Below are 144,179 nucleotides of genomic sequence, written 5' to 3' on the forward strand. Positions count from 1 at the left end.
ATGGGGTATAATTCTGTCAGACTTGTGCGGGTGGAGGACTACCGATTACACACCAGCGTTTCTCTGTGGTGCCGCTGTGGCATTCTGTATCAATACACACACACACATACACACGCCAAGGTTATAAAACAAAGAGTTATATGGCCATGAAAAAACATAAACCACCATGGTGCCTGCACCACAGGCAAAAGACGAGGGTGAGGCGCTAATTTGCAAGAGCCAAGGACACAGCAAGGAATTAGAAGCTGCAAGACACGAGAAGAAAATCTATTATGCGCTGCTTCTGTGATAGAAAATTACAACTGGAATCATGAGAGAGACACAGATAATACATAGAGCAGTGGAAGAAGTACTCAGAGCCTTTACAGAAGGCGAAGCAGCAGTGCCACACTAAAAATACTTGAATAAAAAGAATTCACAGTGCACTAAAATGGTCCCTGTCAGTGTTTTATATCTGATGTTTCTGGATGAATATTGCTGCTGCATTAATGTGTATGTCGCATTTTACTGCTGTAGATGTTTAAGGTTGAGTTAATTTTATCGACTGTTTGATCTACAGTCATGCATCACCTTCTAAAAGAGCATCATGTGTTTATAGTGTTTTTGTCCTGACCTTTGTGACGATGCATTTTCCAGCTAATACAAGCTTTTTTTTTTAAGAGTTTGTTTATCTTAAGAAGCTGGAGGATTTCTATAAAAAACAAATAAACATAGTTTTCACTGGACCGGAAGGGTACGAAAGATTGTAATCTGGAGAGCAACCAATAACTAAATGACAAATGAAGTAGAGTAAAAAGTACAAAAGGTGGCTGTAATGTAGTTGACATGAAGTGTAAAGTTGCATGGAATGGGAATACTCGGGTAAAGCACAAGCACCTCAAATCTGTGTTTTTGTTTCAGGCAAAAATCTGCAGCAGCTAATTAGAAAACATCCATTTATTAGCTCTTATTTTAAACTTCTTTACTCATTCGAATGACGTTTTTAATTTTGCTTTTACTATTTATTCTATAATCTATAAAGTATACCACCTTAAATCCATTTGTTTCATATATGTTAAAGGAAAAAGGAAGAAAAGGAAAAATCTGTTTTTTGACAGTTAATTGTGTTTTTGAAGTAAATATATTATAATAGTTGTTGTTTATTTGGGTAATACTTATCAATATTGCAATATCTATTGTTATTTGACCAACTGTTACTATGAAATATTGTCAAAATGTTGACACCATTGTTTAAACAAAGGACATTTATTCCATGTAGTTTTGTAATAAAAGTTGTTTGAAATGTTTCAAAATCATCTGTTTACAAAAAATATTTTTTTTCATGGTTTATGATTAAGTTAGAAAAACATAGCAGTAAACAATATTATCATCAGTATCAATAAATACATTTGGATTCTGAACTATGTCACAGACTGTACACTCCAGCCTACACGCCTCTTTGTGTTCAAATCATTTCCACATGCTGATTTGGATGAACGGCCTTTCGGTGCATCTGCAGCCATTTCAATTGAAATCATGTTGTTCTTCGTCATCAGTACCAGCACCATGTTTCTCTGGTGCTGCTGCCCACACATAAATACACCAGCTGTTCGCCATCAGAGCAGATCTTTCAGTAACAACAGAACGTGCCGCTCCTTAAAACATGCTGCGCCTCCTGAAAATCCTCAGCCTGCTCAGGAATGTAAAGTAGAGAAAAGTCAAGCTCACCAGCACATTTTTCAGCGGGTACAACACAGGAGTTACAAACCCAAACACAACAATCAGAGCGACTCGAATGACAAAGAAAGGAAGATCCTGCAGAGCGAATCCAGCAGAAGACAACAGAGGGCTGTTGGGAGTAATGACCAGGCGGAGGGTCGACATGAAGGCGAGGATGTAGACGGGGAACACCCAGGCGGAGTAGAAGACCGATGGCTCTCCTGCCACTCTCACCATCTCCACGGTGTCCAGCCAGAACATGAAGCTATCCGCAAACACCTCTGCCCTCCCGTCCCTCCTCCACAGGAAGCCCAGGTGACCGGAGTAGGACCAGGGGCGTGAGGATGAGGAGTACAGGTAGGCAGTGCTGGATGATCGTGAGCTGAGCGCTGAGGGGTCAGGTGAGCCAGAGAGGTCCCGCCATCTGCCTGAGCTGCTGCCATTCCTGGCCTCCGGGTGGCCCGGGGTCAAACCGTTCTGACCTTCATCAGTGTGCAGCTGGCCGGTTACCGTGGTCACACGTTCCAGGTGGGTGAGGACGGGGCCCGACATGTCAAGGTCAGGATCCAGACTGTCTGCTGCAAAAGACACGAGTGCACACAACATCAGCTGTTCTAGCACGTACTGCATGACGTGAAAGGGCTGAAGTCCGGCCAATGGTGAGATCTTTGCTCATCTTCTCCTTCATATCATCAAATTACGCAGAGACATTATTTAGTCTTCCCTCCTTGATATAAATGGGGTGGACAAAAGAATAGGAACACCTGTATGAGACAATTCAACAACAGTAGAGTTGCAATGATTCATTGATTAATCGATTAGTTGTCAACTACTAAATTAACCGCCAGCTTCTTAAATGCACCACAAACGAGCTGAATCAGTCTCTTAAACAGTTTCAACAAAACCTGACCTTTATGAGCTTAATGAAGGGGGGATTTATTGCAGGACTGTTGTATCAGACTGCAATAGTTCTGGCTTGGTGTACTGGCAACACCGGGTCTAGCTGTGCACCATCAGCCATCAGCAGCTGGAGTTTCTTTCTTTAACTACTGCAGTCTTGACCTTCATCATATAGAGCCAAAGAACAGCCAAACAATCAACGTCTCCTCTCTGGAGGCGGGTGAGGTTCAGGAGGTAGAGTGAGTCGGCTGCTGATCACAGGGTCGGCGGTTTGATCCCCAGCTCCTCTTGTTCTAAAAGTGTCCTTGAGCAAGACACTGAACGCTGAATAAGGCACTTTGAATAAAAGTGCCTTATAAATGCAGCCATCTATGTTAAGCATGTGTTTTTCAGCAGATTTACAGCTCTTATCTTCATTTGGCACTTTTTAACTGTTTGCTGGCTCACTGTGGTCCCTGGACAAATATGCATGAAACAGTAAAAGTTGCAAGTGGAGGATAAACTGAAAATCAATAGATGTCTCATTAAAGAGGCGTCAGTGCGTGAAAACTATGTGCTTTAGAGGCTTTTGGGGGTTTGTTTTCAAAGTGCTTGGTCTGGAATGGTTCTGTAGGATTGCACAGGAGAGGCACATTATGTGTAAATGTTGGCTGTTGGGACCAGATTAGGAAAGAGTGAGCTGTGAGACCCCCCCAAGACAAACATTCCCCAAACTCCCAGAAACAACCGCTGAGTCTACACCGGAAAAGCACCATGCTCCAGGTTTGCTGTGCGTTAATGAACTTGCAGCAATCTGACTGAACACAAATTTGTCTTAAGGATAATTATGCACCATGTAACAATAATAAAGTAATGCTAAAAGTATTAAGACTAGATTCAGTAACACTTTATATTACAGTACACATAGTCACAATTAGCTAGTTGCTTATTAGCATGCACATTAGTAGCATTTTGGCTCTTTATTAGTCATCATGAAGCCTTTTTTAATGCGTTACTCTGGTAGTTCAGGTTAAAGGTCACAGCAAACATTCTGACTTGTAGTAGTAGGACAAGCACAGGTGTTACAAACAGCATTAACAGCTGCTATTGGAATAAATGGCTCTGTGCTATAAGACAGAGCGACAGTGAGCCAGCATGTATAATACCAGGACCCTGAAGCTGAGGCAGCTAAATGGAATTCAGCCATAATTAATTTATTATCTACATCCGTGTTTTTCTGTGACCTGCCAGAACATCTGCACTTAAACTGCAGAATAATATTCAAAAATGGCAGCAACTTCAAAGACTTACATTTCCCGAGGAGCCTGCAGGGGCGAATCCTCTCTGTGATATCCACACAGATGAGGCAGACAAGCACCAAGGAGACGGGCAGCTCAGCGAAATGGTCGAGCCTGTGTCCGCTGTCCACCTGCACCTGCAGTGCAACCCATGACATTAAAAATAAATGTGAATTCAATAGCAGAAAGAGCTGATCTGCCACTGAATAATCATGACGGATGAGTCAGGAAGAAACGAAACTCTTCATTATGGCATTTGGCTGCATTGAGACAGAGGAGCTCCTGGATTCTAAGTTTTATGAAGCCATCCGATTTTATTACCCTACCTTTATAGACACTAAGATGCTCCTTAATGTCCTTAAGATAAGATTAAGAAATATTAAATGTATGAATGCGTCTGACAAGTCTTTGTGGCCACATTGTCTTATTTATGTCCTTGATTGTATAAAAATAAAATAGTTGAAGAGGGTATCACATGGGAAAATTCCAGTCTTTCTTCGAGTGGTGGGCGGCATTAAAGTTTGCGTTAATGGCCAACCTGTTATGCTCACTGTGAGTTACTGAATACCCCAGATGGAGAGTTCAGTCTTGTGACGGTGGACACATTTCCTCCGCCTTTTCAAAGTCCTCCTCACCACACGGTGAGAAAACATTTGGACGCAGCTTCAGAAATCTCAAGAGACTGTGCAGAACTGCTGACAGGGAATCTTTTTCTTTCTCTGTGGCGCAATGTGCCGTGTCAACCATCACTCAGTGAATAATCATCGTGCTCTAACACATTCTCTCACACAAGGGGGTCATAAAACTAGTTTGTGCCACAAATGGACTGTTTACAACAACAGAAAAAAGGCCTCTTCAAGGACCCTGGCGGAGCATGACGAGACAAAACATCAACAGGTGCTTCCAGGTGACAAGAGCGATCAGTCTCGATGACATTACCTTGGAGCTGGCTATTAAAATAGCAAAGCATGGTAATGTACACAGGATGGTGTACGCCAGCGCTGTTGGTCTCCTGAAAAACAAAACAGGTTGATTGAGTAAACATTTGAAAAACGCCCATCCCAGTGTGATGATGTGCTGATCCTGATTTCAATGTAAATACTGCTCTTCATCATAACAGTGTCAGACTCACATTGTTCCACTGCAAGATAAATACTGCACTTTATACAGATAATATTCATCTGCCATTCACAAGTAACTTTGTACATAAAACTGAGACGTTGTAACTGGCTGAAAAAAGGCTGCTGCAGCCACAGGTTACAATGATGGGGTCATGAAAAATGTCGGTGCAACAGTACATAAAGCAGAAAAGAGTCAGAAAACAAGCAACTGAACTCAGTGATGTCTGATTTAAAATGAAATCTAGCTAAACTTTGCTAGCGTTGGCTAACATTAGCCATAATAAGTGTACTGAACTGAGCAATGCTGCATTTTATGGGTTCTTAACTAAACATTTCATTTGACTGAACATATGAAATATGATGCTTTGTTAGAGATTAAATAGGAAAACAATATAAAGCTGGTAAAATTCGCTGCACATCAACCAGGTACCATCTTAACTCCAGGGGTCATTTTGCATTATGGCCATTTTTACTTCAGTATACATGCAGGATGTATTCGTAACACAGTATTTGTATTTTCTATTCATGTTGCCCAAAATCCCAAATTTGCCTCAAAGACTTTGCGTTCTGGTCATCTGTTGTCTTGTCCGTGCCATCTCTCATTGGTTTTAGGTGAGGTGCTTTATCTGGTAAATAGATGCATTGACTGAGCTACTTCCCAACAGCTGTACTCACCACCGTGTGAACTTTGAGGTGGACCTCCGCCGCTTCAGGATCAGATATTTCAGAGGAACCCACACCAGCAGCGTCGCAGAGGTCACGTAGGCGATAGAGGCTGCGACCACAAGCCAGTAGGCTGTTAGATCCTGTCCTTTCACATCTTGTATGAGGCTGGCAAACCGCTGCATAACCACAAAGATTGGCACGCTGAGGGCGGCAAACTGCAGCACCTCATACAGGATGAACTTGACCGTCTTCCCTGAGGGCATGGTCTCTGAACACCGGTTGCTGATCAGAAGTTGGAGGGGAAAACGATCCAGTCGAGCCGGTGGACTCTGCACACTGACATTGCTTACACTGCACTGGTGGCTGTATTCTTTTATTGCTGAGGTAATGAGGTGGTCATGCTCGCATTTTTATGGGCTCACAAAGAGGAGCACTCCTATCCCATAATTTCAAGGAGAAAATTACATCGAACCTACTGCTGAAGTGTGCACAAGTTCTGGAAAAAGGTTTAACAGATGAACAATAGATTAAAATATATAATACACAATATTGAAAAATGCAAACTTTTTGTGGAATTGCACCAAAATCAAAAATGCAGAGTGAAATGAAACAATTGTTAATAATTCAACATGCAGGTCCCTGCTAACACAGTGACATGCTCCATGGTCACTGAGGAAAAGGGTCCGGCCCTCTTCTGTTGGGCACTTATCAGAGCTCTTCCATGGAGCCGTCAGGTCTCATATTCACTGGTCTCCATCTAGTGGCAGCGGACAGGACAATGTTTTAAAGCTCCTGTTGTTAAACACTCATTCGACAGTTTATGAGGAACACCTTCTGAAAACAGATGCAGGCTATTACAACAGTCCTTCCTTCATGAAGGTTATAAGAATCAGGTTTTGTTGAATCTGTTCTGGAGACTTGTTGACCTAACTGTATCATCATTATTTTAGTTTTGCTTTAGCTCTTAACCAGCTATGACTGTCCTGATAAAGACCTGAAACTCCACTTATTCTCCATCTTATTTTACTTTGATTTTCTATCCCTGTTTCTATGTTCCATCTGTCTTTTGGTGCATGTGATTTCTTCATTGTAAAGCACTTGAGAGGTGCTATATCAATAAAGTTAATTATCATCATCATCATCATCATCATTTTGGAGCTAGCTGAACCTAATAAACTGGAAACTGAGAAGATATTAAGACTTAAATGCTCAAAATGCTCAGTCTGCTCCACCAGCACTGTGTGGGTGTGGTTTGGTCAGATGGCAACGCAAGCAAACGACACAACTACCACAACAGGGTGCTCATTTCAGACCCTGTCACCCACTGTGAAAACTGAGTGTGAAAAAAGGTTTTCTGCTGAAAACGCCTCACCAGTGACAGTATTCACGAAATAAAACACACAACGTGCTCTAACAACAAGGAGAAAAACAAGAAAACAAGGACATTCATGTTATTCTGTACATTTGGCCTGGTTTTATTGTGAATATCAATTAATAAGTATGGTTAAAAGAATACATACAAACAGCAGGGTACAAGTTTAGACAGAAATTTTACAATAAAGATGTCTTTAAAACTTAAAAACAGGCAGCATCTCAATCCTGTTCGATGAAGTTACATCGGGGCTGCAGTCCAACACAGTGGTGCAACAAGATGTCACACTTGGATGATGCATGATGATTAACTGGCTCCTGGTCCCGTGGTCCCAGAATAGCTGCTACTTTTTCTATTTGACATTTTCAGCCCTCTTTGATCCAACAGATTAACACTACTTCACTCTTGCATTTAGAAAGAACGAGATTTCTTGTCTCTGAATCGACTTCATTAACGCTAAAATCAAAATGACCTCATGTTTGCAAAGTCCCAGGTACTGAGCTTAAAGTTGTGGCTTGTTCTATTGTTGTTTTCTCAAGGCGGCACAGGGATGACGAGGAGGAGCACATTTGAAACGCAGCGTCTCAAGAGAGGTTGTCGCAAATTTACAGATCAGCTCAACGCACCAATTTGCCCTGAAATTGGAAAATCTGGTTCAGCATATTTAAAACAGCTTTCCTTCATGTAGCATCAGTCCTTATTATACAGATAAATAATTTTGCAATTTCATCAGCTTTTTGCAATTCAATCAGGGTTCGTAAACATCAGCTCTTTCCCTTCACGTGTATGGAAAGTACGGCATGAGGAGTACACTTTGTACAATATTCGATCTTGTCGCTGTACCCGAAAGCTCGAAAGAGGTGTTTACAAATCCTGACTGCACCTTCCAGAGTCACAGGAAGCTCATTTCAGCTCAGCTTCAGGTAGAACTTGTTTTAGTGTTAGACAGCTCTGAGAAAGGACAGGCGTGAAATGCAAGGGGAGGTCTGATCAGTTTTTCACATTACCGTTTGACCCTACAGTACAATAAGCATGTATCAAACACAGAGAGAAACGTCCATGTTCTCGTGTGAGCCATTTAAATATACAACTAAGTCAGGCAGAATATCACATACTCCGCTTTTCTCTGAATACATACATCCTGCACTGCTTCTCCATTTAAAATAGCATAACAATAATCAAAACATAAATTAAAATGCACTACAAAAAACATAGTCTTCATTTTTTTTAACACTGACTAAAGAGATGCTTTAAAGACGATGGGGGCCGTTCAGAGTCCGGCCCTAAGTAGCCAAGTCTGTGGTACCAGTCTGTTAGTACAGCCCCTGAATGCAGGCTGAGCAGACCCTACATCCACCGACGCGGATCTAGAGCTGCTCATTGTGAAAAGGAAAACTCTGCAGTGGGAAGTGAGGAGTCAATTGTGCTAAGAAAAAAGAAAAAGATCTCGTTTTCTGGCGTGTGAGCGTCGTTTCGCTTTGTTCTCTTTGGCTTTTACACCTTGAATTCAGCAGGGACATCATGGCTGCAGAGTTCACCTTTAAGGCTGAGGGAAACACCCGGAGCTGTGCTAACATACAGCCCACCCATGAGGTCATCATGTGGCTTCACTACTAGTTCAGTACAGTATATACAAGAGTCATGTGCATGCTTAAATTCCTCTGGTTTCTTTTCCCTCCAAAAAAAACAAAGTGGCTTCAGTTTTCAGTACTTCTAAAAGTCGACGACACATACAGGATGTAGCCTAACGGTTTCAGCATCGCTAATAGTCCTTTTTCTGATTTAAAAAAAAGTGAAGAAAAGCTAAATTTAAGTCGACTGCCGCCCTTTTTTGTGAAATGATTAGCCGTTGCTGTAAGTGCGTGAGAAGGCTGTGTGTTTCTCTCCAGGTTAGTGTGTGAGTGAAGGTAAATCATCACATACCGCTGAGGGTGTGTGAACCAACTGGTGCACCTGCTTGTAGTGTGTTTATCACGTGTGTGTGTGTGTGTGTGTGTGTGTGTGTGTGTGTGTGTGTGTGTGTGTGTGTGTGTGTGTAGCTCCAGTGTGCATGTTGAGGGGTGGTGTGAAGGAATGCCTGTGCACGTTACACACTTGATCAAATAGTAATTGCATATATTTTTTGTGGTTAGATCCAGAGGCCAGTTTGGGAATACTTTATGTAACGGGTCCGTAATTTCCTCATAATTTCTCAGAAAATTTCCAGGGAAAAAATATGGAATTTAATACTAATTATAAAAGCACTGTAGATATACAATTTACTTCCAATTAAGTCATCCAAATCAATTCTTTGTATGCGCAAAAATAAAGTGATACATGTAGTGCAAAGTAAGTTTCCACTACTACTAAATTACTAATTTATAAATATTTATTTTACTCTATTTTCCTCTGAAATCAACAACTGCTTCTATATTCAAAGCCCAACTAAAAAACTTTCCCTCTCATTTCCCCTATAATAACATTTGCTACCAAATTATGGGATTCTATCCAGGAAGCTTTCTAGGAAATGATTTGAAAATTACAGACCCGTAAAATAACGCATTACCACAGCTTTTCAATAGTCCTATCATAAAAAGGAAGCCATAAATGTCCGGTCTCATACATAAAAAGGACGATGTGTGTATTGCTTTCAGATCTAGATTCGGAAATGATCAGCCGTTAATGATGACCAGCACTTAAACAAGTGCAACTGGAGATCAAAGTGCAACTGAAAGCTCCTCCATGTCTTCACATCTGCATCGTGTAAAGACATGAAGAGGAAGAGTGTAAATGCAGAATAATAAATTAAATGCAGTCCTAAAATGACACAGAATGTCCATTTTCAGATGACTTAGTGCAAGCTCTTCAAATCAAACCCTTGTGATCACTTCTGAACCTGGAGTGAAAAGTGTGACTGTATTTATATTTAAGAGTGTCAAATGTCGAGGTTAGTCTACTCTACTCAGATTTTTTCATCCATCTGGTGCTCCATGATTAAACTAATTATAAAACATAATAAAAGAAATGATCTACGACCACTATTTGATCAGGTCTGGTGTGTGTGTATGCGTGAGGATTACAGTGAGCTCAGGGGGCCCTATAGCAAGGCTTTCTCCGAGTAGGGGGCCTGTGAGACGTCTGAGGAAGGTGCTATGCTCGAGCCAGGGGGGGTGCTGTAGTTTGGAGTCTGCGTCATGCCTGCGGGGGTCGTGCCTGGCGCGGGGCCAGAGACGGTGGCTGGGTTCTGGTAGGACTGAACGTCTGCTGGGGCCATGCTGCCTGGAGCTGCGGTGTAGACTGGCGGCTGGCCCATGTACATATGAACGTCACTGAGGAGAAGGATGAAGCAACGTTCATTACAACAGTGCAGCAAAGTGGAAGCATTCAATACAAGGTGGAAGGTTGAATTCATAGCACAGTAAACTCTCTAATAAAAGCCAGTATGCAAACATTGGCTCAAATCATGCTGTACTCACCAATGTGCCGCTACGAACGTCTCTTTTTAACACAAATGATGTTTATATTTGCAAAGTCACAAAACACCACTGTGCTGAGTTAATTTACTGCAGATAAAACTCTGTCACTGATGGCACCTGATAGTTGCTGTTTTAAAATGGAAGGACTTTGCTTTCTTCCTTATGACATACAACATAAATCAGGGCGATGCGTAGCAAAGTTTGATAATGTCACCAACTTGTAACGTACCAGAATATCAACCCACTGGGGTGCTGAAACTCACCTGGGAGCTGGCTGACCAGGTATGGGGGTTCCAGCTGGAAGCTGTTCCATGGGAACAGTGTAACCCTGCACCGCAGTGCCGCTCATGGCATATGAACCGGATGCAGGCTGACCAGGGTAGACCTGTGGTCACAGAGCACATCCTTGGAATGATTTATGAGGCTGTGACTGTGGCTCAATCTAATACAGTGGTAAACGGTGGCATTCTTGGTCCCGATCAAAACCATCGGTCCTTTGGTTGTCCCTTTAGTGTGATAGAAAGCTTTGACTTTTATGCCTGTAAAAATTTTTGGTGGCTGAGATGCCTGGTTCACATCTGCTGACTGTACCTGTTGTGCTGCGCTGGCAGGCTGCTGCATGTAGTACTGTTGGCTCTGCAGCTTGGCGTACATGGCGTAAACTGGATCTTCATTCATTAGCTTGGCATACAATGACAGCGCCTCCATCACCTTCACGTTCAGCTCTGACAGCTCCGAGTGCTTCCTGATGACACGAGCCCACGCACACAAAGATCGTTAGATTTGCTTGACTTTTTATGGTGTGTTGAATTAGTCAGTCGTGCTTTACATCTACCATCTGTAGTTTCTGTGTGTACCTGTCTATATCCTCCAACTTCTGGTCAATGAGTGGGCCCATTTGATTACAGGCACCTGATGAAAAACACAAAAAATAGTAAAGTTTTTAATCTGTCATCAACAACGATCCACCTTTGCATAAACAAATACCAGATTACTTTCTGCATACTGACATTGACTTTTGCCTCATTAACATTCATTTACCGAAATCCAGTTTACCTTCCAGCTGTAGTAGCTCTACGCTGTCTGACTGGTTGTCTGTGGGATCTGCACTCTGGATCATCTGCAGGAGCTGGTCCATTTTGTCCTGAAAGATTGCAAAAGTTTTTGTTGTGACACCATCCAGGTACGTCTCATGATTTCAACCCAGTTTGGAAAGAAAAGTCTAACATTTTTTAACTCTGTTGTGTCATTTTGTCAGCAGGTAAACAAATCCTATAAACTCTTAGTTTATAGATGTAAAAGTGAGATCTCAATGAGGCTCAAGTGTTGACACAAGGGAACTCACCTCATCTATATATACAGGCTCTTGTTCTGGTTCGATGGTCTCCACCTGGATCTCCTCACTGAACTGTACTGTCTTCTTCTCCGTCTTCACTGCAGATTTCCAAGTAAGTGCGGATGTGGCAGCAGCAAGATAATACACGGCAGCAATCAGTTACACATATGTAAATAAGAGGTCACGGTGACTTGACATGCAGTAACGGTCCGATTGGAGGACAAAAGATCAGTCAGGATATTCAAAGTAAGTTACGATCTGAAGCAAGCGATTGCCAAATCATCTTGAAATGTCACGTCCATATTGAGTTACGTTTTGTGCAACCTGTTGTAACAAGTCATAAGCTGTCATCATGTTGAGCGGAGGTGTTTTACGCAACCAAAGAAAAATGCAGAAGCAGACTGCATGTGAGCAGCATGAGTGTTGTGAGGGACGACACACTTGCAGAACAAAGATTTGGATGTGACTAAGCAGCGCGGCAAACTGCTGTAAACTGAAAATGTTGTAAAAAGCTCTTTCTAATAACAAGAAATCTGTCCAAAATGCCATCAAAGCAAATTCTCATATGGATTCCCAGAGTGAAGGACAGGCGGTGTTACTTTTACTGCATGCGATAACCCATTTGATAATTTTCAGTCTAAGCAACCAATGTCCTGTTGGTACTGTGTTCTTTGTATTCTTTCACCAGCCGTGTTCCAGAGGTAAAGTGTTTCCCACTCTGGGATCAATAAAGCAATATTGCTAATGGACTAAGTGGGCTGTCAAAGGACTACAGATGACATAAGTGGATAAAGGGTGTGTTCTGTGTGTGTGTGTGTGTGTGTGTGTGTGTGTGTACTCACTCATCTCAGGCTCTGCAGTGAGGTCAGCTGTGACAAAGTTAGAGGGGAACAACCCCACTCCCTGGTATGTTTCCCCTTTCCACCAGTTGGGGTCACTGAAAAAAAGAAAAAGGAAAGCCTCAGAAACAGATGTTAACCGCTGTCTCTTCAGTGCTGCATTAAGATGTTCAAGATTCACAGAAAAGATACATGAGCAGATTATTTTAATGCTTCATTTGCAAACGTTCAAACTTCTTTAAAACATCAGGATAAATATTCCTTTATTAATTTCCGAAAAGTCACTTCAGAGTTTTGACAAATCCACGTGTGCTGCTTTTAGTCACATTTTACCAACGTGCGTCAAAATTCACCTGTCGTCCAGGATGGTGATGATTTCTCCTGACTTGAAGGTGAGCTCATTGTCCTCAGCGGCCTCAAAGTCGTAGATGGCGCGGACTTTCCTGCCGTCGGACTTGTGTGAGGAGAGCAGGCCGGAGGTGCTTGGGTAAAGGCTCGACAGGGTGGTCTGCGGCTGCTGACGTTGCTCCTTCAGCGACAGCTCAATAGCTGCACACAAAAGAGGCAGATATGTGAAATTATGTGTTTGGCCTTGAAAGTCCTTAAATACTGCTGAGCATCTGCAACGCATTAATCCAGCTATAAGTGAATTATGCATACCCTGTCCAAATATATTTCTCCACTGACACCTGAGGAATGTAAAAGCCTCCTCACCTTTGGCCAAGTCTTCTTCTTCTTTTTTGTTTGTTGAGGTGGAGGGATCCTTTGCCACCAAAGCAGGGCTTGCTTTCGCTTGCTCAGCAGCCTGTGAAAAAAATGAGAACCGCATGCTTGGGTGAATCAACAACTAGGAGAATAAAAGTACAAATCTGGGTCTTGATGTTTCAGCAAAACAACCTCAAATTCACCAACTGAATTAAACATTTTTTGTTAGGTACTTTTTTGGCATTTTGCATTCATTAGATAGTAACAAGGTAGATACGATATGCAACAGAGGGCCTCTGCTGGAATGGAATGGAGATGCTGCAGGTCTTGACCAGTAGTCCACACCTAAATACTGCAATTTAAGACTTCACCCTTTACTTCAAGTATGCTAAACCTTAAAAAGAAAACAAAAACAGATAAAAACACCGGTCTATCCAAACCTAAACACCTACCTGGGACCCTACAGCGGGGAAAGTGACACCCTGCTCGCGTAGATTCTTGATCATAGCTGAGATCAGACTGAGTTGGGGATCGTTGCGGAAGTCCTCCGCCCACTCCACCATCAGGGCTTTGAGCTTCTCACACACTTTAGGGTGGCCCTGGGGGACATCATTAAAAAGTCACATTGTTTGAATGAGTGAGTGGATGTAGCGTAACTTCATTTCAGATTGCGGACTACTGGGTCTGTAAAATAAAGATAGCATCACATACCTTGTTCAAGACGTTGCTGACTTCACTGGCAAACTCTCTGGAGCACACCTCCAAGTGAAATATCTTCCCACAGTTTGAGACACAAGCACCAAGGAGCTGTGAGAACAAAGGGACAAACAGTTCATCAGACTCACAATTTAATGCAGAGCAACATGTCGAAGAATTAAGTTGGAAACCACCTGCTCACGTCAGTGAAATGTTAATTAAGGGTAACTGACAAAAAGACTACATGATAAACAATAACACTTATACCAAACATGGCTGCTTGTTGACACTTTGCTTACAGTCAGTGCCTGCATGGCCACATGGGGATCCTTGTGGTTCACTCTTCTCATTATAGAGCGGAGACATTCTTTAGGCCTGCAGCAGAATGGTAGAAATAAAAGTTTGAGGAGATAAGCTGTTTGGCAAGGACCAAAGAACAATCCAGCTATGTCAAGTCAAACATGTCACTGTAGAGGTCTTTCTAAACATTAAGGTATCAGTATCTATCTTAAATGTCTCCTTGTACACTTGGTGTCCTTGGTTTCTATCTCTAACCCTTGGATACGTGTGTTTTACAGCTTTGTGCAATGCCTGATAAATGTGTTTGTGTGTCAGGTTTAGTGTGAAGACAGTTGACTAACCCAGTGCGTGACTGCCCTATCTTATCACATATGTCCAGAATGAGGCCCCAGTCCTCAGCTGTGTTCATCTCACTGGTTGCTTTCTCTGCAGGAAAGAAGCACGAAGAGGAAGAAGAAAGGTTAAAGATTGCAAAAGCACTTCTTTCATGACGTGTTATTGATTTGATATTGGTAAGCGTTTCTCTCATGCCTGGATCAGAAGACATGAATCTAGCCTGATTTTGAGGCTGTTTGTCGAGGCCGACAAATTACCAGCGTCATGGCTGATTGAGAATGACAATCAGGCGTCTGTACTCATGTAGTGTGACATGTTAAACGATCTGATGAAAAGACGAGCGTATCAGAATTTTTTTGTCTTGACACGCCTCATGTCACATCTCCCACCACATGTTTCTGAGCACTGACCAATCAGGTAACAATGGCAAGGAGGAGGAGGGATGCTGAGGTTGCTGCTGTCAGGTGGGACAGTGAAAGAGGGGAAAAGTTTTTTGAGCTCTGGCAACAGTACTCTGCCTATTTGACATTTCCTCGAGGGAGTACCATGACTGAGTCATAAAAGACAAATGCTGGGAAAAAGCAGAAGCGCTTCATCAGTCAGGCGAGGAACTGCTGTGCGGTCATAACTGCTTATCATCTCTAATTCCAGATCAAACATTAGAGTAGCCTGATTGATGTGGCCAACACAGCTAAGCCTGGTCCTTGTAGACTTAATATCTATGGAAATGAAATTCCTGTATGTGAAACTCGTTGTACCAGTCGTAATTGTTATGCGGATGCTACCCAGTATAAATAATGACCGAATGGGCTGAGGTTTACACCGCTTCTCGCATTTGCTTTTAATGTTAAAGCACATCCACAACCGTTGTTTGTTTCTTTTCTTTTTTGTTTTGTTTTGGTACACAAGACCGTCAGCATCACACACAATGCTTCTGTCAGTTTGATTGACAGTTGCTTCACCCGCCTCCCCGATGACATCTGATGTCGTGCATGATCGTGAGATAAGACATGCCATGATCGGTTGGGATCATATGCGTACGCTTTGCCATTCCCTTCACCATGACACGGCAAGAGTTTAGGGCGCTGTGATCATTAGATCTGACACGGCGACCATTGTGAAAGACGAAAAAATCGTGGAGTCTGATCCCATTGCAGTTTCCCTGTCCTCGGCATATGTCACCATGATTTTTTGCAACTTCTCTTCTTGCCACACTGCAGAATGTTAACAATGTTCAATGGACCAGCAGTTTACGCTGTAGGTATACAACCCTCATATATAAATATCTGCTTATTCTGAATTTGACAAGAGCAACATGTTTCAAACACGTTGGGACAGGAGCAACTAAAGACTGGGAAAGATGTGGAATGCTCCAAAAACACCTGTTTGGATCATTCCACAGGTAAACAGGTTCATTAGTAACAGGTGATAGTATCATGATTGGGTATGAAAGGGGCATCCTGGAAAAGCTCAGTCGTTCACAAGCAAGGATGGAGCGAGGTTCACCACTTTGTGAACACATGATTGGATAAAGGATATTACTACGTGGGCTTAGGAACGCTTCATAAAACTGTCGGTACACACCGTTTGTTTGCACATGATTTAATTCTGTTTTTATTTACATTTTCCACAGCATCCCAGCTTTGCTGGAGTTGGGGCTGTAGTATCTATCTATCTCTGAACACTGAAAACCTGCACTGGCAAAAAGACAATGTAGTCACAAGTAGCAGTGGATGATGTGATGATGATGATGTACTATGTGAAGGTATAAATATACTGGTGCAGCTACTCGTTCAATTTAACTTTAGCATCTGACAGCACTTTAAAATATATTTTACATCAATGTGATAAAATAAGTTGATTTTTAAGGTCATTAACTTGCTGATTATGCCAATAATAGGTAATTTATCCACTGACAGGTTCTCAATTGTTTTACAGAAATTTATCTATGTCAAGACTCATACAGACATTACAATATCAGATCCCCAATCCCTACAAGTAGTAGGGGAGACCGAGGGGAGTGCCGAGGAGACACCTACCAGCATATTTATACAAAAACAGAACAAACAGCCTGAAAATGACCACTTAAGATGACATAGCACCTGCCAACCTAGACATACACATCATCATAAGCTTTAGCAAACTAGCAATTACTGCTGGTTTTGAGCACTACAGTTTTACGTGGTACTGTGAAATGAGGTGTTCGTGTACTTTGGCCACCTCCTGCACACTGTACATGCTAATGAAGTGGTTAACCACTCGGCACGGAACAAAGAGAGAGAAGGAAACACAGAATGACTAAATGGTTTCATACACCACCGCATCCTCTTTCATTTGCAGTAACTTAGCCGTGAGATGCCAGAATCATCATATTGGTTAGCCAACACCCGATGTGATACAGCAAAGCAGTGAGGAGGCAGATGGCTTGCTAGCTGCTTCAATTATTTGATGACAACTGTGTCCCACGTCTGTTAGCAGTTCATCAACCCTACATGTAATATTACTTTGAAAATGAATACAACATGCAGCGTTAACTCTTCAGATGGCGAACTCTGACCGCTTACTGTTGCTATCATTAAAATGTTAGTTGCTGCTAGCTAAATCTCCACATAAGATAAGGTTGCAAGCTAGTTAGCCAACTGTGCTCTGTGGCTAACTGAGCGAATCACAACAAACAGGCAAACGAGACATTGTAATAAAATAACATGGACTACAGCTTGTCAGTTTGTATAGTCTGTAATATATACAGCAAGACAGTCACGTAGCACAATCAATATAGCTCTAGAGGGTAACATTAAAGCTGAAGACAGCTGAAGAACACAAACAAAGCTGACTGGTCAAAGCTACTTTAGCTAGCCTGCTAGAAATAGCCTCCAGTCCTGATTACTCACCAACATCTTGGTCAAATGGGTTTGTCGTGAAGAGAGGCATTGCTGGCGTTTTGGCAACAACAGATTTCGCCTTCCCCTGTTATTTTCTTTCCCTCTTCGTCTTATTTCATACAATGAAAATGCATAGTAACGGCAACTTCATGAATGTCAAATGTAGCTGGCTGACTCTGTTCTACACAGTCACTCCTTCGCCAGACGGCAACAAGCGAAGCATTCTGGGTAAGTGAAGCGGACAGCGGCGTGTTGAATAAACTGCTGTGATCAAATATAACGAAACACTCAGCCACACAGCTGTAAATGCGACCGTGTGGACCGTACACTAGAGAAAATGAACCATAAGCGACAAATTGCCGTAAAAAAATTACATGTCATCGTCAGGTGATGGTGGTCATGTGACGTTACCTCATCGCGTTGACCACAGAACAGTTAACTGCTGCAGCTGAAACACATGGAAAGTTTCATCTTTTCTTTTGCAGCTCCAATGAATTTCCCTCTGGCCTGATGTAGATAATTAAAAATTATCACTGGTGGAAGAAGTAAGAGATGTTTTACTTAAATAAAAGTACGACAAAGTAAAAAATACTTGCATTAAAAATCTGAAGTAAAAATATTAGAATCAAAATATACTTAAAATACCAAACGTAAAAGTACTTTACTACAGTAAAGTAGCAGAAGTAAAAATATTCATGCAAAATATACTTCAAGCACAGAAAGGGTACAAAGTGTAAAAAGTACAATGTTGGCTTCCAAAATGGAAAGGAATATCAAATCTAAAATCAATCACATCTAAACAATGTTACCTTTTTAATTTGATTATATCAGCATTTACATAGATGCCTATTTTTGCATCTTAACCTCTGTTATTAAATGAGTTTGGGAGATTTGCAGACATAATCATGTGATTTAGGTCACAGCACACAGTCAAAGGCAGTGTTGACAAAATGCATTTTAACACTCCAAAAGATTTTAATCCAGAAGATTTTAAATTGTTTGTCCAGTCACACACACAAACCTGAGAATTTAAAATCTTCATTATCTCATTTCAGGCACTGACAATTTATATGGCTTTTTAAATGGTCTTTCATGCCCTATCATCTGAATGCATTTATCACAATATTTCATAATACAAAAAGCATTGACTCCACACACAGTTTATTTCCCATTTTATTGTGATCCATTGGAACTCTGTAATTTCATTAAGACTTAATGAGCCTTGAGCCAGATTACAAAATGCTACTCAGTCCTCAAGCATTATATGAATTGGAAAAGGTCAATCATACAACAATAACAACTGATTATGCAAATTATAAACATGTAACATATTTCACATATTGTATTTGGCATATTGAATAAATCGTTGTATGCTGGCTACATTACAAAAAAATGTACATATTGTTAATGTGAGCCTCATACTGTATAAAATTCATAATGGCAGTCTAAAATCTAAGAAATACTGTCCTTCATAAAACAGCAGCACCGCTCACACTGAGCATCTGTTCTCAAAAACAAAATTTAAAAAATGAAACTGATATCTCAGTTTGGAGAGAGGTGAAATTCACACCAGTTTACTTCTATCTATTGTCTCAGTCTGCAGTCATTTGCTGATGGTGAGTGGGTGCTCATCATTTTTCCTGGACCTTATTTCTAATCACATCTCTGAATCTGTGAAGTTCTCTGCAGTATAAAAATAATTCCACTCTATTAACAACATAATCTGCTGATATAGATTTTTTCAAAGTCTAGCGATTGAGAAGGCAGCCAAGAAATAAAACAATATGAAATTCAATCCAACCAACAATGTATCTTTTGTGAATATTTACAGATACACCTGTACACCAGTGACGGCACCAAATAATGACTTAGTAGAGCCCAAATAAATGCCTACATTCTCATGTTTCTTCAGTAAAAATACTAAATCGATACAATAGTGGGCTGGGTCTGTGCATGCTCTCTTTTTTGGCACCATACTGTGTTGTAAAGTGCCTTTAAGGCAAAGATCAGTCCGTGTCTCAGTGATGCTTGACTGAGCTGGCTTTCTCAGAGTCCTCTAGACATCTAGAGCTCCTCCTCTTGTCCTTCATTATCCTCGCATCTTCAGCCTCAACCTCTTCACCGCTCTCCCAGAGGCAGCTCACAATGTCTTCTATGGATGCTATAAAACTGGAACTTTCACTGTGAATAGAACAACAACAATAAAAGACATAGTTACATTTTAACACCTTTATGATGTGCTTACAGGCTGATATAACAGTTATAGTAAAACATAAGTAAATACTGTCATGTGCAACCTCATTATAATGATGAAGAAACTACACACAGTTAAAAATGCTTTTAAAAACTTTTCAAATGTAGGTTTATTTTGATTCAATCCCATTTACACCATCCTGGTGTTGCAAATACCAAAACTCCCTAAAGTATCGAAAGTGTTAATCTGCAGCAGAAAAGAGTCCTCAACACAGTTTAGTCCTGATTTAGTAACATTTGTTAAAAACTTAAGCACCCAGGTGGTTCCAGGATATCTGCTACTCGTTTTTGAAGATCTACATCATAAGTAGGAATGAATGGACTTAGGCCTGAATACCACACATATTTGGTTTTGGTTTTCAATGACAAAAATATAGAATAACACCAGCCGTATCCTTTAAAACACACACATCAAATGTACAAATGCTCCAGTAAGATTTCAAAATTCAGAGAGGTCTGATATATAGAAGGTACTGACAATCAGAGACACGTTCACAGATGAAACCGATACGGTCAGTGCAGTAGAAATCATTCCAGTTGGCATTATGAATAAGACCAGCGCAGTCCTCGCCCTCTTCGTGGCCATGGGTCCAGTTATCAGGCTGGCCAGGCTTCCACCTCCTGATAGCAACAAGAACAATACACCAAAGTTCAAGCATCATACAAGGTGTTTGTTGGTTACATTCATTGTAGCTTGTAATATTTATAATAACAGATGCATATGTTTATTGCCGATTGACTCACTTAAAAGCAGGTAAAGTTCCATCCACCCATTTCCAGACATTCTCCTCCTCCCTGTCGGTAAGGCCCAGCCAGAAATAGCCTTTTCCTGCAATTGCATTTCTTACGAATTGCTATGGATAGAAGAGCAAAAGATATTTTACAGGATAGTTAGTTTTGTAAAAATAAAATTTGATTTAAAGTTACTTGTGAATGCATCACAGTAACTATCACGGTCTAATTTAATTTACCTGTTCCTCAATGTCGTTAATAATGAGCATATGAGATGACATGTTAGAACAAAAGAGGGTGGATTCGTCAAAGTTGAGCCTCTGAGAACCGGAGGAGAAGTAATAGCAGCTGTCTCCAAACCTTCTGAACTGAGGTGGGCAACCTGGAATTAATCATATACTGAATATTATAACGAATACACGTAAATTCACGTCATATGTTGTATCAGAATCTATTTCTGCCCTTATGTAATCATTTAAATCACCAGGTGCTGGAGTGGTGGCCACAGGGGGCTGGACCTGCCGGGACACAGAGCTTTGTTGTTCCTCTACTGGTTTTTGAGGTTGAGGTGGTTTTTGAGGTTGAGGTGGTTTGGGAGGTTGAGGTGGTTTGGGAGGTTCAGGGACCTCTGTTGACGTAGGAGGTTTTGACAGCGGTGGAGGTACAGGCGCAGGTATTCCTGGTAGTCCCGGAGGCCCAGGAGGGCCAATGGGTCCAACAGGGCCACGAGGTCCCTCCAACCCTGCAGGTCCTGCTGCTCCTCTGGGACCCTGTGGCCCTTGGGGTCCTGGCATCCCTGGCTGTCCATCCCGACCAGGCAGCCCCGAAGTCCCAGGGTCACCTTTTTCACCAGGGATTCCAGGTCGACCTCCAGATCCTCTCGACCCTTTAGCCCCTGGAAAACCTCGAGCCCCACTTGCACCCTTTGGCCCGGTCACACCTGGAGGTCCAGCAGCACCCTTCTCTCCTTTAGGTCCCACCAAGCCTGGCATCCCTTTATCTCCTTTATCACCCTTTTGTCCTGACTGGCCAACTGGTCCCTGGGGACCCTTGTCACCCTTGGGGCCTCTTGGACCTGGTGGACCTGAAACATAATAAAAGCATATGTAAGTACAGTTACTGTTGAGGTCTTAACATGTTTCACAAGGAACGGAGCATTCATTTGTTGTACTTTTAGTTAAATATGATTTTGCTGATAAAATATTTCACTAGAAACCAACAGGCGTATAATTCAGCCAAAAGTCATCGTTCTTTTGCATTAAAATCCTTTCACTGTGTGGGGTTACAGTTTGTAGCTGTTTACCAGATGATGTGACTCCTGAGGATATTACAGTTTTTGCAGTACTCAAATCTGCATGTCACATATATTTGGATGAGTGCTATGTGCAGATTTATGAGAAACATTTTTGAACATTTCCAGGATCTACACCGAGGACGTCTTCTGTTCTTACCCTGCAGGATGGTGAAGTTGGTGATGAGCTGTGAGTGCTTGCTATCCACCAGCTTCATCTCCTCCATCACCATAGAGAGGCTGCTGACCTCTTTGTCTAACCTGGCGGTCAGCTCATCTTGCTGGGTACGCAGGTCTTTGCTATCTGCCTTGGCTTCTGTCACACTGTTGTTCAGGCCAAGTATCAGGTCTGAGTGTCTCATCACTGTCTCAGCACAGGACCTCAGGCCATTCAGGTCTGTGCTGATTGCGCCCAGGAGCTGCGTGGCAAAGCTCACGTTTCCAGTCACACGGTCCATGTCATTCTCATGTCGGTCTAGTCGTGCTTCCATCTCGTCAAACTTAGATGAGGTGGCGTTATCGTGGTCTCTCTGGTGGTCCATCAGCTCATGCAGGCTCTGGTCATGCCCCTCAGTTAGAGTTGAGGCGTTCTGGATCTGGCTAGCTAGTGTGCTGAGCTGAGCCCCCAAGTCATCCAGAGCTTCTCCATTGGACCGGGCCAGGGCTGAGTTGTTGGCTGCCAAAACCTGGAGGTTCTGGACCTTTTCCTTCAGCCAGTCTGTGTCAGATCGTGTCTGCCTGGCCGTCTGCTGCAGACCCTGATAGTCATTCTTCAGTTTCTGTACTGCCTGGCCTGTGTCTTCCACGGTCTTCTGCAGCGTGCTGAGCAGATTACGCTGCTGGGACTGGGTGATATTCAGGGCACTGACACTAACCTGAGTCTGGCTCTGCACTTTGACCTGGCTCTGTATCTCTGTCTGGAGCCGTGCAGTGTCTGTCTGGAGGTTGTCAATCATGCCACTGTAGGAGGCCAGGGTCTGGTTGACCCCACGCAGTGAGGCAGTGTTTCCTTCTAGAAAACTCTGCAGGGAGACGTGGCCGTTTTGCATGTCATCTCCTGTGATCCGCAGATCATCCAGCATGTCTCTGTTTCTGGTTGCCCTGAGGGCAATATCATTCAGTTGGTTCTGTAATGCCTCCAGATCTGACTTGAAAGTCTTGATTTCACTTGTGGCGTTAACAGACTTCTCTCCTGCCTGATAATCTGAAGTAAAAATAAAGAAAGTTTAATAAAAATCTCCTTGAACACAACATTCACAGCTACTGAAGGTAAAAACCATCCAGATTTGATTTGATTTGACCTGATCTGGTGTTCATAAGACTCACCTAGTTTCTTTAAGTCTGTCTCCACAGCATTGATCTTGCCTCCATAATTCTGCATGCCCTCTGTGACATTGTCCATTTTCTGGACCACTGCCAAAAGAGGAAAAAGAAGGTTTTTGACGTAAATAGATGAGTATAGAGCACATACACTTTAAAGGCAATGATTCAGGTTCACTACAGGTGAATAGGGTAAAAACTTTGAACTAATAAATATTACCATGAAACTTGGCCAGTTGAATTAAGACAATTATTTTTTGTATTACAAGTTTTCTGACATTTTGTATTTAAATATGTAAATGCATTATTATTTTACAATTTGGATATTTTTGTATTGCTCCAGGAATCCAAAAATACTGACATAAAAACAGACTACAGCCCCAATAAATAAAAAAATTTCCATGGTTTTAAGAATAAAGTGTAGTATAAATCATCAGGCTTTGAATTCATGATAGCCCACATGAAGAAATCCCTCTGTAACACCCATCAGACTATAGAGTAGAATAAAACTGGAAGGTTTGGTGGATATAAGTCCTCCTAAAGTATAAAGTTTTGCAAGATGTTTATTTGAAAGGGAGAAAATGTACACAGTATTGCTTCTTTTACTTTAGTAAAGAATCTGAATACTTCCTTTGCCACTCATCAATCCTTCACATGTAGCACTGATTCTGAACAGCAGGGGGTGCTGCTGTACTCTCTCGTCTCCAGTGAAGAACTGGAAACTCACACAGCAATATTGAACACAAGATGTTGAACAGGGTGAAGAGTTTCCTACAGTTTTTTTTGTAACCGAGCAACTGTGTATCTACGGATCAATACAAATCTCAGTCTTCAGAGTACATTCATAAATTCCATTTCGTGAGCGTAAACAATATCATTCACATAACGAATACCACGCTGCGCACCATAACCCTGCTTCTCTCTCCTCCTCACATCTGCAGCAAGAGTCCATCTCCTCTCCTCCAAGGTTTGTTTTTCTGACAGTATGTGGGCGTCTAAAACTGCCCTGGAAAACATCCTAAATGTTCCCTGTTATCATTCCAGAAGTGACAAAAACATGAAACAATAACAGGCACTTGGGACAAACAAAAACACATGGGTTCACTTTCAGAGAGCTGCTGGTCAACCGTCAAAACTGCTTCAGTCATTTTCCATCTAAAATACAACTTTTCTTTATCTTTTGACAGCTGTATGTGCTTTATTTGTTGCCCATAACATTCTGGCTATATTACTATATTGTTACAGTGCTGAGATCTGCCCTTGGTAAAAGAGGCGAAACAGTAATATGAAACAAAAATGCCTGATCTTTCCTCCCTGTTGTCTAACATAACGTCTTATTCCCCTCTGTTAATCTTTCCACCCGCCCCCCTCCACAGTCCTGTATTGGAAAAGCATTATATGTTACATAAGGCTGCTAATTTGAGTAGGGCTTCTCAGCTGCCTATTGTGACCCATGTTATGAGCCATACTTAAGCAGTTACCCAACATGAGGCCAGCAGATTAATGCCGATCAATGCTACAGAAGCAGCAGGTAACACAAACAACGCTTTTACCTTTTGGCAAAATGCGTGGAAGTTTGTTTAACAGCAGCTCTTTCTGGGGTTTCCTAATATTCACTCAGTTGCAAATGGACTCGCTTATCTTGCTTATCTGACATCCAGTTGATACATTTGTTAGCAAATTAGCAATTTTCTCTGATATTCCCACAATAAGAGCTTTCTAGTGTTTCTTTTTTATTTTATGACGTATTCAAACGTTCCACCTTCCTTTCACGGTCCATGTAGAAAGATAACTGTCATTGTTTTGCATGATCCTTTCTTTGACATTAAAGATGTGCATGACAGGAGAGGTCACATTTATTGACTGTTGAGCACCTTCAAACAAGAAACAAAGGAGTGCTATTTGTTCTCAGATGAAAGACAGACATTGCCCACTTGAGAGACAGTCTCACAATAGTTAGGATTATAAACTTCTATTACAGGTAATTTGAAGGGTTAAGACTAAGATACATCTGGATTGGTGCAGAAACCTGTGTTTACGTTTGCTGATAAACTACATCATGTGCTATGTATTGGGTGCAGAAGAGGAAAACAAAGCACAGAACCCTGCCTACGCCGGTTTCTCGCACGCTCAAACTATTTTGGACACTTGCAGCCATTTGTGAGTCAACCTGTGGTTCATGAGACAACAAATTGCTACCAAGCCATAAAATCTCCTCTGGGCTGTTAAGCCAGGGTATTCGCTGCATGGTCATCTGGTAGACATTAGAGCCAAACCATCAAAATCACATGGGCTCTACACTAACACAGATCCAAAGCTGGAAACCCAAAACAATCCTGACAGCACTTAAAGGCACAATTCAGATTCAGAGCTTAACTTGAGGACCGTGTTTTGAATAAAATCATTCCCCACTGGGCAATTGCAGTTTTTGTTTGTTGGTTGAGGTACATGGCTCACCAGGTTAGGGCATCTGTGGAGCAGGTAGGGCACCCATATTTTGCTTGAGGGTATTTTGACAGGTTTTCTATGATTGATTGGAGCCACAAATGTGCAATGTGTAACTGGACAAAAGTGCATTCCATGTTGATGGCGTCTGCAATAACTGTAATTCCTTTCTGTTTCTGTTTAACATCACTGCCAATGTTCAAACAAGGAGAAACAGCAAAAAATGGGATGCAGTAAAGACAATGTTGCACAACAAATGTGTTTCCAATCTCAAGGCCAATCTCTGAAAGATATGAATTCACTGGAGGGTAAACAATGGATTCTGTCAAGGGAGTCTCTACGAGTGGTAAATCTTAGGCTGATCCTTCTGACTTGGTTGGATATAGTTTTAGATTGTGTTGCCAGTGATATGACCTATTGACTTTCATCACACCTCAGAGAAAAAGAGAAAGAATCAGAAGAAACAAGATAACAGATTGACAGTCTATTGTCATGCTGGCAACCTTGAGGCTGTACTCAGGCAAGTGATGTGTTGAGCTAAATGCTAATGTCAACATGCTAAAGATGCTTACAACGATAACATTAACAGGCAATTCTTACAATGGTCACAGTCATAGTTTAGCATACTAGCATGCTAACATTTTTTACATTCATACACTAAACCTCGTACATCGTACAAATAAAAAATTAAACCTCATTAAGGTGCTGGATGATAAGTCTGACAAGAATTCCCTGAGGACCTTGAATCAGAATTTAATGGAAATCTGTGCAACATTTGTCAAGATTTATCTGGCTTGACCAAAGTGCAGGGCTAACGACCCACATTTCTATCCCCGGAGTTTGACCGCAAGCATTGCTAAAAGAACAGAGGGCGATATAGCTGAGGTGAACTTGTGAAAGTGAATCTCAAGTCTGTGGGTTTTAAACTCATTCTTATTATTGTCTTATTTGATAACTCTGTGTTGAAATACTTGGATTTGCGTAAGGTGACAACAGCTTTAAAATCTGCACTATGAAGGTAAAAGTCTGTAGCAGAAATATGAAAAACTACAGCCTTGTACAAGAAGTAGTTCAGTTTCAACTCACCTTTGTATCCAAGGACAGCCACTGCTATGGTGAGCAGGGCACAGAGCACATAGAGCAGTGCAATGGCCGCCCTCAAGGCCCAGTCATTTTTACACTTGGTGCACTCCGTACCCTCCTGAATTCCTGCAACATACAACAGAGTTTGTGTCACAAGCCAGCGTGCAGTATCCAATGATGACAAGCAGTAGTAACTCAAATATTGTGCAACTGGAGCAAGGAGTTAATAAAAATACACCAAAGGTTTTCATTGAAAAATTAAATCACACGGGATATTTTTTTCATTTCATAACTAAGTTTAGTATTGCGTGTCTGAAGCGGGACACGCTGTGCCTTTCTTCAGCCAAGTATCAATTGAAAACATTTGCCCTCATGAATAGGCAAGAGGACCCACTATGAAACCTTGAAACCGCTGCACATGTGTCAGCCATACGACAGAGAAACCAAAACAAAACAGTATCGTTCCACTTCTGCGCCATTCCTCGCTGCCATCCAACTGAAAACCAGTGTGCAGTGAAATTTTTGGTCATTCATGTCCCAGATGTTCCCTAGTCTAACACTGTATTCTGAAAACCACCAACACCATAGATACAATGCTAAACATTATACTATAGACAGGATGTTTACTTGACTTCATTAGAACTGACCAAGATGCCTCTGGCAAGCAGAGTAAGAGGGCAGCTGGTGTATATTCATTCATGTAACAGGCAATAAAGATCTTTCCGAAGGTGGAACAAACTTTAGTTCAGATTAATGTAAGAAGAGAGAATTTGTGGAAACCTGTGACACTTTATCAGGACACAAAGGTTAGAAAATAAAAAGACAGAGCAAAAACAAAATTGTTTAAAATGTACTTTTATTGTAATCACACCAAAACTGTTTGAGAAACACAAGCAGTCAGATGGTCATACAGGTTGTAAACAAACAAACAAACAAACAAACCGTTTAATTGAAGTAGCTACTACTATTTTATTTGGAGGTAAAACTAAAAGTGAGCTCACCTAAAATCCCTTACTGCACAGAAAAACCTGCCTGATCACCTGACTGCTGGTGTTTCTTTGTCTTTGGCATAGCAACATTACCACATCCCAACATTGTGATCAACATAACCAATGGACAGACCTACGAAAATAAAACATGAATTACAGTAAATGTTTGCGACATGTTAGGCAAAATCTGTACAAAAGTCCTGGTTTTCAGCATGGCCACGTGCAACAAAAATGTGCTGCTTGTCTAAAGTGGCATTAAAGTTGGGCTTCTGAGTTCGACCGTATTCATCATTTTACTGTTTTGCATCTTAACGTTATGTAAAATAAATACATAGTTTCTTGATGTATGCTTTTGATTATGTTATATAAACCCCTGAGCCAAGATTCTCTTTTACTGGACCAGAACAGTGCAGAATGTCTTTGGGTCATGTCATCCTTTAAAGACCGAGGCTCTGGTCAAAACATGCCTCTTGGCATTTTGGTCCGGTCTATTGTTTCCACTGGAGGAAGCTATAAAAATTCCCCAGCTGGACAGACATCTTCATGTGACTTCCTTCCCCTGAGAGTATCAGAGGCCTGGCTCTGTCCCTTTAACTCATGTCACCCCTGATGGGACTGAATGTGGAGCCAAGAGGCTCCAACCATCCCAGTCAGGGGTGGGCCAGGACCACCAGAGGGGTACTGGGGGGTTTGGCCTCTCGGCTTTGGACCCACACATCTGTACAAACATCATGTCTGACCACCTCAAAGGGGTCTGGCCGTGGACCCAGACATGGATATGCAGGCCACTGTTGTCCTAATGTGTGCTGGGAACCTCATGTTGAGAACCAGTGTGGAGAGCTCCATCAGAAACACCCAGCAAACCACATGCTGCTTCAAGGACAACATCACACCATGTAAACAAGCAGCCAACTGTCTGCAGGTTCTGGGTCAAGAGCAAAGCAGGGGTGGTATGTCCGTGTTCGTTAGAGTATGAACTCTACCGTTGTGGCTCCATCATATGTGTGCTCCTCATGCCTGCAAGGTCACTGAATTTCAAACAGTTTCTCACAGTCAAACCCCCTTCAAGATGTTAATTGACTTGTCTACAAATACCCTATTGAGACCCAATCAACAAGTGAACGTGGGTGTCATCATTTCCAAAAGTCTCTGTTTGGGGGTTGTAAAACACTGGAGTAATGTGGACGCTGGACGTGAAGCTAGCAAACATGCATTTTAAAAAGAAAACATATCAGTGTGGATATAACCTGAACCTCTGCCTGCATCTTATCTCTGCTAGTGGCTCCAGGCAATATTAGCCACTAGCATAGCACACCCAAAGTTGCACTGTTCAATACCAAGAGTGCTCTTTAAAGACAGAAATTAAAAGCAGCAATAGTCAAGGATGGCCTGACAAACTATATGAGGGGGCAGCAATGGAAAATGCTCAGTGACCTTTAGATTCTGACGTGGAACATGGATGTTATTTTCTATGTGTCTATGGTGGTAAAATCATAACCAAAGATGAAAGCGTTTCAACTGTCAGGACTTAAATCTAAATGCACAAGTGCTCTCTTCTCAAACTTCTTAGAGGTACCACTGTCACTGCTGTAGAGCCTGGGAGGGACGGGGTACAAAGCCAGACTCATGTCGTCGCAGCAATGATGCTTCTACTGAACCAACATGGAAGAAAATTCAGTCTGGGCAAAGCAGCCACTCGCTCCTTCCAGGGTCGCAACATTTTCCCACCGCTTGTCACTGGAGTGTTTTCTGTTCCCTTCTCAGGGATTCTGCTTAAACTACTATTCTGTCAGTGATGTGGCACACGGTAATGATGAAAGGCAAATGCTTCCAAGGTAGCCGCTATATTCAGTTACATAGAATCCAGAAAGAAAATAAAACTACACTCGATGCAGGTCAAGCAGTTCTTGAATCGCTTGTTTTGTCATAACAACGTCCTCAGTGGATGTTAAGGAATGTCACGGTCATCACAGTAATCATGGTGAAGGACAGTAAACATGTCTGACTGAACTCCTGCTGTCTGTTATCCTGATGATAATCCAAACATGCTACAGAGAAGTTTTGACAACATCACGTTCAATCTTTTCAAATCAAATTCCAACGGTCATAAAAGTTGAATTTGTATAAAAGAAAATCAAATAGACCCTTGAAGTCTAAAAGTCACCATCATTTCTTCTCTGCACATACACATACTGTTACTGCCTCTCACAGTGTACCTCATTAGCCAGTAAGTGTGTCATGTTTCATACCCAAAGAGCCATAGTGACTTCTTGCTGTCGATGCATAAACTATCACAGTGCATAAACGTGCTGACACATGCATGTCATGAGCTGACAGAAAACACATTGCTGAACCAAATGGCCCAGTGCAGAACACGGGAGGACTGAGCCGGAGAGAGTTGAGAAGCTGGACGGCAGCCAGGACATCCCAATCAACAAGCTGGAATCCAGCCAGATTATCCCCAAGAGGTACATAAATGCCAGAAAAGCCTAGAGAGAGCAGAGGTAACATGGAGTACTGTGTGTTACATATCAATGCTGTCAAGTGAGTAGCATGCATCTCTAATTTTGGCCTGTTTTTTGTATTTACATAACAATTCCTGGGCCAAACTCATGGACCAAGACAAAAAAAAATCATTTATCTCAAAACTACTATTTAGTAACAAAAACCTGCAAAATGAATGGCATTCCCATCAGCCCCTGCTGTACTTTGTACTCAGTGCTAGCATGCCAACAGGCTAAACAAAAATAGTGAGAATGGGAAATGTAATACCCAATAAGCATTGGCAGCTAGCATCTTCATTGTGAGCATGTTTGCATGCTAACATTAGCATTTAGCTCCAAGTACTGCTGTGCAAGAGTACAGCCTCACAGAGCTGCTAACATGGCTGCAGATTCTGAGTGGTAAAACCCTTTTTGACAGACACTATTTAAAGAAACATTTGCAAGCGACGGTATGTAACTTGTGCAACTCTCAGCCTGGTTAGATACGTTACAGCAGATGCTCCAGAGTTATTCATGACAGTACAAGTCTGAGTCATTTGTGGCTCAGCTTTAACGTTGTCAATTAGCTCACTGTTGTGAAACTGAATCACAGATGCAGAGAAACAGGGCCAACAAGAGAAGATGCAGAGAGAGAAAGATGGGGGCAGTCCAGTGTGGTGTCTGTAAAACAGCTGTATTTCATTTGGACTCGGAGTCAGTTAAAGAAAAAAAAATCTCAACACTTATTCCCTTATTCCATGTACCTGCCGTGAGACGTGCCTGCATGCCCTGTCTCACTCCTGGCTGGCAGTGGAAACTTCCATGGCAACACAAAGAAAGCCTGTACAGACTAGAGGCTTTTTGTGTGAAGCCTCTTTGTGCAGAGTGTTAATTCTATGTTATATACAGTAACTGGGTGGCGACCACAGGAATCCTTTCACTGCAGCCTTCCATTTTGCGTTATATGAAAGCTGAATATGGTCACAACCCAAAAACAGTAGCCACACAGTCAGGCCGTGCCTCTCGCCTCCACCTGGATGGAGTCTGATGGTCACGACTCTGCCAAACGCTGCATTTTTGTCTTACAACTCTGGAGGGAACACACATGTTTTTCTTTTAAGTGGTTACACTACTGTGTGGTATAATACAAATGTACAAACTGTCAAAACTATAATTACACCTAATTGTGGCTCAAGTTACAGTGTTTAATTTCCGTAATCAGCCTTGTACTTAAACAATTTGGTTTAAAATTTGCTTCACGAAACCAAAACACAGACAAAAATGTATATGAAACAAGGCTGAGGATCAAATACAATTTTCAGAGGCAAAACAGTTCACATAAGAATGTTTTTTTCATTCCTGAGACAAATTAAAGTTAATTTGCCTCGTTATGGCAACCCACTTAAAAGATTTTTTTCAGTAAATGTGTAATTTAGTGTGTGACATGTAATTCTGCTGTCTTGGTTAGACATACGATTTCCAATGGGAAAACACCCCATGATCCACATGTATGATAGTTGAAACCAGTTCATGCACATTTTTCTTCAGAGGAACTCCAGCATCCTCTCGACTGGCAGTTCATTGAGACGAAGACGACGTAATGTCTACTTGCAACCCCTCATCACAGGTTACGGCCTGTGCTCCAAACTCTCAGGCTTACATTATGTGGTGGTTGTTTAGAGGCCAGAAGAGGTGACAGCACCAAGTGTTTCATGTGGAAAACAATTTGGGGAAAGGTAAACAAGACTAAGAGTCTACAGAGTTACCGGCAGCTCTGTCATTTCAGTCATTTCCTGTATCTGTGTCACATGAGTGAACATGAGCACAGGTCATGATCGATTCTTTTGCCTCATAGTCACTGAAGTGAGCATTGGAAACTTTTTTCACAGGCTGCGTATCTTTCAAACATTCAGATGCTAAAATGAAATTTTCCAGAGAGGAAAGAAAGAACAGGAGACAATTAACTTTGTTCGAGACCTGCCTGTGTCTCAGCAACACATTCTGCAGAGATCTGCAGATCTGGAGCTAGCATGTTAAGTTAGCAGATAAAAACAACCAGACAAATCAGCCGCAAACATTAAATTTGAACTGTGTCTAGTGTTGTATTGCTTTGACATGGACGAGCAATAGCCCAACAGTGATGCATTCATGTGCAGCAGGGGGAAGGCGAACGTGCCCACTCAGAAGACAGGAAGTGTACATTGCACAACTTGTAATGGGTGGCCTTGTTGATCAAGAGCATCTTTGAGGCTATTTAGGTACAACAGTGTGAGCTAAATCATTAGCATTCTATATCCTCACTGTTATAATGTTAACATGTTGGTGTTTAGCATGTGTAATGGTTCTTATGTTGCCCATCTTAGTTTAGCATGCCAACATTAGCTAATTAGCACTAAACACAAAGTATAGCTCACGGTGATGCAAACGTCAATGGTAAAATTAGCGAACTGTGCATTGAGCAAACTGAAATCTTGACCTGGTGATGGCATTAGATGAGAAGTCAGGGGGTCATCAAATTCATCCTGAGGGGGGCGTGAAAGTGTGCACCACATTTCATGGCAATACATCCAAAAGTTATCAAGACATTTCTCTCAAAACTACAAATGTCAACCTCATGGTGGGGGTTGATTAAAAGTCACAGGATCACCAAAGTCATTGAGGAACAAACAACCCACATTTCCATCCCTAAAGCCAGGCTGCGAGTGGAGCTAAAAATGAAAAAATAAATAGATTCCTTCTTCCTCCTTTTCTCTTTAATCATCTGCTGACCAGTTGGGAACGTATGGCTCGAGACAAAGCGATCACTTTATCATTGTTTAGCATACAATTTGTATTTCACTCCAGTGTTTGGCCCTGTTGCTTCCTGTAAGCAGATGTGTCCATGTTCTACACTTGAATTTAGGTAAATAAAGTGACTTAAATGATTGATGGTTGTCTCTTTTACAATACTCTGCAGCTCGGACTAGAAGAATGGAGATGTGGTTTTTCTGACTTCATTCTTTAGACATGTTGAACCTTTAACTGAGCTAACAGGGTGCTCTGGGGTCGCGGAGTCCCCTTCTGGCCCTCATGGCTACCCCAGTATTAACAGTCGCCAACTGGAATGTTAACAAGTAAACACTCTCCAACAGGGGAAGTTACCACTGAGACAAATTACTAAGACATTAGGGTCCCTGAATTGCTGAGCTAGCCTCATATGGACCGTGTTTTTTCTTTTCACTCGCTGCTAACAGGTTTATGACACTTTAAATTGGGCCCCTGGTCCTCTCGAACATCTGGACCTTGTTACAGTGGAGCCAAATCAAAGGACGCATGCAAACATTTGATACATCATCCCCTCATGCCAAGCATTGTAAGAATAAGGGGGCTAGGTTTTTAACTTTGCCTTCAGTAGGCTATTTTGGGTGTTTTTATAAGAAACATGCTCAGTGGTGCTCACTTCCTTTTCATGATGAGTAAGGAGATCAGTGGTTTGCAGCCAGAGATCTGTATGTTGGGGTTGTTAAAAGAAAAATAACATATGGAGGGCTGCATGTCTGAACAGGATGAGATGCCTCTGTTACACATACACATGCACACACGCACACACACTGCCTAAAGCTGACAGTGTCCTTTGAAGGCTTTGGCCACAGACCATAACATAAACACCACACTGGGATATGTAGCACACTGTGGACGGGCGTCTTTGGAAAACATCCTCTTCAACACGCTATCATTCCTCAAGTCTTCTAGTATATAAACCTGCAGAAACGGAAAAGGGACCATACTCAAATTATTAAGAGGGGTTCAGACAAGGAGGTGGGTTATGCATTTTTCCTTTTTGCTGAAGGAGCCGACACAGCCGGCTATGCGACTCGGGCGCTCATATACTCTCATACACTACAGGTCATAGCATTATCTGATCTAATTCATATACACAGTATTTTCATTAAGTGAAATGCAATAAATTTTTCTCTTTCTGTGAAAGCCATTTACTTAGCAGCTCCTTATTTAAAAATGAAGTGGCTGAAATATTCAGTTAACAATACATATAATAATACAAAAAATAGATTAAAATTTCTTTCCTCGATTTCAAAAAATCATGCAAAATCTCCTTCACCTGTTTATATAACACTCAAATGTTGCTGCAGTCTTGCCCATCACCACCTGCTCTTTATGCCATCTATGAATTTTCAAAGAAATTTTCTTTCTTTATTTAAATGTAGGTCCCTCAGGTCATCTGGCACGCTTATGAATGCAGGCAACTTCCATGGAAGTTGTGCAACAACAAGAGAGAAACCCTTGGAAATAATGAAGTGTGGTGTGTCCCTTGACAGAACCTTGCAAGAGGAAAAAAAATTATATCCTTCAAAGGACTTGAGGGAAAACTTTATGTTGCATTTCTTGTTAGCTGAGCAGGCTGCTGTTTTTTTTTTTTTTTCCAAAGTGCTAAAAGGCATAAACAGAGCCTAATTGGTAGAGAAAACAGTTAGATAGCCCATTAAAACAGGGATTCTGATCCAATGAAGCAGTGAACATGGAGTTGATTAGATCTGGTTTTGTCATCCCATCTGTGCTTTGTTAGAAAAAGACAGACTATGACAAATGGGTCATATATCGTAATCTCAAGAGACAGACTTTTAAGCACGCAAGTGTGCCTCATAAACAGAGCTGGGCCACTGTATTAGGGACACATTGGCAGGCAGAATTGGATATAAAAAAGTCTTTGTGTTCCAGTCAGCAGTTTCCAGTGAAATCTGAAATCCCTGCGTGTGTCTCCCGGTCTCCCTGTGGATGGTGAGATTTGGAGATAAATAGTTGGAAACATATCTGCAGCCACAAGTTTCAGAAGAAGAAATAGAAATGATGGACCGGCTTATGGAATACAACATGTGATATAGATCCACTGTGAGCTGGCAGTGTTGGCAGGCAGGATTTTTGAACGCAACTAAACATTAATAATCCCATGGAAAGCTGTAAAATGCAACTCAAACAGCACCTGCATCTACACTATTAAAAAGGAATGTTCTTAAAGCAGGAACATGCAAGTATAGTACGTACACTTATGCACACTAATTAACTTTATTAACTTAACGGCACAATCACACTTCTCTCATCACTTGTCACTTCAAATAAAGATTATGCTTCTCTGTGAAGACTGATTGCTTTTTATCAGTCTTGTGCTGAGAAGAGACCACTCAGCATTAATAGGCTTTAGTTCTGATAAACACAGTTCTCAGTTTAGCCTGATAATCCAACTGAGCACAAAAGTCCAACATCAATGTAAAATCATAATTCTCTTTCTCTTGAGGACTGAGAACGGTGAGTCAGGGTTGGAAAAAAGCTGCACATTAAATACCAAGCGGTTCTTACTCTTGTGCACTATTTCTAAATCATAATATGCGCACTCTATGCATTGCATGTGCATCTGGAGCATTGGAGGTCCAACTAAAACGCAGAACATTTACAATAAGAAAGAGCGCTCCTTTAGAGCAAACGTTTCCATTACCATCATTCACATCCATGAGTTTAGAAAAACATGGAAGCCATAAACTAACTTTATTGGGAGAACTCGAGACCCCGGTTCCTCCTGCTCATGTTCTAGTGTTGGCATGTTGGAATTAGGTCATTTCAAGTAAACCAGAACACGTGAACCTCAGGGAGGCCGAGAGGAGGAGTTTGGTCACTGATCCTCACTTTCACCACGTCAGGCACATCATATGAGCAGCTCTTCTCTACTCTTTGACTTATAACTTGTTAGAAAGTGTGATACATGTTCTTCTGCCCTCACCATGCATGTAAGTGCACAGCTATGCAGTGAGCTAAACTCGCTCCCTACAAAGGCTGAAGAGAGCCGCTGGTCTTTGAGGTTTGTTCTGGGAGCACTGGTCAAGCTGTGATAGTGATTACAGATCAAAAGATGATGAGTTAGACCAAATGTATTACTGATGCAAATGCACTACGCAATCAATATCTGCACTATTGTTTAACATACTTTTGTACAAGTCATTGCTGACTTTCATTCAAGTTTCAAATTTTCAAGTTTCATCCATTCATTCACCACAACCTCCTTCAGTCACCTGACTTTCTGGCAGAAAGCCCTGAAGACAAACTTGTCATGAGTGCAATCAAAGACAGATTGGATAAAGATTTTTGGCTCTTACAAACATGACAGGCTTAAAACGATGAGGCAGGAACATCATTTACATGTAGATATACATACATTTCATGAATGTGTTTTTTTATATTTAGAAAATGGATGTTGAGAAAGATGAGTCTTTGTTCGTGAAGTGGATGTCACAGTGTGACGGCAACCATTTCACAACCAAAGACACTGTCAATAAAATGTCATATTAAAAAAAAAAAAAAAAAGGAAAGTGCGTCTGCTTTTTTCACAGTGGTAATATGATCAATATTACCTGGTTTGTAACAAAGAGGGTCTGACCGGATGATTATTGGACGTGGCGTCCAACCAGAACCATTTTTGGCTACGACACGGTGTCACCGGTGTTTTCTGGGTATTACTGTGATCCAAAGGCACAAGTGATAAAGTCTGCCAGCCCATGGTTATTGTAAAAGAGCCCACATGGGACAAGCAGGGGCCACTTCAATGACAAAACCCACATCAGATATAAAACAGTTTCCGTCACTGGTTTATGTCATTCACAGGGTTAGCAAAAGTGCACAAGAGGGTCTTGTAAAGCAAGAACTTATGGGAAGTTATATTTTTGGGCTGGAAACCTCCATGAAGAAATGTCCTCATTATTTGAGGACATTAAGAACCAATTTTTGTCCAAGCAATTATTACTTATTACCAGGAAAAATGTGCCACACTCTGTTGTGAAGTTTGGATTATATAAGTGTGATCAGTATCAAACAAATCTGTAATTGTAACCATGTTAGTGTGGAAAAAGGCTGTTTGATTTATGAAGGCTCCCACAGTGAAGCCTCACAGATCTGTGCCTTGGAAGACATCTAAAAATCAGACGCAGTGAGATCACAACAACTTGAACACAAATAAACTCACACACATTCTGTCATGCGGGTTAAGAATATTTCATTACACACTCGTGTGAGCCCGAAGCCACTGCGAGAATGCCAAGCTGAACACTGGAGTTAACTCCACAGACCATCTGTGCAGTTGGGTTTTTGTGTGGTCACGCCTGCTGGGTGGGCCGTCGTGGAAGTACTTAAGATACTGAATCAGCAACAACCATCACCCCGCCTGATGATCATCAGCCCGAGTCTGTGCTGTACGCCATCCCATCGCTGCACGCCACTTTCAAGCCTCATCGCCCAGTAGAGCCAATAAAACCGCACAGTGTGGACTCAGCCAGCCGTCCAGCCAAGTCTGGCTTAACTTTTGAGAAAGACGCTGACCACAGAGAAGGTGGTATGTGACTGCCAGCTCAGGCCGGTGTAGCTGCACTGCGGCCCGTGTTTACACTAGTTACGTAACATTCAACCCTGTTTCCAGAAAAGTTGGGACGCTGTGTAAATAAAAACAGAATGTAATCATTTGCACACAAACTGTGTTTACTGACAACAAAGTGTTCCTGAGCTCATCTACTAATATCCTTTATACAATCATGTGTTCACAAAGTGGTGAACCTCGCTCCATCCTTGCTTTTGAACGACTGAGCCTTTCCAGGATGCCCCTTTCACATCCAATCATGACACTATCACCTGTTACCATTGAACCTGTTTACCTGTGGAATGATCCAAACAGGTGTTGTTGGAGCGTTCCACATCTTTCCCAGTCTTTAGTTGCTCCTCCCCAACTTGTTTGGAACACGTTGCTGGAATGACGTTTATGAGGTGAAACATTAAATATATTGTCTCTGTGGATCAGCAAATTCTCACATTTGGCTTTATTAATCTTTTACACAGCATCCCAACATTTTTTGAATTGGTGTTGTCGTATTAAATTAACTTTTGATCAATAGATATCATATTCCAGGTTTCCAAAGTACAAAGAAAACACATTGTCTCACTCACTTCTGGTGCTATCTTGTCATGCAGGGAGTTTTTATTGCATCTGCTGAGGTTTTGAGGTGTCACCTCTCTGATTTTTGTTGCTATCCAGTAAAATGACTATAAAACGTGCTCCAAAGCACCGAGTAAACAGTCTTGTTCAACACATTTTTAAACTGCTACTCTTTGATTTTTCAGCAATTCAAATACATCTGTCGTTGTGCTCACTAACAGCTGTTTCCTCCTTTGCAAAAACATCGAGGCGCATCAGAATCTTAAGAATGGGGAAGTCATCTTCCTGAGCCAGAAAATTAACAACATAAAAATACCCACAAAAATGGCGACAAGCTTGAATGTGACTACAGGTTGTTGTGAATCAATACACATATTAATAATAATCTCTTATATCAGCATATCTTGCATGATTTCTATAGAAGATTTTAAAAATATAGAAGATTTTCTGTAGAAAATTTCTCAAAATTTGGCCAAACACCAAAACTACATGACGAGCTGCATCAGAGATGAGAAAATCAGTTTCCGTCTAATGTGAGTGAACTGACACTGTAATACTGTGCTGTAGTTATTCCTGCTAATATAAAAGTTGCTGTAAGTATGTTCAGGCAGGCCGAGCGGTTCTGATATTTTCCTCTGCAGCAGCTGTACAGATGTGAATACACAAACACATGCCTGATGTGAAACGGTCATCTGAAACACTTGAGGGCTGAGTCAATGGAAAAACTCCACATGGCTGGCTTCTTTGCACAACACGCAGACATTTTTCAGTATCTCCAAAAATACAAGTACTAAAGCATAAACAAGAAAAACACTGAGTGGTGCGCTGGTTCGCGGCCAACGTAATCGCAGCCAGAGCAACCGACGCAGCGCAGCCAGGTCTGAGAGTGGGATCGAGAGCAGCACCGTGACTCACAGCACAACAAAGAAAAATACACATTTTTCATTTGACTTTTCTGCTGTTTTTCAAAGAGAGGAAGCAGCGAGGTTGATGTTGGCCGTCTCTGCAGCCAAAAAGACTGAGTGTAACACTGAGCCATATGTAGAACGTCTTCACCCAGCCTGTCTCAGACAGTTGACAGAAAATGGAGTCAGACACTTCAAGTACTTGTGTGTGTTACTCTTGTGATGGAGCCAAAACCTGCTGTGAAAGGAGAGCTTAACAAACATCCATTATGTGAAAGAAGACACCCAATCAGACGATGGTCGGTCGCAGGCGTGTTGTTACCATTGGCCAACGTATCCCTTGGGGACATGTACTGTAGGAGCGGTGTGAAGCAGTTTGACGAGGTGGTTAAGCCTATTCCGGTCAAAGCAAGTATGGCCGTATATATAAAACCACTTAGTGACAGAAACTCCACTGCAGCTCCAGAGCTGTCATGTTTTATGCCTAAAATCTTTTTTCATTGACATGCCGAGTTAATAGGAGCTCCTTCTATAATGTCTGCATAGCAATGTCTGCACTGGATTTGTCTAATAAGTGCCTGTTACAGATGGAAGTCAAGGCAGCTGGAACACATTTTGATGTCCGAGCTTGATAACAAATGGAGCCATGCAGTAGTTCAGGCAGGGACTGAGGGAGTCACATGTTTCATATATCATCCAATCATATATTAAAACTTTCACGTCTGACACCAGGCGGCCCATATTAGCACTCTTTCATATCTGCATACACCAATGCTGAGCACTGGATCCCTGCTGCTTCCCGCACATGTAACCATCCACCTCCCAAACTGCTTCTTGTAGTCAGATTTATGTCAGTGTTTGTGCACGTTAATTCAAATGTTGCTTCAGGCTCTGCCACGGATAAGATATGGTTACAGTGCAGTCAGTGTGGTTGTGGTTAGGTAACTCAATTATGGTTAAAACTGAAAAAAAAAAACCAACAACAATGGTTGGTTAGCAACAGAGCGCTAACTCTACTCTCCTACAGGAAGGTCAGAAGCACCCCCGTTCACACGTATGGACCCAAACACACAATGGGAGTTATTGCGAATTTAGGCAATTTGCTACCTCTACTAAAAGACTCAAAAGCCAAAAAGTCTAAGAAGACTTTATGGACATGTCCTCTGGCCTGTGGGACCAAAGACTTCTACTCCACTCGACCACATAAAAGAACTAAAAACAAAATGTAGGAAAGCTGATTGTTGACATAAACAACATCCAGATTCTCTCTGATATCACTTTATCAACATACAGGGAGGTAAATGAGAAAAACTATGCGTATACTGTAAGCTTATAGAAATAACTGCCCATTCGTAGCTTAGCATGTAAATTATGTAAATGCTCCTGAGAGACGACAGTGTGCGTGAATGCACCGTTGCTGTCCGCCTCGGTACATCAAGGCCTCATTACTCCCTGCTTTGGTGGCTAATGTTGGCAGCAGACATAAATTATGCCTGACAGAACTGTGGAGAGTGAATATAACTCATATAGATACTGGGCTATGGAGACAGTTTGTCTGCTCTTTGATAATGAAGGATGTAAGACTGAAAAACAAAACTTATTTTCAAACTCTTTTATGATCTCATGTTTAGTTGCATGTATTGTTAGATCTCAGTTAAAAACATGCTGATTTGCACTGAGCTTGCACCGTGTGAACACATGCCTGCGCTGACTGGTATGATGTGCTGCAGCAGACTCTGTCTTATCGTTATCACTCTCTGTATTTCAGTCATTATCAGCTGAATCAATGCGAGCGTTAAACAAAGAACTGCTCTTTAGGGTTTGTTCAGCCGACCTGCAGCTGACCTGCGCCCGCTCCCCCCCGCTAACGCTCTCAGCACAAATCCTCATGGCATGCTTTACGCCGGCCCCTGCTGGGACGCAGTGATTTGTGCCGTGTCTGGGAAGCATTCCCGCCTGCCTGTCATTGGCTGATCCTGGATTGACCCACCATCCTTTCGACCAGTTACAGATCTGTCCTGCAGACTTCGCAGGTCTGGGATAAGATCAACAACAAGTCAAACCAGCAGTGCTCTGTGTCGTATTATCTGTCTCTCTCTCTCCTTTTGTTGCCCTGTTGTTAACTTTTTTCTTCTTCTTTGTAAACCTTTAATGTTTTCTCCCTCTCCCCTCCTTTGACTCACTCTTTATTGAAAACATGAGCGCGTAATCTTTCATTAGGACGACATGCATGCATGCATGCCCTGGAGGGGCTTGTAACAGGCAGGCATTCTGAAAACATTCTTTTCTGGTAATAAAGTCCCCGTAAATTAAAACCACTTGCTGTTTTGCTCCCAAAAATAAGTCGGGCGAGGAATGCGACTCCTCAGCTGAAAATAAAACTGTTGACAAATGTTTCCCCTTTGAATCAGAAAAAATAAAGCATATTAATAAAAGCAGAAACAACAACTGAGCAACATGGAGATAAAGAAAGCAGTTTATCTTTGTGAAATCACCTCCACTTGAGGTTGTATTTTCTCTTTTGCTGCCCCCCTCCTCCCCCTCTCTGCTGACACAGCACAGCCCGAGCACGGACCCTGAAGGCCCACAATGCCCACTCCCTCTCCACCTCTCTCTCTCTGAGTATATAGGCCTGCACTGAATAAACTTCCAGTAGGGACACAGGAAGTGGCTCAGCACCTTCTCAGGTTTGGACATACTCCCAGTGGAATAATAGACCTCTTGTGGAAAGCAGATGTCAAAATGAGTCAAGGACCTCATTCCTCTCCGCACATACAGAAACCAGGACAACATATTTCTCTGCCAGGACGCAAGTATGTGTGGAAACTACAGACAGATGACAAATGGAAGGAATAGGTCAACATTTTGGAAAATACTCTATTATTTAAACTATTCAAACTCTCATGACTGTGTGATAGCTGGAGCCGGGGGTGATTTGAACTACACTGATTCTGTTCAAAGCACCGCTAAAGCTCACCACCTGACACCTTTTATCTTGCCTCTTTGTCCTGCACTGAAATATTTACACCTAGCTAGCTGTTTCTATCTGCTTCCAGTCTTTATGCTAAGCTAAGCTAACCACCTCCTGGCTTTAGCTCCCTATTTAACACACAGACATGCGAGTGGTATGAATATTTCTCTTCCAACTCTCACTATGAAAACCAACAAGCATACTTCACAAAATGTTTCTATTCCTTTAAAAGAATGACTAAATTAGCAGACAAAAGACAAATACAGATGAATCCACATCGGCCACAAGGAGTCACTGAATGGTTTGATGGGTATGATCATATGTCATGGCCTTCACAGTTACCAGATCTCAGGCTGCTGTTTTTGTGTAACCCGTCTGTACCGCAGCTCCATTCTGTTCTTGTTGTGTTATATGAGAAGTAACGTGACACTGATATGTTTTGACATGTGTCAAGTCCTCCTTTAAGCCTCGCTTCTGTGCAGCTGCTCAAAAAGTGGTCAAGTAGCCGAGGAAAAAGCACAGATGTTACAAATAAATAACGTGCTCTGTAAATCTTGCCTGAATTGCAAAAATTCTTTAAAAAAAATCTGGTTTGCAACCCAGAAGATTCTCCAAACTCTCCTCCTCTGGTAAAGAAAGTCAAATACAGGCGGCTGTAGGACATGTGTAAATTGACCGTGATGACACACAATGCGGACTCCTACTGCACCCACACTTCCTGACATACGACTGCTGAGTGCCTGGATGACACACATGCTCTGAAACACCTCTTAAACCAGAGGAACCGCTGTGACCGTTTCAACCCAGACTAACTTGATCTCTGCTCTGGGACAGAAGCAGGAGAAAGTTATCAGGAGATGCTAATACATCACACTGAAGTTATGGTTCTTCACAGCTACGCAATCAAAGAAAATACAGAGCTAAAAGAGCACATGATTCGATTTATGAGCACTGAATTCAAGCAAATGGTCAGTACAGATGGTGTGGTGGAAAATATAGAAAGTAAAGAAAAGTTATTTTGATTAACAGAAGAGAGTATCATGACTGGGTATGAAAGGGGCATCCTGGAAAGGCTCAGTCGTTCACAAGCGAGGATGGAGCGAGGTTCACCACTTTGTGAACACATGATTGCATGAAGGATATTACTACATGGGCTCAGAGACACTTTGCTGAGTGGACACAGTGTGTTTGCAGATGATTGCATTCTGTTTTTAATGTTTTACACAACGCCCCGACTTTCTGGGAGTTTGGGTTGCTTGCAGCTTAAAAAAATGCAGTACTTGATTTCTGTTCTCACATTGTCCATGAATGCATTCCACAGAGAGACATGGATTATTTTGTTAAATCACTCTCCACAATAAGCACTCAGATATTTGTGCCAACATCTGAAAACAAAAATTTAAATACTTTATTTATGTGCATTGGACAGAGGCACCTTCAGGCATATCAATCATCCTAAATGGAAAGTTGGCCTCATCTTGATGGACTACTCATGCTGAACGGTCTTTTCAGACCCAGTTTAATATCTCAGAGAAAAGTTTTGGGTTCGTTTTCAAAAGTGGGTTTTGCGTATTTTGCTAAAATCTCTCTTGGAGGAAATGACAGTGTCAGGAGATCCGCTTCAACTCAAGGAATGTGTTAATGTAACATTTCTGAACGTGCTGCTCGCAGCTGGGGAGTGACCAACATCTGGCCAACGTGTATAACTTTTATTGCCTGATGAGTGGGTGAGATTGTGAACCTGTCTGGAACATTTGGATGTGAGAACCACAGACAGTGAAAGAAATCGGCAGACTCATTTCATTTGGTTTTAGACCAAGTTGTTATGTGTGTTTTTGTTCCAAGTGAAACAAAAGTACACTGAGATGCTGATAAGGTTGCAAAGTCAGTGCACTGGCCAGGAACACCCAGGATGCTGCGGTTACCCTTTCCACTGTATCCCACTGCTGTTAGAGCAGAGGAATAAAAATGAAAGCAGCAGCCAAAAATAAGTTAGTTTCTGGGAAACGAGGTGTGGCCTTTAAACCCTGCGGATTATTGTAGGTGGGTTCCAGCCAAGCAAAATATTATATAGCAAGAAAATATTCTTTACGCAATAATGCAGAGAATTAATGTCACTGATGTGTCATGAGGGATATGAACCAGTGGTGGTGCTCTTTTAAGTTCACAGCTGGAAGTCAAGAAGTCACTTACCAAACCTCTTATAGCCAAAGGACTGCACCTCCTCCTCATCAGCAAAGTCGTCTGGAAGGAGACAGAAATAAATTAATTATGAATCAGAGATATGAAAAGCTATGAAAGGTTATAGCATAGTTAATCAGTTTAAACAGAGACAGAGCCACTACATTAAGTTACGTACGTGTTTAACCATCTAAATGATTAAATTCATGCACAAAAAACATTATTTTCCAGAGCTCTCGCAGTCTTCATCAGCAGATGGAGTTTGCCCAGTTTTCTGCAAACTCAGCGAAATGTTTCTGCTGATGAAGACTGTGAAGTGCTATTGAAAGCTCAAGTGAAATGCTGGTAAGAGGAACTTGAGTTATTTTATATCCAACTACTGTTCCCAAGTGAACTTTCACCATCAGTTTCCATCCTGTTCTTCCTCTTCAGATGCTGTATTCTTTTTAAAATATCAAATTTTCAGAGCTTGTACCAAAAAACACAGCCTGCCTCGCTCAGATCAGCTCAGCTCTTTTATATAAACTGGCTTTTTCTTGCACTTGGTGGGATTGGTCCCACCTCCCATGGCCTGACAGGCCCTGAGTGACGTCTCCTCTTGAGCAGCGCTTGTGGGAAAGTACTTTGCCAACATCAAAGCTTTTTTTTCTGTGTCATCATCCATGGCCAGTGAAAATAAAGAAAAACCACATGTCGCAAGGATCTCCAGAAAAAAAAATCTCTTCATCCATAGTGCCAAAAGCGAGGAGGTGTGGCAATATGACAGCAATGGTTGCCCACCAGAGTAGTTTGGCTAATTATCATGAAAACAGGTGAATGAAAGCTAATGCTTCTTTTTTGTGCATGTGTCTGCCTGAATTAAATATGTAGTCTGGAAAAGCTCAGAAATGACTGTTCCTGGGGCTGTAAGGAAGCCCAGTGACAGGAAGCAGAGTGAGTTAAGAGGTGACAAGAACGATCCAAACAAAAAAAAAAATCTGAAAGCACACGTTATGAAAAGAATTTGTCCTTCCCAATACCCCCAATACCCTGTTTCCTGTTTGTGTTTCTAAGCAACATGATGTCCCATTGCAACGGTAATGTAACTGTAAGTATGTCTGGCTTTTCTAGAGTTTCTCCAGGAAACGGAGTCCATCACAGTTTACCCAAAGGGTTGAAAACTGACCGGATTTGAAAACAATATGAAAACAGATGAGTCAGGCCCAGTGTAATTTGTGTAATTTGGATTTTGGGATGAATGTTGCTGTATGGAGCCATGATACTTAAAATGGATTGCTCAACATCGCAGGAAGAGATCCCAGCGAGCACTGATTTGGTGATTGTTCAGGTCATAGGACGTCAAAGCATCTTTGGTAAAACTGGGACAGATTTTGTTGAAAAAACACTTCGTAGACATTAAAATTAACTCTGGGTTAGAAAGCATTTTAATGACTGTATTTCAAGGTACACCTGCTCTACACTGACATGCAGTCATTGAAACGCTCTTGAAACAATTATCATGTCTGGCCATCAGACATCTAAGAGACCAAATTTAGCTCAGCTACACATCTTTTGGCACGCAAATCACTAAATAAGTGCTGGGATTGATGACACACTACGATACGTCGTCATTTTTAGGAAAACGGCCGCTAACTGCACTCTTATAGTGTTTGTCCTTGTAGTGGCCATTTGTCCATAATGAAAAACACGCACATTTGACATCAGAAGGCCACTGATGGACCAGAGGAATGAGCAGCCAAAAGAAGTCCATTGTCTCTGTTGTTACTCTTTTTGGTTTTTCCAGGACTTTCAGCCACATCTCAAGGTTTTCATCATGAACATATTCTATGTACTGCTGAAAGCTCCAGGGTCAATCTATCTGTCGGGGTCAAGTTTTTTGGGCTACTCGCCTTCCTACACTTATATAAGCCTGAGGTGTCTGCAGCGCCACCCAGCTTTTCAAAAACAAAACAAAGCACTAGAAAAAGGAAACACCAGGAATAGAAATAAAGCCATCCCACGACAGTCCCTGAAAAACAATAACATGATGGTGCTCGTGTTAAGCCCCATCGTCCCTCACTGCAATTACAGTAGCAACAGGAAGTGGCCAACATGCCAGTCACATCACAGATTTAGTGTGAGGGCAGAGAGCTGTTTACACTCATGCCCACAATGCGGAGCTTTATGTTCGTGTTCTCAGATGAACCACAAGGTGGCAGGAGTCATGTGGTGTTTACACAGCGTGACAAGAGGCCTGCGTCTTGACCTCACAAGTGCCTTTGGAAGTGGATGAGAAAGCTCACACAAAATTACACAACTGAGGATCACGTCTGAGCAAATTTTGTGTAAAGCTTTATTTAAAATGAGGAGTTGATGCCCACTGATCACCATGACGCACGCACTTTTTGGTTTGTTATTCTGTGTAATTTGTTGAAAGGCAGCGTGTCATTGGCTGAGGAGTCCACCACAAGAAAGCAGTTCATGTACGGGAGTTAAGCCTGACTCAGTATTTCCTTCTGAGCCTCTGAATTCTTTAAGCCAACCCAAACGTTTGATCCATTACGCACCAGCGCAACATAAAACTGGAAAGAAATCCGTTTAAAACCCGCCAAAAATAGCTTTTATGACAAGCACAGACTGGCTGAAGTGGCGCTCTCTTAATCAATCCATAATCATGCGTTTTTGGCTCTGTTGTGAGTCGCTCTGTTAGTGTAGGTTAGTGTTTGATGCGCAGCGGAGACCAGATGCAAAGAAAAAAAAAATCCCAAACAGTCCTTTAATTGAAACCAGATGTCAGACGCGAGTTGTGGCCCACGCATTCCTCGCGTCTCAGACTGAGAGAAAGAGGCAGAAAAGTGACAAAGAAAGTGCGAGAGGAATGTTGTGCGAGCGGAAAGTAGATCAAACGATCATCAGTGCCACTGCGGTGCGCGCCTCACATCATTTCTGGCTAATTTAGGCGCCTGAGCGAGCCTACCTTTCATTGTGGTTTACAGGACTCTACCGTTGTGAAGCTGTTGTTTGAAGTTACATCCACAGCATCGCAGTGGCATTTGCCCAAAAGCTCCCTGTGAGCGCACGGCACCTTGGATGTGCGAGTATCCCAATATCCACTGTCTGTGTTGGAGTAGTAAGAAATATCAAAGCTCCATCCGTGACTCTTTGCTCTGCAGACGATCTCCTACAGCGCAGGTAACTTCAGCGTCACACCTCAGATGCTGCGGCACAAAGAGGGACTGAACTTTGTTGCAAGCGGGGAACGCAAGTGGGAGTTGCAAGAGCCAGAGGAGGAAAAAAAAAACTATCTTGTGATTTATCTGGTAGTTGGGAAAGATGCCGAGGTGAGGGTGTATCCCAGTCCAGCTCAGCACTCCGGTGGTACCCGCAGCGGTGACCGGAGAAACTGGAAAAGTGTGCAGGAGTCCAAACGTGAGAGGAAGTGGTGCGCCCGTAAGGCTGCTTGGAGAAACCACGTGTTCCCACATCTGTGCGCACCGTGTGCACCCCTGGTTGCCCTCTCTCTCTCTCCCTCCCTCTCTCCCTCTCTCTGTTTGTGTGTGTGTTTAACATTGCGCACAGTTATGCCGAATAAGCGCCAGTAACAGTGTCGCTGTGAACTTTTATAGTATGGCACTGCCTGACAAATCAAAGATTATCAGACATAAGTGAGACCAGGTTTCAGCTTTATTATCCGCATGTGGTGCTGCGGTGGGTGTCAAAGCCAAAGCAGCCATGTATTGTGTTGTCTCACATTCACATCACAAATACACACTGGGGCATTTTCTTTAGGTACGATTTTATTAATGGAGGATTAATTGTCATAACTGCAATTCGAATATTGAATAGAGGGACGAGTCGGTCCACAGAGGTGCCTAAACCTGAATTTTATTCCCTCCTTTGTAGATTTAATTTTGATTGGCTGGGTTTGATGGGTTAGAGTCAACTGAGTGTAATTTAATGTGTACTGAAATGTTAGTTTTGGTAAGGATTTCTCACAAAGTGTGGCACTTTTATTTTGAAATTCGGCAAATTTAAGTTTGAATTTCAAATACATGATGATGATTTATACACAAATATGCAATTCCCACTAACAGAGTTTGCATTAGCCTATTTAATCCTAAACGCTCTTGCAGAAGAGGCGTACATTAATATTTTTGTTAAGTCAACATGATGAACACGTTAGCAAGCACTTGCCTGTTTACACATCTGGCAGACAACATTAACGTTAATTTGGAGCCTTGTTTCCGGTGACCTGGTGAATGTAACCCATTATTCACTCTCTTTTAGCTCTATTTTTGGTCTCCACCAACTAGTTAGTGTAAAGCAGGTTTGTAGGGCTTTTTCACTGAAATAAGCTGCCTGCTGTACAGCTGGAAACAACGCTGATAAGAGGAGCAGGAGTGAACCAAAACAGCAAAGTTATGAGCCGTAAAAGCAAAACAATGAGCTGAAAGATGCTGGTTTCCATTTCTTACACACTTGATGCTCATTACTGAGGAAATATCTGCTATACATCCTCTATTGAGCTTTGAGCTGCACTGAGACATAATTTACATCAATCCTGTTCCCTCAAACAAAAGTCTCAGACCTGCTGGTTCCCAGTTCTTAACTGTTTCATCCATTACTTCAGGTCTCTGTAAAGCGGTTTATCCTCAGCACCTGTTTATCTCTTCAGTTCAGGACTCCACGCTTTGATCGGCACCACTCAACTTAACACAAGCCCACATTGTGAGCTGGTTATATGGACCTGCTGCGACACTTTGAAGTTTATAAAACTCTCCAACAACTCAAACATGCTCTCACAGAGATGTTGATCAAACTAACAAGGATCAATTCCTAAAGACCAGCATGTGCAGAATGATGACTGTGATTTGCATTAACTCCTCTGTCAGTGATTGGGTGCTTGTAGCCTCAGACCTTGTCATTGTCAACTGCTTTATGTTTAGGTCAACCATGGGAGAACATGGGATCAGCGTCTCTCCCCGCAGTGTTATGAGAACCAGGTGCTGAAGGTGTCAGAGGGGCTGCAGGCTGAGCTGAGCTGTTTTCCATTATCATCTGGTGAGGACCATATTTTCTGGGTCACAGCATGCAAAGAGGGCACATTTTTTAGGTAGATGGGGCACCAGTGAGGAGATGGGGACAGAGGAACCCTTTCACCCCGAGTCCCTCACGTCCAATCAGGAGTGGAGATGCTAACCTGCTTCCTGCTGAGACGAGTGTTTCCTTTGACCAAAAATATTCTGGATTCACATCTGGATATAGATCCAAGAATGGCTGGTGGTAGTTCACACATAACAGACTGAAGTTACCAAGCACTTCAAAATAAGGGCTTTGTGATCCTGGGTTGGTTGAATATTTACGTGTTAAGGATGCAGCTCTGCAGCAGTTAGCGCTCAGCACATGGCTCCGGTCGAGCAAAACAATCTCCTCTGATCCTGCGATCTGCTCTCTTCTCAAGTACATCATAATAATCCCACTGACAACGTCCCTCACCAATCCAACGGCAGAAACAATATGAAGCACAGCTCACTGTGATGACACCACTATTGTGCATGTTAGGGCTGTGTGTGTGTGTGTGTGTGTGTGTGTGTGTGTGTGTGTGTGTGTGTGTGTGTGTGTGTGTGTATGAATCTTTAATTGAAATATTTTTGGGACAAATAGTACATTTTCGTACAATAAAAATAAAAAACTTCTCTGCACCTCATATGAAAGACGTTACATCACTTCCATTTCACTTCTTTCCCTCCTCTGTCGTCCAGCTTTCTGTATAATAATAATAATATGTCTGATCTTAACTGTGCACTTTGGCCTCTGAACCCGTCTTATGTGACGTGTGCTGGCACCACATATCAAACAAACTCACTTTTCCCACGTGTCTGACATGACTAAGCAAACTCTTATGCAAAACAAGCGTGTTGAATGCTGGATTAACAGGCATCAACATCAAGCAAAGACTGTAATAGGATAAAGCTCGAGTGGAAAGAGCATAAATAGACTTGGCCTGATCAGGATAACTTCACAACTGCTGTCCACACGGAGCATTTTGTTTATTCCTGCAGTGGAGACGCACCGTCACTCATCTACTGGTGAGTTTCTTCGTTGTGACGGTCACTTTGGGTCTTTTTGATTAGGTATAACCTTGAACTTGGTGTTTTACTACCATTGAATGTAACATTTTAATCAATGTCATGATAGGATGTTATCAAAGTGAATATCATATCGATAAATTGATGTTTCTTATCATTTGAACTGCTCATTATGCTTGCTTGCTACTTTTAAGTCATATTTTGGATTAAGACTGAGAGTTTCATCAGTTTGTGCCTCTTTAAATGTATTTATCGTTCATAGTAAAACATTTATGTGTTTATGTAGCTCTTGCGCTCACTTTAGTGCCTCTTAGAAACAATAGATAGATGTGTTGTGGAATAGGATATAACAGAGCTGAGTGTCGCAGCAACTTAAACCCATAATGAAGTAAGTCAAGTGAGTACATCCTCATTTACTGCAAATCCCTGCTCGATGCCAACTTGTGTAAATCCTCTGGGGAAGGGTCTCCTGTTAAGTGAGGCGGGCGGGTTTAGCTCGTCTACGGGTTACCGAATTAACATGTAAACACACACTCTGATATGAGAAACGTCTCGAGGTTTCTTGTAATGTTTTTGGGACTTGGTGGAGTCTGACCTCCTGACACAGCAGATGGTGCAGACACAGCTTGCCAAGTTTTCAAGCTGAGGTGAGCTCTGTGATGTGTCTTATTAGGTGTCTCACCCCCTGCCGCTGACCTCCTAATGGTATCGCTTAAGGTCAGGCTGCTATCAGTCAGTCTGATGAATAACAAATGTCCACAGAGGAGACGAGAGAAATCTTTTACGTTTTAAATCTTTGACTGAAACTTTGTCAGACATGGAAGAAAAAAAAATGCTCCAGCTGTCCAAATATTCACCTCACGCCACAGAAACTGTTTTAAAGTTCACAATATGATATTTAGATTCTACTTATCATGGTATTACTGCACATTAAAGGCTTTACTGAAACACATCTTTGTCGTCAAACTACATGTCCGCGGTCTAGTTATCCTCTGACATATGAAGTATGTGGGACATATGACACTGGGACATGGTTTTCAAGGTCCAGGCAGATGTGTAGCACCACCAAGTGGCAGACCTACATATGGCCATGTGCGGTATTGTTGATGTTTAATCATGCTCAAGTTCAAATCCTATTAGCCTCCTGGGCCAGAGCTGATAGCGCCTGTTGTTTTAGTTTCCCTATTTAAACACATTCTGCGTATGTGTGAACTTGTGTAAGCGGTGAGCTAAATGTGTTCATCCCACAGCGTGCTCGTGGGATTCTGCACCAGTCATAACCGCACTCGTCATGTCTTTTCAGACTGAGGTTTGACGTCCAAGACACAGACAGAGCACAAAAATGAAGCTCCTGCTCGGTGTGGCTGTCCTGGTTGTGACACTGGGGGTCCTTTACTCTGCCCCAGAGGAGCAGCCCTCAGGCCTCTCAGAGGACACCTTAAAAGGTGAGTCAGTCAGTGTCAACACGCAGCTCTTGATTGTTTCATTGAATTATTTTTTGCAGAGTCAGTCACTTTTTCTTGTTTTTGAATGTGAAAAATTTGACAATGTAAGTGTTTATAAAAACCTCTCACCCAGTTTTTTCCCTCCTCCTCCTCTCTCGCAGTGTTGTCGATTAATGGTGAGAAACTTGTGGATGAGGAGGTGAAGAGAGCTCTGTATGGTGTGAAGCAGATGAAGGAGGTGATGTGGAGGAACGAGCAGAAGCACGAACACCTCATGAAGTCCCTCCAACACAGCAGCGAGAAGAAGAAGGTAAGTCCAGCATCAACCTTTCCTCAGAGAACAGAAAGAAAAGCAAGCAAATGAAAACGTTTCCCTTTCTGCCACCAGGGGGCAGCCCAACTGGCTAAGGAGGTGACTGAGAAGCTGGAGGAGGCGGAGGAGCAGTGTAAAGACTCCCTGCAGTCTGAGTGGGAGGAGTGCAGACCCTGTTTGGAGGACGCATGTAAAACCTTCTACACCTCCACCTGCCGCAGGGGATTTGCCACCTTCCATGCCAAAGTATGAAAACTATGATTTTCTTACTCTAACCTCCAAACTCTTGAAGCAGCGTAGCCAAAAATAACAAAACTGTACTCTCGTCAGGTGATACATTTTTTGGAAACAAATCCTTTGCCTTAGTTTGTGCTGTATTCTCCATGTTTACATAGAAGATCACCCGAAATAAACTGCACGAATTTGTGATGAATGACAGTAACACAACTAACAGATGTGACTGAGTGGCAATCAAAGAATCAATAATCGATTGATCATTTTAGCCCTTTTTCATGGAAAAGTGTCAAATATTTGCTGGTTCCACCTTCTGAAATGTGAGGATTTTTCTTCTGCTTTTCTTCATTTTTCACATTTTTGAAAAACATTTTATAGAGTAAAAAAATAATGAAATTGCGGCAAAAATCAGTAGATTAATCAATAATGAAATGAATCGTTAATTGCAGCCCTACTCCAGGCATTCACTCTGTCAACTTCACTGAATGAAGTTTAGTGAATATAACTGCATGTGTGTGGTCTATATGCACTACAGGCTTGCCACCCAACAACTCATGTACCCGACATACATCCCTCACACTCTGAAGACATCTTTAAACAAAAGTCAATAACAATCAATGAAAGGTATCTAGCATTACGAGCTAGCTTAGACTACTGGTAATTCAAAGCACATGCTATCCCCAGAAACTGAAATAATCCTGCAAAGTTGTAAAATCTGAAATGTAATAACTGAAAGGAACTTATATGGCATCGTTAAACACATTTTGAGGAACTCTGCACATCAGAGAGCTCTTTCTGAACAGGCTGACTGACACCCAGCTTGTCTCACACTGCCAGAGCTCTGCGCTGTGTTAACGAGGTGGAGGCTTCAGTCAAGCACCTTCAGGAGTCCTGTCCAATCAGCTGCTGTGAAGCAACGAGCTCACTCCCTGGCTTTCCTTTCTAACAACAATTAATGATAAAATATGGCTGAACTTGCAGGAGTGGATTTTTAAGAAGACAATGGAACTTTTTTGTGGAAAAACCACATCAGTAACACATTATTAGTCAAAGTAGAGTGTTTTAAACGCATTTAAAACATGTCTGGAGGGGATATAAAAAGGTTGACATCATTTTTTGTTGCAGAATTTTCTTTTTTTCTCATTTTGTACCCTGGTAATCCTCTTGACCCTGAGGTTAGTAACCGCAGCCTTAGACAAGCATAAAATAAACTTACCTCCATGCTTTTCATGCTGTAGGTGGAGAACTTATTCCGCAGGGTGTCTCGGCGCTTTGGCCCCCGGGAGCCTGGCATCACTGCAGGGGACATCCTGGTGAATCAGGGCCCTGACAACACCGACACTGAGGTTATCCGCATCGAGGATTCCTTCAACCGCCTGATCAGCAAGGTAGGAACGCTGGTGGACCGCAGCATCGCCCTGGTTTCCAGAATGGGCACCAAGCTCGACAAAGTCCTCCAGAGTGCTTTCCTGAATGACACCGACGCCCTGACGGAGGAAAACCCCACTGATATCTACAACCCCAGCCGGGATTCAGGCTTCCTGCAGGGTGTGGGATTGGAGGAGGTGCTGGACTCCTTCTTCGACTTCGGCAAGAGTGTGGTGGACGAGTTTGGAGCTGTGGTGACCCAGGTGTTTGATGACCTCCATGAGGCCGTGGAGGAAGAGAAGAAGAAAGGTAGGAACAATGCAATAACAATAAGCAACAATACACATCTTAAAGCAACGCCATTCAAAAAACCCCACTAATCTAATTGTTAAATTTTTTTCTCTTTGGTGCAGCGAGGGAAAATTTCCCACGTTTCCTGCAGAACAGGAAGTTGTGCCGAGAACTTCGCAAGCAGACCTCAGAGTGCTGGCGGCTGCAGAACCAGTGTGAGGCCTGCCAGGGAGCCCTGCTCACAGGTGACGCAGCACCACCCTCACAGCTTGTGCTTACTCCACCTTTTCATACAATAGCTCATCTGACCGCTCCTCCTCCCGTCTCCAGAGTGCCCCAGTGTCCGGGAGCTGCATGTGGAGCTGGATGAGGTTTCCCAGCTGCTGGATGTGTCCAAGGAGCAGTATGAAGAGATCTTGTCCATCGTCCAGCGTCACACTGATGAAACAGTCAACTGGCTTAGCAACATGGCGGCGGAGTTGAGCTGGGTGGCTCAGGCTGCGAGCAACAGCAGCACTCCTGACAACATCTTCCGTGTCACCAAGGTGAGAAACGAAGGAATGAACGCAAAGTCTGTGATTTATCTGCAGCAAATGTGAAGCTTCAGCAGTCAGACAAATCAAGTAGGAATCTGCCAACGTTACAGTCTTTTTAATACAAAACTCACTCCAGTAACAAAAAAAAGGACATTTTCTACTAAAAAGACTGGAACTTCAGAAACTACCTGCGTGATTTGGCCAGACTGCTTCAGATAAGTTTAAGAATATATTTTCATCCTCCATCGTTTACAATAGAAAGGACAAAAAAATACTTCTTTCACTCTGCAGGTGGCGCCAAAGAGCCACGATGAACAGAACGTCTCTGTGACTGAGACCAAGGTGGAGGTAAGCATCCTGAACTCCCCCCCACTCATCCTGTCTGTTCCTGGGGAGCTGGAGCTGCAGGATCCAGCCTTCATCCAGTATGTGGCCCAGGAGGCTCTGAACAAGTACAAGGAGATGGTCAGGTGAGAACTGAATGACCTCCACAGTACCGTGAATGACTGGTCCCAGCACAGACTGGTGTCACCCATCAACTCCTTCTAATCTTTCTGTCCATTCACTGTAGTTTTATTTTTAAAATGTTGTCATTAGATACTGAGCTTCTGACAAATCTCACATCAACACATTCTGTTTTTTCAGGTATGAGGACGAGTGAAACTCATTTCTGAACTTCTGCCAGCACTCTCTTTGAGAGCAGAACTAGATTTTGTTCCTGATTTGTAGCGTCATCTTGATGAAATGTAAATACTCTAAAGCTGAACCATGTCAATCACTGCTATTTATTGACTGCAAAAAGAAGAAATTGTACTTTGTATCCATAACTCTGGTGTAAATAAATAAAACAAATAAAATACAAGTAGGAGTGACTTACTTAAAAGTGCCTAAAACGATGAAATGCAGACGCGTTCCACGTGAGGAGTCTTGATGATCAGTAAATGCTTCACCACGCTTCAAAGACGAGAAAGATCAGACTGAATCTGAGCGAGGGTCATTGTCAGAGAATTAAAGGAAAGCTTTGAGTAAAACTTTTATTTTTTCTGTACAAAATCATATTAGTTACCATTCTCATTAATTTCATTATCTTCCCACTAGATGAAGTCCCATCAACAATCATGTTAGGTTCTCGTGAGTGACGCACACAAAGAAACACAAAAAATGTTCACATCTTTGTCCAATCCTGAAGCTTACTGACTGAATGAGAAGATGCCTTTGACATCTTTTCAAATTTCCTATCACGAAGCGTCGGGCAGACAGTGGAAGTACCTCTAAGAACTTATTATTGGACTTTTGGAGTCTCAACACCTATGAAAGCACTAACGTCCTGACCTGACCACAGAGCGTTTGTCCTGTCTGGTTCTCATTACTTCACTCCAGAAGTGATCCGTCATCTCTACAACTGGGAATCCAAATCATAATAAAAAAAACAAAAAAAACATAAGAGGAGCTTGACACAGGCAGAAATCATTTGACACTTTCTCATTTCATAACACATCACGGGTCGACTTTGCATAGTTGCATTTACAAATAAAATTTTTTTTCTTGTTGGCTTTGGATAAACTTTCCCTCCAGCAGACACACAAGTGAAGACATTGAAGGCGCGTTCAGTCACAGGTTGGTGGCATTTTACTGAGGAGAGGAGAAAGAAATGCTACAGCTGCATGGATGATTTACATGATGTGAACTCAACACGCAGATCCTGTGTGGACCATCTACTGTGAGATTACTCATCTACTGCATCTCAGCCTGTGCAGATGTGTGCAATACACAGAGAAATATGTTAGAGTCTTTTACAGCAATGAGAGTTGTGCACCGAACAAAAGACGCTAATTCCCGACAGAAACAAACTCAATCTGACTTAAATTTCACAGCTGAAATGAAATGTCCATTTCGAAACATTTATAAAATGTTAAACAGGAAAAATGTTTTTGCACTTGTATATTATCAAAATACCTCTTTACGATTTCAAGTCCCTGTTTAAATAAAAAAAGTGTAATAAATCAATTTGCCATTCGAGTGACCGTGTTAAAAAGAACCGTGCAAATCACTTCTCATGTCCGCATTCATCCACCTGATCACACCTGCTAAAAATACATCTGTATGCACATGCTGTATGTACACCCGCTCCGACCGCTCAGTACATTCTTGCATCCACAGACTACACCCCTGTCACTTACTCATCTCATCGTTCTCCATCAAAGCTTTACAGTCACAGCACATACTTCAACCACAGTCGTTGGTCACTTATAAAAAAACATACTTACCAACCTACATATTCAAACCAAGCTCATGTACATAAAAGATCTTGACTCCAATATCAAAGAATTGTGATGTGAAATAAAAAAACAATGGGGGGGGGCATTTATCATTTAAAAATGTAAAAAAAAAAAAAAAAAACGCACCTGCAAGTAACCATTAATTTGAAATTAGGAGGAAATCCCTCTCTTTTTGATCACAGTGTTGTGGCCAGTCTGTACGGATTATTCTGATCAGCAGGGTTCCCAGAGCTTAATGTACCAGCACCAATCTGCACAGATGGACACCTCCCCAAACATTTGGTCCCCGGGTGCACAAGGGACAAACCTCTACCTCCCAAAACATTTGCTTCTTGCACTTGCAGATACACCAGTGTGGTTGTGGACTGGTTTGTAGCATTAAAACCTCCTTCTCGGCAGCCTCGTCAAGGCTTTTCTCGTTTGTTGAAGTACTGCTGTCCCAAGCTTTGATTTCCACTGATGTACCTCTGTATGACCCCAGAGTTCACCCACAAACCCCCCAGACTAGAGGTTGTCGCCTGGCTGGTACTGTGGCTCCGTGGCTGTGAAGTAGTCTTCCAAGAAGGACTGGATGTACTCGAAGGTCGGTCTTTCATCTGGCTCCTTCTTCCAGCACTGCCTCATCATCTCATGGAGGGACTCGGGGCACCCCTGGGGGCAGGGCATGCGGTACCCTCGTTCTACCTGCTCAAGTACCTCTCGGTTCACCATACCTACGAGAAACACAAGAAATATGATGTGACCGGACTGCATTGGTACAGCAAATTTAATCAGAAGTACCTTATTTTGAAAGGACTGTAGTCATGCACGCAAAATGGAAATAAATGTTTCGAAGACATGGCGAATTGTCAAGATGGTGTAAAAATGCATTCTGAGACAGATCCATGGGGGGGCGCCACAAACGCGTACCTCAAAATCCAGTGGACAGAATTTCACCCATTTCACGGTGCATGCTATGGGGACAAGTGTTAACCAAAATCTGAAGTGCTGTACTGACTGCACTTCATATTTGCAGACAACTCAAAACGCGTTTGAACAATCCTCATTAAGCTCACTAAAGACATCAGCTGCTATCTCCTGACCATGGACACAGAGTTTCGCTCAAATCTGATGAAGGGGGGACAAAACTTTGAGGACGCAATTACTGAAGGCTCCGTGATGATGAAACAAGTGTGTGCTTGGTCTCACTTCCTGTGTAAACAGAATAAAAATCGCTGAAGGGACTTCTGAAGCCTGAAGCCTGCTGGTTGCGGCTCGTCACGGCTTTATTTGAGGGAACCTTTGGCGAGTTTTCCGGTCAAGAAAAATGGTGCGGTTTTTGATTAGGACACAACCCAATTTGCAGCCTGAAGCCGTAGAAAATGTTGGCACCATGCAGCTGACAGCAGCATGAAAATGCCCACACAAACCACTTGTGGAAAAAAACTCAGCCTCAGGGGAGCAGGGGTTGTTATTTCCTCTAAGAGTCATCACCAAGCTTAAAACAGAGGGCAAAAATACTGTAAATTAAATGTAATTCTACATGTAAGATGTCTCAGCCGTCTCTGGCTCATGTACTAAATGACAGAAATTCCTGTTTAAATCTAATAAAATGTTTATTACTCATCAACTGCAACAATGTCAGAGAAAAACCAAACAGAACTGCTTCATCTTCTGGTCTCTTCCTGCCCTGTCAGAGCACCAGCATCGTGGATTTCTTCCCAGGACAGGAAGACAGTGAGCTGAACCCTGTGACACGGCTCAGAAACGGCCCCATGGGGAGCTCAACTGCAGCTAAAAGAGGTTATGACACAGAGTCAGTGGCACGGTCACAGCCACATCCCCCCTCCCCAGCCTCCATCCCTCGGTGGGAGAGTGGGGATCAGGTTATCTCACACTGGGACAGAGGACAGGCCCAGAGCAACTGCTGAGACCAGGATAGTGGAGTGTCAGATGCTGAGGTGTTAGCGTGATTTATGTCTTGGATCTGAAAACCTGGGCTCTAATAACACGCCTGTCATATATCTGAGTGAGTTTATGTTATCTATATATACACACAGGCTAAAACAGATTAAAGATGATGTGTTTCCATGCAAGATGCTTGGTATGCAGTCTTGGTATACCTGCCTCAAACTGCTGCTACGCTATCAAGCTAGGGAACAGAAATAGAGCTCCACAAAAAGACTGCAGCACAGCAGGACAAGAGCCACAAATGTCTGGTGAGTCATACTACAATTTTGATGAAGGGAAAAAGGGGGGGGGGGGTTCCAGCCCCCAGAATGCACAGCTCTGAGGTGAATTAATTAGACCGAACGGTTTGCACTGAAACCAAGAAAGCCACAGGAGCCAGATGGCCCTCGACAAGAGATGGTGGTTAAGTCTGCCATATGGTACGCTCTGTAATCAGTGCCAGTCCAACAGTGTCAACACCAGACAGGCACTGCAGTGCCGCTCTCAGACAGCAGGGGGCAGAAACGAGCCGACAGGAAGAGCCAGACGTGCATGAGAGAGGCAGGGGTACTTTCCCATGCACTGATAACTCATCAGACATCTGCGCTGACCCACATGAGCAACATGCAGTTCTATTCTGATCCGCATGTGTGAGAAAAAACTAAAAAAAGTCTCAAATGATGAAGAATCAGACCAGCGTGGTGGAATTATCCTGAGGCAAAAATGAATGGACGATTCCCGTTTTCCATGAGGGAAACCTGTGAACACTCCATTCACGGTCTTTGGGAGCAATGTAGTCAAGAGAAGCAGGAAAAGGCTTCCTGTATACAATGAAAGGGAGCGGAGGAAACACGTTACCTGGGTACGGTACTCTGCCCTTGGTCACCAGCTCAGTCAGTAGTATCCCAAACGACCAGACGTCTGATTTGATGGTGAAGCGGCCGTACAGAGCTGCCTCAGGGGCCGTCCACTTGATCGGGAATTTAGCACCTGGAATTAAGAAAATAAAGAGTCAAGCAGGAGGAGTAAGCCTTAAAAAAAGCTGATTATTTCTACTGTTTTTTCATTTTTGGCAGCTTTTTCTGCCCAACCAACAATCCACAGCTCAAAGATGTTCAGTGTAATCTCACATAAGATACAGAAAAACAACAAGTAAGAAGCTGGAACAAAAGAACGTTTGACAGTCCTGCTTTGGACTGAACAATTAACTCACTGTTTGTTTTAAGACCAGTGTTTGTTTGTAGTTATGCCAAGAGATGAAATGAGGGTTCGGCGTTGGCGTTCAGGCCTCAGAATAAATGTGTAACCAATTCAAGTCCTCTGTGTGTGTGTGTGTGTGTGTGTGTGTGTGTGTGTGTGTGTGTGTGTGCGCGCGCGCGCGCATGTGTGCACTCTTCACACACACCTTGTCTGGCGGTGTACTCGTTGTCCTCGATGAGCCGAGCCAGGCCAAAGTCAGCGATCTTGCACACCAGGTTCTCAGCCACCAGGATGTTGGCAGCTCTCAGGTCCCTGTGGATGTAGTTCATCCTCTCAATGAAGGCCATGCCGTCTGCGATCTGGGACAGGATTGGACGGGACAGACAGGACGGGTCAACGAACAGAAAACGGTGTCGGGAACCAAAGCAAATTTCAGAATCTTTTGGAAATATTACTTGTGAATACTACAAATGAAGAGGAGTTGCAGTGAGTTGTCAATCCAGGAAATACACACTTGACTGATCTACCGTTTGACCCAGATTTTATTGCAGGATGAACAATGGCAAAGAAGAAAAGAGATCATGTGCAGCTGCGACAAGTCGGGATAAATCTTTAACACAACTATCCAACATCTCCTCAGTGTGGCTGTCAGCTCCCCCGGGGGAGACTCGAGGTTTCATCCTGCCTGGCTCTCATTCTCAAACACTTTTCCACTCGGCTGAATGAGGAGGAGAAGAGGGGGCCTGGGAGCGTGGAGAGTGGCGAATTAAGAGCAGATCACAGTAGGTGACCAAACCAGCGAGCTCAAGTGGCCTCTGATGAGCAGCGTTTAAGTGCTGCAGGCAGTTAAGTGGAGGAGTGCGAGGGGAGGCACATACAGCGAGGAGGAGGAGACGTCAGGTAGCATTGTTAAATAAATATGACAGCCAGCAGGAGGACAAACTGAAACCCTTACTCACAAGGACTGAATATTTGAGTGACACACTCCTACACACACCCTGCCCACATGCAGCTCTCTTTGTTTTATTGCTGAAGCATGAGGCTCCTTCCTGCACAGAGAGTTCAAACAGCACCTGGGCAGGTGAGGTGAGCTGAGGCGAGTTTCTGTGTTCATGTTCAGACCCTACCTGTGCAGCCATGTCCACCAGCTGGGGCAGCTTCAGGTATTTCCCATCTCCTTCCTTCAGGAAGTCCAGTAAACTACCTGTTGAGAGTGAGGAAGAGCACAGTCAAGCCGAATCAATACGTCTGTCTGGGCAACACCAAAAATAAACGTAGCACCAGTTCAGCATCAGAAAACATTAAAATAACCAAAAGCACTTGAAGGCAACGTGAGAGTGAAGATCATGAGTTCAGTTCCGTTTAACGTCCTTACTTCACCGTCACATAGACTGTTTTATTCTACTTATCATTAGAGCAATTTTCAAAGGCTGCACAACTGCTGATGATAAAGTGCTGTTAGCTAATCCCACTACGCTGAATTGAGGTCTGTTTCTTTAATATGCTTAGAGGGAGAACTAAATAACTAGCATTGATCTATTTATGTACAAAGCACTTCTTGGCAAACTTCCTGGGCGTCTTACATGTATTTTTAACTGTAGACTCACACTGAATCTATAGATACAAAGACATATTCACACCGCTCTAGGTCCCCAGACTATTTGGTCCTTGTGTTAATCCTGAGTCAGGGAAACACACACAAGTGGAACGATCTGCAGAAGCCTGCACAATTAGACGAGCCAATCCCTTTTAATCAATTCAAATCCCTTTAAAGGACACAGAGCAGCATAAATGCATCGTTTTTCTTGATGATGAAGATGATGTCCTGTTTGTTCTAGAATTTGCTGATGTGTACCGTAACGTTCGTGTGCTTTCATTGAACTGTAAACAGGGCGTGCTTGAAAAGAGAGCTGGCCTTCAATGGCCTTTCCTGTTTAAATCAAGGTTATACTGATAACAAATCATTTGCATGTTACCTGATATGGGGCTCCAGGGATTTAAGCTGTGTACTAGTTGGTGACTTTATTTAGCGACAGCCCTGAAGGTGGGTGTTTTGGCAGAATCTGCAAGTGAATTAGCAGAAGCGGGTGCGTCCACCTGTCCTTACCTTTGCCCATAAATTCTGTCACAATGTAAATGGGCTCCTCGGACACCACGGCATAGAGAGGCACCAGTTTGTCGTGTCGGAGTTTCTTCATGATCTGAGCCTCCTGCAGGAAGGCCTCTGGGGACATGGTGCCCGGCTTCAGGGTCTTGATGGCCACCTTAGTGGTGCCATTCCACGTGCCTGCATGAAACAAAACCATCACTCATGTTTGAAATAAACCAGCATTGCTATTTGTGCAGCTTGAAAGGTGTTATTGATTAAATAAATCATCTCAGACATTTCCAATTTATTAAGTGACACATGCTGTAATGCCAAAACATCGAGGTACAGTTAAGACTTTTTGACCCCTTTTAAGTGATTGGAAAAGTCAATCCTAAAATCAACGGCCGTGCCAGTGATCTCTGGCTCTGTTCCCATGTGCAAGAAGCATCTGGGAGACAAAGAACACGACAGCTTAAATAATCAGCCACTTCCTGGTCGAGAGCCACTTACTCACGCCCTGCTTACATACAATGAGCTCGACTGCTTCCGTCATAAGGCTGACCTTCATGAATCATGCTGAACAAACTGCATGCACACACACAAGCTGAAGGATAAAGTAGGGCAATGCTACTATCCAATAATAATCACATGCTGTGGCGAGAAAAAGGGAGAACGACGACGGTCAACCAGTGAAACGCAATGCATTTAAAAAAACGAAATGTCGCCATGGAGGGAGTTTCGGGAGCAGAAAACCATCAGGAACAAGCAGCTGCAGGGAGCGACGGAGAGGATTCCTGGGATTGCACAGCGGAGGCTCGCAGGTCGAGGCTTGCTGCAGGCCAGGCTTAATGAAAGACTGAGTGATGAAAGAAGAGCGTCGTGCTCGCTGAAAGGCCCCCGTCTCACACGCAGGCCCGAGAACTGAAGCGTAGGAGGTGACCTGTGATTACTGAGCTGTGTGTGTGTGCGTGTCAGTGTGCAAACCAACAGCAATCCGTAATCAGCATATGCATCAGTATGTGGGCCAGAGTGGCAGCTCTTTACTGAGATCAGTCCCACTCGATTTCGAGCGAATGTGAATGATTTCTTTAGACTAAACTTTAGGAGCATCTGCTGCTTCGGGTCATTTTACATTAAATTTACATGAGTTGTAAATAATGTAGAGGGGATGTTTTGTTTCTATATGTGAGGCCTAATGGCTGCGTATGTATACGTCCATGCTGTTGTTTATATTCTTTACTAATTCATGATCAGTGTCAGAGTCAAACATTAAGTGTGTTGTTGACAGAGGACTAATCTCAGTGAGTCCTGACAGGACAGATCCTGAATCTACCTTCAGCAGCTGCTAACGGATTCAACCTGCACCCACTTCATGCAGGATTCTTCATGGATTGAATTTGACACCAAAAAGTCTTTTTCATTTTCTGTTTCTGTGGGACAAAACACAGAAACTACTGCAGACTGCAGCGGTTTACCTCCAACGTTACGTATCAGATCAGTGTGCTAGGTACCTCAAAAGAAGGGCAACTACAAAACAGGATGGAAAAATATCTGGTAAAAACTGTTCTAATGTGCAATGAACTGGACTGACCTGGACTGGACTGCTTGGTGAGAAATGTGGCTTAAAAGGATCTACAATAAAGATGCAGCCTGGTTTGCAGTCAGCTGTTAGAGAGCAGTAAATGGTACATATTCTCTGTTTTCCCTTCAGTTAACTGTATTACAGTATTGTCCATTAAGCTACAGACAGCACAAGTGGTCACGATGCCACCGAGCTTCCAGCTATTACTCATTATGGAAGCATTTGTTGGGGGCGGGTTCTGTGGCTCCGAGGCTCATTCATAAACCACTTTACAACACAACACGCACAGCAGATATGCATGCACGTGTGTTTCTGAAACATATAACGTGTGCCCGAGTACAGCAGCAATGGCGTCTCACCCATCCAGACTTCTCCGAAGCAGCCCTGGCCCAGTTTGACCTCCAGGCGGAGGGACTCTCGTGGGATTTCCCAGGCGTCCTTGGCTAGTCCCTGAGTCTGAGGCTTCACGGTGGGGCACACAGTCGTCAGCCTGTAGCACAGACCATCTGCATGCTCTGGACACACAGGAGGAAAACACAGTAGGAGCTTTAATTAAGACACAGTCACTGCGTAGTGTGGAGTAAATACACGATCCAAGCAGTAAGCAGAGCCGCGCCGCAGCAGGTGGACTGCAAACATGTGATGAATAAAATATCACGACATGACAACAGCAGCACAGTACAACCAAACCGCAGCAAAGCAAACACACAGAAGTGTTGACCCATCATTTCCACAGTCATTCCTCACAGAGCAAACATTTATTTTTCCCTTTTAGAAATAATCAAATTTCCTGCTACTTTCACCACAATGACGTGAACCGTGCCGAACTCAATTTCATTTCAATTTCAGCTGCAAAAAGATTCGGGGGCTGTTTTTGGTATCGCAGCCTTTTCAGGCACAACAAGAGCCGACAGCAGCAGCAGCAGCAGCAGCAGCAGCAGCAGCAGCCGTCGTGTGAAACATCCCTTTTGAATCCTGCTCACAGAAGAGGGCAAAGCAGTGAAAACCAGGCTGCTGTATTCAAGCCACTGAACAGGTAAGATGTTACAAACCTTTTCTGCGTGTTTGGGCTTTGAAGGCTACACTTACAGGAGCATAAAGGAGTGCGGAGCTTCGAATTTACCCGTCATCAATTACTAAGAGCGCCGCAGTTAGTGAATTACATGAATTATGTGGAAATAAGCAGGGCAGGGTCAGCAACACAAGACCTAAAATCAAATGTCAAGACTCAAAAAGCATCCTCTTCTTCATGGATTGCTCTGCTTCTGGGAGTCTGACTGCAAAGTTTTTCATAAACAGCTTGTCCTGCGTGTGTTTACATCATCCCCACCCTTTCTTGTGACAGTCCTCTTTGGATTTTAGGAACAGCTGCTTATCGATACCGTGCAGATTACAGCTGGCTTAAGACTCTTTTTTATGGGACATTTTTACATTCACAACTCTTTTTGGCTTAAGTGTAACATGGTTTTGCTTTTTTTGGGACTTTGTCGTGACTACTGATCCACAGCCGTGTCAGTGAAAGCACCGCTTCAGAATCACTGCAGAAAAAAATAAATAAATAAAAGCTCTGTAAAACATATTCAATATATTTCCCAGCTGCAGACCAGCAGCTGAATAATACATTTTCTACTGAATTTTTCAGCTACAATGTCAAATGACACAACAGCAGAGCCCACACGTACTGCAGAAACACTTCAAGAACACAACCATATGCACAAATGACGATAATAAGCATCAGCATGTTTGTCCAGATAACTCAAACTTGCTCCAAGTAAGAGTTGCAGTCGAGCTGTAAACAACAATTTGTCTGCAGGCTGCATACCTGTGTAGTGTTTCACCAGCTTCTGTAGTGTCTCAAACTGGGCCCGCGTGGTGATGTAATAACCGCCGTTGTCCAGCTTACGGATCTTGTAGTGTTTGACGTTGTCTCCCTTCACCTCATCCCAGTCCCGGATAGACAGAGAGTAGGCACCTTTAAAATCCACACAGATGAAGTTAGATCTCTCAAATCTGCCATGCATCTCAGGCTTTCTACACCATGACGGATACTCTGACATGTGACTTTTGTTCTGTATAAATTAACATCTGGTTGCAATAAAACCACAGTTTGCAGCTTGCACATATATGAATAAGGACAAAAATGTATTATCACCAATTCTTGCAATTAAATCTTTTGTACCTTTGGTCGTCTCACTCTCTCGTGCCAAGAAAGTGCCCCGCTGGTTCCCTGGAAGCAATAAGAGACGCTCAGCATCTTTGCGGCCCATTTTACCAAAGTACCATCTGCCAAAGGAGAGAAAGTCAGACAGTCAGATCACAGGAGGAGCCTTCAGTCTGCTATCCTGCACAACAAGTAGCATCTTCTCATCCGTGCAGTAAAAGTATGGCTCTGGTTTTCTATCAATCTTAGAAATCCTGTCTGCAAACACATTGTCTTTGTACTGTTTTCAGTTGAGCATATGTCAAAAAGTTTTCAGGTTGTTTTATTTATTTGTTTTACAAAGCAACTTAACTTTCACGGAATCAGGGTTGTAAAAATATGCTCAGTGTTATTTAACATTAAACATCAGGAAACTACATGTGGCTCATATGTGGTTCCCCTCAAAGACAGACTGACGCAGCTATAGAGCATGAAATCTCATTTTAGTCAAAATAATTCAGGCCATACAGCTATAATTACAGGCTGTTATTAACTTCGCTCCGAGCGATACATCTTTAGCTCGTTACATTGAGGGGTGCTTTGAAAAGGTTCGTTCCTGTTGCTCTGAATAATAAACCATTTCGCTCGCAGCTGTAAACAATCTTAAAACCGAGCTCGTCTTTGTCTTCTTTTAAAGAGCGCACCATCTATTCCGAGGCATCGTTACAAGTTCAGTCATGTTCGATTGTCTCACCTCACAGGCATATTTTTTTTTTCCAGACTGAAAGTGAGAAGAAACCAACACCCCCCCAAAAAAATCCTGTCGATCACTTGCTGTCACTCTTTTAGACTAAAGGCAAAGTTAACTGGCTGCTTCACCCTATTTTTTTTTAATGAGCTGCTTAAACATCGAGTATTAGTAAAATGTCCGTCAGCCAATGAGAAACCAGGTCAAAACTGTCTAAAAACAGCACAGTCCCGCAACGTTTCTGTCACACCGGATGAGCAGCAATGGGAACACCACCGGCTCTCGGCGATCGCACAGGCCTCCATTGTTTCGACTCTGCCATGTTGGTACATGACGGGTTAGTCACAACGTGTGACCGCCCAGCCGCATCATGTCGTCCTAATCAGAGGAGGAGAGCTAACTGAGCAAGGTGAGAAACACGAAAGGAATGAGGAGGAGAAAATAAAAGTTTTAGAAAAAAGAAACGGAGGAGGATGACGGAGATGGCCTCAGACAGAGTTAGAAAAGGTAACGAGCTCTTACTCCTCAGCCTGTATGGAGTCGGCTGGAGCCACGTAGTTACTGGGGATGTAACCTTTCTGTCCGGTGTTGATGGAGCGAGCCTCCCACCAGTCGCCTTCCCTGAAGAGAGAAGTACATTAGAAATCAGAAACACACAATAGAGAATCAAAAGGCACGAAAGGAAAACAGAGCTTGTCTGAAAAGAAGACTAAAGGTGTGAAAGTGGCCGAGGAAAGGAAAGGAACAAGGTCACAGCGTGCGTCATTCAACCACGTCACTCATCCAAGTCATCATATCGGGGGTGCGGTTTATAAGCCGCGTCAAGCAGTGAGCAGCTGCAGCGACATTATACTGGAAAAACACTTTCACAAGAGAAAGTGCTGCATTCAATATCGGACATGAGTAAAAGTATGTAAATATCAACCAAAGTCCTCAAAGTATGAAAAGGAAAATCACTTGATCAACAGCCCTCAACTGACATGCATCAATGTATGAAATGAACGGATCATAACACTGATCAATCAATGCATCTCTGATCTTTCAGAAATATTGGATATTTTCATCTCTTTGGGTGACACGATGGGTGTTTTATCAGCCTAGTGAGCCTGAATCTGAGAGAATCTGGAAAGCTACAGCTGTCAAATAAACGAGGTGAATTAAAAAGTGCGATATTCTCTCAGAAATGGAAATGATGTGCAAGTAGCGGAAAATGGAAACACTCCAGTACTAGGACTTCAAATTTGTACTGAAGTACTGTGCTGGAGTAAAGATACTTAGTTACACAATTGTAAGAAATGTTCCTGAATTACTTGAAAATATGCTCAGAGCTGTGTGACATGAGCTCAGTTTCTGCTGTTTCAACGCTTTCTAGAACTCTGCATTCACAGGAAGCACACATGCAGCCACAGCGTCTGGTAGGCCTGACAGCACATGTGCATGCTGAAATTCAAAGAAGAGGATCTGAGGAGTGGGGAAAATCTGTCTCCTGGCCCTTTTGAAAAACTGAGCAAATCGGTCGTCCTCCCACCTCCTCTCTGAAAGCAGATGGCATTTTCATGACTGCGAACGCAACGCGCTCATGGGCCGCGTCTGAAGACGAGCGAGATGAATCTGTGGAGCTCTTGGAGCTCTGCCTGTTTTCACACCTGTGCACGCCGGGGAAAAAGACAAGGCTGCAGCAGTGGGTGGAGAGGAATGAGTGGAGGAGAATGTCCTCTTTCATCCTCATTTATTGTTATTTGCTTTAGTGTTATGTTGATGAAATGCACCTCTGGATATAAAGGACCTAAGTGGCAAAAAAAGGCAAAATTGAGGGTTTTTTGACCTTCAGGGACATTTTCACTGTGTGAGTCTGAACACAGGATCTGTAAATGTTTTATCATTATTAACATCTATTTTATTGTGTGCATTGCTTGTATTTTACTGAATGAACAAACAGTGGTATGTTTTAAACTGTAACCCAAATGTAATACCTGAAACTAGGGGAATGATCTGAAAAGCGACGGGGACTACACAGATGGCCCATTAGAGGAATCCATTAACCCAGACAGATTTCAGCCTTAATATCAGACCTGAATACAATGAGGGATTAAACACACACACACGCACACACGCAGCAGGAGCCTCTCAGCGTAAAAAGCAAATGCACTCACGTGTTGTTGATAATCTGGAAGCGATCTCCTTTTTTGAATGACAGATCATCTGATGTCCTTGCTTCGTAGTCGTACAGCGCTACGAAAAATGTCACGCCGCCTGAAAGCACGACAAACGGAGCGTTAATGGAGGTTTTTTTAATCTCAAAATGAAAATAAGAACAAGTGAAACCAAATGAAAGCAGAATTATGACAAAAAAAACATTCATTTTGATCTCACCCCAACTATTCTCATACAATTCAAGACTGAACCAGAGAACAAAACGACTTTCTGTTCGAAATATTCCACTTCCTTCCTCAGAGCCTTGGCTGAAAACATAACCAGCTCTCTGAACACTGATTTATTTCAAGGGAAAGACAATATTCCTTTCACGGTTCCCAAACCCTGCGGCATCGCCTCAAGTCAGTCACTCCAAATTGGTGCCACTTAATCTGGTCTACATAATGAGAAGAGTTGATTTGTCCACGGTCTGCGGTGGCAGAGTGCAGCGAGACAACAGCACTCTGATATGTTTATCTGGAGGAGGAAATTGAACGGGCGGGATTAGATCTGCAGCGGCCCCTCAGGCCAGATTATCTCCCTTGAGAGAGCGGGACAGGGGATGTGTGTGTGTGTGTGTGTGTGTGTGTGTGTGTGTGTGTGTGTGTGTTCCAGGAGGAACCATCATTCTTTGCTGTGTGCATTTGCTGCATAATTTACCCATCCAATCTATGATGCTTTAACGACCCGACACTGCATCATTATTTTTCACATTGGTCATTCCACCAGCAAACCCTTAATCAAAAAGTTACTCAGTCAAACTGTTATTGAGTAGAAACTTTTAACGTGCATGGCTAAATCCATTGAGTTCAGTGGATGGAATTGTTTTCTTTGGCTCCGGAGACGCCACGCCTGCTGCACTGCTTACCATATTACAGACCTATTTTGGGTTTCTCTTTGGCCTTGATGTTTCGGCTGACTCATTTCCACAGTCTAATTTGCATAACATCTGCTGCTCATAACGTCCTGTGCATAAAACATGCTCAGCAGGGTTCATTCTAAAGCTGTACACTGATTTGCACTTAATGACAACAGAGTGAAATGTCAGACAACGGAGGGAAATGTTTCAGGAGTGTCGGGTTGTATTTAGTTTTGCTAATTGGTTCATTTATATCCAATCTTTATAAACAGATGAATCAGAATCTGCAGGCAAGGGACAAGATTTGGTATTGGACATCTTCTGCTTGTAGTTCAAGTAGTGTTGACCAATCATGTTCCAGTGGGCTTTGGCTGCATGCAGTTAAACAGTCCATGTGGAGAGCGAAAAAGGCTGATTGCATTGCCTGAAATGTAATCTCGGAACCAATCGGCTATCGTCTGAGGACGATTTACCTTCTTATTGGTCAAAACATTGTTGTCGAGTTTGAAAGTCAAGTTGTTGATCAGACCGTAATCAATGACCTGCACACGGAAGAGGAAGTCTTGGCCCAGATATCAGTCATCTTTATATCCGCTGGCTGCACCACAAGCCCTGAAACACTGGCTGACGGCCCCGGAGGCTAAATCTTTGTGAGACAATAGCCGATGGGATCTGAGATTGATCTATATCCCATTAAAAAGCAGCACAGCTTCTGCATTTCTGTTTGTTCTCTGAAGGGGCTCGAGGACACAAAGTTTTCTGAATTATTTTGAATAATAAAAAACATTTCATTCACGCTGAGAAACTTTCAAAGCCTTGTATTCTCAGATATGCAGATTCCCTCGCTGCAGGTCCCATGTGTCTCCCTGTGAAGCCTTAAATCCTCTCCTCGAACTGACCTGTGATGACGCTGGGGAAGGGACTGCTCACAGCCACTGAGGTGAAGGAGGTGGAGGCCCCGCCAAACGGCGTCATGACTGAAGACGCTCCACCGAAGGGCGTGAGGGCGGCGGCGTGACTGTTGTAGCTGTTGTTGTGTGTCTTCATAGCTGGTGAATGACCCATCAGGGTGGGGTCAGGCCCGTAGTGGCCCAGGTGGGTGTTAACCGGCGTGGCATTCGAGTTATCGGGTCTGTACTTCAGCGCCGGGCCCTTGTCCTCTTTACTCCTGACACATCCCATCGTCGAGCCTGCAGGGGGAGAAGGAAAAGGAAGATTTGATTAACAATGAGTTTTGGCAAATGGACGCATGCAAATCAGGCACTATGATCACAAGTAAGACTGGAAAAATAGTTTCCCATTTTAATACAGGGCGTATGCCAAAGATGCCTGTTGTACAAGTGGTTAAAATCTCTGAACAGAGAATATTGAAAGACGAGGCATCCCACAGATTTCTTAAGTCTTCAACTCACTGAACAACAGGTAGACTATGATTAGAGCTGCGTCACTAGGTAGCTTGCAAAATCCTCTAAGAACACAAATTACATCTTGTTTATATCTTGTTGCGTCGCTGTACCAACACAGACATGGGGAGCCAACACAAAGTCTGCTTTCATTCATGCTGCACGGACAGGGCAAAGAAATGGAGGTAAAATGGTGAGTTCCTTTATGAATAGAGATGCATGTGCCACAAACACCCTCACAGTCTGCACAGAGAGCTGGAGGTGAAGCAACTCCACAGGAGCAACCGAGCTTTTGCACTGTTTGTTCTCGATAATGGTCTGGTTTCGCTTAAATCATTATATTTCCCGCTATGTGATGCTGTCCAACCAGCACCAACTGGTCCAGCCTGGCACAGGCCCAAAAATCCCAATGTGAGTCCCAGCTTTAAAAGGTTGCCAACAACTTTACAATGTGATCTCAACGCTTAAAAATAAATCGGTATCCAAAATTCAAAGTGGTGTTTTGGTGTGTAAATGAACAACAGAACCTGAAAGGCTTGATCTCTTGCTTTGTCGTGAGGCTGAGCTTGTGTCACAAACGGAGAGAAGTAATTATGATACTGTTCATACTAGCCTGGAGCTCTTTGGGGGGTCTTGGCATTACTCTGCCATCCATGAAACAAAGGCTGCAAGCCAACGGATGACCTCATATGACTTTACAAGTCTCAACAAAAGCCTGTCAAGCCAGCCGAGCTCGAAACTAGATCCTATTACAGCCTATGGCCATCTTAACTCTCTGTGATCCCACTATCACTGACACAGATTTGTGAGAGGCAAAAAGCCCGTCAGTGTTAAGAGTCAGTGCTCTCCCCTCCTGAGCTTTCTGATATATGAGTCCCTGTTTGTGTGTGTGTGTGCGTTCGTGCTGTACTTTGAGGACTAAGACCAGATAACTTCACATAAACAGAAAGGTAAAAAAAAATTCTCCTCTGAAGTCATGTTTTGGCTCTAGCACTGTTTGCCTTCAAGCAGGAAAGATGATGTTTAATGTGTTGAGAAGTCGTTCTTGCAAGAAGAGCATCCAGTCACAGATGAATGCGTGTCAGTTTATGAGTGTGTGTGCGTGTGTGTTTTGAGCTGACAGGTCCTGCTCCGTTTGCTCGTTTTTCTGTCACCTTTGGCCTCTTTATCAAGGAGTTCTGTTTGTCTTTCCAGGTGTACACAATAAAACGAGCCGCCCCTGCACGACGGACCTACAGTAAACTCCAAGACTGATCCGCTGTCAGTGACTCACATCCTGGCATTTGTAAAATGTTACAGCATAGTTTCAAATGTCCATCAGCGGCTGGTCACACACTGGTATCTGTCACAGAGGTGTGTGCTGCTGTCATTCATACAGAGGGCAAATAAAGCCAGGACAAAAAAACAAGAGGCAGATACAGGACTCACTTCACAGCCCTGTGGCCCACAGTGGCCACCTGTCACCTATCACCTATCTACTAACGCAGGTAAATGTGTGTTCTATCTGGGATTGGTCTTGCTGTGTCCATATTTCTGTGACGCAGTCACATAAATCTGATGTTCTGGTTATTACCGTTGACAAAGAGGTAGAGTTTTCAGGACAGTTTGGCCTGTTTGTCAGCAGGATTACCGAAAAAGTACTCCTCGTGAAACTTGGTGGAAGGGTGTAGCAAGATCCCATTAGACCCTGGAGCGAATCCAAATCACAGGGTGGATACATGAATTATTGTTCACTTTCATTAACACTGCGAGTTTGGCCTCGGCTGAATAAAATACATCTAAAGAATGTACATCTAAAGAATCTGCATGTTATGTATTTCATTTGCAGCTTGATTTTGGCTCATGGAATAACAGTTTGAGAGCCTCAGGCGACATCATGAGGCAGCATCATTACTTAAGGTTTTAATTTACAAGCAGGTTTATTGTGCCTCAGTAAAAAACACTTTTCAGCTCTCAGTGTTGTATTTTAAGGTCAGTCTGTGCAGTGGACTCTGGTTTGTTTCTGACATTAGCTGCTTGAGCTAACGTTAGCTTCTCAGACTGACGGGACAAATTACTTCACAGCACTGAATCTCAGAGGTGTCAAACTCAAGGTGATGAGCTTAACAACAAGATGATGTGCTTCGCAGTTTGACAGAGATTTCCACACTGCTCGCTGCCCACCAGTCGAGCAGGCTGACAGCTAACTGCTAACTGTGAGAAAATGATGTGAGCCCATGAGCCCCACTCACTCTGCTCTTTTTAACAGCAAAATGACGCATTATTTGCATCTTTCCAGACATCAAAATGATTCAGAGAGGTGTTTTTATTCCATAAAACTATCTTTGGATGAGCATGAATACTGCAGAAACCCAAAAGCAGAAAGCACATTAACCAGACTGCAGCCAGCAGTTCTCATTTTGTAGTTCGGCCAGCTCTCAGTTCTCATTAATTAGCTCTGGCTTACTAAGTTTGCCAGCTTTAATGACAACTGACTGTTTTTATGACCACCAAGTTGATGTTTGACATTTAACTTTTAACAAATGTTGTTCAGCTTGTTAAGACGTGAATGCTTGAAGTTCTAATTAAAACTGCTTGTGATTTGAAAATGACACTCCAATAGCAATTTGATATAAAGGCGATTAACTGTTAAGCCCTTATTAATGACAGCTTCTTTGCCTCCATGGAAACACAATCAACAGTTCCTAAAGGATTCATTAAAAACCCAACACACATCTTCCATTGTTGATGTTTTTATCCATATTTGTTCTCTTTGGGCTTCATTTCTAACATTCTGTGTCATAATCTGAACTTGTCTTCACAGAAAACATTTGATCTGTCACTCATCCACAAGCTGACCGAGGGCCCAAAAATGAAATCTGTGATGATATATTGATTTGGCAGTTCTTTGTTCTGTCAAACTGGATCTAAAACTAAATCCCCTGGTGTAGAAAACAATTTATTTGGCCTCTCCTGAAACGAGGGGCTTTGGTTTGTGAAGGGCAGCGTTACAACTAAACCTAATGACGGTCAACAATCAATCTATGGATGTACTCTTTTTAAAACGGATGGTGTATTGACTTCTTCCCATGAACAAATGGCACTAACTGAAAGCCAACGCTGAGGCAGCGGAAACAGACAGTAGGATGAAAGATGGGGTGAGAAGGCTGGCTGGAGATGAATTATCATAAGGGGAAACGGGGAAATTTAAAGAGCAGGAAGGACAGTTTGAAAGGCAGACTGACGCTGCACCCAACAGCCATCCTTTAAAAAGACAGTGAACAGTCCCCTCAGTTCAACAGCTAAGTAAGACATTCAGTCACTATTAGTATTTTTGCATTTAACTCTGTGTCTACACATCAGATACAAACTGTAAGAGAAGTGAATGAAGGTGAGATTTGAACAAATCAGAGCATTATATTGAAATCGTGCACGCTGGCCAGCTAACTGGTCCACAGATTACAGCCACTCCGGAAACCAGACATCCTCTGCAGGATTGCCACCACACACATGATAACCAATAACAGCTGGTGGCAACAGCATGCGACCTCTGCGAGCACAGCAGCACTCCTGGCCTTTTGTTAAAGCTGGATAATACGCAGCATATCCAGCACGGAACATATCTGTAAGACTGAGAGCTGTGAAGAGAAATGTTGCAGGTGTAAAACTGAATTTGATGATATTTCCCAGTTCTCATCTCAAGAGCGTCATTTTTCATTGGTCTGCTTAAGTATAAGAGATATAATTAAGAGTCAGGAACGTGCAGAGAAGAGTTAAGTGAGCGCTAAAAACAAGTGTCACATACAAAGCTGAATGTAAAGGAAAGAATGAATAAACCTGCAAATCCCAGAAATAAATGCTAGAACTAGAATAACATCAACTAGAAAATAATAAAACGGGCCATCTGGGTGCTTTTTGCCATTTGATTCTTTGTTAATCTGACACCAGCGACAATTAACATCCTTCACAGCTCAAATCAACGCAATCATCACTGCTGCTTGTCTTTGTCTTATGTAATTCTACCAACAATTTCAAGAAGTCACTTATGGGTTGAGGAAGCTGTAAAGGGCAGATTTCATTATTTTTAACATTGTACATTTCACAGACCCCACTGTCTCATAAACAGATAATGAAAACAAGTATTAGCTGCAGCTCAAGTCAAGTGCTTTGAACTTCCTGGTGCTCACTGTATTGTGCAATATCTCAATAAGTAGGCTGAGCTAAACCACAAATATATGTTTTCCGCATCATCGTAGCCTGGAGCCACGGACATCGGAGCAGAAGCCAACACAAACATGAGCTCCACCTTTGACCTCATCCTGTCGACCACATGTCGACCATGACGTGTTTTCAAATGCCACAAACACTTAGTGCCCGACCTTAATGCTAATGCCGCAGCAAACGAATGGTGACCTGAAAGGCAACACGGTGGAAGAGTGTCAGCGGAGTTTAAAGAAGGTATCAATGGTTCAAATCCTCAGCCGTGTCCTGGAATCAAACACTCTAGGCGGGGGCTAATCCTGATGAGAGCAGTCTACTGGTGATCATGATGACTGTAAGTACACAGATTGTGTCCCTCAGCGTTAATACTATGTGGAATACCTGCTTAAAAATTAAGCCAACTATCAGGATCAACAACTAGAGTGAGGATAAAGGCACCGTGACTTGATGTGAATCAGTGTGTGGGCGACTTCAAAACCTGTGTGGACGAGCAGAATCAGTTATCAGCAGTTTCACGTTCTGTTCAGGGTCCCAGATTTCTGTCATGTAACTACAGCCTGGATAACTCCCTTTTCCTTTATGATTGGCCATTATGCAGCCAGAGGATTTTCCCTTAAAAGGTCCATGAGAGATGACATGATCTGACATCTCAATGCCCACAAGTCTCACTTTGGATCCCCTCCCCATCAGCTCAAAATACAAACATGGCCTACAGCCAAACCCAGAATCGATGTAGGGAAATCACTTTAAACATCACTTTAAACTGTGGTTTGTTAATAATTCAAAAAGGATGCCATTAATAAAAAAAATAATAAGAAGGTTTCATTTTTGCGGATAATTCACTTTTCATGCTTCTACAGAGACTAAACAGCTCATTCTTTAAAGGACCAGTGTGAAGCATTTAGGCTGACCTATTGGCAGAATATAATATGCATAAGTAGGTTTACAGTGGTGTATAATCATCTGAAAAAAAGAAGTGTTGCGAATGAGCTCTTTATATCTACAGAGGGAGCAGGTCCTGATCCAGAGTCTGTCATGTTTCTACAGCAGCCCAGAATGGACAAACCAAACACTGGCTCTAAAGAAGGCCTTTTGCTCTTTCATTCACTTGGTTGCAATCTGCAACCTCACCACTAGATGTCCCTAGACACAGTAGACTTTTAAGGACAATTGGGGGTCTTAAAGAAGAAGACTGCTCAGGATTTAGGAACAGTGACTGACATGGTGCTGATGTCCACAACTGATCCTAAAATCAGATCAATACCGGTCTCAAAATCTCCAAAATACCAAACTCACTCTTTCAAACCATCTCAATCCTCGAGGTTCTGGTTACGTTCTGTCAAAAGCAAAAAAGAAATGTTGATGTACAATTTCGATTTAAACAACAAAACATTTCACAGAACAAATCGCTTTGAACCACCAGTGGAGAACTGTGCTCTGAAGAGCAGAAAAGACCACCCCTCCTGTTTAGCACCCAGAGAAAGGCCTTCGATTTATTCTTTTGTCAGTCACATCTACCTTTTGTTATGGAGAGAAGAGAAAGTACCTTGTGGCGCTCCCCCACAGAGCCCAGCACACTCACAATCCCCTGAGCTATACGATCCCATACACATGCATTGAGCAGCACAAATGCTAATCAGGGCACAGACACACTGTCCTTACAGTGGAGCCAAAAAAAAAAAACCAGCAATCAATCAAACCAACAGTTCCAATTAAATATTCAAAACACCCAGATGCCTCAGTAGACAGGGACAGATTTACAACCACAGCTCTTATGAATGGACACTCATTGTTGCAGCAACTAAACACAATCACCGCCGTGTGCAGCATATGGTGTTTTACCGATAACTTCATCCATACACACATTTGTAGCGTTCCTCAGTGAGTACCCACCACCCCCGCCCTGTCTGAAAATTACATGAGTGCCGGAAAGAAAAACCCTCCATGAAAAACATTAGGCTGAGAAAAAAGAGTCTCTGTGGTGAAGAGGATGATCACCGCCAGTGTTTCTTCTGTTATGACAAATTTACCAAAACTAATGACGGCTGAAATCGACTTTACAGCAAATTAAATTACAGGCAGATTACTGCATCCGCTCTCAGATGGTTTCCTAAATGAGGCTGTTAGATAAACAATGAGATTAGTGGGAAGAAATGTGCCATTCTTTTGGTGGCTCCGAGGGAACACTGAATACCACCTCAGGCTCATCAGATGTGGGTCATGGGTCCCACTTTAATGAACAAATGCAAATTGCTAATTAGCGTGTGCTATAACTTTACATGCTTACAAAAACAAACCTGTATTTGAATGCCCTTTGGATGGGTTCAAGTGCTCGAGTTATCTTTAGCACCCAGGAGACAAACTCTATTTGGACACTTTAAACAAGCTGCACTGAATATGACACGAAATGCAAGTAACATCACGCACATGCTCCCCCATGTATCTGTGAATAACTCTCCTCTCGGCATTACTGTATGAGAGCGCACAAAAGGCAGCGGTATGCCTCTAACAAACGCTGGAGCCAGACCAGATCCAAGGACATGTGACATGTGGGGCTGTGTTCCAGACTGCCAGTGATGCCGTGTCAGATTAAGGAGACACAGGCTGCTGCTTCCCACAAGGCTCAATACAACAATGCTGGAGAGCTGCGGGAGGGAAGCTTTTGCTGTAGCTGGCATGCAGACACCATTCAGGAGAAGAAATCCCAGCACGACACGTAACCAGGCCAAACTGTTAACCTTAAGGGGCCAGTATGCTCTGTCAGAACCGCAGGCCCAATGGTTGGATATCTTCGGAAACCGTCTCACGACACACCGTTCAAACATGGGATCTTTCTGAAACTGACGATCCGAAATTAACACTTAAACTGAGGGGCAACCCAGTTATACAGTTCCAGTCTTTACAGACCTGCATCACAAGAAGAATTGACACCCCTCTTAAAAGAAAATGAAAATTTGATTAAAGTCTGGCATTCCAAGAGGAACAATGGGTGCAAAACAAAGTGAAAAGTTTAGGTTTTGTCATAGAAAAGCATGTTAGTAGCAAAGAAAATGTCTAAATGAGAAGAAAACCCTTCACTACACAGTGTCCAACGAGCCGTCTTCATGTCCTCCTTCTATACTTGGCTTATTTTTATCACACAAACTCCAGAGTATCTGCTCCCAACAATGGTTAAGTATAGTTCTGATGGCAACGGTGTGTATAAATTAGATATCTGTGACCACCGTGAAGTCTGAGTAAGGAACAGGATGCAGCTCTTCACTCTTGTCACCGTTCTACCAAATCAGTCAAGCTGCAGCTCTGGAGTCGACTGGGAGAGGCCCTTCGACCTTTGAGCCTTGTGTAACCTCTGCAGTCAAACTGACGCACTCGTCCAGGCTGTATATTCAGTAACTACATTCATGAATCGTGGGGAGTTATTCCTTCGTCCTGTTAGTCTTCAGGGCATCAAGCTGGAAATCAAACTTGAAACAAAAAAACTGAAGTGCACTGAGACGTCATCCAGCAAAGCACCTGACCAATCAAATATGTGAGTGCACCACCTGTTAACAGAGGAATCCCTTTGAGGAATGCTAAAATAAATAGCATTGTGATAAGTTTCCAGAGCTGCAGTCATGTCTCACTGTGCTTTCATTTCTAGTGCATTCATCTGTTACTCCAGCTGGACTTCTCGTATCACCTTCCTCGTGTCATTGCTACCTGAAGCAACACGCCTCTGTCAACCCAGCCCTGTGCACGCTGCGCAACTGGGATATTTCTGATCTGAGGTCTGTTGAACCCAGGGCCACATTCAACATCACAGCTGAGTGTGGTCACATCAGGTCACACCTGACCACATCCAGCTGTGATGTAGATGTAGCCTCGCTACTATACATCACCGGGGGAGGAAACGGCCTGCTGGGCTCACTAATAGAGTATAAAAAGGCACGTTGATATCTCTCAGAGTAAAATAAATAATCAGTATTGAAAGTCAGGTCTCGTATCAGCACTGATATCAAAGCTTTTCTAAGGATACTAAACCCGATTGTGAAGCATGAAAACACTAAAAAGCAGGCCTGAATCTATTTTCATAGAAAACGCTTTATTGATTAATCCTTCAGGCAGTAAAATGTAAGAGAATACTGAAAGATGTCAGCAAGCAGCAGCTTCAAATGTCTTGTTTTGTCTGACAAACAAACCCCAAACACCAAAATCTTCATTTGACACTGATATAAAACAGAGAAAAGAATCACATCCTCACATCTGAGAAGCAGAAAGCAGTGAGTGTTTGGCATTTTCGCTTGACAAATGACTTCAGCGCTTTATCGATCACCACAATGTCGTTGATTTGTTTTCCATCGATCATTTCCGCACTCAGAGAAAGGCCATCGGGTTACTATTGAGCACGTGCATCACAATGTTCAAAGAGGTTTTCTTTATTCTTCTTTTTACATGTCTGAGGCAAACAGCGGCGCTTTATTTCTACAGGCCGAAACGCCTCGTGCTATGAAAGATAAATCAAGCGCAGCAGCCTGAAAGCCAAGTTGGCGGACTTGCTCCGTAAACAGTGGCCGCAATCACAGGGAGACGAGAAGGTACCCGGGGCTGCAAACCATTACTGAAGCGTAACTCAGTAATTTCCCTGGCACACTCTCTGAGGCACAGATCGGTGTTATCTTCGGGGCAGCCTGCCATCTCTGCCAATCACAGCGCGCGGAGGGGGTCGGCGGGGGAGGCCAGAGAGAGGAACTTCCTTCCGAATCCATTCATGCCATGGAGGCCACCTGCTGTGACTGTCAAAGGCTGGAGTGAGGCTGGGACAGAGAACGATGCATCCTCCAGCCATAAAATAGAGGAGCTTGTTCTCCGTGCCCACCCGAAATCTGAGGATTCTCTTTTCGCCTTCAGAAATCCGAACGTTCGTTCAGTCTGCCAACATGAGAGCGTGTCGCGCTGTGACTCTGACCTCACTGCCGAGGCCGAAGAGATCTGGAGCTTCTAATCAGCGAACTGTAATGACAGTGTAGAGGCTGGCTCATGCCGTGAGGACACTCGAGGAGTATGCGAGGATCCTTCTTGTCTCCAGTTAAACTCAAGTCCCTGAACCCCGGCCAACACCACCTGTTGGCGCTCCTCACTCGTCTGCCAACAGCCCTCTCCATTCCAGCTGTGTGTGTGTGTGTGTGTGTGTGTGTGTGTGTGTGTGTGTGTGTGTGTGTGTGTGTGTGAGTGAGAGAGAGAGAGAGACGACTGTCCAGCCAACTGGGTCTGTACTAACAGAGGGATTACCGCGGAAGAGGATTACTGTGGCACCAGAGTATATAAGCACACCAACAGACACATGCACAATCAGGGACAGTGAATATGTGAGCACGAGCACGCACACACACACACACACACACACACACACACACACACACACACACACACCAAACATGACAGTACAACAGCATTCCTGTACTTTAGATCTTATTACACATTCATTTTGTTGAGTGTGCAAATATGAGAAGCACGGTTGCACCAGCACAATAAAAGCAGGTGAGAACATGCTTGGAAATGATGGCAAAAGGCCTAAATTATAGAGCTTTTGTCATCTTGTAAGCTGCTGTAAGACAGTGTGTCTTGCAATAAAGGCCTGTAACAGCTGAGGCCTGCAGCAGCTGATGGTGTGTCTGTAGTGAGAGACAGAGATTGGGTGAGGCAGAGAGAAAGGGGGTAGGTGGTTAACGTTAAACTTGTCTGAAAGGAACCCAAAGGTGAATTTGAAACGAGGCTACACAAGTTAAAGAGGTGATCTGATGTGATTCTGGTGATTTCACGGCAAAAACGGAGAAAATGTAAAAATCTCGCCTTGTTCCAGGACGCTTTGGGAGTCTTTCCTCATTGTTTTCGACTGATACAATCAAACCATCCCAAATCCGCAAGTCCTGGTTCAGGGTTAACAACCAGTCAGAGCTTCATTACAATGTTAACACACCGAGGAAACTCTCCTGATGCATTTCCCAACTTTCTCCAAGTGTCACAGCACCACAAGGCCCCGATCGCTCACTTCCAGGACCAAATGTGACTTTTTTCTGGCGAGCTCTTCTTACCTTAAAAGCGACCTTTGCAGTGTTGTACTTCGGCTACATGCGTGCCTGTGATTTTTTTCTCCCCCACGTTTTTATTTCACGTCGACAATCCAAAGAAGTGGAAACAGCCGACACAAGCAGTCTCTTAACGTGGAATCTCAGTCTTCCGTCTGTCCCATACCGATTAACTACTTCACCGGCCCAAAGTCCTCCGCTGGGATCCTTTATATTCCGTTAAAACGAGGACGCACCGCTGACAAAGAACGCTTAATATGGCGGTTTAAGAGCCGAGCAAAACAGTTAAAATATCCAGAAATCACCGGCCGCTGATAGGTCGGGGTTGCCCTGAAAGACACACAACAATAGCCGGACCAGGACCGAGGAGCCGACGAGGCCAAAGACGGAATGATGCGGCGTTCGGGTACTCAGATTAGACTCGTACATCCGGCTGCTCAGCTTCAATTGATCCAAAAACACAAATTAACACAGTGGCTGCAAACCTTTCTGGCTTTTGACCCCTTAAAACAAAGAAATGTCGTCACCAGTTACATATGTTTACCAGCTGATCTATGCTTATTTTTTTTAACTTCATTACATCTAAAACTAGATACATATAAATCAGTCAAATTCCTTGTATGTGCACACACACCAATAAAGCCCAATCAAGAAAAATTACAAGAAAGTCTGACAAAATTCACGCCATTTTGTGTACCTGAGGGGATTTAACTTTTAACCCAGACCTCAACTTTGGGAGTCACTAAACAACAGCAGGTCTATAAATAATAAACATGTCTTTTGTGGTTGCTGTGGTCCTGTATAAATTAACACCACAGATGATAACTATTGTCATCAATGATGAATGACGTAATGTTTGACATCTTGCTCTAAAAAATATCAAAAGTGTTGCCAAATACTGTTCTGTCAATCAACACATTGATAAATCGACTGAATGTTTCAGCTCTCGTACATAAATTACTTGATACTTTGCAATACAGTGGCATAATCAAGCAAGTGTCGGTCTGCACCCTTTAACTGATGATTTGGAAAACATTATTCAACTAAAATAATTCAATAACACTTCACAAATAACATCTTGAGAGCCTCGGTGTCCACAGAAGTTCGGGTTTCTTTTTTCTTGCTCTTTTGTTTCGTACATGTTGGTTCACGCCGGTATGTGTATCATTTCCTACAACACTTGAACGTTACATCATCTCCCATTGAATGGTTTTCCCTTGTGTCCAATATGGCCGACATCACAGGCTCAGATTGAGAGGAAAACACACCACCTGGCTCAGTACCAGCCAGATAAAGATGCTCCTTTCTATCCTCGTTTGTATCACATCAAATCATGTGAAAAACAAATATCTAACTTGTGTGATTTAGACGTAAATTGCGACGTTGTGTCGTAACGTTTAACCTTTGAACCTTATTCATGAGCAGGCATCTGGCGCCCTCTAGGCTGTATGAAAGGATGAATGGGTTCAACGTTATGTACTCACGCTTCTGTTAACATTAAATATAGGCCTGCAGTTAATGGTGTATAATAGCCTATTTAACTTACTGTGGCATTAGTCCCATAACATTTATAAGGAAAAATAGAGTGGATCTCTCTTTTTGTTATGGACACTTATGATCACAAAAAACTATAAAAACTACTTAAAAAAGGCTGGTTTTCAGGGGTCAGGTTGAAATTGCATCTTAAATCAATTTGTAACAGCTAAAACAATAACGACACTTTGACAACATTGATTGCAAGAAAGTTGGAAAAAGTAAATAAAATCAGAATGCAGCCATTTGTAAATAAACTGTGACAACAGTTTTACTGTTCCTGAGCTCATGCAGTAACATCCTTTACACAATCATGTGTTCACAAAGTGGTGAACGTCGCTCCATCCTCGCTTGTGAACCACTGAGCCTTTCCAGGATGCTCCTGTCACTCATGAGACTATCACCTGTTACCAATGACCTGCTCCTGTCCAACTTCTTTGAAACGTGCAGCTGCATCAAATTCAAAATGAGCAGATATTTACAAAAAACAATTAAATTAATGAGGTTGAACATTAAATATATTGTCTTTGTGCTGTTTTCAGTTGGAGTAAATGTCAAGAACAATAAGCAAATTATCACATTCTGTTCTAATTATGTTCTGCATAGTGTCTCATCTTCTTGAAAATGGCCTTGAACACTGACGGTTCAGTATGTGTGAGGTGTTCAGAGCTTTTTTTAACTGATTCTGAAGGGCTTTGCTGACCCCTACTGACTCTGACTGCACTGTGCGCAGGCGGCTCCGCAAGTGTCCCCTGGGAGACATCAATGAGGGGACACACACACACACACACACACACACACACACAGAAATCCTATTGTGATTCTTTTAGTTACATGTGTCACCATTTTTAATAATGACATCACTGTAATTCCCAATTCCTATGTACTTTCAAACATCGGCCTAAAACATTATATATCTGAGTGATTGGAGCTCGCTCAGGCGTCAGGTTGGATGATTTTAATCAGAGATGTATTTCTATGAAATCAACAATAAACAGGGTTAGCACAAGCTAGGTAGGCTTTGGTAGGCTAATTAGATGACTTCAGATCCTTTGAGTGGTACCTGAGGTTAGTGTGAGCGAGGTGTAGCTGTAGTCATATCAGTGGCCCCCAGCCCGGGGGTCGACACCTCTCCAAGGGGTCACAAGATTATTTAACGTTTAAAACGGCAAAATAAAACCATTTATCACATGAGAAAAAAGGTTCATGGAAACTGAAAAATTTGAAAAAACTTTCACACTCACTTTGAGGGGGGGGGGGGGGGGGGTGCTTTTTCCAAAAAGAGTTAATGTGCTTAAAGGGAGATAGAAACACTTTTTTTTCTGATGTCATGTACAAGACAGGAAGGTGCAGAAGATGAAGGAGGAGAAGAAAAAGAAGAAATTATTTCTGCTGTCAAAAATTTCTGAAGACCTCTCCATCTCTTTTCTTCTTCGTTGAGGTTTATTGCAAACAGTTTTGCTTTTTGGTTCTCACTCTACACTGTTTATTACATCCATGCATGACGCAGCCTCCTTTATTTGCTCCAGAACAGCTGATGGAAACGAGCCTTTCCTTTTCCTTTTTGTAACATTTCAAAAATGCTTCAAATTCACTTGAAACATGGCTACTGTTATAGTATTTCTTGTTTTGCACTACCATGTCATAATTTAATGAAAAAACATTTCTTCATCATAATCATACACTAAAAAGGAAACACACATTACTTCATTTTAGATTGGTTGTCATTTTAAATCTTACATACGGAGGATAAAGGGACAAGATATTAAAAAAGTGGTTCTGCTACACAATTTAATGTCCATTTTTGGACTTTTCTTGAATATTTCTGTGAGATACTGAAGGTGCTGCCTGTGCAGATCTCTTCAATGAAACAAACTGAGATGATTGGGGGGAAACTCAGACATCCAGTCTGTGGCAAGGGGTCACAACACTGCTTCACTTCAATGGGCCACAAACAAAAAAGGGTGGAAAAAACCATTAAACCAATAAAGTTCCATTCGCTGTCATTTTTCTCCAAACAAAAACTCGCACTGGAATAATCTACAAAGATAATATGATCACAGTGGATTCTACACACAGATCTGTCTTGCAAATGAGATCATGATGTCAGTGAGATCACTTGATTAAATAAAGGTTAGAATAGAAAATACTTCAAATATCTGGAAAGAAATCCAATTACAATATGTTGTCAGATGAATAACGACAATAAGGAGAAAGCATGAATTATTTCTGGTTAAGGCAAAACGACCAAACGTGAGCTTTTTCACTCATCTGCTCCTCTCTCCCTCTGGGTGCCCTGCGGATGACGACTGAACCGCATGTCTCTCTTCTCTCCTCATGATGGCGCCGTTTGTCCAGGCTACTGAGCCGCATCCACACCTGCTGTAACAGGCCTCATGTTAGCGGTCTGCTCCAGCTCACGCATATGGGGTTTAAGTTGTGCTCTTCGCTGGAATCACGCCCAACGAAGAGGAAGATGAGGATAGGCCCCTTCGCGCAGTGACTGGCTCTGTTCGTCATATTGCGTCAGAGTAAACAAAACGCTGACGTGAGTCTCTCTTTGGCAAACTCTTCAACTGCTTGGTGAGCTATAGGTCTGAATCAGTGATGTGCAGCGCCAAATCAAAAGGTGCGCTGACCTCGGCTTGGTGACTGCATCGAGGGCCAATACAGGATGGGATTAGATTTTCACACGGGCGTCCAACCCTCCAAATTAAAAGCCTGAGAACTGGCATCCTGCAACACTCTGCTGCAAGCCATCAATCTTATATGCGTATTAATGCCAAGTTTATACTTCACTGCATATTTTTCCACTGGATTATTAGCTAATAATAAGTAGCACATTACAGAGAAGTCGCAAGGATAAAGAGGTTCGACTGAATGCCAAAAAATGCGCCAATTTATGCCTCATCAGCCCAGAAGAATTAGGCCCGACTGCTTCTTGATTAGCTGCCACATACAGCACAGCGTAGCCACAAGCCTTTTCTAGTCTTTTTCGTTTTAGCGCATTTATCAGTAAATTATAATGACACACACAATTTCAGAACAATGTTGGAAAAATGGGTGAATGGCTGATAAAGCCACGTAGGCTGAAGCGCTCCGATGCGGCACCATGCGTCACCAGCCCGCGTTCAAACCAGACTACGTGCGTCCTTCTTATTTCGACAATCTAATGATTAGGCCGAGGCCTTTAGCGCTGTCACTGCATGGCCATTAAAAGCCACCCCCCCTCCTCGACATCCAGCGAGCAATTATTGGAAACAATTAGAAAAAGTTACTGTAAGTACAGAAAGCCGCAATTCGAGACGAGTCGTTTCAGCACCGGACAGCTCCCGACTCCCCAGAGGCCTTGAACTTGGTCAGCGGAAGCCTGATCCGCACTCTTCCACCCAAACCATGCAGTCACACGAAACCACCACCAGCACCGGCAAACACGATCATTTCCCAGCTCAGTCATAATCATAAAAGCCTAATTGGAGTTATTGATGACGCGTTGGAGGGGGTGGGGGAAGCCGATGCGGTCGCGGTGAGGGACAAATTGATTTGTACTGGCCGTCACATCGTCCTGAGCAAAAGTTCATGAATTCATGTGTGCTTTCACCATTTTTTTTAAATAAGAAAGTTTGGAAGTAAACTTCCATCTTAGGGGGGAGGTGGGGGGGGGGGGGGGGGGGGGTGAGTCTGACGGATGCATTGATGAGGAAGGAACTGTACTTTTATATTCCGGGAGGCAGACTTGATGACGTCTATAGCATCCTTAATGTGACTTATTGGAGGGAGGAGGGAGGGAGGAGGGGGGGCAAGGCTTACGATGCACGGATAAAAATCCAAGGCAATCACAGCACAGGACAAAAGTTTTAGAGCAACGATATGTAGACGAACATACGTCGCACTTTCCCACCGAGTTTTTTTGTTCGCCCGTGCGACTGGTTGAGTCTTATTAATTGTGTCTAAAAGTGAGATAGGCTGTTCTGAGGGGAACATAAGGAGACGACGGAGGCGCTTCAGCCAGGAAAGAAGTGCCGTGAGAAAGATACCGTCTCTCTCTCTCTCTCTCACACACACACACACACACACACACAGCCTTCCACAGCCGCGCCCGGATCGCATCCTACAGCACAGCGCTCTCCCTGCTTCCCTGCTATAGGTATGTGCTTTATCTGCGGATTGTCTTAAAACTCGGAGAAATTCATTGATGGAGAGCGAGATAAAGTAATGGAAAACAGTCTTCTTCTTCTTTTTTTTTTTTTTTTCCAAACCCTGCACTGCATGGAGATCTGCTGGTGTTAATTACTTTGGCGCTGCATGCCCAGGATTCGGTGTCACAGTTAAACTTTTGCGAAATGGGACGAATAAAACAGGCAGAGGTGTTTTGAGTGTGTGTGCAAACGGACGCTGCGCTTATTCCAGCTCATTTCAACAGGCTCATACTCGATCCAGCTCTGTAGTTTGTAATAAGAGAAGTGGCACAGCATGTGAATTTGGTAGAACAAAGAGCCAGCGTGTTGTTTCTGTAGGAGTGACTAACCTGTTTAATGTTACCTGTTTTTTTTTCCTTCATTTTCTGACAGCATGGCCAGTTCGAGTAAAGCGACTTTAATCTTGCTCATCTACGGAATCTTAATGCACTACAGCGTCTTCTGCACACCTATCGGACTAAGTTACCCTAAGATTAGGTAGGTGTATGCGCTTTATGCAAACCTGATTGTATTTTCTAATTCATTCATGTTAAACGCTGCTTAACACCATTTTTGTTCAATGATGCTATTGCATCGTGATTAAGGAGAAAATCTTACTTAAAGATTTGGATTTGGGCACTTTTATTTCAAATAAGTGTGCGTAATTGCGCACAAAGTATGCGCGAATTTTTAAATCACAGATTTGAGAGACATAACATAGGAAAGTACAGTAATTTCAGCACGCACAAATGCAAGTGTTGTGTGGAAAATGGTAATGGAAATTGCGTAAAGGTATCTGTCCGGTGGGACGGTTCGCAGAACTCTCCTTATTAAAAATGAGAGTGCAGTCAATGCCATGGATAGCCCTCGGGATGACGGTGGACTGGCGTCACCAAGGAGAGGCGAGGCGAAACGAATAGGAGAGCTCCATCCACTTCAGATTTATTCCCTTTTTTCTATGAAAAGCATATCCGTAATTTGGGCGTGGTTCGTATTGATTGTAAATTTTCGCTGCTAATTTCAGCATTCTTTTGATAAAAAATTGGCTCCTCGCCCACACTACAAGCGATCATTTTCACACCCATTGTTTCGATGTTTAAATAATTAATGAAGCTGTAGCCTCCGTTGAGAGCAGCAGCATCAAGTTGGAATTAAGAGCACATTTTCCCGATGGGAAAAAAATCAATTTAAATGAAAAATAAAGACGCACATAATTAGTATTTTTTTGGATCAAATTGAAAAAATTCGTTTTCTGGTTTTATTTAAAATCCTTCAGCTATAATATTTTTCCTCCTATCTGCAATGCATTTAACCTCCCACTGCTTTTAGAGACAGATGCAGACATTTTGGCATTCTCTCACTCCTGCGTCCCACTTGTGCACAGATCAGATTTGTGATGAATGCTCTCCCTCTTGCAGACTTGAAAACGACGCCTTCGATGAGGATGGCAATTCATTATCCGACATGGGCTTTGATAGCGATCAGATTGCTATACGAAGCCCACCATCCCTAAACGACGACGCGTACACTCTCTACTACCCACCAGAGAAGAGGTAAACATGCTTCCACACCACAGCCAAAGCCTCGAGCTGGATTCCGTTTTAATGACTCTTTTGCGATAATGTTTGCTTGGTTTGTTATTTTTCCCAGAGTTCCTCATGTTATTTGTTCAGTGTTATTTTCATACCGAGTAGCCTAAAATGTGGGTTGCAAATACTGTTAATAATCAAGAGAAAAAGGTCGGCAGATATGGAAGCAAACAGGCTGTGTGGAAAAAAAAAAGTAACAGCACCTGATGTGATTGTGGAGCTGCGGGTGGGTGGGGACATTTTAGGCTACTTTTGATCATTTTGTCTGCGCTTTTTAGTCACTGATGATCTATGTGTTTTGGCGTTTTATCATCTCAGATCAGAAAGGCATGCTGAGGAAGAATTAGATAGAGCCTTGAGGGAGATCCTGGGTCAGTTAACAGCGAGACATTATCTGCATTCTCTGATGACAATTCGTGCAGGGTAAGGGCATTTCTTATCAGCGTTCACCTGCAGTCATCATCCTTTCTGTTCCTCCGCTGCACAGGTCCGGGCTGCTGCATCCCTGTCTATCATTTTATGTGCGTGTTTTATTTATTCTTTCAACCTCACCGTGTCTAAAACGTCTCGACATTTTCATTTCTTCCTTTTTTCTTGTTTTATTTCTTTGGTGGCGTGGCACTGCGTTCATGATTCGTGTCCTCCCCTGAGAAAACAGGGTCAGCTTTCTGAGAATAAAATAGCCCACTACGATTTATATGACATTAATCCATAAATCGATTTTATTTGCCCTAACGAAAAACCATGCGTCAGAATACGCAATGGGCTGCAAGTGAATAATTCAGAACTTTTCTAAAACGCTTAAATCACTGTTTCTTTGACAATGTCTTGCTTTGCCGCCGATTAAAAAAAAAAAGGATAAAAGGCCCATAAATGCATTATTAATGATTGCAGGCAACTTTGCATCATGGCAAGATGAGGAGGATGTCCAATCAAACAAGAGCAGAAATCTGTTGAGGAGAGACAGGCTGCAGCTTTAACTCATGTCTTTTTTTTTTTTTTCTTTTTTTTGCAGTGAGGACAACAGCATGGAGGACGAGTCAGAGCCCTTATCCAAAAGACATTCAGATGGGATCTTCACCGACAGCTACAGTCGCTATAGAAAGCAGATGGCCGTGCAGAAATACCTGGCAGCGGTTCTGGGAAGAAGGTACAGACAGAGAGTTAGGAACAAAGGACGCCGACTTGCCTATTTGTAGCGTTGTTCAAGCGCCCAAACTGCCCTCCTGTGTATATACATCCAGTCGTTAAATCAAAGTCATTCAGATATATCTGACCAACCAGTGGATTGCGCCTGTGTTCTTTCAACATGTATTTATGTATGAAGTAAAGCCATTAAAATGAATATTTTAATAATAATATCGTTTTTTTTTCTTTTTGTACAAAAGCACTTGATACCGCACAGTTATACTTTGTGGACCAATATTTTATTTTCATGTTAAGATGTTGAAAACAAAACAAAATGACTTAAAAAAAAAAAAAAGAAATCAGAAAAAAAAAGATAATTGTGCACCTTCAACGTTATGCGCTTGAAATCTTTAAAGGTCATCTACATATGCAGAAAATAAATAGATTTTAAAAAGACAATCAAAGTATTGAATGTTATACTTATTTTTGTAACCAACGTTCTATTTTTTTAGTGTTGTTTGTTTTCCAAACAGGCCCAAAGAAGCAGTGAGCATGCTATGTGAGGCATATCCGGCTTATCCTAAATGATAGATGTTGCCCTTGTCCACCCTTCATCTCGCTCCCTTAATGGGAGCTCTGTGGGTTTGTATAGCTTGCTGCCCCTCCAGGGGAATTCAGATGGCTTCTGTTGTGCAGCCTCTCATTTGATGGATAACTGATTGGCTTACACGGTCATTCATGTAACTGGTGGTAAAATCCAACCCTCTTTTAAACAGAAATTTAATTGCAGGCTTTTGCAAGGGCATTATTGCCTTTACTAAAGATAAAGAAAGCACTCCAGTTGCTGTTAGGAGTATGCGGCAAACACTGCTTGCTCACTTGCCTCAAAGTCATTTACTGCAGGAGACAGATCATGCTCCAGAGGACTGTGTAAAGAATGTTCCATATGTGTGTGCATTATGTACAGTATAGAAACTACACACTGCACATATTCATCTCAATGTTGTCTGTGTTCAGTCAACGGAATTATTTGGAAGAATGTGCTTCAACTGTTGATTTGGGCAACCAATATTCAGGGTGGACCCAGGACTTGTAAGATGCGGGAAATGAAGCATTTCTTTTTGACAAGAGGAAAGGAAAGGTAGCATCTGAGTTAGAGTTAGGAATATTTATCTTATTACATATCTATTGGTGCATGTGGAAACGGACACCTTGCTAATTTTGCTTAGAAACTGCATGCCATCGTGCTTTTTTGGATTGTGCTATTTGGGAGGTGGGCTGTGCTCAGCCTATTTCAGCACCACTCCCCCCCCTCCTCAGATGTGTTGGGAATGTGAACAAGGAGGGCTAGAGGTGGTGGAAACTGGTACTGCACTGACTTGTTGAATTTTTACCTCCCTTGCTGCTGTCATTGTGGATATCATAAGATAAGACACTGGACCCCGTTCTTGCTGCTTGCCTTTGTCCTGGTAGCGGTTTTTAGAGATTCTTTTGCTTCTAGATCGCCGTGCTAAATAGTTGATTTGCCAGTGCCGTGGTTCTTTGTTGAGACGAAGCCAATCTGTGTTAGATGTCTACTGGGGTATGTGCAGTGAGGGTGTGATGAAGAGATGATGTCGAGTGAGAGATATGCATGGAGAGGAGGAGAGAGCAGGAGACAAAGAGAGATGATGTGTGCGTGAGAGAGGATGCAAAGTTACATAAGAGACAGCAGCCACGTCTGAGAGAGGCTGTCGCACCTGGATACAGAGACAAGAGGCGAGAGCACCGGCGCCTGTCCTCACCTTCCAAAGTGAGATCAGGGTCAATGAGTCTGATAGGAAATATCAGATGTTGAATTCCCTTCACTTTGGAACCAACAGATGGAATAACAGTATGTGAGCGAAGCTGGACGAGGCCCCTCTGAGTTCACCTCTCAGACTACAATTGAGCCCTCCAGCAGAGGGGTCTTCCCACTGACTTTTATTAGGGAGATATCTTGTGTATTTATTCAATATTATGCAAATGCAGCTTTATGTGCCCCTGCAATCAAATCAGTGGCCTGCGTTTCCCAATAGAAACTCTCAATCCACTCCTTCTTCAATTTGGCTTTATCCTACAGGCTCTGTGTGAATGTGTGTGGATGCAGACGTTCGTAGATCCGTGCGCATTTGTGTTTATGTGTGTGTGCGTGCGTGTGCATTTGATGTTTGTTTGTGTGAATGAGCGAGTGAGCGCGCATGCGGAGGTGGAAACAGCTTTTGGCTTTGGTGCCTTGCTTCGACGTGAGAAAAAAAGAAAAAATAAAAAAATTCGCCACAAGTGACAGATGGCAATTTTAGTGGCCCTACAATGCTGCAGTCCATTAGCTTACATTGAGACTTCCTTTTACTCTGTTTAATCGCTCGGCTTAGTCTGCCCCAAGAGTAGTAGAATTAGGCTTTCTTTTAAAGCATGGCCAATGATTCATTGATTAAAAAAAAAAAGAATAGAATTTATATGTAGATGGAGCAGGCAATGTGTGTGTGTATGTGTGCGTGTGCATGAGTATGGGGTGTTCAGTGTCTGTGAGAGTTGTGAACAATGACCAGTGTTTGTTACTGTTGATTATGAGGTGTTGTTGATTATTTTGATATTGGTCAGTAATTTATTAATCAGAAAACAGCCCCTACATATTATTTACAACTATGTGCATCACTATCTAGAATAAAAGGGTTTCAGAACATGACAGAGATGTTGTTCAGATCATAGAAAATGCCTGTTGTTGATATTTCTGAAAGCGCCAAACGCCTTACTTCAATGTTTAATCTCTTATCTATCTGAAAACAATGTGTTTTAAAAGTGAACCTTAGTACAAGTGACATCGTTATACACACAGGAGTCCTTATATGGGGTTTTACGTTTCTCAATGTTATGAAAGTGTTGTAAGATTTGTATGAATAAATTTTTGTAAACAACATTTTCTAATCAATGTCTAATCTTTGAAATACATCATTTTTGAGGTGATACATGTGTTGTTAGCGACAGTATAGTGGTGGCCTCGCCTCACATTTTGACTTCTTACATCCCAATCAGGCTTAAATCTACCTTTAAAAGTTGAGTTTATATGATCGCCAAGGGCCACATAAAGACCCAAACAGCACAAAGTTCAAGTCACGTTACAGAAAACAGAGTGAAACATCCTCCAGCAAACAGCCACTCTGCTGTTCTCCAGTGGGTTATGATGACCTGAAGTACTGTTGAGTTAGATTTATCTTTCCAAAGCCAGAGCAACAGAAATGAAACAGAAAAGCTGAGATCTGAAAGCACCGGTGCACCGTGCAGAACGGACCTATCAGCAAGAGGAACCAACGCTGCATCACGAGCACAAAGCAAAGTGAGGTGCATTTGGTGTCTTTTACTGATCAGTCCTCGCCACATGATGGCTTTTCCAGGTGGTTTGAGAATTTCAAGTTACAGTTTATAAAATGAAAACAGAGAACAAAGGTTGAAGTGTGGATGCGCCTGTAATGCAAACCGAAGAACCGTCCAGCATCTCCAAAGAGACCGTCGAGATAAAGTACGAGGCTGGACTGAGCAGCAGAGCGCTTCCCTCCTCCAGAACAACTGCGCCTCGGCCTTGGAAGTGCAGCTGTGTCCCGTGGGAGAGGAGGATGGGTGTGGCAAAGGAGTGTGTGTGTGTGTGTGTGTGTGTGTGTGTGTGTGATCTGATCCTCATCAACCAGCAGGAGTGTGTGTGTGTGTGTGTGTGAGAGCGAGAGAGAGAGAGACAGAGAGAGAGAGAGAGAGAGAGAGAGAGAGTACACATGCACCAGAGCTCAACTAACCCAATCAGAGAAATGTTGCATGGCAACGGTCCACAAAGGGACACGGTTATGTATACGCATGTGTCAAGTGTGTTTGTATGTGTGGAAAGAAAGTGAGATAGAGAGAGAGTGTGTGTGTTTGTGTGCAAGTCCGTGAGTGTATTTCGCTATTTGTGTGCTCAACACAAGCAGACCTTCTGCAGGCTCTGCATTACGCCTGGTGCACACACACACGAACACACGCACATACTGTTATGTCTCTCACAGATACTGCAATAACACCAACAGTTGCTGGCACAGTCAGACACAGGTGGTAAATATGATTAATGAAATTCACCAAAATGAATTAGCCACAAGAAACTGCCACACACACATTCTGAGACGTACATCTTTGTTTCTTCCCCGCGAGGATGTTGATTCATGGGAGCTGCCCTGTTGCTATGAAAAGGCTGACAGATAGTCGATTGTCATGGTTTGAGCTACCTGTGTGATATATAGGACACCTCTATTCTTTATTTATCCCCCCCTTCTCCCCCTGCCTCCCTCATCAGCTGTCAAGAAGAAAAGCAGTCTTAGTCCTCTTGACAAGCAGATTCTCACATTTCTCCTGTGACATTTTCTGTTTTTTACAAAATGGGGCAAGCAAATCTGAAGAAATGAAAAAAAATGTATTCCTAAATAAATTGAATTTGATATTCACGACCTGATAGGCCCACAAGTGGATATTGAGACAAATTCTCAATTTGTTTGCACAGCAGCAGACTTCACATGAGGGGCCACCCTCAACCAATTTGTACATAATGTACATTAATGCCTGAATCAATAAAAAGGTGGCTCCTCCTCCCTCATAGCCTCGCATCATCACTCCTCGATGGCATGCATCCCACCACTTCTTATCTCCCCATTAGTGTCTTCGAGCGGTTTTACAATTGAGCTTAATTTTTCAAGAGTTGCGTCCCTTGGCTGGTTTTTGTTGGCAGCTTCTTAGAAGGAAAATTGGGAGGATCTGGTAAAAGCTACAGCTGCAAAATCAGCCCAACTCCCACTATTTGGAATCATACACAGCTTTTAATAATCTTCCCTCTGCCCTCCAATGCCTCCAGACATGTCTTAATTATGTATAAGGTGTTAGAGGGGGAAGGGGAGGTTGTGTTCAGGGCTTTTCCAGTGGGGATACCCTTACTGCACCCACCCCTCCAACCCCCATAGTGCCACAGCCACACCCAGCCTTCTTTGTCGCCATGTGTCTGATGAGCGTGTGAAGCCAGGAGTGTGTATGCATGCTTAATACTGATTTACTGTTTGTATGATTAACATTTCTGCCTTTAGTCCAGCTGTGTGTGTGCGCTTATTTACCTACAACGCAAACACTACCCCCCCCTTCTCCCCCATCATCTCTCTTGCGTGTCAGGGTTAAGAATACAGCACTCACAAGAGAGGCCCAGACACAGCAATGATGCAATCACACACCTCCCTCCCTCCCTCCGCAACCCCCACCGTGCATTTAAACTCATGAATCATTCAGCGGTCAGGTTTTGGGGGGACGCTCCGGTCATGCCTGCAATGAAACCCGTGACAGTGGCAGCCCTACGCCCCCAGTCCCCCTCTCCCTCAGATCCCATCTTGTGGTGGGCTCTGTCACATCTACCATTAAGCAGGAGGCACTCTGCGGTGAACAGCAGCCCCTCTGGGAGCAGCAAGAGGGAGGGAGAGAGGAGGCAGGGAGGAGGAAAACAGGAGATGTGGGCGAGGGTATGTAGACATGGACCACTGATCAAGAGTTGCTTCTGGCTTAGAGGGAAACGCTTTACCTGTGCTGCATGAGCAACCATGGGTAACCACAACTATCCATCATTTATCATGAGGCTATATGGCCAGGAAGGAAAACGACCATCTCAAATGTCATTTTCTCAGCTACTGTATGTGTGTGTCTCCAAGCTAAGTTTGAATAAGATGAGTGCCCTCAATCTCCATCCTGAGACTTTGCCCTTACAGAGGATGCTCTAGAAATCCTGTGCTCTGTCCACTCTGACAGTTACGTGATTATTTCTCAAATATGCCAAAAAAAATCAACAAAAAAGATGAGACTTTATTCTTTCTGTAGGAAAATTTTGTACTAAAGATGTGCCGGAAGATAATTGAATAATTGCAAAAGCTGTGATCCAAGTAAAATTCACACCTGCATGGATAGATTTTTAATTGGCCACAATGCAACTAGCTGTTAATCACCTCATAAAGATGATAAGGAAACTGTGCAAGCTTCCTGTTTAAACACTGCATAGGCACAGAGCAGCATTTGTATGTATCTGAAATCATGTTTCTTGCCACCTGGTAAATTTTACTCCAAAATTCACTCTTTTTTACTCATTTTTGGTCTCCACCAGCTACTGAGGGAAAAATCTGGCTCTTTAGCTACTATATATAATCATTTAATTAATCATTTTAATGATTTTGGACAAGAATTAACATCCTGGTCGTTGAAGTCTTTCCAGATGCTTCGACTATCCTGCAGCTACTTTTTATGCTTGGGTTTAATTTACGCAGGTGTAGGTTTGCTTTCCAGGACAACAACATTTTTGCTTAAAAGTCTATAATCACCACAGTGCGTAATGTAAGTCTCAGTGACAGCTCTGACAGCATTTGAATTGTCCAGTGGTAAGTCCTATCCATCTAAATTCAAGCACAAACATGAGTATCACGAACAGTTTGCAAATACGACCCCTGGTTAAATAGTATTTGCGAGACTTCCCTCCCATGTAAGTCCATTATGACTGCGGATGCCAGTGCAAACCCTCATTTGTTAGCACACATTTTTAACAGGCTTATCCTCAGATCTCTCATTCCCTCTAGTCAGCGGTACTTAACCAGAAAAAAATCCCCCGAGCTTTTGGCTCTGTGTTTTTTAACATCAAACAAATTTCTTTAAAGCCGTCTTCTCCCAGTGTGGTTCTCCACAAGGCACCAACGAAAAACTGTTTGCGTCCCATGCGCTTCTCAAAAATTTCTGTCGATAACAATGTCAGTGGGGGTGCACCGCAGCAGGTGGGCCTGCCGGCTTTTGAACTTACTCGAGTGTGTGGTGACTTGATGTCAGTAGAAGTTATGTTTTTCGCACGATTCTCAAAAGAGGTCTCTGGCAGCTCAATGCATTGTTCTTTTAAAAATCAGGCCATGCACCTCATCATCCAAACCTGACACATGCTGACCTTCAGAGTTCAGCGTGAGGTGAACAGACAGACACCTTGCAGCTTTACCACATCTCTTTGTCTTACAGTCTGCCTGTAGCTCATACACTCACACAGCTCATTCTGGTCAGGGCGAGGCTGTGCAAACACTGAATAATGCATCATTGCTGGAGCAGTTAGGTGTGAAAACTCTGTGTGAGATTAGTGAGAAGAACCACGTTCATGCTCTTTTTATTCTCCTCCCCGTCTCTCTCACTTGCCTCCACATGAAGGAGAAAGACACCCTATTACTCCTTCCCCCCTGCAGACATCCACTGTTGCATCCCTTTCCACATCGTTCACCCTCACTCCTCTAAAGTTGTGACAGATTTCCTGAATGAGGAGAGTGTTAATGAATGGAGAACAGTTGAGGGTAGTTCAGGCTTCATGGCTTATGTGCCCATGAGAGTCAAACTTGCACGCTGACACACAGCTCGTGGTTATGTTATCTTTTTTTTTTACTTTATTGGCAAAGACTGTATAATACAGGATGCAACAGTAGTGTTTCTAAGGGCACAGCTCCAAAAGTAACAAGTTCTATGGACAATGAAACAAGTGTTTGAAGTTCCTTTTCTCTGGTACGCAGCCTGAAAGATGCTACATGAAGACTTCCACGTTACCGCAGCACCTTTTGTTCATAATGGAAACAGTTTCCTCTTTTAACATTTTTGCATCACCTTTGTAAAACGCATCTCCTCCGTTCTTACAAACTTCTCACACTTGAAAGCGTTCACATACAGAGATCCTAGAGACTGCTTTATCCCAAACCTCGCATGCATGCAAAAAGGGTAAGCGTTCGGTTTGAGAGGCGGAGGCACAAAGCAGGCAGAGGCTTTTCCGTCTTTTCACACATATTCCTAACAAAAGGTATTGCCTGTCACCGAGCGACGCATAACTCATCGGGAATTGTCTGTGGCAGTTCTATAAAAAGTGAGGCTGTGTGATAGGGAGAGAGGTGTGAGTGGAAAACATAGGGAGGCGAGGGAACCAGCCAGGCTGTTCATTCACACCTGTGAGCAACATCCTGCGCTCCCTGGGCTACAGCATCCGCATCGCATACAGGGGAAACAAGTGCTACCTGTGTTTCCCGCAATTTCCCTTTTGTCTCTCTTCCCTTCTGTTGGAGGGCTCCCCTCCCACACTGCTCTTCCCATCAGGGATCTTTTGTTGCATTGACTGACACATTGCTGAAACAATCGTGCACCTAAAGCAGTAATCCTCTGTAACTGACTCGTGTACTGATTCAACCTACACACTGTGACCCGCATTTGCTGATCCAAACTTGTCTAACGGTACCGCACCTGTGCATTGCTCTGTAGAGGAAGTTCATCTCAAGTGGGACTGGCTTACAGCTGAATCTTTACATCATGCAGGAGTTGCAAGTTGTGTTCTTCCTGCTTTCGTGGTGGAAATACATATTCTAACCGTTCTAACAGGAAAAGGTAGGCTGAAGGTAGTTTATGTGGATGTTATTTAGTCACAATATTACCCTGAAATTGATTATGAAACATGGCATAGATGTAATAGTTCTGGATTAGTTTTTGGATGTAATTTGCTGATTTTTCAATTAAGAAATCTCCAATCTATGACTGAGCCCGTCCTCACCAGAATAACAGCTGCATAAGTCCACTTTGCAAGTCGGCTATTAGGAGCCATATTGTTAAGAGACAACCTGCAGTGGCCACAGTACTTATGACATGAGCAAAAGGGGAAGTCAGGTAACTTAGTATAGAGACCATGAAAATCCTCATTTGGAGGAAGGAGGGGTGGATGGATAGTTCAATCGTGTGCAGGACTTACACCCCGGAAACCACAGTTTATATCCCACGTGAGACCTTTGTTGTACCAGCTTGTCGTCACCAATGGTGATCTATGAGGTCCTCATGAGAAATAGATGTTTTTGGTATAAACAGTGGAGCTTGATGGATGAAATCTTAGATTGCATTTTCATTTTGCGTTTAGCAAGGATGAGAGGTACAGATTATTAGATGTACATCAGAGTTGTTTTTCTTCTGAAGTGACAGCTTCTGTAGCTGCTATTAGTCACAGTCGAGACTGAGTACATTCATTGTGTTGGATCAGCGGCTACAATGTAAACATCTTGTTAGATCTGATGCAAAAACACTCATGCAGGCATGGTTTTGTCATGCTAAAGATACTGTAAGCAGTCATTCATTGTCACTTGCTGTGAATACCAAGAGATAATGAAAATAAAGCATTGACATTTATATCACATCACATCATAAAATACACTTGAAAATGGTGCAGATATTCTCGTCTCTGCAGACGTGGTCACTGAGTTAATTTTTGCCGTTCTGTTAGTCTCAGTAGAAAGGCTCATGCCTGTCTATTTGGGGGTTTGGCAGCTGCTGTCAGTCTAGTGACATTGCGGTACTGGCACAGTGATTACTGAGAATGCAGTGAAAACAACACTGCTTAAGATGTCTCCAAATAAAAACAAACACAATGCAGATGATCACGATATTAAGCTCAGCGAGAGACACAAATGCAGCAGATGATCTGATCACTGTACACCGTAATCAACCCACTTGGGTTAGGATGGAGTAAATCTGCTCACAATAACCACAAGTCAACCAAACAAGCCATGTGCGGATTGATCACACGTTTCTAGGCAATAATTACTGAAGGGTTCATGATAAGTCAGAAGTGTTATAAATGCATTTGTAAGTGACTGAACAGAATCAATGTCAATGTTGTGTTATAGTGAAGCCATTTAACAAACAACAGAAGCTTAAGTTAAAGGCTCAATTCACAACATTTTTTATTTATACTTAAAAATATAGTACATATTATATAAATCTATTATTTATAAGACACTTTATTCGTGCAAATAAATAAAATCAAATAACAAAAGAGAAGAAATAAACAATAACATAAAAATGCACAAGTGGGCTGAACAAAAAAGCAATCCTGAGGGCTTTTAAAAATAACCCATGACCTGACACTCGAATTAAAGGCTGCTGCATATGCTTGTCATAAATTTGCAGAAACTATATTTTCAAAATATCAAATAATACAATTTCCATACATGAAAGTAATGCTGTTCTGTAGAAGTGACTACACAGATGATCATCAGATCCGGTGTGATAACAGTGGATTTGACAATCAGTTACAAAGAAACTGTGAACGGAAACAGGAAGTGAATTGTTTTTTGTTTTTTTTAAATTACTGAGCTGAAGTTTATTTTCCTTGGTTTTATATGTGCTTGGCCAAGCTGTATTACCATAAACCATACAGTGATTAGTGCATAATTACTCTATAAAGTGATTTCTGTGTTGCAAAGGTGCATTTTTTGCATGAAAACTGATATACAAATAAAGTTTCTTGTTCTTCTTTTTATTATTATTATCATTCAACAGATCCCAGTCATGAACCTATATCTTGTATTCTTGCTGTAACTTTAAGCAGCGCATGTTGTCTGCTGTTGAATGCATTGCTGTTTTTCCATGTATGAGGTGATACACTGCCTGGTCCACAAAGAGAAATGCTGACAAAAGCTGAACCACTAGCAAATGGTTAGGATAAGGTTTTACATCCCTGTCTTCTGAGAACAGAAAACAAGTAGAGTAAATTGGACTAGATCTACTAAAAATGTAATCCTGAAGACGGTGTCTTCACTTAATGACCCAATTCAGCTCACCTGGTTCAGGACTGCGTGTGGTCGTGAGGGTAAATCACTCTTTACAGACTGTCTGCTCAGATGGTTCAGGTGCTTATAAACCGTGAGCTGAGCTGACTATAATTCATGCAGGTGAGGTGCATGCAGCCATCTTTCATTATAAATAAATTCCACTTTTACACAGTTTGACAGCTAACATCTGCATAACATGATCCAGTAGCGTATCTTGGCAAAGAGCCTGTGTGCATTGCTTTTGTAGCTATGACTACAAACTGATTAGACTGCTTTGAAATGCCTTGTACAGCATGCATTGAGAAATAATTATCAAGTCAGCTGCAGGAAAACAGCAGAACTTAATGAGTTTATTTTTAGTGTTTGTACTTTGAATATTAATCTTGTTTTCAAAATCAAACTGTACTCGTCAAAATTACAGTTCTTTTTAAAGAACAACATATCATCCAGTCCTCTAAAAACCTAATATGTACTTACAGTATGCTGACTCTGACCAAGTCATTATCAGTTAATGATACACCAAAGGGTGTGTGTTGATGACATCACATCTGTGATTAAGCTTTTCTTGCCAAACCTTCTGCCAATCCAGCCTCCAGGTCATCTTTCCTGATCTGCTGCTGATTGCACAGTAACTGGAACACATACTGAGAAACAGCTGTCACTCAGTCGACTCTCAGAGGTGTCCATCACAATGGCTCGTGGATCCAGAATATTCACCATCTGCTGCTGTTTTGCTGGACGTGTAGCGTAGGCCCATATCACTTCCACTGTTTGGTGGAGGAGGCATCTAGTCACTGACTGACAGCAGCTTGTGAGCATGTTCGGAGCCATATGGGGAAAGACTAAGTGCAGCATGTTGGCACAAGGCAAAATCATCAGTGTAAAACTCAGCACTATGCTGGACAGATGACATCTATCTGTTCATTTGGGAGCTACATTTAAAGTTTCCCGCAGCCACTGCAGAGGAAAATCACCACCACGAGTGCACGAGAGTATGGACTGACTCACTGTCACAATTAACTGAACAGTTGTCCCAACCCCAACAAGATCAGGCTTCGACAATTCTGCAAAGCTCTGCACTTTGTCCAGTGCATGAATGCATTATAAGAACTGGACTCCAAGATGGTGTCCATTCATTCCACTTAAAATTGCCCAAAAAGCACATACGCCAAGAGTTTTCCTGGTTTGCTCCGACATTAACTGCTGCAGGGATGAGTCCTAAAACCCAGAGAGGAGTTAACATTGCTGCAACCTGGTTCCTTCGTCTTGAAGTCACTGGGTTTTTTTGAATAGGTTTTTGGTTCGACGCCTAGAATAAGGTCTGTGGTTAACACAAGATAAAGACATTTTCCCGTTTGTTCTGCGACATAAAACGTGATTTAGCGCATGAACTTTGAAGCTTTTCGGTGTTTTAAAAATTGTGGTTGCTAAAAGTTAAATGAAACTAGAGAGGTCTTTGAGGACATTAAACATCATCACGCCAAACACCCCAACAAATCTCATATCACATCTTCTATCCCCGCAGCACCTTGTTGTATGGCCCACTGCTCACAGTCATTAATGTTTCTCTCCTTAGCTCCACTCAGTACATAACCTTCACACTGGGATGAAATCATACACAGACCAGTTTTTCTAGGCTCTAGGAAAATTTGCAGTCATAAAACATGTCATGGTTTAAAAATTCATAATGCAAAGAGTAATACTTGACCTCATTTGCAGTTCAAGGTGTCCTGTCAACAGTTTTACAGACATCTTATTTATGATGGAGGGGAAAGAGGAATTTCCACTCTGTGGATAATAAAGTTTTCGTATTCGTATAATACATTCTTCTATGCATTACCACTGTGATAACTTAGCATTAAGGTCGACTGGCAACTCTTTTAATACATCCAAGGTCCAAAGCCAATGCTTTTTAAATTCTTATTTTTACAATATCTGCACATGGCAATGAGAGTATGGTTAAGGGAAAGGGGAAAGATCGGCTATGGAAAACAATGGTGAAAGTATTTCTAACATCAACAAACTCAAGCCTCATGCGTGAAAATCAGACGCAGACCCACCAGCACACCCTTATTTTCCCCCTTTCTACATAAAGAGCACCCTAACTTCCTGCGCTGCCACTGAATGTTAAAACTGGATGAGAATTACAAGGTGTCCAATATGGATGGAATTCATGGGTATACTGGGCTTAGTTGTCAACTGCAACAATGAATGACTGTGAAAAGTGCTGAAACGATTTGATCAATCGTCTAGTCGCTGATTGACTGATGATTAATCTGCAGTTATATTGCAAATCAATTAATTGTTTGAATAATTTTTCGAGCAAAAATTCCAACCTTTTGCTCGTTCCGAATTCTACAATGTGTTTTATTTGTGATATCTGATGGTAAATTGAAGATCTTTTAGACTGTTGTTTGGACAAAACAAGCAATCTGAAGACGACACCTGAGAACTTTTTTTGACATGTCATAGACTAAACTAAATTAGTGGCAGACTAACCAATAATGAAAATAATCAATACTTAGATCCCTGCCTGTAAATGCCTGTTTCCAAGGCAAAGTCCTTACTGACTGTTGCCTCAGTCTGCATAATTCCCAGGTAAGCCGACTGTGCGTCCTCTGCAGTCTTTCAGGAGTAAACTTTGTTATAGTCAAACCACCATCTCTTAAGTCAGAGCACGACCAGACAGGAACAGGGAAAACAAAATGCAGCGCTCAGAAACATGCCTTCGACTTAAAGCGGGGGGCGAGTGAGTGTATCGATCTCTGGTCACAACAACTTCCTCTGTCAGCAAAATTCTATTTCTGGATCCACCGTATCTCAGGAAGCCAACGAGACCTGATTTGCGGTGAATGACATTACATTACCTTGTCTCTCCTCCGGTCCCAGTGATCTATTTCTATCCAAGCACTCTAAAACATGTTGTCATTTAAGTTAAATTTAGGTTAGACAGAGAGACTGAGGGAGGCAAAACCCCTTTGCCATGTTGTTATTGAGGCTGCTTTGGATGCCTGTTAATTGCCTCCCCCCTTGGGTAAAATCCCACTCCAAGCAGTCTCAGCAACCCATGTGTCACATTACCTACCTAGCGTGAATGAAAGCTCAAGGTAATGAGCAATACTTTTCCTCATGTCAGCACACATTCATGAGCAGTCTGATAAAATGGAAGCTGCACCCCGACAATTTGGACTGCTTTCACAAACAAAACTACTGCAAGCAAGTGTCAAAACCTCCCTGCCAAAGCTGGTGGTGCAGTGGTTTCTCCCATCAAGCGGGATCGGAGACTCTCGGGGGCTTGTGTGCGGTGGCAGTGACAGGTGAGTCTCATGAGAGGAAGGGTCTCATGTTCGTGCACTTGGATCTCCTGTGTATGCCGCACTTGGTGACGAGATAAATTGGACAGCGAAACAAACAAGTTGCTTTGCTGCTTTGACAAAGATGCTCTATTCAACTGGAGTGTAAACATATCCACCCACAACAGAAACGGAGGGGACTGTTTTTGCTCAGCCAACAAAAATCCCTCTCTGGAGAAAAGCTCTGGACAATCAATGAATTCTGATTAGATTGACAACAGCGACGTTGAGGACGCTGCAAATGAGGCGCTCCTGGTCTGCGGGGTGATGCAGCGTGATTCATGACAATCTTGAGAGTCATTCATCCCCCATCAGGCAGTCATCGTTCCCAAACCTCTGGGTCAGCCCCATAATAAATATAGATGTTGACACACAGATTCTACCAGTCACAGGAGCAGACAATTCATGTTGTGGGTGGACTGAATCTGGCCCCCGTGTCCGCACCTGACACCCTCCAATTATATGTGACAGATGCTTGGCGCGTGCACACGCACATTAATACTCTGCAGCATGGAATGAAATCTCCATATCTGACACTGGGCCTCCCCCCCCCCCCCCCCCCCCCCTTCCTTTTGTTCTCTGGGTGTATGTGACCAGATGTGGCCCTACTACAAATTTAATAAAGATGCCGAGATGCAACTGTGTGTTCGCCTGGGTGTGTGTGTCATAGACTTTGAGGCCCTGCTTGAGTGTGAGAAAAACGCTGTTAAAGCAGTATGCACATATGAAACTATAAGTCTGTGCATGTGTGTGTGCATGTCTGGTGTGTGTTTCATGTGCATGCACTGATCCTATAGATGAGCTTCTCCGAACTGCCTTATTAGCAGGCTCCATGTGTCAGTGGTTAATCCCTCACTCTCTCAAGGGACAGCCCCCCTTCTCCTCCTCTCCTCCTCCCCCGTCCTCCTGTCACCCCCTCATCACCACCTCCACAGATGGGTCCTTTTATTTCCCCACAGAATACTAATAATGGCCATTGAAGGATTCCAAAGGGGCTGGTTCACCCCCTTTACACCAGCAACGGGGCTGAATGGTGTAATGATGCAAGCGGTGGCCGAGGGAGGGAAAAGGGAGGATCCTACGAGCAAATAAACAACGGCTAATCCAAACAAAGATTTTCTCCATGGATGTTTAAGTGCTTCCTTTTGAAGTCATGAAGTGCTTGTATGTTGACTGTGAAAGTCACCAAAACATGGACGGATCCGATAAAGCTATCAACTTGACAGTTTTATAGTGGGAACGCTCTTCTGTAATAAAACTGTGGACATTATAGAGTCAACTTATATGTCAGGTAGCCATATGGTGGGAAAACAGCTCATATCATCAAACAGGGACACAGCCAACAGCAACCAGGGAGGAATAAAGAGGGGAAATGAGTGCGCTACTACAGTTTCTAATTATAGAAAAACATTATTGAATGTCTTGTGATGGTGCAGTGTATAGCAAACACAGCCTGGAGTCAAGTCACTTTGCCTGTGAGGCAGGGAGAGAGGAGGAGGAGGAGGTGGAGGAGAGGACAGAGCTATAGAGAAGGTGAGGAGAGCTTTTAAACAGCTAAGGTGTCCCACTGCCAAATCGACTGCTACTAACTCTCAGTTGGACGAAGCTATTTTCGTGATTCCTGTAACAGCTCACAACACAAGCCAAAATTAAAAGACACATAAGCTGTCTCAGGAGAGAGGAGAAAGAAACAAATGAAAGCTGCACGGAGTAACTTTGCACGCTGGCTGCTCCAGCTGGCAGCAGTGACGTTCAGAGCCAAGACGCTGCCAACAGCTGCGTGAAATGTTGTCAGAATTAGGACTTACTGTTGTGTTGGGGCCACAGCTGATGTGACACTGTCATTCTGCCACCACAAATGTTAAAAATCAGCCTTTTAGTTCAGACAGGTATGTGAAGAAGGTGACAACTACACTGAGAAAAGTGAATAACGGCAATATATGCTTGTTTTTTGTCTGACAATATGTTCATCTTCTTACCAGGCGGGTTTTATGTTGGAGCATTTCACTCATTTCAAGCTTTTATGTCCTTAATTATCTTTATTATTATTATCTTAATAACCTATAACTACAACTGACTGCGATTTTATTTTCGGAGAAACTTAATGTTTGAAACTAGAACTTCCAGATATATAAAGCTGTTTGATCAACACTGACAAGTACAAAACAGCTTTGTCAAAGTCAGAATTTCTATGTATGCCAACAAATGTACTTGTTTTTAGTCTGGCTACACTACATTTATATGATACTGTGGCTTCTTTGAGACAAGATGTTCTCACTTGTTTTGAATCTATTCTGTTGGCAGATAACTTTGCTTACTTTAAGTAGTATTTCTCACATTTTATCACTTTTTTCCTTGTTCTTGAGAGCTGAGTTTTTGCAGTGATTTGAAGCCAGACCAGTTTTATTTTTGACAATATTGTCACATTGTCACCATGTGTATATTGTATCATACAAAAGATCTATTCTGGTGTGTTACAGTGTTCAGTGATCCCTGATTTGCAGTTCAGGGTCAGATTTCACCCATTGAGAGCACACGTGTCTCTCATTATCAGGCTGTGCTTCCGCTTTTCTACACATCAAAGTGACGGTTTTCAGTCTTTCACTGCTTTTTTTGTAACTCGATTAAATATGAAGCTGTGGCAAAAGTTCATTAAGGAGGATCTTTTATTCTTCTATCGGTGAATCTCACGTAATTCTTCCCATTCTACTCGTCTCCATCACCTCAATGCTTCAAATTCTTCTTTATGTTTCTAACATTTTCTAAGCCAAGGGGTTTTTGGATGCTTAAATATCACTCAGATCCTGTCATCTTGTTTACTATACCACCATGATCCCCAGATTGTTCCCTTAAATTCAGCTGACAGATTTCATTTTTCAACCGATTTGCTCCAAAACCACCAGCGTCTAGACACTGATGAGATCCTGTCCGATCTCCTGTCTGTATCTATCGGCCTATATTGAGTCTCTCTCTGTTGGTATGTCAATAAATATTATTCAACATATTGGTTCCAACTGATATCTCCTTATTGAAGTATGAATATTATTATGTAGTAAAAGCTATGCCTTAGGTAGCGCTAGCAGAGACCAACCTTGTGTTTTGAATTTTTACATAAGTGACACAGACTGTGCCCTCAGGAGGGAGTTTAACATTGTTTTGGATTCTATTCATGACATAGTTCTTGGGAATAATTATAAAAGAATAACATAATAAGAATACTAAAAAACTTTTTATGCCAGATATCTGCTTATATCAACCAAGAGGCCTAGTACGTAGTGCTTCAATGACAAAATGAAAGATTACGTTCAACTAAAATGACAGTCAGTAAGAACTAAATGAAAAAGTAGCATTGTCACAGTTTTAGCTTCTTTTCTCTTGTTGACCTTTCGAGTCAGTTTTTAAATCTAACTCATTACAGACCAGGCTTTGCATGGCCAGCTGCCAGAGTACATCATGTGAACATCTTAGTCTCGACTGTCCTAAAAGGCCTCTTAGGTCTGCTGGCTTCAGCCTTTTAGCTGTTCAGAGTCCAAGCTGAAGTCAAGGGGTGATGGAATTTTTGCTGTACTGGCGCCTCAGCTTTGGAAAAGCCTCCCAGTTTAGTGCTCGGTCAGCAAGCACTGCCCCTGCTAATAAATCCTGTCTTAATGGGGAACTCCACTGATTCTACACATAAAGTTCAGTTAACTTGCCAGCCTGTGAAAGCAAATGTATAATCTAGTGTTTTAGGATCCTGACCCATACTTGGGCTAACTTGGCCTCTGCTGCTTCGATTTTGACAATTCTACTTTCAATATGTCTCTCATGACCCAAAAACCTAACAGAGGTAAAACAATAAATCTCTGAAACACCCCGTTAGAACATATTTTTATGGAATTGCCATCTTGTCTGTCTGACAGATTCATTTATTTACATAATACAGATCTTTCACACTACCTCCGGATTTTATGTTCTCTTTAATCTCGTTGATTATTTATGTGTCAAATTTGTTTTCTTCCACATCAAGAGTTCAGCAGCACACTGCATGGTGTTGTCTTTTTATGCTGCTTCTATTACCCTGCGCTGGAAACAGGTATTGTACAAACAGAATTGATTATTTTCTCATCAATCAACATTCAGTGCATTTAGAATGCATCATATACGCATATTATATTTCCCAAGAGGACAAGTGTTAGCTTCTGTGCAATATAACTGGGTTGAAGGTCAATGTCATAAGGTTAATAAAAACAGCAATACAATAAAAAAAATGAAAATTGCAACATTATAGGCCATGTGCGCTGCGTGGTTGCCTGTTTTTTTTCTTGCCATTTCATTCTTTCCAGCTGCATTTGCCCACTAACATCAAGCTGCCCATTCACAGTCCTGCATGTCCCTGACTGATGGAGAGCCTAAACATGAAAGCATCATGTTTATCCGAACAGAAACCCTGTTTTTTATCCAGTCATGAGGCTCTAAGGTAATTATCTTGTAATGTGATTACTTCTTACATGTACAGTTGATGACCACATACTGTTGGCTTCCTGTGAAGTGTCCTTTAAAAGTATATGTTCAATGAAAGTTTAAATGAGCCACTCCAAATATGCTTGGTGTGCATTTACACAGACCTCCTGGCAGGTGCTGTCACCAGCTGAACTCTAACTGATACCCTGTCGTCGTGAATCTTCTCTCGTGTCCCGTAGTCCACTCTGTCGGAGGAAGTATGTGGCATCCTCTCAGTCCTCCAAGGGCATGAATGAAACAGAGTGGGACATTTGTCTGTATGAATATTACATTTTTTTCCTCCAGTCCAATGCTAAATAATTGAACAGAATGCACTCTGGAAAACAGTCTTTGTGAGGTTCACAGATATTGCAAATCCTATCCTTTTGGGTCCTTTCTTATTCTTTCGGTGTAAAAAAGACCTCTGCATGAGCTTGAGAGATGGAAAGCGTGGTGGAATTCCTCCCTGCTGGCTGCAGCACAGGCCGACTCGTCTGCCTGCAGAAGCAACAGATGGCCATGGTCTTGGGTTGCTAGGAAACTGGTAATCAAATACTTTAATTCAGATTGATTTGGGAATCTGAGGTTTATTAAAAGCAGGGTGAAGTCTTTTGTTATTCAGATGGCAAGATGTCTGATTTCTCCTTCTTATTTTGGTTGGACTGCCCTCAGAGTTGGATATAGACTTGGCACTGGGCTCTGGACAGGCTGTGAATTCAAATGATTGACAATGTCTAACAGTCACACTGGAATGAAAGGAGAGGCAATAAAGACAGAAATATCCAACATGTCTGCCGGTGAATTTATAGCCAAGGTAATGCTGGTTCGTAGTTTTCTTTATTGTCTGAATGTCGTGCCTTGTGCCTGCATATATATTGTGGTCTGCTGGATTACATTTGTTGCCCTCAGGTCTATCAACACATAATGTTAAACACAATAAAGATGTGAAATCTGCAACTCTCAGCACACTGTTGATTTCTGGAGAAAAGATGAAAAATTTCAGCTTGAAGAGGCTTAGTCACTTCAGAAATGATAATTCATCAGCCAGCAACATGTGGGACATCAGGCCTTAAAAAATAAACCTAATCTTCATTTACAAACAACATGTTGAATGAATAAAAACTCACATTTGCTCAGTTTAATATATTAAAGGGTTTTGCCGCTGCAGTCTTACTTGGTCAGGTATGACCAGTAGCTTAAAGCAGCTAATGTTAGCTAATGTTAGCAAAGGTTCTGTTGATACTGCTGTGAGACTGACACTAATTCAGACTTTGTGGTCGTCTACTTGTGCTACTGTTAGACTACATTTAGCATTAGATAAACACAGCAAAGTAAAGCACAACATAAGGACTCTGCCTCTGCCTTAAACCTGAAGAACAAATAGCAGCAATGACAATCAAACATTTTCAACAGCACGGTATTAAGAGCATCTCCAACCCTCTAAACAGGTAAATGACTGTGTGACTTTCAATGACACACAAATTATTAATTTAAAAAGAAACTATACAAGCCAGGATTTCAGGAGATCATTTTAACTTCTCTTCTGTGAAGCAAACATGGACCATGCACTATGCAAAATGGCTGTAAGTGACCTGACTTATCTGCTTTAAAGATCTGAGGGTTCGGTCCCTTAACAGCAGCCCAAAGACTTGTAACGATATAAAGCAAAAACATGCTGAAGAGTCTGAATGACATAATATTGGCAAACGCAGCGGTCTCCAGATGTTGACCATTTTGCACCCGAGTTTAAATCAGAGAGCAGATTTGTTGATTTGGCCGGCTGTGGTGCAGGAACAGTTAAGCCTCCTGTGATGCCGCAGTGCTGCAGCCAGTTCTTCAGTTAGCGGGACAGATCAGACCTGATATAACATTTCCCTGGTGAGTTCATAAATAGTGCCAAACAGAAGACAAACCTAGAGGAAAAATATACCCACTGATTGTTGGTGCTGATGCCGATTGTTCAAAAAGCCACATTTGATGTGTTATTTTCTCTTTCATCTAAATATAAACATAAGATGGTTTTCCTCAGCCCTCTGTTCTCTTTTATTTCCTGTAAGAGGCAGAGAGATGAATCATTTGGGGGAGTGAGGAGAGGAGGTATATGCGAACACATGAGCAGTTGCATATGCAAATGCATGGCTGTATACACACACACACACACACTCACAATCTGTACCATAATGCCACACACAGACAAGGAAAAGAAGTGAAAAAAGTCACTTCAGTCCACCTACTATTGTGACCTACACCCTGTACACCTTTCTACTGAGGCTGTGTCCTTACTGCAGCAGTCGGCTTTGATTCCAACCTGTGGCCCTTTGCTGCATGTTGTCCCCTCTCTCACCCCTTTCCACTCTGTCCTGTTCTGTCTAATAATTCAAAAAGACATTTTCTATTTAAAAAATCATGATGTCAAAGGTCCAAAGTAGGTAATAATGAAATACTAAACAGAGTGATTATGACTGTAAACAGTCGAGTCTACAGTGCAAGTCTGCCAGTGCCAGCTGGAGCTCGCACTGAAACTACAAATGGCTTCAATGAAAGTGAATGAGACAGAGTGAACATTCACAGAAACTGGTGTAACTGTGAGTTAAGTAAACAAAGCATCAAGCAGCTTTGAACATGGACATGCCAAAAATATAACTGGAGATTTGTCTTTTTGTCTCAAGAAAGCAAAAGAAATTGGCTGAGTTAACTGTGTGCCCCTCTCCCCAAAACTCTCCATCACTGAGTCATGGGGAAGGGTCAGTCTTTCCAAATCCCCATCATGATCTGCTAGATACAGCACAGACGTACATGTTGTCCCTGGCTATAATGGCGTGCACCCTGTCTTCACTGTCATTGCAAATTGCCGCCTCATGTGCAGCAGTATTGACCTTTAGTCTGCCCAACATAGTCCATTCCACACAGACACGCAGTGCTGTTACAGATCAGACAGCTAATGTTGTATTTTTACCTTTAGACGATGGGAAAAAATACTTGTGTCTCAGAGGAGTTGGATCAGTTGGATCTACCTGCCAGGGTTGGACAGCCAGGTCGGCTTTAATAGGCTTAGTCACTAAACTGTGCACTGTATTTTTTAGAGATCTGGATGTTCTAAAAAAAGGGAGGAGGAGGATGAGGTGAGAACAGTCTCCTTTAAGTGTTGCATCACCCTGAGTAACATGACAGCGTCTTCCATATGAATACGTTTGATTCTTGTGTGGAGTAGCTGATATTTCAGGGTGCAGCACACTTGAAGTGAGAACTAACTTACTATCTGTTCACGACAAAAATATCTTTGCAACGCGTTCTCTGCATTATGTTTAATTCATACATTTTTACAATTATCTGCAAAGAAATAATTTGATTTGTACATCTTTACCAGCACAAACAGTCATAGCAGTTGGACATGTTTATTATTTGTGTGATTTAGAAATAAAAGGGGTAAAATTACGAGCATACAAGAAACATCCCCAGCCAGAATCAGACTGGGGGTGTTACGATTATGTGTTCTTCTGGGAAATGTTACCGCTTGCTTTATTTGTTGACTTGTGCACAAGCAACTCGGAGGATTGGTTTTACCACCACCTCTAAAATGAAGGAGAAAGAAGGCACAGCCAGTACAAGTGGCAGCATTTCCATCGCATGGCCCAGTGAGAGGGAGAAGTCCTAAATAATAGATGACAAATCAAAGTGACTAACGCATATTTGAGATCTACTTTTCTCTGATAACAGAAAAATGAAATAATACCTGGGGTTTAATCATCTCTAACATCCTCGAATTTCCTCTGCAGAGCCGGAGCTTTAGAGATTAGATTTCCTCTCTCCCAAGAATAGAAGTGAAAAGTTTTGTCTCAGGGTGATTTCATTCTCATCAGAAAGCATTAGACAGTATCCAAACCACATGTCAGATATTTGCGTCTTCGGAGACGCTTCCCAGTAGCAACACGTCAACAACCTGGTGACACATCCAGTCCCCATCCGCCCCGTTTATGGACCAGTAGTCCATGAGGCAGAGTTTCAAACCGCACTGAATCTTTGGAATAAAACATGTCCTACAGATGAAACAGCAGAGAGCCCCTTTGTAAATAGAGGACAAAAACTCTCCCTCCAAGCTCAGGATAGGGCTTATAAATCTCACATATAAAAGCCACAGAGTAAACTTCAAAATGGGCTGTTCAAATATGATGCATCTTCAGTGAAGCTCGCGGGGCGTCTTAGCGTCTCCGGCCTCATGATGAAGAGCAATCTAACAAAAAAAAAAAGTACCCAGGGAGGTGCAGAGGCAGGAAGGTCACACTGCTGCAGGCGTCTCATGGCGGCTGGTACAAAGATGACGCTGGCTGACACAGTATAGTATGTAAATGTGATCTCACATAAGGGAATATCAGCACGAGGGTGTCATAAAAAATGGGTGTGGGTGGCCTCAATCCTCATATGAAAATATCACATTTTTCATTTACCTATGAATAAGTCAGAGTCAATTTTAACAGTGTTAAAGCCAAATACTTTACTAATTCTAATGTCTGACCTTCCTCAAAATATTCAGATTGTTGCCAAAGAAGGCTACATTTTTTGTTTTGCACAGCTTATTTTATCAAGGATAAGATGTTAAATTCAGCTCTCCATTTATCCAGATAGATTTTTCTGTCTCTTAAATAGTCTTTAATTAGTCTCAAAACAGGTGCACATAAAAACCAGGTGCGTGCACTTGAGCCGAGCGCACAGAACGGTATCTGCAAGTGGAAATTATCCTCGCCAGGAGCACATCTAGTTCGCTCGTCAAGTTGACTTTTGAGATTTTGGTGGCGGTGATGGATGGGTTGATGGATGTTTTTCGACAGCCAGTCTTCAGACTGTGGCAAACTTCTGCAAATTACTCAGCATTTAGTTCACTTGGTGAATGATGGAAAGTCCCCACGACAGGTCTACAATCAGCTCTCTGGACATAAGCTAACACAAGCCACCATTAGCTACCGTTGCTGATGGTGAACTTTGAATCACACTAATCAAAATGATTTATCACTGAACTCTGCATTTGCATCTTTGAGCTCAGTGATTTTATTTTTTTCCAGTGGCAAACTTCAGTTTTTGGTCCTCTAGCTGCTCTCCAGACACAGTGGGCAGCCATCTTCAGTGAAAAGCTCTGGTAAGCCTCAGGAGTATGATCAGGATTTGTGTTTTTCTTCTGGCTAGAAAAATGACTGCTAATGAATGCTAATAATGCTCTGTGTCTGTTGGACTTGTGAAAAGGCGAGTGCTTGCTCATATGTTAAGCATTACAATTTTCTAAGGCCATAATATGTCAAGTGTGTCTGAGATAATCTTAACTTTGCGAGGCAGCTGGATAAGATGAGATGAGAAGATATCGCCAGAATCCATCTTGCCAGCTACTGGGAGCTACAGGAGTGGTTTAGGTGCGATGACAGCAAGAGAAGCAACTGTTTATTTGAAAACAACAATGGCGGCTCCTACAGAGGTTAGCATCAATGCTGCTAGCCTCAGTTACATCAGAACTGGAGAGTATTTCTTCACTGACAGAAGAGCAAAGAATGGCTTTTCTCCACGGAAGAGATGTTTTCTCTCTTGTCCCGATTGGCTTCATGTGGTTCGCTGATCTGATTGGTTGATGTTCGCCTGTGATAGATGGTGACAGACAGATGGTTCCTCCAATCATGTACCAAGTATTTTTTGAAAGTGTCTGACATTTTCCAAACAGTTTCCAAGGATGGCTTCTCATTTGTGTAACAAACCATCTGGCACATCAGGTTAGTGATGTCAGCTTTTTGAAGATTTCGGAGAAAAAAAAGCCTAGCCAATAAGCTGACACGTCATAGTGTTCAGATACCTTGTACGCTTTATTAGCTGCCATAGAGGCACACAATTTGACGTTTATAGGCTGCAGTTAAAACACCCCACTGGCAGTTCCTTACACAGTCAGTAGGGAAAAGCAAGAAAAAGCCAAAATAACAAATCAGTCAAATTCTAAATGACTATTTCTTTCTGTTTGACTGATTCAAAAAGACATAATTTCCCATTTTTCAAAGTGTAATCTGATTACGGTTTCAGCCAGTAACTAACACAACGCCCACTGAGACGGGCTGTCAGCTTGATGCTGCACACCCTATTAATTTAGACACACAGCTGTTTCATCTGCCCATCTGTTTCAGCTGGCACTGTACTACTGACAGCACTCTATTGTGCTGTCTGAATCTGACGCATTGTTCCCTCCATGAATCCTGGGACTTGCCATTAGTTCTGGTGATTGCCTCAATGCATCCAGCACTGGCAAGTTAACTTTTGGGATCTTCATGTGTCCTCTGTCATTCTGTGTTTGAAATGCACTTCAGCCATTCGGTATCACATCTAACAGGTCATTGAGGATGCATGACGATTGAACACAGACTAAGCAAAGCTCCAATTTCATGACAGCATATGGCACACGCTGCAGTGGGCTTTGTGGCAGTGAATTGGCATTTTCATCGCACACACAAAGGCTTTTTATTTGTTCTGTACTTTGCTGACTCACTGTGGACATGAACTGTGCTGACGTGGGAGGAGGGGCACAATAAGGGGGGTGTGTCAGTTGTTATCAAGACGACATGGTACAATTTTAGTGCGGAGGACCACTGGGAATTGAACTCAGGTCGGGTCAAAGGCACATGTTTCATTACCTTATCTTGTGCTTTACATGACATAACCCCTCCGGCAAGGCTCCATTTATAACTCGCCACACTCGAGGCTCCTTCAGTTTTTTTTTATATTCCCCTTGTTGTTCTGGTCTTAATTAGAGACCAACTAATGCTACACTTGAGGCTGATAATATAGGTATTAACTACATTCAAATTCAGACAATAATGCATCAGCTGATACACGAAGACAAAACAAAATGGAAGTTGAAGTTGGCCGGATCTTTTATATTTGCTGTAGTGAGCTGATTGATCTGGTGGACCCTATCTATGGCATTTCTATAATGTTTTGCTAATTCTATAGATACATACCAATATCTCCGTGACAAGCTACAGTAACATTGGCTGATATCTGTCGGGCTCTAATCTCTAAAATAAACTTCATCAATTGATTTTCAGTAGAGTCGGGGTTCGAGCCAACAACCTCATCTCCTCTCTAGTTTTGTTTTCATTTATGTTTTTTTATTCTTGGCCTATTTTTTCTGACAACCTGTCAATGGATATGAATCAATGTATCATTGTATGGTGCCAGCGGGTGTCCAAAATAACAACAGATGGAAGACATGCATACCTCTTCAAAGCCGGATGACCAGTGGGAACAGCATGAGCCTGACTGGGTTCTGCACAACACTGATTCACTATTACATTAGTCATATCAGTGGACTGAAAGAAAAGCAAGACGGCTTGAATCGCTGCTTTTTTTCTATCAGGAAACAAATGCAGTTCACGGTGCTGTGAGTCCCTGTCAGAGACAGAGCTCACAGTTTGGACAGAAAAGATCTGCATGTGCTTATTGGCAGTCAGCACACAAAAAATGACTGGCATATTGTTCCCTGGAGTTTCTATTTGAAGTTAATGTTGGAGTTAAGGTAAGAATTAACTTTTTCCACTGGAAGAATTTCTGTTTTGCCAGAAAGCAACTCTACCCAGAGCTCCTGATTAATTGCATTGTTAACAGTAAGCCAGACCATGAAGAAAGAGAGTGGACGGGATAACAAGGTCTGAGCTGCTGAGAACCATGGTGATGGTGATGGTAGGAGATGACAGCAGTGAGAAAAGTCATTATCAGCCGCAACATTTAGATTTTGTCTCATTTCAAACAGTTTTTCCTCACATGCAAGAAACACAGATTTGTGGTGTTATTGAGTTCTTGTAAATGCCTCTTTTTGATTGTGTAGATATGATATATTTATAATGATATGATATATTTTAACGCCTTGCTTGCTCTTATATCTTCCACCATCTCGGTTTGAGCTTTTGTCCATGCATTTCCGTCTGCACACTGTCCACATGTGTAGGCGTGTTAAGTCCCTGTATATTATTAACAGGAATCTGAGGGAGCAGGTCGATAAAGCCCCTGCCCACCAGTGTCCCCCTGAAGTCCTACACACCATCTCCCAGCTTTGCCCTCCTATAGTCATCTATGGTAATCACTGGGATCACATCACAGCACATCCTTAATCATGCTGGGGGCGGTTCTGGGAAGCCAAGTACGCAGTTAGTGAACTGCTGACCTCTGTGGACTACCAACTTCTTTCATCTCAGAGCAACAGTTTGTACTTTTTCTCCCCCAAAAGTCTAATTTAGAACACATCGTTCACGTCACAGCATCACTCAAATGAGTTTCAAAGAACTGGGTGCTGATACGAATGTTGATCATACGAGGGAAACTTTAAAGCTAACATAAATCCTGCTCTTTTTATGCCTTTTTATGTTGGTATAGAAGGTGGAGATTCTAGTTCTACAATGTGTCTGTCCACAGTGAAGGAAAATAACAAAGTGCGTTTAGTTACATGTACTTGAGTATTGTTATGTTTTGCTACTTTATATTTGGAGTTACTAGTTCCTCTTAATACAAAGATTTTACATTAAAAACATGTAGGTTTATGAAATAGAATGCATTACTAAAGATTAAAGGTGCAGTTACTAATCTTTTTGGCTTGTGATAAAAAACAGTGTCTAGTCAAGGATCCTTGACTAGTCTTCCCCTCTGAAATTCTCAGGTGGTTTCATTTGAATAATTGCTGCAAACCCCACTCGGCGCGTTTCAGAAGTGAAATGTTTTGCCTGCCTGATTTGTTAACTGCCTCAGATTTTGCTGATTTGGTCATTTCTCCTTGCTATTTGTGCTTCTACCATGGGTAAACTGGCTTTGTAGGGTTTTTTTTTTTTTTAATGTCTGTTTTATTTGCATTGATTGCTGACGTAAGATCAGGAGTCTGCACAGCTTGTTTTATTTTGAAAATTTACCAGACTCTCTGCAACCGTTCCTGTGTCTGACTTCTTGCCTGGCTTGATAGGCTCTGTGCAGGTTGGCGCGTTAAAACTAGCTCCATCTCGAGCAGATACAACAGTAAAATGCAGTTTAAACATTGATGCATCAGAATCAACTTACACATGTCACGTATAATAGTCACAGGGTTGTTTCCTGCAGAACAAGTACTTTCAGTACGTGTAGCCGTTAATACTTCTGCAGTTAGGTACGAATTTGAATGCAGGACTTTTACTTGTAATGGGGTATTTTAACATTGTGGCATTGGTTCTTTTACTTAAATAAAGGATCAGAGTACCACCACCGTCTGTTTGTTCATTTTTGTTGGTGCACCTGCAGCCATATTGACAAGTGGAAGTGTCTCCTTTCCTTGAGACAAACTTCTGTGCCGATGTGGACATCCTGTTAAGCTTCAGCGAGCCCGCCAATGTGTGGTCACTCAAACTCCTCTCAAAACTTAAGCCCAAGAGCTTGAAATCCTACTGTTTGATTCTTTCATCACAAAATCTTCAAATATGAATTCCAACACAGCCACAACAAGTGCCAACAACAAAATAAGAAACTCAAATATTGAGTCGACTCATTATCTGCTGCATGCAGGCAAAACAATGAGCAAGAAACTGCAAGCGCCCTCACGCAGGAAAATGTGAAATGAAGGTGATTGTAGCCAATAAGGGCTCCAAGTTTCTGATGTATGCAAAACAGAGAGATAGAAGATAATGAAAGATTAATGAGTAAATCTCTGCCCATGAATATTTGAGGAGGGGAAGTCTGTTTAATACATGATCATCCTGTGAAACGCTTCCTGTACATACCAGCGCCTCATTCGCTGATTCAGAGAGGATGCTTATTAGATTTTCAGGCGGATGGCATTTTCATTGCCCTACTCTCCAATGAACCTCTTTCATAAATCATTTTATATCACTTTATATTTGGGTTTTATTCCTAGACGCGATATATTCAGAGGACAAAAAAAAACTGTCCTTGGACTTTAGAGAAACAGAGCATGATAAACGATGTTTCCTGGTGGTATTTCATGGCTTTCTTGCTCACACTGTCATCATAGACAAACATATTGTTAATAAAAGCGTGCCTTAGTCAGACATGTTATTCACATTGTGATGAAAAGATTCATTCGTTATTACACAAGCGGTTATTTCCATCACACATCCTTTTCCTCTGTGCACCACACACACGCAGCCATAGACCATTTGCATCCTAAATTACTTTCACACTATGGATCTCTGAGACTTGAGGGCTGCACTTGACATAGCATAGCTCTGCAGCTCATAGCTCTAACTGCTTTTGTGACTGACACACGGAGAGGGATCAATGGATTAGTTTCCATGAGATGGGTGTTCTTGGGGGCCACAGACGTGCCCGCACATGCTAAGAGTGGGATTACGGAGAGGCAGACAGGAGCTCTCCGGTCCGACGGGCGCCTGCCGGCCCATCTCATGGCTCAAGATGGTGACAAATGGAGAGCGCTGCCAGCAGAGTGCACTCACATCTCCAACTCAATCACACAGAGTCAACACAGGAACCCACACTGTCAATCAGGCTCGCCCATTTATGCAAACACGCGCAAATCGGCAAACATCAGCGTACACATTCAGACACACCGTGAACTTGCCTACTTTTACATCAGAGTTTCATACAGGCATTCATTCCTGGAGCATTACCTTTGTTTGTGTGTGTGTGTGTGTGTGTGTGTGTGTGTGTGTGTGTGTGTGTGTGTGTGTGTGTGTGTGTGTGTGTGTGTGTGTGTGTGTGTGTGTGTGTGTGTGTGTGTGCTTGTGTAATCCATTCGGCTTAGCTGTATTTCTATCATGACGTTAGACTGACAAAAAAAATCTCTATGATGGAGGATCAGCCATATTCCTTACAGCTGCAATCTCTATCAAACCTAAGCAGCGCCAGACTTTGAGAAATATGATGTATGAGAGACACACGTTTTTCATTTTTGCATCACATCCGTTGCCTTGTCAGACGGTTCAGATTATGTAATTACACAATAATGTACGTAGACATATTTTATCCAAGCTGGTGGTTAGATTTGTCTCTGACAAAGCCTTAGGAGGGTGTTTCACCATGAAAGATATTTATAGTACAGAGGAGAGCTGTGTTTTTTCTGTTGCCTGTACAAGGGAAACCCAAAGCTGCGAGGATGATGAATGGTTTTAATGAACGTATTGCATAAATGCAACACCAGAGGGACAAAAAAAAAAACATTAAAGAAAATTTGATCGTCTGCACTCATGCGAACAGAAGATCCAGCACACACATGATGCATGCATGATTTTGTGCGCACAAAACACCCCCCCACATACATGTAAGGACCCATTTACCCTCCCAAATCTCACCACCCCCACGTAAAAGCCCCCCCACACACTTGCACAGTCTCATTTATGATTCCTGTGTTCAACTTCATGATCACAGCAGCTCGGAAAGCAAAGGTGACAGCAGATGTAAACGTTGCAGTGAGTCTTTCCCCCTTCTTTGCATGTCATCAAAGTGGTGGTCGGGGCTTCCAATTCCCCAGTCTCCATAGCACAGTATGAATAATGCAGCAGTGCGGGGTTGCCTGCCTGACAGAATGACTTGATAAAACAGCTGGGGGAGACCGTGGGAGACGTCACTACCAAAAGAAAAAAAAAAAAAAGGGACTGCAGCAGCTAAATATAAACACTGCCAAGTCCTGGTGGCATCTTGCATTCAGAGACAAGGAGAGAAAGTGTATGTGTCAGTTTTGTAATGCAGCTAACTATATTAAGTTTGTATGCATGTGTGTTTGTCTGCTGGCAAAGCGCTCTCCACCTCTGTGCCAATGCACACACCCGGAGTGATCTGCAGGGTGTGTGTAGCAGCGGCAGAAGCAGGCACGGTGCACCACTGGCACCCTATTCAGGAGCAAAGACTTTGAGAATGGGGACAAAGAGGTTGTTAAACCAGCAAAGAGGGTGCAGAGAAACCATAACAGTATGCTTAGCGGCAAGAAAAGTTATTAAACAGATGCATGTATATATTTGCCAGCTGCTGATTCAAAGTAGTGAGCTGCAGTTTTGGACTATCGATTCCATTCAAAGCAGTATGTATTGTAGCAATTGTGCAGTACAATGTTTTGCCTTTTGGCATGTAATCTTTGAGAAATTCTTTCTCTGCCCACCCAAAGAAAAACAACCAGGACTGAAATGGGAGACTTTTAACATATCGGATTTCCCAAAAATAGACTTCTTTGCAATCTCTCTCCCTTCTCTCCTCTCCATCCTTCTCTATCTCTTTCCAAGACAGAAAAAAAGAAGCAATGCACATATTGTTCTGCATGCAGAAATCTTTAATGCTCGTATTTCATGATCATATTTTCCTTCAATCACACACTATATGCTTCACAACTAAAGTCCATCATAAGTAGCTGACTAACGGCCTAAAGCTCTGTGTCTAAAAAAGCATCTATCTGAGCTCCAATTAAGGTTTTTCATCATTCCCGCCTTCAAGTATAATGATGTTACTCTTGCCAAACAAGAGTGACATTTCCCCTGACTGACACCCTTGTCAGGCTCAGTGCTTCAGGGTGTGACGGCACAACTTGCTGCGAATCCCACTTTTTCAGAGGCAAGCCAGTGAAATAGGTAAGAGATACTCTTTAAACGCCAGGAGCAAATTGTACTCACTTAAGTGTGACTTCTTTTCAATGGCATCATCGTGACGGTCTATTAGTCACTCTGTAATCCACAATAGAGACTGTGAGGAGCTATGTACGAGTACATTGACAATACAGCTGACAACAACTGACCTGCAGGTTTGTCAGGGCAGACGATGGTGAAGAACTGAAGAAAGGGCAGTCATGCGTGAGTGCAGTTTACACGTGTGTTCCGCTCCCCAACATATCAGTGGGCGATCACTGTACAGGAGCTGAGAAGGTAATTAGCACGTGTTGAAAATCCACAGTGCAGTTTAGTGAAACCAAACCATCTGTGATGGCTAAAACAATGTGTGCATGCAGCATGTAAATGTCACTTTTGATTAGGCAATCAGCTTCAGCTTCATATAATAACAAGTTCAGGACAGATGATTTTAAATCATTCATTCAAGTGATCATAATAAACTTGTGTTTTTCTGAAACAGCATCGAGTCAGATGACTCACCTGCCACCTGTAGCCCACTGTTTTGGTTTTGCAGCCCATACACTGAATCTTTTGGTTCATTGCTGTCACCAAATGATGTCTTCACAAACTTGTTTCTCTCAGCACCTGATGAATCAAAGTCCACAATTCACTTAACCAACTCCTGGATGGAAATATATGATTCTTTAGCTACTAAATGCTCCTCTGTGTTCACCAGCACATCACTAACTATACCCGTCTAGCTTTTGGTGCTGGGCGGGTAGTGTAGCTGAAAACACAGCTGATGTGAGGGATGAGACTGAACCAAAACAATGATTTTTTTGAGCTGTAAAACCAAAACAACTGGCTAAAAGATGCTAAATTCTCCAAAGAATGAAGGGAACTGCAGAGTCAAGTGATAATTCTGTGCATTTGTCCATTGTTAATACAATTATATTGATTAATGCAGATTTAAGACAATGGTTAATTAACTATCAAGCAATCGTTTGGCTATAATTTTCCAAGATAGAGATTCATGTATTTGTTGTATAACATGACATATAATGCCTTCTAGCCATACAGAAAATATGATCAATCAGCACTATACTGTTCACTGTTACTATTGCTGTGCTAACCTCTTCTGTAGTCTGTTGTGATTGTGTTGTGTGCATCAATATGGAAGATCTAAGCCTTTGTGTGACACAACCCCCCCCCCCAAAGTGTTTGATATAAAGCTAACGATCAGACGAGTGGAGAACACATGAAAAAAATCAGTCACCCTGCTGAATAACACAAGGCATTTGTAATGTATGAGACAAACGAGCCGTGAAAGGCATTTTCTCAAAGGTCAACCCGAGTGTCACAAATTCACATTTCTCTGAGCTCCCTTGACTGAAATACCTTCAGCTGGCTTTAATTGGAATTTCGAAGAAGTTGATGAAATTGGCACAAAAATAGCCAGCAGTGAAAATGTCTCTTCCTGAGCCGCCACATCCTAGGTGTGTGTGTGTGTGTGTGTGGTGAGTAACCTTCCCCAGTATTAATTTCCTCCCACACAAAACAGCTAATGCTCATTAATTATTACTTGTGTGTATTGTGTTTTTATATCGTATTTGATATGCAGTATTTTTATAACTCAATGGACTTTAAATATAGCAGATCAAAAATAATTATTACCCATTTTGAATAGTTCATATTGCTTACTGAATATATCTAATTATAAATTTTGTCCTTGTCTCAGTCTTTTACTGACTGCCAAATCCATCATTATTGAATCTGTGGGATTTAGCTGGTTTCTGGTTGGTTCTTGAAAGATAATGGGGTCATTGCAACTCAAAACTCCTCGCTAAATTAGGCCTCACCACACAAAGGTGACCTATACTTCAGCCTATTCTAGTGCCATTACTTATTCAGAGATACGGCTGCTTATAAATAGCAGAACATCACAAGTTGGCTCCCGATTGTCACGGAAGCTATGATCAAAGACAGGGAGCTTGTAAAGTTAAAATAAAAAGTATCTCACATTTCCATCATGATTTGTTTGTTCTCAGCTGTGCAGCTGAAGTATAACCTGAAAGTCAGACAAGACTTATAGTATTTCTGTTAACTGGAGTGACGATAAATCATAATAAAGCTTTAGAAAAAACAGTTTTAATTATCAATTTATATTCATGACAATCCAGAATTTTTATACAGTAAACATATTCATCTGTTGCAGCACTGGTTTACTTCCTCTTAATGGAGAAGGTCATTTATCTGCTAGAATAAATAAGATGTGGTGGGATTAGTCTTACAGCGTTCACCTTGCACTTCCCTCTCAGCTGATACACGTCAATGGGGAAATAATTAGTGTAAAAATCAACCTTAGATTACTTTGGGGGCCCCTCTAATCTCACAAGGCTCTCCATTAGAACTAAATTCATGCCGGTTATATTCATTCATCTCCGTGTATACAATCTTGTGTTATGAAGCAGGTTACTCCAGTGTGCCAGAGGTATAATAACCATATAACAGCTATGATGAACAGCATAATGTTCCCACACGATTGAGTATCGCTCTGAAGCTGAGAGAAAATAAAGTTAGCCAATTAAGTGCTACACACGAGCTACGAGTAATCCCAGACCAACAACAGCATGTTAACATTTAGGCCATTTTCAGACCAGTTAAACAAAGGAGATGAAATCTAAGAAGTCCATTTTGAATGATATGTACAGGAGTTAAGACACAAAATGGTTTATAGTACTATGACACCATGATGGAAAGTGATTGTGTTATTCTGCAGGGTTGAAGGTGGGCAGGTACGCTCAAGTGCATACTAATTGATGGTAAAGATGCGTCATGAAAAAAACAAACAAATAAAATGTAATTTTGATGAACAGAGACAAGCTTGTAGGGGTATAATCAGAACCAGGACAGGCAGGTAGCAGTGATAGCTAACTCTCAGTCCAGTTTTGGTAATGTTAGCTAACTGCAAATTAATGTGGTCATCACTTACAGTGTTACAGTAGGGGTGAACCACTACACTCTGATAAAGCACGTGGAGGAAGTTCTGAGTAACAGCAGTAGCTGGATTCTACTTTTCTGCTGGGGAACACCTTTTTTTTGTGTGTGTGTGTGTGTGTGTGTGTGTGTGTGTGTGTGTGTGTGTGTGTGTGTGTGTGTGTGTGCCAGCAACCTTCACTCTGCAACCCCAGCTGAGTGCCAAGCGGTCTCACTGAAACATGCTTTTTGATGCAGAGCTCTTTTCACTCTGAACCTAAACCTAAAAGGACAAAATGCATGTTGCCATCACCTCATAGGGGCCCACAGCACCATCGACTTGAACTTGCTTCTTCCATCAAAAGTCAGTTGTTCTTTCAGACACAAAACCTGATGACATGGTGTGCTGCAAAAACTGGCTTCTCAGAAGTCTCTTTTAGATGTGATGTAGTGTGATGACAAAGTCCAGCCTGTCACAAGTTATTCCTGAGGTATATACTGTGAGTAAAGCCTCGAAGCAGTGGGTAAAGTAGTGTGATACATACATGTGGAATATATTGACCTCTTTCCTATTTGTTTCCATGCAGGGCCTGGGACCTCCTCCAGTCAACTCACACTGTAAACACTGTTTGGTTGCATAATCCTCTCTTCTCTCCATCACGAAATACTGTGCAAGGCGGCAAGCTACATTCCCTGAGTCATTTCTTTTGTTACATATTAATTCAATATTTGTATATTCATATTTTATAACATCTTGATCCTGGATGCTGCGAAAAGGCCCTCAAGTTAAATTTGTTCCAGTTCATTTGACTTGTTCGCTGTGCACTGAGCTTCGCTGAGTGTGTGCGTGCACTAAAGAGACAAGAGAGAGAGAAAAAAAAAAAAAGACGATCGTGAATCCAGCTGTCGCATGAGCCGGCTAATGTGTGGTGTTCTCCTCCTAACATCCATGCATTCCCATGTTAACTCTCACCTGCAGGCAATCCCAGAGCTTGCTCTCCATTTCCACAACCATCTCTCACTCTAATGTGTGCCATTCGTTTTATTGCAACCTCTCAATTATTCAGTACTGTCAGCTTAATCCATATGTGCATGTGCGCATCTCTGCCAGCATGTGTGTGCACATTTTGTTTACGCTAGCGTGTGAGGAGATGCAACGTGTGTGCGGTAGGCAAGGAATGAAAGAGACATTGAGAAATTGAAGGGTGAGGGTATGCTTGGGTTGTATTTCCATTCTTGGCTGAGCATTCCCAGTAAAATATTCATTCCACAGTTGGACTTATTTTTCCCCATGTATGAGAAAGAGGCTTGGACCTCATCTGGCCCCTGTGCACTGAAACACACCGCTATAAAAGCATGGCTTCTATTACAGCACTCTCCTCGTCAACAGGATTTCAACCAACCGATGGAGAGGTGGGAATATAAAAATGGCCGCAGCACATTGAACTGGCAGCAGCTTAAAGGTCAGAGGGGAGAGAAATCTGAGCAGGTTGCAAGTTAGAATTCCTGAACCGGAAAATCTTGACAGGAAAAGTGATAAGTAATGCTTTTTTTCCTTGAGCCCTCGAGGAAGCCGTTTCATGTTGAGAGGAGCTGCTTCTGCATAAGGTTGCCTGATGGTCAGCAGCAGTGGTGGAATAAGTATTCAGAAGGTTTACTAAAGTAAAAGTACCACATTGTAAAAGTACTCAATTATTCCAGGGTGTCGCATTGTCGTACATCATATTGTATGTAATGAATTATTCTTGCTGATGCATTAACTTGTAGTTGATCAACGTGGACCAATGTTTAAGTAGCTAATATACTACAATGGATCATATTTAATATGATGATCGTAGGACTTTTAGAATAATAAAATAGAATAAAAGAATAGAATAAAATGGAAAAACTCAAGTAAAATACAGATAGCTACAAAATCGTAATCAAACCTGCGGTAACAGATTCTTTTGGCAGCTTGGGGACAGCTGAAAACATGTTCTGAACACAATACCGACTGTCTGCTGTGGCTGAAAATGTCTCTATGAGAATAAACCAAAACAGTAAAGTTAAAGCGTAAGCAATGAGCTAAACCTAGCTAAAGTTCCATAACGCCGAGGGGACGTGCAGATTCAACCTACTGACATTTGATATCAGTGTCGGATCAGTGCACCTAAGCATAACATCAAGCCATCATGATACTTTAAGATTCACTGATGGCCTGAAACACTGAACACTGGTTAGTAGTTGGGTTATTCCAGTGTTATTGGCCAGCTCACAGGCGTAAATGTGTCTTAATGAAAAGAACGAACGGAGTGGTTGATATGCAACCACTTTACATAAATACATTTCCTTTTCTTATATGAACGACATCTTAATATCTCAGCTGGTGGAAGAGGTTTACTTTCAGCTGACGATTCAAATGTAGAATAAAGACTGTTAAATAAGATTCATTTTCCACCATTTCCACACAAATTATTACACATAAACAAATTATTTTGAGTGAACATTTGAAAGGGAGCCAATAGAGACAGAGCTTCATCTTGGCATCGCAGGCAATGTCACAAATCAGTGAGGAGAACTGCTTTATGGCGATATTGTCACTATTATTATAATGTGATGACATACATTAGTGGACTAGCCAGAGCAGACACTGACATCTTGTATATTTAACAGCTTTGTTATTTAAATTTCAGGAAAATGGCCCCCGTCCCGACACATAATCTTGGGGGCCCTATTAACAAATGTCTTTTTCCATCATATTTGAACAGTCCAAACAAATAAAGTCTACAAACAGCAAATATATCAAATTACATATATCCTGATAGAGAATCCTGCCTCCAAGAGCATCAAATCAGTGTCAAATCAAAGAAATTAGAAGTTTGTAAGCACACTGTTGCCCTGTAAAAATTCCCATTTGTCTCAGTATAATCTCAGACCTGCTGTGTTTATGAAAACAGTACAAGATCATTCTAGACAGAGACATGGCCACGGGCATCTGCATACATGCTTGGTCTTCACCTCCAAATGCAGTACATGCAGCAGCTCCCACACGGGAGACATCTGGCCACGATGCTGAATGCACAGGCTTATTCATATATTTTCAGCGAATGCTTCGTCAATTATTTAACCACAGCGCTATTTATGGGCCAAATGTGCCATCCTCAAATATGCATGACGCTTCTATAAAGGATTCGATGTCTCCTGGCCTCTGTCTGAGTGGCAGAATCGTGTGACAGTGGACCACAATGGGCAAGACAACACAAATAGTACCAAGACAAATGTGAGGTCTGTGTGTCAGGGTCTTGGTTTATTTCTGGAATAAGTGTCGTGGCTTGCGTGACCCGCGCAGCTCACCGGGTGCTAATGGAGCTAACGTTGTAGACAAGGTTCGTAATGTTCTGAAAATTTGGAGTGCATCGGGAACTGAACTGAACCAGCTGGGTAACACAGATGTATTATATTTAGAGGTTCAGCACAGAGTGGGAAGATTATTTGTGGGGATTACAGTATATTCTGAAATGTTAGTATTTTAATGCAGTAGCAATATGAAGCGACAGCAGAGCCCAATGGCTGCCTTAGCACCTTGTGAAACCTTTTTTCTTTTGTTTCATCCTCTCTGTAGTCTCCTCTACTTGTTACATTCCATGATTATGTTCCATCATTATGTTAACAAATTTTACTCCCTATTATGTTAACAAATTTTACTCCCTATTACAGACTGGTAACATGCAAAATGGATTCAGCCCATTTCCAGTTTATGAGAGAGTTCTCATTTTTGCAGCTGCTGGCCTCTGGCAGTGTGATAAAATGCATTTCCCCCCCAAAATGTGTTCTCCCCTGATGTTTTTTTTTTTTTTTTTTGCCTAATTTCTTTCACTCAGTTGGTTTGGATTACTCTCCTGTCATGGCTTTTTGAGAGGGTTTTAATTTTAATATAACATTATCATAACATTGTAAAGAATAAATATAGGATATAAATGTCACCAAGGAAGTTGTTTATAATGTGAAAAACATCTTGTCTGTGATCTTATTTTCTCAAACCCTCAGAGAGGGAAGGTTTCCATGAATATGAGCATAAACACATGCAGAAATGTCAAAAATGGACAAAGAAAAGGGATAAACCTGCATTTTAACGCTGCTCTACTCTCACTTACAATACAAGTCACAATGATTTGGTGAGTGATCTGTTGCAAGTGTAGCCAAAAAAAAACACAAAAAAAAAAAACACCACAGCAATGACCACTTACCACCACTTGTGATGTTAAAATCAATTTAACATGGCCTGGATTTCCACTTTGCTGTAAAGCTTTTCTCACTTTCTCAGCAATAACTCCTTGCTGTGTCAGTTAACTCACACCCACCTACAGCATGTATTAATATTCCCAGTGATTCTGTCACATATGGGCACTCACTCCAAGTGTGTCAGAGGGACATTATTAGTAATGTCTTTAACCTGTGTTTCATGCATATATGCTCCATGATTGACAACAGAACGTCATTATAGGATTTCTTGAAAAAAATAACTCAAAGTATTTTTGATCTAAGTTTCATCAGAATAGCATCATGTCATGTGACTAGTCAGGCTTAGTTTTCACGTGATTATCTTTAATAATACTACAGTCACACGTCAATGTGATAATGTGGAAATATTCCATGGAGACAGTCAGAGGAAGCGATGACTTCCATTTCCTGTTTTCCTGCATCAGTAAACATGACCTGCAAGCTGCATCACAAGGACATAAACTGCCTGCCTCATGACTCTGAGTAGGTGTATGGGACGCTGCGGGCTCGTGAGTCATCCACAAGTCCATCTGAAATGCCTGACCAGGTTTCTCCCCATCCAGAGGCTCCATCTGTGGGCCCCATGGGCCAGCTGCTGGCCTCTCTCACGCTCCTTCAGCCCAAGCTGCTCAGGCACGATGCTCCAGTCATAATCCTTCCCCTGCTGGCTGAGCCAGGCAGCCATCTCCTCCTCTATCCACTGAGCTTCTACCCCTCTGCTTGTTTGCCTGACTTCCCGCATGCGTGGATCATGAGCCTGGAAACTCAGCTATGGACAGACATCAGTTAACTCAACAGCAAGCCCACGCGAACGCAGCCCCTGCAGCGCAAACATTTGGAGGACAACACGCACCTGTCTAACTCAGTGCACCTCAGAGTAGATATGGGAAACGAAGGAAACGGCACAGTCTGTGCTGAAAATATGGGCTTCTGCTACAAGCTGATAATTGGGAAAACAGAGGAAGCCTTTTTTGAGCTTTGCGCCTATCACGGTATAATGTGAACATACTGTGGCATTATATAAGGTTGTTTACTCATTGAGGGCTAAATATAAGCCAGGACCAGTAACTTTAAAACCGATGCTGCAATTGTATTTGACCATTTATCAAAGAAAAAAAACAAGAGCTTCTATTGGGATACTTTTACATAAAAATGTTATGCTCCAAATTAGCTTCAAACCAAATGAAATAACAGCAATAAACTGCCCAATTTTATCTTACAAAACAGTAACTTGCAGGACTTGCATAGTGTCTGAATTCCACCGTCTGACCACCAGAAAGTGCTGAGAAGTTAATTTTTTTACCTGTTAAATATCGAGCTTGGTACACACATTGATCACGGTTTCACGAATTGGACTTTTTTAGTCACTTGGGGGCAGCAGAACAAGCTGTAAACAAAATATCGACATGCTATATTCATCCTGTTAAGTTGTTCTGGTGAAAGTGAAACAGCACATAAAGAGCAACATTAGCATTCATTTGGTTTTGTGTTTTAGGCCACTTGATGAATATATTCACTCCTCTTTTAGTTCTGCTTTGGTCTCGTCCAACTTCTGGTGGAAATATCTGACTCGTTAGCTTCTAAATGCTCCACTGTGTTCACCAGCTCGTTGCTAGTTGCTTTGTGTCTAACACTTGGAGTGACCACTTTCACATTAGATATAGCCGTTTGATCCATTGTTAAGTATAAAATCATTGATTAGAGCAGCTTTAAGAACCAAATATTGGGAATCCTCCCCAAAATGATAATCATCCTATGGCTAATTTTAAGTATTCGCTAATATATTGTTCGATATCAAAAATCATTCATCTGCTCCAATATTGAATGGCTGAGTGTCACTGTCATCTATTCAGAAGAAGAGAACGTGGTCCTTAAACTCCCTTTTCATGTGTTATTGAACATCAGCCCACACACTGATGAAATGAACAACTTAACTTCTTAAAAGACACAAGTAAATTGTAGTCTTTGGCTTCAAAACATTTTTCAGACTGGGACAAACAATGACATAGGCTTTACTGGGGCTAGAGTCTGATAAGGCACATTATGGGGCACCCATGAATCATCAGACCTGACAGTGACACCATTTCATCTGCATAATGTTTCCTCCTTCGCTTGGGACCTCCCGCCTGTTGACTGTCACGACTTATCACTCACCCCATATTTACATTTGATTTCACTTTGTAATTCAGTCTCAAGTTGCCATCCCTGAATTAGCTCTCAAAGATGCGAAACTTGATTGCTTGTTCATTTTTGACGAAGCAGCAGCACTTAATTCCTTCCTAACTAGAGTATGTTTGCAGTTGCACAATTACAGGTCCTGTTTTACACCCTTGTGTGTTTGCTCGGCCCATCGATTTTGAAAGCATACTGAATGGCAAGAGCAGCGGCTCGCTCTGGCGAAGTCAGCAGGGCCTGACCCTAAATCGATATGAAAATTATATCAGAGGCCCTGCCAAGTGATTTGTGGGCTTGTTCCTGGCTGTGTCCATATCCTACACATGGGAATTCAAATTTCATTTCATGTGCTCATCGTTCAATGCGTTAACTCCTCATCAATGGTGATCTTTTTGGGGGAGAAGGAGGGGAATGGTTTTCCCTGCTTTAAATGTTTTAATAATTCATCAGTGGCATGTCCCCAGGAAATGAGTCTTTTTTAATATATTCCTAATGGCCCACTTAAAGGTTACGTCTATCAGATGGCTCTAGCTGGAGACACTCTGGCATTTTAATCAGCAGAAGAGATGGTAGACTTTGGGGGTTTTTTTTAATAAATTTCCATGTTCTATTGATTACATTGAAAATTTGCTTCTGTCTTGAGCGTCACTACGCAGAGCTGTTTCCAGTGAAGATGAATCACACAAACAGTCAGTTTAATCACAGTCATAGTCGTGAATGTAGATCAGCATGAACTCAAGCACATACCTTTACACAAGTCACAGATTCCAACCCTGTCTTCAGGATATTACGTTTATGTGCTACAGTACGACTTTACAACAGCAAACGCGTTAAGAGAAGCAAGATGCTGCCCAAATTAAATTTTTATCAATATAACATGGAACAATTTTAACAAACTGATCTGCCAAGTTACAAAAATACAGAAAAAATCTGCTAAATATGCAGTGACAACGTATCTTGTTTTCCCTGCAAAATCTATTCTTGCTGTATAACATCTGCTCACAGCAGTTAAAGCATGGTATATGTTTATGATTATGTTTAAGCACTTGTTTATGGTCTAAAGTGACTATGACTTCCATATGGTACAAAAACACAAGTACTGTAGGTCTATGTGTGGATGCACAGCACCTACAGGACATGCCTGCTACTGTCCATCATACTGTCACTTCCTACACCAGCCTGATTATGCTGCTTTCACACTGGACGAAACCACGAACACCCACTAACATCTGGCTTTTGTCATCTTGTGTCTTGGATAAAATAGATTTTATAAATTTAAAAAAAAATGTATTGTTCAGGAATCAGTATCACAGTTATGGCATTGGTAGCAGTATGGAAAACTTTGATGGTTAGGTTTAGGGTCAGGGGGTGCGTCATGTAGTAAAGTGGGTGTTTTGTGGAGTCAAATGGACCTGTCTCCAACAATGCAGCACTTCTGTAAGATGAAAAAAGGTTTCTGGTGAACTAGGCCCAGGTTGTATCTTAAAAACAGTATTTGTGATCCCTCAGATGTTTACTTTATGTCTAGGGTAAAAGTGTAAGAAACTGTTTTTCCTTTTCTCCTAAGTTTAGAAAAGGAATGGACGAGCAAAGTACTCCTGTGACCATAATCCTTGCAGAAATTAAGCTTCCTGTAAAACACGACTGGCAAAACAAATGATTAGCTTCTAAATGTATTTTTTGGGAGACAATGGTTGCCACATGAGCTCATGCATATACTTGTACACAAACATTACACATACACACACATTTCCCCATACTCCCACTTGTAATTATCAGCAAACTCACACACACACACACACACACACACACACACACACACACACACACACACACACACACACACACACACACACACACACACACACACACACACACACACACACACACACACACACACACACACACACACACACACACACACACACACAGTATGTATTTCTTGGTATTTGTGGGTGTTCACCATGACTGTTCAAGAGGAAGTCGCCATATTTTTTGCGGTTAATGAAGGTGCTTATTATTCCCCATGACTTTCGACATCACCGCCATTATCGTCATCCACATTGTGTTAACTAAAGTTCCAAAATTCTAAACTTTTCACCGTCTCATTATTATAGTTGAGTTTGTGAACTGCTCTGTGTGTCTGCAGGTGGTTGTTCTGATGTAGCAACCAAAGTCAATAGGGCACATGAATTTGTAATGTCCTCAGCACCCTCAGGACTGTGATAATGTCAGCCGTTTGATGCCAGGGTTATGGCGGGATGAATCAAGGAAAGGTGGTGGTGATGAAAAATACATAAGTGTCTTGTAACGGATGACCTCTCTGAGAAAGGGCGTAAGAAAGCCCTCGTTTTTGACGATTTCTGCATCTTGGGGATACAGTATGTGACAGCTTGGAGATGCCGGGGTCTTGACAACAAACACCTAATTTGCATCTTCTGTGTTTGTAAGGATAGCACAGGTGTAAATTATGCTGAAGAGTTCGAGTCTGATAATCTGGTTATTCTGGGGTCACTTGCTACATGCTGTAAGAGGAGAGAAAAGGTATGCACTTTATATAAAGGAGAGAATCCTTTTGTAGGGTGGAGTACAGAGTGGAGAGAAATCCCAGCTACAAAGCACTGAGTAAGACCGAGGGACAGATGAGGACTTGGGTGTTATTCAGCTCTTTCACCATCTGGTTCTTCCAGACGGGTTAAGGCATAGGCATATGGAGCAAGATGTGAGGATGACGTTGTATCTGAATTGTTAATTCTAGCCCGCTCAGCCACCTTGTGTGCTAATGACACTGCTTCGATGCTTGAGTGCACTCCTTTACGGTAAGGATGGCAAGTTAACCCACAGAGCTCAAAATTTTATTGGGTGCCAGGAGCAGCTTCACAAGAACAATTGAGTGGCTGAAGGAAAATACAACAAATGCTGTTTGCTGGGAGAAATTTCACAAGTCTGAGGTGACACATCAGCAGAGGATCCACATGTGAAAAATAGTAGCTGAGGTGACAGTTAATCTGAAGGAGTAACAGCGATGGCATGTTGAAAGGTCATGTGTACTACGATTCCCTTCCCCATGAGCCACACTGACATGGACAAAGCACTTCTTCTGAGAAGCCCATCACTTCACACAGTGACAAATCAATGGATGTCAGCTGTTTTCCAACAGTGAAATGTTTCCACCTCTGTCACATATTAAAATATTAATACATACATCCCACCTCCACCTGGTGCAAACGAGCTGACAGAATGTACTGTATGAAGAAAGAAGAGAATCTGCATCACCATGTAGGAAATGTTTCTATTTTTTCCCAAGGTGTTTCTTAAAGGCTACAGTGAAGGTAAACACCAAGAGTCTGAGAGGCAAAAAGACCATTAATTAACTGGCATGATGGCTGTGCTGGCATCCTTCTTAATGCAAAGATAGTCACAAGAATTTCTGTACTAATTAACCTCTGAGTCGCTTCAGTAATTCAGACCGTTCTGGTGTCATTTTCACTCTTTGCCTGTTTGGAAAAAAACAATCGAGTTAGATCTATGAAGGTGAGATTCAGAGTGGAGATATCATCTTACTACAGTATACCGGAAAAGTAGCTACAGGAAAAAGAGCGTGGATAAGATTGACAGTTACATAAGTTGTTGTAAATTGAAATTAGTGGTCAGCTGACGTGGGTTTTTCAGTGGTTGATGCCCCTATTAAGAGGGCAGAGTGGCTCATACATAATGCCAATATCTTGCTTTTTGAATCTGAGAAAATATAACTTAATAACAATAATAACAAACGAGACAACTGCTGAACTTAAATGAACATTTTATTAACAGTAATATTATTGTCTGCATTGTCTCCGTGCACTTACTCGCTTCGTTTGGTGCTGAGGACAACGAGTTTGAAAATAAGAAAAATCTGAGGGTGTGGAGTTTGAAAGAAGTGAGTTTTCCAGACCTCTGCAGCCTGCATCCCATCTCTGCTTGAGACCAGACGCTCAAGGCTACAGCAGCTGCTGATAGCATGTCACAACTTAATCTCCAACTGAACTGTCAACAGTCAAGTTGCATTGTGGAAAAGCTGTCCTGTGGACTTTCTTTTTCATAAAAAGTCGTGTTCCATATTTCTCAGCAAAATGCACTGAATAGTTGTAATAGTGCATCGTTTTTACATCCATGTTTAATGGCTAGCAAGTCGTCTTTTTCCTTGAATTCCTTCCTACACTGATGCTAGCTGTCAATCAACGGAAAAACATGACAGCACGGGCAGAATGCCAATCACGCCCATGTCCATGTTCATTCTAGTGCACATTGACAATAATAAATAAACAAACAAACAAACAAACAAACAAACAAACAAACAAAATGTGACCCACTCATAAGAAACACTAGCACTATTTGGTCAAAAAATGCAACCGGGTACCTTTAAGTTAACACCTCTTACCTAAGTGCTCCTGTGATTGGTTGAGGTAAAAATCCAAAACAAAGAACAGCCAAAATAAACACAATGCCACATTGAATGATGAGGTGAAAACAAAATGCTAATCCAGTCTGATTTCCAGGCTTTACCCTAATGGTTTACCTACCAGACATACGGTACATTCTGGAAAATAACAAGGAAACAACATTAAAAAGTACTGAACAGAGGCAAAAACTACCCAGTAAACACTTGTTGAGTCACTGGCATTGATCACAACCCTGTGAAACCACTGCAGCCATTTTGTTGCATAGAGCAGTAAAACACCTTACATATGGCACTATTAAAATGGAAATGAGTTGCAGCCCTCATGCCTGTAAACTGACAGCCATTATTATCGCACCCTGCCTCATGAAATGGTAACAAAAAGTGCAACTATTAATGCTTCGATCAGCTCCGCCTCACAACACCGGCTTCAGTTTGAGCTCTGTATCATACTTTTAAATGCCTGGAAATTGTTCATGCAAAGCTGCACAGTAAGCACTGATCACCCAGGCTGATATTAGACGCCGTCACCTCCAGCTATTGTTATTCAGGTGTGAACAGGGGGGCAACTGAGGGGAGTCATAGGAGGCAACATCCACTTGCTTTGCAACATTGATGAAGGGCAACCGATGACACATAGCTCAGTCTGACCACTATATCTCTTGGTAAATTTCAACAAATTGCCCACAGGCAATCCAGGTGAATACTCCTTGACACTGAGCTAACCTGTTTTGAGAGGATGGCAATATTGAAACTTCAGGGGGGAGGAGAGGGTAGACCAACAGACAAGCACAATAGATAATTTTGTGAGTGTACAGTGAGACAGCAGGGCCGATCTGTCTTCATTTAAAGGTTGTCTCAAGCAGTGATTGTGTCTGGGAGGGCAGACCTGAACTCATGCTGGATAAAGGTTATGCTGGCTGCTTCCCTCCCGGGAGGAGCTGATAAAAGGGAAGTCTTGTAGGAGATTTCAGGGCCAGTGGAATCATAACTGTGGGCTGTGGGTTCCTTCTAAACGTGTTGGGGACTTGATGGAGGGCTTTTCCCATTTCCCATCTGCCAACAGACTCTGCTTTTATTACCAGAGAATGTGACATTTGAGCAGGTGATTTAACAGGAAGTTAATACACAACAATCAGATGTGTGGTTCTTTCTGCTGTTTGTCCTGGACATTAAATATGCCAATAATGTAAATCAAAGGCAATGTGCTGTTTGTGCAAACTGAATCAACTCACCAATATATGGTATACATTCAGTGGCCCCTTTATTAGGTACACATGTTAAATCTGATACCATCCATCCAATTTGTGCCACAAATTCTACCTTTACAAGGCCAACATTCGGTTTTGACTGACACTGACAGAGAGGAGGACATTTAACTGTATGTTTATTACTGAGGCTTGAGTTTGCAGTGGTGCTGAACTGGGCTGCATTATATTGAGATCTCTCTCATGTTTACAAAACATGAGGGGGAAGAATATTTAAAGCATATTTCAATATAACGTAAAACACTCTCGCCAACTATAACCTTTAACAAAAAAAAAAAGGGTTTAAGAAAACCAATTATTATCTTCAGAAATGTGGAATTTGTGATAGATATGCTGCATTGGATTGCATTACATTGTATAGATGTACCTTATAAAAAGAGTGTACATAACACTGCTGTAAACATTGTTCTTATATTTTGTATTTACTTTCATACCTACAGTATATACATCGTTTGTGCGTTAGTGCATGTAGCCGTGCAGTTAATTAGGTGCAGAATAATGACTCCAGTAGTGCATCTCTGCAGGTCTCACTGAGGTACAGTACAGTTTTGAAGATGGCATACGTATCTATGCATGTGTAATATGCATATATGCTGTGTATAGAGGAATATGGAATAGGATGTTGTAATTCATGTTTATAGATGTAATTTTGTTTAACTTCTTGTTTATTCATTGATTTTCAATAGATGCTTCCTAGCTCTTTAGACTGTTTCCTGTCGCACGTGAAGTGGGAATCAATAGTCTTTTCTGATCTTTAAATCTATCCGCAATGATTCTGATAACAGATTAATCATTGTTTTTCCACCTCTGAAATATTCTCAGCTTTGTGCTTTGTGATAGTAAATTGAAAATATTTGGGTTTTAGAACATTGACCAGATAAAATAAGATATGTATGGACATTTGGGCTCTGGGAAATTCTAATAGCCAGTTTTGAGTATTTTCTGACACTCTATAGAGAAAATAACCAATTGAGAAAGTAATCAGCAGAATAATCAGCAATGAAAATAATCGTTAGCAGCAGCCCGATATTGAGTTGTCACAGCAGTTGCACAAAACAAAACGTATATTCACTTAAGATGTGTACAGAGCAGCAATAATTAGACCTTCTTTATGTCATCTCTTATCTCCTGTCGATGAAGTCAATTCACTTTGTCCTTGGAGAGTTCTTGTGTTCTGTGGGAGTTGCAGTGAATTTCCTGTGTGTTAGTGTTGAGCTGTGGGTTGAAGTTATTAGACCTACTTTCTTGGTCATTCCTGACCAGGCAATTGTCACAGGAAAGTCTTGGAGTGTATGTGTCAGAGTAGTCTCAAGAGTAAAAAGCATTCTTGGAAATGTGAGGAATATAATAGAACTACACAGAGGGTCTAATGTTGTAAAGGACCATATGCTGTTTGTAACTACTCTCATGTTTCTGTTGCTGTGCTTTGCTCTTTAGATCTTTACATCATTCTGACATTTTCCCAACATTACCAACAAAAAAATCTTATATATTCTATGAAAATTAAAGATTTTCATGATAAAAGATACAATAACAATGATAAAGTCACTCAGCTTGTCGTCCTTCTTCCCATTAATGTTTTTACATCACATCCTAATGTGACAGTGGTCTGCTACAAGCTGAACTCACAGCGAGCTGTGCATACTGCAAAGGTGGGTGATCATGCACTGCAGCAGTGTGACTCATAGCTGCGCTCGCAGACAACAGGCGGCCATGTTGGCAACACAGGTCGGACCAAGCCCTAAGGATAGAGGACGATGTACATCTGTCCATTCTGGACTCCATTCTTCATCTTGCGATTGTGAACATGCAGAATGCCATCTCCAATCTAATCCACCGAGCTCATCAGCTACACTAATCAAATGAACATGATAATTCAGCACAAATGCCAGAGTAAACATGACAAAGGGCATGTTTCCATTAGCTAATTAATGGGTTTTCTCATTACTTTACTCATTTGCTAAAGGAAAAAGAGGAAGGAACGCTGCATTCATATCCACACCGAGCTTGAATTTCTATTGCCATAAACAAGAATACAGGTCATTTATGTGTGGTACATCTCTTTATGTACAACTGTTGGATGGTCCAGCAGCTTCAGAAACCCCTTCTCTTATAACCTGTCCCACATCGAACATAAAGGGATTTTTAAAAACTGGCCATTTGACATGTACACACACCTCAAGCAGCGACTGGCCAGCTGTGTGGAGGAAAGAAAGAAAGCAGAACGTGAACTTTTTATTCTTTATGCAACTATTTCTCCTGCTTTTGTTCACGTAACTGTAGTGTACAGTTGTCACCTTGCTGTTAAGTCTGTGTATGAAAAATGAATGAAAAACTCAAGCAAACAACTCAAGGTCAAGGTACACAGTAGCATCTGCAGTCTTCATTTGCTGTTATAGCCACTGAACCAAAATGAAGGTCGGTCACCGGCTCCAAGCTCAGCATATCTGTTGGACATCAGACAGACCAGTCTATGGCTGACAAGAATCACTGATGATTGCTTAGTGAGAGGGATAGCCACCTATATGGCCAGAGTTGGGAATTAGCACCTGCCACTGGCCAAACATGGGTCAATTTGTGCCACAGTGGTGGGTAAACCAAGGAGGCATTTAACAAATGACTGAATCATTCAGAGAAATGTCACCTCAGTTGCCAGGTATGTAGTCGGACTAGCCATCGGGAGCATCGGGAGAAATTCCAGTGTGCCGGGTTGACTGCAAATCAACTTTAGCACAGTTACCAGTGAGCACTGTGCACCTGAAGGTACCGACAGCAGAGTGCCCAGAGATACCAGCTAAGCTGTCTCAAGGATCTGCAGCTGAAGCCCAGGCACAAAACAATAGGTATAATCTAGGCTTGGCTTTGGCTGGCTGGTTATTTAGTTATATCAGGGGCCTTTTGTTGAAAGTTAGTACTTAGCATTAACAATAATGTCATTAACGTGACAGAGACACTGAGGCTGAGAGACTGTGTGTGTGTGTGTGTGTGTGTGTGTGTGTGTGTGTGTGTGTGTGTGTGTGTGTGTGTGTGTGTGTGGTGTGAGGAGGAGAGAATTACAAATGGATAACTCTAAGTGTATGAATATTAAATTAATACGTTTTATGGCAACATTTTATTTGTGTGTGTAGGCACGTGTGTGTATGTGTGTGTGAGTGCACATAGTGCTGCACCACAGACAGATTTATTTCCAAGATCAGTCGCAGCGAGTGTCACACAGGACAAGCCAACGTGCCTGGGAGACAGCAGTTAGGCGATATCAATATGTATCTTGGCTCCGTTGCTGGGATCAGACAAGAAAAGGTCAAAGGAATGCGCTCCATACTGATTTAGTCTGTGATGGATCGAAGAATCTGCACAATGATTTTTTCTATATCCGGGAACAGATTCATCCTAAATGAAAATCAAGTGGCAGAGGGCAATCGTAACATACAGTAACATTACCTAAAAAAAAAAAAGTTAAAGCTACATAATAACCAAGTACCAGACATACACGATGGGTAAGATTACAAAGGCAGTCACAAAGATACTGTCCATGCATATGACGTTCTCTTATGATCAGTTTTCCATAGAACAGCTGAATAAAACAGGAGGACTGTTTAATACAGTTATAAAATTTCCTTTTCATCCCAATCACAACCGTTAAATTGTTTACACTCTACTATCTGTGGGTTTTTGAAAAAGCCTACGCCCAATTTCAGCTAACCTTGCTCGCAATTGAGTTTGAGCCTGAGGGACTTCAACAAACCCAAGGTTTCACTATTTTTTTTTCTCCATTTTTTATTTGTCTCTATTTTACAGAGGAGGAGAAACTGGACAGGCTGACCCTCTGTTTCCTTTAGACTCACTTCGCACATTTATTGTGCAGTTTTTCATCTTTCTTGAAGAATTTCTTTCTATTTTCACGGTCTCAGGGTCTAGGGACCCTAAAGCTGCCCTCCCTGACACACTGCACATGTATGCCTGTATCTAACAGAATAAAGAGAAATGCCAGGGATCCAGGAGAGAGAGAGCATGAATGTGAAAGATATTATGCAGTGTAGCGATCTGTTTTCCAGCTGTCTGTCGGAGTTCCTCAAGTGTTTCAGAGCGAACAAAGATCTGAATCATACCTAACAGCAGCGCCATCACTGGGTTGCTAATGTATTCATCCAATTCAGATTTTCATATTAACGAAGCATCTGTCACTTTCAAATTCTTATTAGATATGTTCTACTGAGTATTGAGTATTCTGTTCCAAATCTCCAAATCTAATTATGCTTTCCAATTAATCACTAAAGATTCAGGGCCTCTGATTACTTTTACACCATATAACCCCAAGCTCACATGATTGCAGTGAATAAAATTCTGTAATCATGGTTAATTATGCTTGTGGACTGAGTCTTGGCCCCGAATTTGGCAATGGTTACACAGTGTTCTGGCTGACCTTGTCCCTGTCACTGTATCCCAGCCAGTCCCACTTGGCACTGCAACTGCGGTCCAGAAACCAGCAGTGGCTGCACGCCACTGCAGCCAAACGATGCAGGAGCCAAAAGCAGTGAGGCAGGACTTCTCCAATTAAGTCTGTTTATTCATTTTAAAGTGCTTATGTGCATTATTTTTTTCTATTCAGAGTGTGCCAGATTTTAGAGGGACAGGTTTCGAGACTGTGAGAAGTCCACTGGAAGTGGTAAGACAAAGGAAAGCATGAATAGAAGACAGAAGACAGTTTTTTCACAACAGAAAAGTACAGCTAATGCACTTGTTGTCTAACCAAACCAACTGATGACCTTTGCCAATTCTCGAAGAAAGAAAACTTGCACACCTCAGGGGGGATTTTCGTATGATATAATTAGATTCAACATTTTCGAGCAGTGCTGGCAATGGTTAGCACTTCATAGCAACAGCAGAGGTTCTTTCTTCACATGTCAAGTGTGAAGAAATGAACATATCTAAAATATTCATTACAGGAGCCAGACCGTCAGAATAACTGAACAGGGTGAGATCACACAGGTCTCTTTGATGACAATCTCAAACTATTAGAGCACCTGTGTCTTCACTATCAGAGACTTCAAGGGAAGCTAAGAGACGTGGGAGTGAGACTGCAAGTGTGTACAACTCTACTTGATCTTCAGTTTAAAGTTAAGCTGATCAAAGCCCCTGAAGCGTGTGTGTGAGCATATTGTATATGCGTACATGCACACATACCTATATACTCTCTATATGTGCTGCTGTTTTTATGTTTGTGCGTTCTACCAGGAGTGCTGCTGACAGATGATACTTTTGCGTCCTCACAAATCTGAGCATGCAGCAAGAGTACAGCATACATCTGTGGGATTTCACAAAAGAGAGCAGCTTAGAAAGGTACAACGCACGCTGAGCGGATCCAGGCCCAAGCTAAGCGTGTCCTCACTAACAGGCTTCAGTTTCCTGCTGGTCGCTCCGTGGTGTGTGGATGTCAAAGAGCATCTCCGCTCCCTTTCATATGTTGTGTAATTAGCCGTCAGTAGGCATGCATGGCTGGTGGCTCAGAGCTGACAAATCTGAATAAAAGATCTGTGGGGCTTTGAAATCCACAGTGTTAGTAAACATCTGAGCAAATTAGCAGGACGTTAAATCTGTAATATGTTTGCTGTTATTTGTATTTCTGTCTGTGCAAATGCATGTGAATGTTGGTTTATGTGAACATCCATTTTCTACATAATCTGAGACTGCTTGCAAATAATCAGATGTGGCTGTTTTGTTTGTTTACAGCTGAATATATCGGAAATAACATAGTGAAAAATTGCAGAAAAAAATACATCTCGCTCCCAGCATCTTTGTCCAGGAGTTTGGCTGCAAACAGGCGTTCATTCTCTCAACGTCTCTTCAAGACCTGGGACCTTTACAGTCCTTAATTTACACAACCTAATGAGCCACGGACTAGTTATTTAATTGGAAGCTGCAACAATGACAAATTTGCAATGACAGCTAGCATATTTCAATCACACACACACACACGCACACACACAGAAGTACCCTTCACCCTCTACACACATGCACACATACCTTCACACACAGTATCCAATAAAGCTCCAATGCTCAATTATGCTCACAAATACCCATACACCTCACAGCCCAGCGTGGACCTATAAATCATGGTCCTCCCTAACAACTGGTCTTGAGGATGAGCACAACAAGCCCACAGGGCAATTGAGAATGGGGGGGCATGGAGGTGGAGGCAGGACATTTAGCCGAGCTGCAGTCGCATGTGCTTTCTTGCTAACAGACATTTTTCTCAATCTGGCCTGTCACACAGTGGAATGTTATAAACAAGATTAATCTGTGGTTTGGGATGCAGGTGACTACCGCGGCATTTGTCGTGTAATAGAAGGAGAAGAAGCTGTACTGGACAAACACACTCAGGCACATACACCATCTAGAGTGGTGGAATGCAGAGATAGAAGAAAATGTTCAATCTTCTGCTTGAGGAGCTTAAATGATCAACAGGTAGGGTTAAGGGTTCTTCATGAACTGGCGAGCCCTGCTGTCCAGATCTGATCCTCGATCAATCGACTTCTGCTGGAATTATGACAGAAACCTCCTGTGTTTGACAGAAATCTGTGTCTGCTCTCAAAAAAACCTTCAATAGTACATTAAATGCACAGTAGCTTGAACAAAAATGCATGAATTGAAGTGTAATATTTCCTTTTTTTGTGACTAATATTGCTGAAAAGGCTGACAGGCAAATACTCCATTAAGGGATATGTTAACTTGGGTTTGAATGGTGGACAAGTCCCCTGCTAGCTGCAAACAATTAGGCGCATCTCAACATGAGACAAATTAACGCCAAAGAATAATGAGCAGGTCAGCTAACAAGTAGCCAGCAGCCCACATCCTGATCATCAGAGGAGCCAGTGAAAGGACCACTCACACACTAAGAGAGGCATTTAGCATAATTAGATGTCCAGGGGAGAAAAGTGCTTGGTCGAAGAGTTCATCGTTTTAGATCACATCAACTTGGGAGTGTGTCATGATATTGTGGAGGAGGGAGTAAGAGCTGTGAGCTTCAGCAAAAGCTACTTTTAATTTTTGACGTAATATCACATGTTATTACTTTGTGGAATTATTGTGACTGACCTCCTCTGCATAATTAGGGGATTTCATTTATTAAGTTCTGTAGGTGTGGATCCTTAGTAAGAGTCTTTAGTCAATTATTTTTGGTGGACATTATAACCAGAGACATTTAAATATGTTGGACTTCAACAGATTTTCCAAGTAAAATAACGTTAATTAGTGAATAGCGCCAACTGTGGTTGTCTGACTCCTGTCTATAACGCAGTGTATTCAGTACAGCTGACGCGGCTTTGCTGCTTTTTTTCCCCCACAGTCAATCATTAATTGTCACATTCGAAAGTCTGGATTTTTTTTTTTTACAATTAGATTATAGATTGAATGTTAGAATATTTGACAGCTGTAGTGGTCACCACTGGTTGGCACGCCAAGAGTCACTGAGACACCAGGCTGAAAAGTAGCATAATACCTCACTCTCTGGGTCTGTTGCACCCCTGACCACACTCAGCATCAGCAATGGGTGTACCAGAGGTAAGCTCTGCTGCCCCTGTAACCACACCCAACAGAGAGGTAACAGTGTACAGACACACCCTGACAAGTTCAACCACTGGAGGGCAGCAAAAACAAGATACTGCCCTGGTGTTAAATTGGACAGAGACCAGATGTGACCAGCTCACATCATGTACTGTTTCTCAGTCACTGTTATAAAAGGGAAAGAACAAACTTTGTATAATCCTGTAACTGTTTACAGTTACGTGGTGTGTAGTCTACAAAGTCACATGTTCTGGTTTTGTATACACTGTAAAAAAAAAAAGGAACTGGTATGGGAGTGGTACTTAGTGAACACCAAAGTATCACAGTATCTGGAAACAATACATTTAGACTACCTAACTGCTTACTGAGAAGGAATTATACATTGAACTGCTCTTAAAATGCATATTTCTACATCTACAAGCAGTGTTTTGCCTTCCTGCCAATAGATCTTAACAGATTTTTGGATGTCTACATTACTTTGTGGCCTATACAGATGTAAAACATTTCACAACTGTTGAATTTTAAAAATTTAAAAATTTTCCTTCAAAGATGTCTTTCTCACTTCTTGTGAGGTGTCATGTTTTCTGGGCTAACAGCACATGGATTAGCACTCAGACATCAGAGTGGTTGTTGCCTATCAGTGAAAAATAGTATGAAAAGGGTGTTTTGTATCCTGATCAGTGGACAATTTACCTGTGTATAGTTTGTCTATAGGACAACAGTGGGCATGGTGGTTGAGGTTAGAATCTGTTGAAGCCAATTTCAGCCATGTGTTGATTTTGTACAGCTTTAAATGAGACCAGTTTCTGGACATCGCCAAGCCTCATGCTGTTATGTTGCAACAGTGAAGATAAGTTATCCCCAATTGAGTTAGGACCCATTAAAT

The 144,179-nt window shown here is 42.2% G+C and overlaps 5 protein-coding genes across 6 annotated transcripts; 2 read left to right on the forward strand and 3 right to left on the reverse strand.

The window, feature by feature from the left end:
• Positions 1–1,635: 1,635 nt before the first annotated feature.
• Positions 1,636–5,925, reverse strand: tmem236 (transmembrane protein 236). The gene is made up of 4 exons (XM_070974994.1): positions 5,672–5,925; positions 4,815–4,887; positions 3,889–4,012; positions 1,636–2,276 (listed from the first exon to the last, which is right to left on the reverse strand). The coding sequence occupies exons 1-4, from the start codon at positions 5,923–5,925 to the stop codon at positions 1,636–1,638; spliced, it is 1,092 nt and encodes a 363-aa protein (XP_070831095.1).
• A 1,188-nt stretch (positions 5,926–7,113) lies between these two features.
• On the reverse strand, positions 7,114–47,553 carry LOC139338778 (collectin-12-like). Its single transcript, XM_070974041.1, has 24 exons — positions 47,159–47,553; positions 44,215–44,265; positions 26,711–26,833; positions 23,186–23,272; positions 22,020–23,063; positions 21,053–21,652; positions 20,808–20,950; positions 20,581–20,690; positions 20,311–20,457; positions 19,617–19,764; positions 17,593–17,668; positions 14,707–14,791; positions 14,365–14,440; positions 14,081–14,176; positions 13,822–13,968; positions 13,379–13,469; positions 13,018–13,213; positions 12,668–12,762; positions 11,835–11,923; positions 11,546–11,633; positions 11,347–11,401; positions 11,081–11,234; positions 10,753–10,874; positions 7,114–10,342 (listed from the first exon to the last, which is right to left on the reverse strand). The coding sequence occupies exons 1-24, from the start codon at positions 47,163–47,165 to the stop codon at positions 10,111–10,113; spliced, it is 4,062 nt and encodes a 1,353-aa protein (XP_070830142.1). The 5' UTR covers positions 47,166–47,553; the 3' UTR covers positions 7,114–10,110.
• A 2,615-nt stretch (positions 47,554–50,168) lies between these two features.
• Positions 50,169–54,931, forward strand: clul1 (clusterin-like 1 (retinal)). Its single transcript, XM_070973466.1, has 8 exons — positions 50,169–50,270; positions 51,574–51,715; positions 51,877–52,025; positions 52,104–52,274; positions 53,501–53,939; positions 54,044–54,166; positions 54,252–54,466; positions 54,749–54,931. Exons 2-8 carry the CDS (start codon positions 51,613–51,615, stop codon positions 54,929–54,931), a joined length of 1,383 nt encoding a protein of 460 aa, XP_070829567.1. The 5' UTR covers positions 50,169–50,270; positions 51,574–51,612.
• Positions 54,932–56,068: 1,137 nt separating this feature from the next.
• On the reverse strand, positions 56,069–81,554 carry yes1 (YES proto-oncogene 1, Src family tyrosine kinase). The gene is made up of 12 exons (XM_070973732.1): positions 81,151–81,554; positions 70,376–70,666; positions 68,578–68,677; positions 66,947–67,045; positions 65,716–65,819; positions 65,359–65,508; positions 63,896–64,051; positions 61,973–62,152; positions 60,993–61,069; positions 60,071–60,224; positions 59,524–59,655; positions 56,069–57,449 (listed from the first exon to the last, which is right to left on the reverse strand). Exons 2-12 carry the CDS (start codon positions 70,656–70,658, stop codon positions 57,241–57,243), a joined length of 1,644 nt encoding a protein of 547 aa, XP_070829833.1. The 5' UTR covers positions 70,659–70,666; positions 81,151–81,554; the 3' UTR covers positions 56,069–57,240.
• A 4,916-nt stretch (positions 81,555–86,470) lies between these two features.
• On the forward strand, positions 86,471–92,510 carry adcyap1b (adenylate cyclase activating polypeptide 1b). Of its 2 annotated transcripts, XM_070973836.1 has the most exons (5): positions 86,525–86,824; positions 87,249–87,353; positions 88,274–88,408; positions 88,763–88,867; positions 89,460–92,510. In XM_070973836.1, exons 2-5 carry the CDS (start codon positions 87,250–87,252, stop codon positions 89,641–89,643), a joined length of 528 nt encoding a protein of 175 aa, XP_070829937.1. In that variant the 5' UTR covers positions 86,525–86,824; position 87,249; the 3' UTR covers positions 89,644–92,510. The 2 variants fall into 2 exon arrangements, with proteins under 2 accessions (XP_070829938.1, XP_070829937.1); XM_070973837.1 differs by lacking the exon at positions 88,763–88,867 and having other exon boundaries at positions 86,471–86,824.
• Positions 92,511–144,179: the final 51,669 nt, after the last annotated feature.

This window comes from Chaetodon trifascialis, chromosome 11 (assembly GCF_039877785.1).
Source record: "Chaetodon trifascialis isolate fChaTrf1 chromosome 11, fChaTrf1.hap1, whole genome shotgun sequence".
Lineage (NCBI taxonomy): Eukaryota > Metazoa > Chordata > Actinopteri > Chaetodontiformes > Chaetodontidae > Chaetodon > Chaetodon trifascialis.

What these genes read in the sequence shown, in the direction of transcription:
- tmem236 (XM_070974994.1), bottom strand. Translation starts at nt 5,925, where the DNA reads ATGCCCTCAGGGAAGACGGTCAAGTTCATCCTGTATGAGGTGCTGCAG. An exon ending in TTTTAATAGCCAGCTCCAAG is followed by an intron (nt 4,013 to 4,814) that starts GTAATGTCATCG and finishes GTTGCACTGCAG; the next exon opens with GTGCAGGTGGACAGCGGACA. An exon ending in CTGCAGGCTCCTCGGGAAAT is followed by an intron (nt 2,277 to 3,888) that starts GTAAGTCTTTGA and finishes TGTCTTTTGCAG; the next exon opens with CAGACAGTCTGGATCCTGAC.
- LOC139338778 (XM_070974041.1), bottom strand. An exon ending in GGCCACCACTCCAGCACCTG is followed by an intron (nt 20,951 to 21,052) that starts GTGATTTAAATG and finishes GATTAATTCCAG; the next exon opens with GTTGCCCACCTCAGTTCAGA. An exon ending in TTAACGACATTGAGGAACAG is followed by an intron (nt 20,691 to 20,807) that starts GTAAATTAAATT and finishes TTCTATCCATAG; the next exon opens with CAATTCGTAAGAAATGCAAT.
- clul1 (XM_070973466.1), top strand. Translation starts at nt 51,613, where the DNA reads ATGAAGCTCCTGCTCGGTGTGGCTGTCCTGGTTGTGACACTGGGGGTC. An exon ending in CTCAGAGGACACCTTAAAAG is followed by an intron (nt 51,716 to 51,876) that starts GTGAGTCAGTCA and finishes CCTCTCTCGCAG; the next exon opens with TGTTGTCGATTAATGGTGAG. An exon ending in TTGCCACCTTCCATGCCAAA is followed by an intron (nt 52,275 to 53,500) that starts GTATGAAAACTA and finishes TTCATGCTGTAG; the next exon opens with GTGGAGAACTTATTCCGCAG.
- yes1 (XM_070973732.1), bottom strand. Translation starts at nt 70,658, where the DNA reads ATGGGATGTGTCAGGAGTAAAGAGGACAAGGGCCCGGCGCTGAAGTAC. An exon ending in GCTGGTGAAACACTACACAG is followed by an intron (nt 64,052 to 65,358) that starts GTATGCAGCCTG and finishes CTGTGTGTCCAG; the next exon opens with AGCATGCAGATGGTCTGTGC. An exon ending in CTTCGGAGAAGTCTGGATGG is followed by an intron (nt 62,153 to 63,895) that starts GTGAGACGCCAT and finishes TGTTTCATGCAG; the next exon opens with GCACGTGGAATGGCACCACT.
- adcyap1b (XM_070973836.1), top strand. Translation starts at nt 87,250, where the DNA reads ATGGCCAGTTCGAGTAAAGCGACTTTAATCTTGCTCATCTACGGAATC. An exon ending in CTAAGTTACCCTAAGATTAG is followed by an intron (nt 87,354 to 88,273) that starts GTAGGTGTATGC and finishes TCCCTCTTGCAG; the next exon opens with ACTTGAAAACGACGCCTTCG. An exon ending in CTGATGACAATTCGTGCAGG is followed by an intron (nt 88,868 to 89,459) that starts GTAAGGGCATTT and finishes TTTTTTTTGCAG; the next exon opens with TGAGGACAACAGCATGGAGG.